The sequence below is a fragment of the Macaca nemestrina genome, chromosome 16 (assembly GCF_043159975.1).
Source record: "Macaca nemestrina isolate mMacNem1 chromosome 16, mMacNem.hap1, whole genome shotgun sequence".
In the NCBI taxonomy this organism is placed as follows: Eukaryota; Metazoa; Chordata; class Mammalia; order Primates; family Cercopithecidae; genus Macaca; species Macaca nemestrina.
In genome coordinates this window covers 73,832,917-73,977,095 of record NC_092140.1, presented here as the reverse complement: position 1 = coordinate 73,977,095, position 144,179 = coordinate 73,832,917, and the positions used below count along the sequence as shown (strand labels likewise).

Below are 144,179 nucleotides of genomic sequence, written 5' to 3'. Positions count from 1 at the left end.
AGACGGCTGGAAGTGATTCCTAAATTATTAAATAAATCGATTTGATTCTTAAAGCTGGCCTCCAAGGTGTATTTGTCAGTTTCATTATGATTGTCTTCAAGGGTAGGAAGAGTCACTCATGGAGAAAGGTTTTTTTCCCCCCCCTCTATTTTGAAGGCTGCAATTCATGTCCCCTAATTAAACACTCACTGCTTTGTGTAACGGGAGCAGTATTCTTTCAGTTTTATTTTGGTTTCTGTTCTGATCCCATTTGTCTTACAGGCCCATAGATGTACGGCAAGATCGGGTTGGCTGTGAGGCAGACACACTTTGGAGAATCTCGATCCCATTGCAATTATAGGACCGTTTGGTCACTGAGGAGTTGTACGGTAATTTATTCACATGCAAGAGTCCTGTCACTTAGCTATTTGTCTAGCGGAATCCGTTGAGTGTTAGGATAATGGGTTGTGCCCTCCCAAATGACGAGAATAACACCTTAATGCACTTTATGGAAGTAATGGATTTTATTTTGGGGTTTTGGTGGTGGCAGCAGTGGTGTTTGCTCCTTTTTCTCACATTTCCCTCTATTCCCCTAAACACTTCTAGCGCCTGCAGCCCAATGGTAAAAAATGCCTGAACATCTAAATTCTTTTTCTTAATTATCCTCCTGAGGAAAGCAGGCCAAGCACCAGGGTGCAGAAAATTTAAACCATAAATAACAAGCTGAAAGGAAATAAAAGAAATGACACCAGAATAAACTAAGCTATTAACTGAAAGCTTTACATCACCGTCCTCCCTAAGCCTGAAAAAAAATCTAAGGGAAGGTGGTTAAGTATTTATTTCCCAAAGAATGTAATTATAATCTGCAGCAATTAAAAATGGATGAAGGAAACATTTCCTCATCATTTCTGGGGGGTACTTCAGACACCAGGCAGGAAACATTTTGGAGAATGTAGTTCCACTGCTTCCCTGAGGTCAAGTGAAGCTGAAGGACAGAGCTGGCTCCTGCCAGGGGCACCACTGCTGCCTGAGTCTAAGGGGTCGGGGCAGGGATGGGAGAAGGGAGGTGAGCAACATAATGGGTAGTGATCGATTTCCAAGATGAATGAGGGCTCCTCTCTGGACCCGCTGCATAATTGTTTCTTTCAACTCAGTACACCTGGTGTGAAGAACTCCAGTCACACCTGTAAACCTGCCAGGTTTCCAATTAGTGGCTTGAATTTCAATTTCCTGGATGCTCCCTTAATCTTGGGGATGGGGAGAAGTTGTGTGTGTGCTGCCACACAAAGCGCTGAAGATGAGGGATGGGGGCGGGGCGTGGGAAGTGGGGCTCTGGCCAGGCTGACGCGTGAAGAATCATACTCTCAGCCACTTCGAAGCCTGCGGAGTCCTGGTGATGATCTCTGCTTTGCCGAGGGAGCTAGTCCTGCTTTGGCAGCAAGGATATGCGGAGCCCCAGAGCATGTGTTGCGGGAGGCGCACACCTTGCAGTGATCTTGCAGTTTGTCTCCTGCCAGCCCCCCCCAATCTAGGGGCGGAACGGGGATAAGTGGGAAATAGAGTCAGAAGGTTCTGCTTTCTCATCCAGCTTAAAGAGAGTTAAGTGAGAAAAGCAAGGTGCAGGAAAGCGTGTATAAGAAGATCTCAGTTTTGTAAAACAGACCATGACAAGCTGCTCAAACTCTGCATGTGCATATATATAAAGGGCTATACTGCATTATATATGCACAGATGAAAATCTGGGACACATGCTGAGTTCTTAAAACTTAAGGCGCAGCATTGTGGCTCACACTTGTACTTCCAGCACTTTGGGAGTCCGAGGCGGGCCGATCGCCTGAGGTCGGGAGTTTGAGACCAGCCTGACCAACTTGGAGAAACCCCGTCTCTACTAAAAATACAAAATTAGCCGGGTGTGGTGGTGCATGCCTGTAATCCCAGCTACTTGGGAGGCTGAGGCAGGAGAATCACTTGAACACGGGGGCGGAGGTTGTGGTGAGCCAAGATCAGGTCATTGCACTTGAACTTGGGCAACAAGAGCAAAACTCTATCTCAAAAACAAAAAAGTTACAGGGGTGGGGGTATGGGAATGAGGTGAGGATGCTGATAGGAGTGGGGTAAGGTGTCCATACTAACAGCATTTATCATAGGATCCCGTTCATGTACAACTAGTATTTCTATGTGTATCACAGTTTACCAGTTTCACCTACTCTGCTCACCTTTTCCCCAAGAGTACCCTATCTGAAAACATCTCCTGCTGCCAGATACCGAGGGCTCAGTTTTTTACAAGCCCTTTCCCTGTATTCAGGGTCAGTGGTGTGCAGCTTCTTTTTATGGTATAAGCCCAGTGTGAGCAGAGCCACTTTGCCTTGGGGAAAAGCTGTTATTAACTGCTCCTCTGGTCCACCCTCCCCTCCGTCCTGATCAAAGGGAGAGCAATGAGTTTCTCAAAGAGCCTGACTCCTCTTAAATGGATGCAGTGCCCTTTGGGCAGACAGATTTGTAGGAAGGAGACTTCAGGAGAGCCAGCTGGGAGTGTCTGGGCTGCCAGAGCCCTGGGGCTGGCTGGGCTGTGGGATTTCTCTCATCACGCTGTAGGTAGGGGGACAGACTGTGGGAAACGTACCTGGGATCTGAAGATGGAAAGGACAGGGCAACGGTTTTCAACTCAACATAAAGGAAAAATTTTTTAACCACCTGAGCTCACCACTGGCTGAGCCGCCTCTGGGGAGGAGCAGGGGCCTCATTGCTGGCAGGCTTCAGAGTCTGATGTCAGCTTGGACTACAAGGCCTGTGTCTATGCTGTCTTGTGAGGTAGCCTGGCCACGTGTAGCAGCTGAGTAGTTGAAATGTGGCTGGTGCAACTGAGAAAATGAATTTTTAACTGTAATTAAAATTTAAAAACTGAAGCAATGTAAACATTTTTTTTTTCTGTTAAGTGTATTTTATTGTTCTGGCAGAACTTCATTTCACTTTATAAAAATGTGTTTAGTTTTTTTTTTTTTTAAGAAAATGGGGTCTTACTATGTTGCCCAGGTTAGTCTTGAACCCTTGGCCTCAAGTGATCCTCTTGCCTCAGCCTCCTGAGTAGCTGGGATTAAAAATGTGAGCCATCACACCCAGATATTTCACTTTAACCATCAAAAATTTAGTGGCAGAATTGAGATGTGTAAAATACAAGGATAAAATACTTATTCATAATTTTTATATTAGTTACATGTTGAAATAATATATTACAAATATTGGGTTAGATGAAGTACTATGTTAAAATAAATTGCACACTTTTTAAAAAATATGGCTAATAGAGAAAGGGATATTACATGTGTGGCTTATGTTGTATTTCTGTTGGATGGTACCCCTCTAAGTCTCTGCCAACATTGGGAGTTTCTGATTCTGTATAATTGTTCTTGCTCCTGGTGTGGATTCTTGCCTCTTTTTAGATAGAAAGATACTCCATCAACACTTGTGGCTTCCACGATGGTCACCCGAGACAATTTTTATTGGTGACAATGGTAGGAATCATATGACAAATATCCAGACTTCAGAGAAATGACTGGAGCAATTGTGTCTGGAGCTCTGGGAACTTCTGGTGAAATTTATTACAAGAGAGTTTAGCTTACATGTGCAAAAGCTGGTATTTAAAATAATAGGAAGTTTCTTTTAAAAACCAAAACATATAACCTGACTTTTATTCACTCCTTTTCTCAAGCACTTAAAGTGAATAAAAATCTTTCACTGTTCTGTATCATTAAAACATATCCTGAGAAAGGCCTAGAAACACAGTGGTAGGCTCTAAATTAAGCAATAAGATATGCACTTTTAGTTTCCCTAATTACCTACCATTGAAAATAGGTTGGGACTAAAATAAACATGTGCCTTGAAATGAGAATTCATATGTGCTAGTGCTGCTGGGGAAAACCCTATTAAACAATTGAATTTTAGAATATTTTGCTTTGTCAAAAAACCCAAAGGCTTTCCTCCCTTTGGAATTGAATCTTCATTTTGAGTTTTTAAAAATTAGTTGTTCCATGTGTTTTACAAAGTGCCTTTATTGAACTATTATGACATTCTGTTCATTACATATTGAACTCTGTCGCATCCTATGGAGGAAATAACCACCCTCTCTGTTGCTCCTTGAGAAGGCAAGTGTAGACAGTGCCATGGTTCTATGGGGGAAGAGCTGTGTTAATTATGGAATATATTGTTGGGAGTCGTGGAGAAGATACCTCTTTGTCATTCCACCAGGGGCAGGTTAGGGGAGATGGCAGAGGGGAAATGGAAGAGCAGAGGGCAGGAAGAAGATGGGGTGGGGTGGGTGGCACAGTAGGATTTAAAACAGATGTCACTCAGATTCCCAATCTAGGCTCTCAGACTAGCCCTGCTAGACATGTTAATCCTGGATCATATGTTTTTCCAATTAGAGGTAAATTCTAATCTTGTTGTCAAAGAAATATATTCTCAATTTAGAGTAGAGTAAATTAAAGACTGATCTCATTATAAATGGAGGCTGCTAGAATCACAGCATAAATTCATTTCCTAGTTCATGATCCCCAAAATAATCAAGAAGAGGTTATGATCTGAAGTCACCTCTTCTAGGGCTAAGGATGAATAGACTGGAACAGAAAAAATCTGAAAGAGTCTTGAGCAAGTCTTTATTTCTATCTCTTATTGGGAGAAGAGGAGAAGGAGAAATGCAATTCAAGCATAGTCCCAGACCTTATTATGAGGGCTGGAACAGGGAAGGTGTGGATGTTAGGGCTGAAGGAAGGAAGACAGTTTAACTATCACCTTTTACAATGAAAGTTTAAAAAGACAATTTAATTATCACCTTTCAAAATGAAAATGCTAAACAGTTTAGCCTAGGCTGTTATCAGGACCACAAGTGACATCTCTTTTTAAAGAGATGAAATAAAAACACCGGTGCAGAATACCTGGCCACAAAAATAATCATGTAGCTCAGATTGTGACCTTGTTCTGGACAGGCTAATTCCCATAGAGGGAGTCTAACAGCCTCTCCCTGAGTAGCCCTTAAGTCTCTATTACACCATAAACATGAAGGATCCAGTGGCCCCGTGGAGGTCCTGGAACTCATTCTCTTGTTTTAAGCTAGGGTTCTACTAAACAACTGATGTACAATGTAACCTCAAAAACTGCAAGAGAGAGGGATTTTCTGTTTTAGTTCTGGGCTGACTGAGGGGAAGTAACTACTGTGTGCCAAGGGCTTTACATGTTCTGCTTTTTTCTTGAGACAGAGTCTTGCTCTGTCGCCCAGGCTGGCGTGCAATGGCACAATCTCGGCTCACTGCAAGCTCCGCCTCCCAGGTTCAAGTGATGCTTCTCCCTCAGCCTCCTGAGTAGCTGGGGTTATAGGCATGCACCACCATGCCCGGCTAATTTTGTATTTTTAGTAGAGATGGGGTTTCACCGTGTTGGTCAGGCTGGTTCCGAACTCCTGACCTCAGGTGATCCACCTGGCTCGGCCTCCCAAAGTGCTGGGATTACAGGCATGAGCCTGCACCCAGCCATGTTCCACTTTTTAAATCTCTCATGAACACATAAGGTGGGTATTATTATGTCCAGTCTGTAAATGAGGACACTGACATTAAATAACATGCCTAAAGTTAAACAGTCATTGGGCAGAGAAGGTGGGCTGCATTGTCAGGTCTGTATGACTCCAAAACCAAACTCTTTCCCACTATAGTATGTTGCTTTTATTAAGTTATTTTCAATATCTAATCAGTATCTTTTCAGCTGTAATTTAAATATGTTATCTCAGTGCTTGGTGGAAATGGAGCAGTTATTCTCAATTCTCCATTCAAAACCCTTTAATATGTTTGAAGATGGTTACCTCGGCCTTCTTAAAATAAAATTTCTTATCTCTGTTACACAAGAGCTATGGAAGAGTGGCCTTCATGTCCCTGAAATAGCTTTGTTTTATTTAATTGATATTTCATGTGTAAAAACAAGTCCTGCTTATAGGAAACCAGCTATGTACTTTGTTTTGTTCCTTCCTTCATCTGATGGACTCAATGGAGTAGAGCTTGTGACCCGTGCACTAGGCTGGATGCTGGACATCCAAGGAGTAAGATCTGTGCTAAGGGATATGTGGGGGAACACCTGGCTCTGTCTGAGCAGGATGGAGAGCACTTCATGGGGGAGGTGGCAGTAGAACTGGGCATTAAAGGGTGAGTAAGAACATCACTAGCAGACGTGGGGATCTTGAGAGGCAGGACAGGTCATATTTGACTATGTGCAAAGTCATGGGAGCTGGTCACACTATTGTGGGGAGAAGAGGAAATATTTTGGTATGACTGGAGTATACAGGGTATGCGGAGAAGAAGGACAGGAGATGATTCAGGGCAAGCATCAGATCCCAGAGAGTTTGTATGTCGTGTTCAGGAGCTCATACTTTGTTTTTAATTTTGAGAATTTAAGAAATACAAGAAAGTACAAAAAGTAATTTAATAGACACTCATAGCTGTATTCCTAACACCCAGAATTAAAAACTATTACAATTTTATTATTTTTTCTAGCCTTTTTTAAAAAAATTAAACACTACAGATCCACTTAAAGTCCCCTTAACCATCACACCTAGTCTAACCCCTTTCTTTATACCCCTCCTCCAAGGTGATTATTGTTCATTTAGTATTTATCCTTTCAGATCATTTAAAGCACATTTTACACACATATGTAGTATACTATGTAACACATTATTCTGTGTCTTGCTTTTCCTCCCTCAACTTTGTTTTTGAACTCTATCCATGTTGATAGATCAACCTCATTCATTTTAACTACTGTATAAAATCCTATTTTATAAATACCTAATTTTATTTGTTTCCCAATTGATGGAGATGTTGGTTGGTTCCAGTTTTATGCTATCAAAAATAATGTGGCAAACAGCATCCTGACCCTTATTTCTCTAGAGCAGCAGTATCCGGTTTCTCTTGATGATGAATTAGTCGTGTTGGAGAGTGGGGGGATTTATCAAGGAAAAGAATAATGAAACAAGAAGGAAAAACAGATTTCCCTCCAAGGCCTTACGTCTGGAGATGCTCATTCAGAGGGTCTGACAATTTCTGACAAGTTCTGTTTTGGTAACAAGTTTGGTAACATGTGAGTCTTTTCATTACAGATGTTGTGAACTGGGTATAGAGTACATATATGCCCATGTATTCCCTCTCTCCTGGGAGAGGTGTAGGCACTGTCCGATTTTATGTAGAGAAGTGCCACGACAAAGTTTGTGTTCAGAAACATTACTTTGGTGACAATATGAACAATACACTGAGCCCCAACTACATTTGTAAGGTAGTTCCCTTTTAGGGACACAAAGTAAGATGTAGTTCCTAAAGTCAAGTAGCCTGCAATCTGCTGAAGGAGTTTACAGAAATGTGGCAATCCAGAGGCTGGAGGTTTCATAGCCATGGATGAACTGTTTCTGGGTGGAGGTTCCTGAAAGCAGCAGGGCCTGGCTCACAGCTTCCAGGCCTGGCTGATCACTTTTGGTACCCATATTATTGCTATTATTGTCTGCCCACCTAGAGGCTGATTCTTCAAGTTTTCCGTATCTGTCGTCTTCCCCTACATTTCTTTTCTGGTGGTTTTGAAAGCTGTTTTACCTATTGTATTAGTTTCCTAGGGCTGCTGTAACAAATTACTCCAAACTTGGTTGCTTAAATCAACAGAAGCTTAGTTTGTCGTAGTACCAGAGTCCAGAAATCTGAAATCAAGGGTTGGCAGGGCCGTGCTCTTTCTGAGGACTCTAGGGGTGAATTCTTTCTTGCCTCTTTCACCTTCTGGCCACCCTGGAGGCTAGAGGACCCATGTGTTCCCTGGCTCAGTCACATTACTCTAATCTCTGCCTCTGTCTTTACATGGTGTTTTTCTCTATGTCTCTTTCTTTCCTGTCTGTTGTTAAGGACACTCGGCATTTGATTTAGGGGGGCCTAACCCAGGATGATCTCATCTCAAGATTCTTAATCACATCTGCAAAGACCCTTATTCCAAATAAGGTCACATTGACAGGTTCTTGGTGAACATATCTTTTGTGGCCCTAATTCAACCCAGTATACCCACTGAAGAGAACTAGTGGTGAGACTGCTGTTGGATGATGTAGTGAGAGAGATGAGGCTCACCTGACTTGATAGTGGGAATTTTTACCTCTTGCTGGCCAAGAGATAAGAAATGGGGGAGTTGAAAACATGGGATCTAAGGTGAGATGTGCTAGTAAACACTTTGATGGGAATCTCTGTGACTCTCACCTCAGCTGGAGTTTCGGGGTTCCACATTGCTGTTTTTTTTCCTGCTCTCTGTTCCATTTCTCTGTCTGTCTTCCTCTGCTAATTATGGCATATGTAGGTCTTGCCATGGTGCCAGGTCTAGTGCTGATTTCACATGACACCCATCCATTGACCGTATACAGTCTTTGTGTTCCTTGGCTCAGTTCTCCTGGAGCCAATCTGACTGGTCACTGACAAACCAATGGATTGGCTTTCTCCTGGCTTAGGTCTCAACCCTTGATTCAATCAGCTATGGCCAAGGTCACATGATATAAAATGGCTGCCTGGTATACTGCAGTAGGTTGAAGAATGTCTTCCCCTGAAGATGCTCGTACCTTAGTCCCCTGAATCTGTGAATATATTACTTTACATGGCAAAAGGGACTTTGCAGATGTGATTAAGTTAAGGATCCTTGTATTCATTGCTCAGGGCTGCTGTAACAAAGTACCACCAACTGGGGGTTTCCAGAGGCTAGAGGTCCTGGGATCAAGGCTTTGGCAGAGTCGGTTTCTTCTGAGAGTTGTGAAGGAGACTGTTCATGGTCTGTCTCTAAGCTGCTGTGGTTTGCTGGAACTCTTTGGGATTTCTTGGTTTGTAGGTGCATCCTCTCAATCTCTGCCTTCATGTTCACATTGTGTTCATGCATGTATGTCGTCTGTGTTCAAATTTTGTCCATTTATAAGGACACAAGTAATTATGGATTAGGGGCCCATTCTACTCCAATATGACCTCATCTTAACTGATAACATCTGCAGTGACCTTATTTCCAAATGAGGTCACATTCTGAGATACTAGGAGCTGAGATCTCAACATATGAATTTTGATGAACATGATTTAACCCATAACAGATCTTGAGATGGGGGAATTATCTTAGATTTTCCAGGTGGGCCCAATGTAATCACCAAAGTACTTATAAGAGGCCAGGTATGTTGGCTCATGCCTATAATCCCAGCACTCTGGGAGGCTGAGGCAGAGACCAGGAGTTTGAGATCAGCCTGGGAAATGTGGCGAAACCACGTCTCTACAAAAAACTTTAAAAATATTAGCTGGATGTGGTGGGTGTATCTGTAATCTTAGCTACTTGGGAGGCTGAGGCAGGAGGATTGCTTGAGCCCAGGAGGTCGAGGCTGCAGTGAGCTATAATTGTGCCACTGCACTCCAGCCTGAGTGACAGAGCGAGACCCTGTCTAAAAAAAAAAAAAAGTTCTAATAATAGAGAGGAAGGAGATCAAAGTTAGAGGGTAGAATGTGAACTGGAAGCAGAGTCTGGAGTGATATGCTTTCAAGATGGAAGAAGGGATCATGAGCTGAGGAATGCAGCAGCCTCTAGAAGCTGGGGAAAGCAAGGAAACAGATTCTCTCCTAGAGCCTCCAGAAGGAAAGCGGTCCTGCCAACACTTTGATTTTAGAACTTCTGACTTCCAGAATTATAAGATAATAGATTTGTATTATTTTAAGCCATGAAGTTTTGTGGTAATTTTTTAAATAGCGGCAATAGAAAACTAATACATGTCTCTCCACCAGAGGCCATAGATGAAGTTACCAGAGAAACAGCTATGTGCTGGGCAGATTGCTCCTAAATTTGACCACTATGGGAAGAAAGTTGGAAGAATTACTTAAAAGGGATCTTACATATATATTTCGTATTTCCCCATCGCCTGTGAATATAAAAAAATCCAGATGTGTGATAGTTTTAGGAAGTTTCCAACTCACCCAAAAGCAATAGAAATAATTTCTTTTTAAAATGTTTTATTAATTCAATTCTTAATAATATAACAATTCATTTTTATATCAATACCTTTTTTTGAACACTTGTCATTTGAAGCCTAAAGAAATGTTATTTTTAACCTACTGCATGAGGGCAGATATTAGGTATTATAATCATAGAACAGGCGTCTTAGAGGCCATCCTGTCCCAACCCTCATTTTACCATAGAGAAAGCTAATAGCAGAATAGGTTTGTCCAAGGCCACTCAGAGTTAGTGGTAGAACCAGGACTGGAATGATGATGTCCTGACCTCTGTGCTATTGTTCTATCTATACCACATTTGCAAATTACCAGTAATCTTCTGTTTCAACAAATAAGCCCATTTCTAAAAGATAGTGGTGGAGAAATTACTCCATTACCTTCTGGATGGACGTGTAGTAACTCTGATATCATTCTCCACTCAGAAAGGGCTCAGGCAGAGTTGACCAAACTGCCCGAGGAAGCTCAACATGTATAGACACACAGCTGTCCTGGTAGCCTGTGCTTGCTCCAAGACCAACTACCTATTTCTCACCATGTTCCTGCCTCCTGCAGCTAATGGAAGCTCAAAGCCTTTTTTTTTTTTTTTTTTTTTTTTTTAAGTCAATGGAGGAGCTCTGCCCAGAAAAGATTTGAGGGAAATGAAGCAAGGGACCACAGAGAAACAGACCCCAACCTGCCAAGGAGAGGGGCTATTTTTAACTCAGGAAAGGAGTCATTACTCTTGAGGGAAAAAATCCTTTGAGCCTTTATTACTGCCTCTTAGAAGGACATTCTTTTATGTTGAGTGTATTGATACAAATTCAGTGCCCATGTCTAAAACTTTTATTTTCAGAGAGCAAAACCCATTTCAGTGTTTCTGTTTCTACACCATTGGTCATATAACACTAGCTTCTCAGAAAAAGTAATACCCTGGGTAGTGACAATGATATTTTATTTGATTTGGCATCTGAAGAACAGGGCTTGAGTACTGGCTTTGCTACTTAATAGATGTGTGATCATTGGCAAGTCACTTCACCTCCCCACATCCAGCTCAGTTTCCTAAGTCTAAAATGCCAGTGGTTGGGACCTGCTTGTTAGGGTTGTTCATTCATCTATTCATTTTTATTCAGTTGTTTATTCACCTGCTGTCATAGGCACTATGCTATGTGCTAGAAATGCAGGCTAGGCACGGTGGCTCACGCCTGTAATCCCAGCACTTTGGGAGGCCAAGGTGGGCAGATCACAAGATCAGGAGTTCAAGACCAGCCTGGCCAACATGGTGAAACCCTGTCTCTACCAAAAATACAAAAATTAGCTGGGCATGGTGATGCATGCCTGTAATCCCAGCTACTCAGGAGGCTGAGGCAGAAGAATCCCTTGAACCCAGGAGGCGGAGATTGCAGTGAACCGAGATCATGCCACTGCACTCCAACCTGGGCAACAGAGTGAGACTCCATCTCTAAAAAAAAAAAAGAAATAATAATAATGCAAAGTAAGGCATGGTCCCTGCTCTCATGGAGTGTACTAAATAGTGAAAGAGACTGTCTTAATCCACTTTGTGCTGCTATAACAAATACTACAGACTGGGTAATTATAATAAATGGAAGTTTACTGCTTCATGATTCTGGAGGCTGGGAAGTCCAAGATTGAGGGGCTGGCATTGATGAGGGCCTTCTTACTGTGTCATCCCATGAAAGAAGGGCAAAGAGTGGATGACAGAGAGCAAGAGATCAAACTTAAACCTTCAGCTCTTTTGCAAGCAGAATTACTCCATTCATGAGGGTGGAGCCCCCTTAACCCAAATGCCTGCCATTAGGTCCCACCTCCCAACACTGTAACATTAGTGATTAAGTTTCCAACACGTGCTTTTCGGGGGATACACTCAAACCATGTAGCAGAGACAATGAAGGAATCACATTAATGAGTGTGTCATTCCAAATTGAGTGTATGTTCTAAGGGTTAAGAGCATAGCTCTGTGGGAGAGTACAGCAAGGGAGTCTGACCTACATGAGAGGGTGGAGAGAGAGTGGAGTGGGAAAACAGTTTAGGGAAGGGTTCCTTGAGGAAAAGAAATCTGAGCTTGGAGTAGGTAAATATCCCATTTAAGAGTGGGATTGGTGTCTTCCTAACAGAAGAAACAGCATGGGCAAAGTTCTTTGGTGGGAAGGTGTGCAGTGCGTTTTGGTCAAGGGGCTGAAAAAAGTGCCGGCATGACTGGAGCTGAGAGAGTGAGGGAAGAGTAGTATGAGGGGAAGCTGGAAAAGCAAGCAAGGGCCAAACAAGGTGGGGGTTTTCAGGCCAGAGCAACAATGTTGATGTTTATCCTAGTAGCAATGGGAAGTGACAAAAGATTTTTAAACTGTGTGTGTGCATGTGTGATGTCTACAAATGAGGATTGGTTGAAAAGGAGACAGCATACATGTTGAGAGGCCATTGCAATCCATTGTAATAGTCATGGCAAAATATAACAATATGTTCAACTTGGTTGGTGGCAGTGGAGGTGAGGACTGGATGCTTTTGAGATCTCTTACATATCTATTTAGGAGATAAAAGTGACTGAACTGGGAGGTCAACTAGATGCAGGGGGAGATGGAAGGGACAGCTTCCTTGGTTTCTGATTAGGGGACAGGATGAATGATGGCGCATTGTCTGAGACGGAGAACCACATAGGAGAACCCAGTTTTGCAGTGGGGAAAAATATTTTAAGTTTAGTCTTAGATATGTTGGACTTAAGAACTTTTGAGACATCCAAGAGGCAGTGTTAAGTAGGCAGGTGGAAATGAGGGTCTGAAGCTTAGAAGTGAGGTCTGACCTCGAGATATGAATTCTAGAGTCAGGCGATGGTTATTGAACTCATGGATATGGATTGAGAAGAAATGACCGGAGAGTTAGGAAGAAAGTCAGGAGAGTATGTTTCACAGAAACCAGGGAACCAGTGTTTCAAAAAAGAGGACATGGGTAACAGCGTCAAATGCTGCTGACCGTTCAGATAGACTAGGTCTGTTTGATGTAATGGTGGTGATAGCTAACATTACTGGCAACTATTCTAACACATCTTTTGTGAATGTAACTCATTATCCTCATTTTCCAGATAAGGAAACTGAGGCACAGACAGCATATGTAACTTGCCCAAAGTCACACAGTAAATAATTTGAATTGAGGGGATATGGCTTCAGATCCCATATCCTTAATCGTCACTGTCTGCTGCTCCCTCCTAGTTAGGTAGAGGTCATTGCTAATTTTGTTGAGAGATTTTTAGGCTGCATAAATTGGGAAGATGCTAGACTGAAAATTCCCCACAGGCCTTCATGCTGCAGCCTCCCTTTTCATGAGTTTGAGGCCCTTCCAATCTGCCAGATCATATAAAATGGTTTTGATATCTTCCACTATGTGGGAGAGTATTTGGTTGCTTCCTGAGCCCTGGCAAGACACAGGGGACTTTGTAAGGCAGATTTTGGTACCCCATAGATATGGTGATTCTATGTTTTAACTTGCCTGTGACCGTTTGAGTTTATTGTTTTCCTGGCATTATCATGAAGAGCTCCCCCTTTCATTGTTAAGAGTGTCTCAGTTTGAATGGTAAATTATATGGCCTCCCGTGATAGTCAGTTTTATGTATCAACTTGACTATAGTATAGTGCCCGGTTATTCAGTCAGAGATTGACCTGGGTGTTGCTGTGTAGGCATTTTGTAGGGGTGATTAAAGTCTATAATCAGTTTACTTTAAGTAAAGAAGATTATCCTGGATAATCTGGATGGGCCTGATTCAATCAGATGAAAAGCTTTAAGAGCAGAATCCAGGTTTCCCTGAAGAAGAATTTCAGTCTGTGGACAGCAGCATCAGCTCCTGCCCAAGATTTCCAGCCTGACCTTCCTGATAGCCTGCTCTGTGGTTTTTAAACTTTCCTAGCCAGTCCCTACAGTTGCATACGCCAGTTCCTTGAAATCAGTGTTTTAACGTGTATCCCCTGGTTTTGTTTCTCTGGTAGAATCCTGACTGACACATTTTCCCCATGGAGCCACCCCTGCCTGTGCCACAGTGGCCCAGGGAATTCGGGTGAGCTGGGGTTGCGGTCTTCCAGGGCTCTGGACTGGAGGCAATGGGAATTTGGAAGTTGTGGGGGATTTTTGGTTGTTACGATGATGGAGGACACTACTGAGACTCAGTGCCCAGGTGCTAGGATGCTGAATGCCCTGCTCTGCACAGCAGCCCTACAGAACAGAGAATTGTCTTGCCTAAATACCCATAATGCTCCATTTAGAAACATGGGGGCTTTTGTAAAATGTGAATGGTAAAAAGAGAGGGACAAGGGAGTTGAGGACTCTGGCAGAGGGTTGCTGACATGAAGGGTGAGAGACCTAGGGTAGGTTAGGAGGGAAGTGAAGAATGGAAAGCACTCTTAGGGGATGAATGAACTGGAGGTCCTAATGAGGTTGACAAATAAACAAGAAAGAAAATAAAACAAATACAGGGGAAAAAAACCATAGTAGAGAAAAAACCAAAATACCACACACACACACACACCCACACACCCTAAACTATACCTTCTCTATGAGTATAATGACATAAAAACAAAAAATTTAAAACAGTTTGATTTGCTGGGGGTGGCAGGATTGTGGGTAAATTGCAGCGAGCCCATAAACAAGAAAGGTGCTTGGAGAGGAGGCTGTCATCTTGGAGTAGGATGCTGGAATGAGTGATTTTGGAGGTGAAGTGGTTTCCATTGGTGACAAGTCCATGTGTGACCCTGGAGGTCGGGGGTAGAGGTGAGTATAAGAGACCACAGGGACTTAGGTCAAGATGGATGATCCACACAACCTCCGCCTCCTGAGTTCAAGTGATTCTCCTGCCTCAGCCTCCCAAGTAACTGGGACTACAGGCATGCACTACCACGCCCAGCTAATTTTTTGTATTTTTAGTAGAGATGGGGTTCACCATGTTGGCCAGGATGGTCTTGATCTCTTGACCTCATGATCCACCCACCTGGGCCTCCCAAAGGCCTGGGATTACAGATGTGAGCCACCTTACCTGGCCCACGCTACTGTTTTGATGGAGTAGAAGCAAGTCCAAAGTTGTGAGGAGTAAACAAATGATGGATTGAGAAATTCTCTGTGAATCCTCAGTGGAGTTATTGTGCAGAGCTTCTATAGAAGGAGACCTGTCTCTTTGTGCTACATGGTTATCTGGAGCTCCTGCTTGTCTAGGGGAAGTCAAAGCAGATTCTTGCCACCTTCATTCTCAGTGCTGGGGAAGTGTGCTGCTGGAGCATGGCCTTCACCTTTTCTATGGCCCCTCTTGGCATCCGAAGCACAGCAAGGTGTCACACGATGTGACTGTTACCCGTAGGCTCTTGTGACATGACGCAGGGAGGACTTATCCAAAACAATAAAGGGAACTGAGAGTCAGAAAGCAGAAGAGGCCACATCTTAGATTTTGTATGCATTCCTGGGTAAGCTGAGATTAAAGCCACTCAGCATTTGTTCCTAAGTGCAAAGCCAGAGAGGGCTCTGAGGCAGAAAGGTTCAGTGCTAACCCACAACTAGAGTGACCCTGCTGTGATTCCTGCCTTCACAACCATGTGGAGTTAGTGCCTTCCCTAAAACTTGTTTCTTGCTGAAAGAAGGAGGGTCCAAAGGCCCACAGTCACAGGATGATAGATTCAGTACGAAGTTATGGAGACAGTATGGGCAGGCATGGCCATGGTCAACCATTGGCCAAAATTCAAGGCTGTAAAACACACGGAGCCTCTATTGAGGAAGGAGCTCGTTCAGACTTCGCTATTGGAAGACTCTTTTCACTTAGAAGACAAAGCAACATATTCTTTGTGCTCCTTTCTGCATTTCTTCTCCAGCTAAGCGCTGGTGGCTCTTCCTGTGAGCTTCGTGGGTTTCACTAGAGCACTGTGGGCAACTCAGACTGCTGGTCTCTCACAGGACTCCTCTGAGTGATGATTATATGGTATACTTTGTGAGCTCATGGTAGAGAGTCTAAATGTAACTGTAATAAAGTTTTCTTCGTGGCAGCTTAACATACTAAGGATGGGAACATCACTTCTCAGCTAAGGAGCTAAGTGCAGAAAAGGCCAGTGACTAAAATGAGTTCAACCAGTCAGTGGCTTGGACTGGCTCTGAAGTTGCAGTTGTTGTCTAATGACAATGGTATTTGAGTGTTTACTATAAGTGAGCTGCTTTGCATGGTTTATTTTATTATTATTTTTTATAGAGATAGAGTCTCATTCTGTCACCAGATTGGAGTGCAGTGGCATGATCATAGCTCACTGTAACCTTGAACTCCTGGCCTCAAGTGATCCTCCCACCTCAGCCTTCTGAGTAGCTGGGACTACAGGCATGTGCCATCGTGCTTGACTAATTAAAACAAGTTTTTTTTTTGGTAGAGATAGAGTCTCACTATGTTACCCTGGCTGATCTCAAATTCCTGGCCTCAAGTGATCCACCTCTGCCTCCCAAATGCTGGGATTATAGGTGTGAGCCACCACACTCAGCCAGCATGGTTTATTTTTACTGTTTCTTACAACTATCCTATCATCATCATCACCATCATCATAATCAACTCTGCATATTATGGGACAAGAAACTGAAAAAAATTTAAATTAATTTTCTCAGAGTTGGATAACTGGCAGATGGTGGGATTTAAACTCAAACCATCTGGCTCCAGAACGGGCGTGCTGCACTCTTGTCCTGTGCTGCTCTGCTTTGTCCTGTCTGCTTGTACTAATTCACTCCCAACCCATAGCAATTCCCCTCTGCTAGGTGCTGTGTTGGGATGAGAGTTAAGAGCACTGCAAGGTACCAGAGAAAGTGATAGAAAGTGATGGGCGCGAATATGGAAATAATGCCAGATTTCTGCAGAGTAGCCACACCCTGTAACTACATGTGAGCCTCTTTTATATGAATGTCAAGGTTGTGTTGTGGGGTGTTCTGACATGGCTACTCTGTTGGGGCCTGTGAGATTAAGATAGCCCCCTCTGGGTAGGCTTGGTCTTGTCTGCAAGGAGAGATTATTCCTGGTGTCTATCATTTTGTAAAGAGATAGATTCTTAAGAATCAAACCATGGGGATGGAGAGAACTCCACCCTGTCTTTTTGCTTATACTCTACAGACTCTGAGGAATGACAGTGTCTGGGATTACACCCTGCCTGGGGGATGTTGAGGGTGTTGGCTTTCATGCTGAGGTGAGGGAGAGAAGGGAGGAGGTGACTGCTATGGTGCTTGCCAACTGAAGAGAAATAAGCAGTATTTTACTAGAGGGATGACCTAGATTTTATATATGCTTTGTGCTTTTCCATTTTGTTACCCCTAGCCATTAGTAAAGACTTTTTAATTATTTTATCTCAGAGCTAGATGAGGGGAAGAGCTAACTTGTGAACACTTGGGTTTGACATAAAGAGGGAACTGCAGTGCCCCCTTGAAACAAACATGGGACTTGTTTGGAAAGCCCTGGAGGAAGGTACAGTTCCCTACTTAGAGTCCCAGTGTCCCAATAAATGCTCCCTCCAGAAGAGGCACCTCAAGGGTTATACCTGGAGGTTTGGAATTTTGTCTGAGGGTGGTGGCATTTCCTTTTTCCTCCAGGCTAATCCCGGCCTCTCTTGCCGCCTGACAGTTCTTTTGGAGGAGTGAGTTGCCCTGGAGCTGTAAGGGCAGAATTCTTTCATGATTCACAAAATCCCATAGATGCCCACCAAACACACAGCTCTCCATCACTGTTGCCATCAGCGAGAGTTATTGCAGAGAGAGATTTAAAAATGTAATTACTTTCCTACACAACTTCATAACAACATGAAAAGACTGAAGTCGAAAAAAAATTCACCCACAATCCTGCCACCAGCAACAAACCAAACTGTTTTAATTTTTTGTTTTTATGTCATTATACTCATAGAGAAGGTATAGGTTAGGGTTTTCGTGTGTGTGTGTGTGTGTGTGTGTGTGTGTGTGTGTGTGTGTGGTGTTTTTGTTTTTTTCTCTACTATGACTTTTTATCCCCCCATATTTGTTTTATTTTCTATACTAGAAAACATCTCTATTTTTTATTTGATTTTTTTCCTAATATGTTCCAGATTTTCTGGAACAGCCTGCCCTCTTTGATTTTTGATCTTCAAATCATTAAATGTATAACAAAATGTGAGTTAGTTGTATCCACCTCTGTAAGGTGATAGAAATAAATCCATTTATTAGGAAGAAATTTTTTGTCACACTTTTAATTTTTTATTATTGATTTTTTCCATATTTATGCAAACTGTTTGTAATTAGGGTGCACAGATTCTTAACTGGAGGGTGATTTTGCCCTGCGTGAGACATCTGGCCATGTCTAGAGACATTTTTGGTCATTACCACTAGGGAATGATACCCCTACCACCTAGCAGGTGGAGTCCAGGGATGCTGTTAACAATCCACAATGCACAACACAGGGCTCGCCGTGGAGAATTATCTGGCTGTAAATGTCACTGGTGGTGAGGCTGAGAACTCCTGTTGTAATGTGAAACGGTGACTTCATAGTCCTAAGAGTAGATGCCTGCTTTACTTCAGCCTCCTCTTTTCTCCTCGCTGGATGTTAGTTGTCTCGCCGTTTTTCAGTGTCGTAATAAGCATATTCGTATGTCGAGCTCCGTCTTGCTTTGAGATTGCAGTGGATTATTGCGAAGGGGATTGCCAGCCACCACCTGGCTCCTCTGAGGGTGGGACTCAGACCAGGTGCTCTGGCTTTCCTACAAACAGCTCAGGCTGATTGTAATTCCAGTTACTGAAATTCAGAGAAGCAAATCCCCAGGCAGCAGGAATACAGTGGTGCAGGCATGAAACTGGGAGGAGAGGCAAAAGCTGGAAGGCGAAACTTTAGGAGCAGTGGGATTCAGAGATTAGGAAAGTGAAATGGATTCACACTGATTCTGAAAGCATTCGCTCAGGGAAGTTATTGTGGGGCTACCCGCACCCAGCTAACATCGCAGCCCTCTCCACACTTCCTCTCCATCTTCTCTGCTTCATTTTTCTCTTCAGCAGTCATTACTATCCTTCATGCTATCTACTTTGCTTATTTATCCTAGTTATCTTATGCCTGCTTTGTGTACTGCTGTTTCCCAGCACCCAGGCAGCACCTGGCTCATCATAGGAACTCAGTGCCAACTGGGTAAATGAATGAATGGATAATTCACAGACACATGGGAAAGTTTTGCTTTTAGAAGAGCCTCACCACCCTCATCACTCCTGGACCTGGTTTCTCTCTTCACTACCAGAGGGAGAAGGATCCAGAGAGAGAGAGGAGCAGAGAGCCCAGGTGAAAGCACTTCACCCTCTGTGGGGAGCAAGGAAAGTGAGGCCATCAGAGGGAGGGACGGATGGGAAACCCCCACAGGCTGGCAGCTGTGTGTCCTCATTCCTGATGCCTTCATTCCTCCATCCTGGGAGCTGCGCCCAGTGTCACAGGGGCTGCCCTGGGGCTTCCTTGTCAGGTCCTCCTGGATGCCATGAGGCTTTCCTTGCAGCCCTGTCCAAAGATGGCAGCCCCATTAGCCAGTTGTCTTGTGCCAGCCTTGGAGATCCTCCCTTGGATTCATTATGGGCCAGATTCCAGGGACTCTCAAACCAGACATCTCTGGCCTCTGTGTGAGAGAGGCTCCTCTTAAATGTTCACAATCACACTTGAGCTGATGTTTCTGGAATTGTATATGTTCTTGTCTCATTAAGAAAAAAAAAAGACCTCCAACCATCTCTGAACACATACAGCCACATCTTTATTAAAACATCACCACCACCAGGTAAACAGGGGTGTTGGGAGCCGGGCGGGGGAGAGGCCATCTGGAACCAGTCGGCTGAATGGTGACAGCCCTGCCTCGGGCCTCTGCAGCCTTGCGGTTGGCAGCTTTGGAGGCCGGCATTATGTTTCACGTCACTCAAGGCAGGTGAGCCGAAGCCACGTCTCGCTGGCTGCCTCTGCAGCTGCTGCTCCAATCAGGTGGTCCTGCCCACCTCGGCTTGGCGGCTCAGGGTCTTGAAAAGCAGGTGACAGGGGCAATAATCTGCACTTGGCAAAGCGAACCCAAACACACTCTGAAAGGCACAGCTGGGCCAGGCTCAGCAGCTTGATTCATTAGGCAGTAATCTCAAGGCTGTCAGCCTAGGCCACAAGGGCAGGCCCAGGCAGGGGAGCCGTGTTTTCAACAATTCAATCTATATCCACAAATATTATTGAGCCAGTGTTACGCACGAGGCCTGGCGAGTGGCTGCAGAGGAAGCAAAGATGAGAAAGGGACAGTTTCTGCTTCAAGGACCTTAGATTCTAGCTTCTCTGAGAATCACAAGAGAGAGACCAAGGAAGGCTGGGTTCAGAGTTGGATGAGAGAATAGACAGTTGAAAACTCAGGACAAATGTCATGGAGGAGGAGTCCTCCATAGAATTTCTTCTTTTCTTCTTCCCCCCTTTCCTCCATCCTTCCCTGTGGTAGACAGAATAATGCACCCCCATGCCCCACCCTGCCAAGATGTTCGCGTCATAATCCCCAGAAGTTAAATATATTACCCTACATGGCAAAGAATCTTTGCAGATATTAGTAAGTGAAGGATCCTGAAATGGACAGAATTATGCTGAATTATCCAGGTGGGCCCTGGATAATTAATCATAAGTGTCCTTGTTAGAGGGAAGCTGGAAGGCTGGATGTGGTGGCTCACACCTGTAACCCCAGCAATTTGGGAGGCCAAGGTGGGTGGATCACTTGAGGTCAGAAGTTTGAGACCCTGGGCCATGGCAAAACTCTGTCTCTACCAAAAATACAAAACTTATCTGGGCCTCTAGTCCCAGCTACTTGGGGACTGAGGCAGGAGAATCGCTAGAGCCGGGGAGGTAGAGGCTACAGTGAGCCATGATCATGCCACTGCACTTCAGTCTGGGCAACAGAATGAGACCCTATCTCAAAAATAAATACATAAATAAATTTAAAAAGAGAGAGAAGCTGGAGAGGTCAGAGTTAGAGAGAGGTTTAGAGGTTTGAAGGTGCTGCACTGTTGGCTTTGAAGATGGAGGATGGGGCCATGAGCCAGGGATTAGAAGCAGACTTTAGAAGCTGGAAAAGGTAAGAAAATGGATTACTCCCTTGGAGCCTCCAGAAGGAACTGGAGGAATTTTCCTCCTGCTGACCCATTTCGGACTAGTGACTTCTAGAACTCTAAGGTGATACATTTATATCTCTAAGCTGCCAAGTTTGTGGTAATTTACTATAGCAGCAGTGGGAAACAAATGTACTTACTTCCCCCTTTCTGTCCTTTTTCCCTCCTTCCATTCATCTCCCCTTTCCTTCCTTCCTCCTTTTCTTCCTCCTTCCCTCTCCTTTTGTCCTCTCTTCCCTCCCTTCTTTTCCTCTCCTCTCCTCTTCTTTGAATCTATGTATGCAAACAATATAGGTGAGCTTGTTTTTACTAAGACAGTATAATATTACACATATTATTCTGCAATTTGGACAGGATTTTTTTAGGTAGTGCGATGGGTGGAGAAGATCATTCCAGGTGCACAGGTGCCTGAGCAGAAACACACTGATGCGAGAATGTTCAGAAGAGAGTAAATAGAGAAGTTTGATAAGAGGGAGAGAGAGAAGAAGGAGAAGGAGGTGAAAAAGAAAGAGTAGCTCCTTAGGCTACTGAGGACAAAGGAGGATCAGGATGCTGTGGAGTGAAAGATAGGCAAGAACACAGTGGCACCTTGTCCTGAGAGGATGGCAGGGAAAGGAATGTGAGAATGGCTTTACAGACAAACATGAGCGTGTGCTTTCTTTTTTCTTGTTTTTTTGAGATGGAGTTTCACTCTTGTTGCCCAGGCTGGAGTGCAATGGCGTGATCTTGGCTCACTGCAACCTCTGCCTCCCAGGTTTAAGTGATTCTCCTGCCTCAGTCTCCCAGGTAGCTGGGATTACAGGCATGCACCACTATGCCAGGCTAATTTTGTAATTTTAGTAAAGAAGGGGTTTCTTTACTAAAAACTAAAATGTTGGTTAGACTGGTCTCGAACTCCTGACCTCAGGTGATCTGTGAGAGTGTCATTTCTTGAACTATAGATTGGAAGGGGTGGGGGGAAGAGGAAGTCAGCATGGCTTTGAGATTTTGAGCACTGGTACCTGGGATTGGTGGAGTTAGACTCTTGGGTATCACGCCTGACTTCTCTTTGTCACTGACAACGAACAATCAATCAGTAGGATACTGTTAATAAGTTCTGCCTAATTATGCTCTTGGAGTTCCTCCTAATCATCTCTTCATACTTCTTCTTTAGAACTTGATTCAGGCATCCTATCTTCTGAGAAAACTTCCAGATTCCCTCCTCCTCGGTCTGGGTGGAGTTTCTCACTTAAGTGCCTCTCTTCAATGCACTCATAATATCTTGTATCTATCTCTCTGCATTTTCACATTTTCTTAGAATTGCCTGATTATAAGTCTGTCTCCTCCACTAGATTATGAAGGCCTTGAGGGCAAGGATTGGATCTTATTAATATTTGTATTTTCAGTGCTTTGCCCACTGCCTGGCATCTGGTCCACACAAATCTCTGCTGAAGGGAAGCCTGGATGTTGAACGTGCTGTTGAATATGTTTTGAACGTGTTTGACTAGAACATCTTGATGGGAATGTCCACGAGTCAGCTGGAAATGTGGGTCTGGGGCTCTGGGAAGATGTCAGAGATGCAGAGACAGACTGTGAGTCATTTGCAAAGAGGTGAAGCAATGAGCCTGGCTAGAGAAGAAGACTGAGGGCAGGACCCTGGGGAGTCCTCAGATTTGGAGAGTAAGAAAGAGACACTGGTGAAAGTTCCAAGAAGGAACACTCAGAAAGGTGGGGAACACCCAGGCTGCTAAAATGGCAGAAAAACCAAGAACGTTTGAAGGAGACAGGATGGTCAGCAGGGTCAAAGGTTGCCTGGAAGTCAGAGGGATGAATGAGGAAAGGTCTTTCCTATGGCATTTGGGAGATGGTTCCTGAGCCTTGTGAGATGAGGCAGGTGGCCAGGCAATAAGGGATAAAAGGAGACTGAGTGGGGAGGCGGTGGAAGCACCAGTGCCTTTTTTGACGTATGTGGAAAGGAAGGAAAGGAGGGATATGAAAACAGGACCTGAGCAAGTAGCAGAGTGACATAAATCTGATTGGAAGGAAGTGACTGAGCATGGGCTCCAGGCTGGATTGGAGTCAGAATGAGAATGAGAGATGAAAAAAGCAGAGAGGGCTGGCAACTGAAGTTCATGAGAGGTCACAGCAGGTCTCCGTGGCACGGAAGAATCTCTCTTAGTGCACTCCTCCCCAACCTTACAGAGCAGCATCCCTCTACACCAATGCAACCTCATTCCTTCTGATGGGTTTGGAAGGAAAAAGAATGCTTGCTAGAAAATGTCTGTGGGTGCTTTGTTTCCAAAAGAGCCTCAGAACCCCTGTTCCCTGATGGACTTCAGGTCTTAGGGACCTGAAGATCTCTAAGAGCAAATTCTAGCCTGTCTACATCTGTGTGCCCTCACCCATGTTTGAGTCTGGAGGATTCTGAGTACTGTCACTTCTCTATCTGTGGGTTCTGCATCTATGGATTCAACCAACTGCAGATCAAAAATATTCAGAAAAAAATTCCACAAAGTTCTAAGAAGCAAAACTTGAATTTGCCTAGTGCTGAGCACTATGTTGAATCCACGCAAATGAAGTGATGTGTAGGCATTGTATTAGGTATTATAAATAATCTAGAGATGATTCAAAGTATTTGGGAGGATGTGTGTAGGTTTTATGCAAATGCTATGCCATTTTATATAAGGGACTTGAGCATCCATGGATTTTGGTACCCACAGGGGATCCTGGAACCAATCCCTCATAGATACGGAGGGATGACCGTACATGGATTTCTCTCTGTGGCTTATGCTTCAGTGTCCACAGTTTCTTTCTCCTCCTCCTCTTTTCATTGCCATTTGAAAACAAAATGACTCTAAGGTGGTACAGGAACTCACAGAGCAGCCTCACACATCTGGGATTGTCAGTCTGGAAGGCATGCATGGTGCAACACCATGGTCTGAGCAGCTGAACAAAGATGGCCTTTGTCCATTGGTAACAGCTGCTAGGGAAGCTCTTTCCTTTTTGGGGATTTGGTAGTGGGGCATTTGGAGGTCTTTGAGGAGCCTACAAATGTCTGCCTCCAAGGTGCAAGTCTAGTTGGCTGATTAACCAGCATGGGTCAGCAAAACATACAAATGTGCATTTTCCCCACGGAGGAAGCCAGGTCATTGCCTTCAGTCCGTGAATGTTGTCCGTGGTTGTATCCTCTGGAGTTACACATGCCCATGAGTTGCCAAGAGGCAGTCAGGCAGAAGCTGCATGACATTCTCACCACCCCACTGCTCTTTGAGCCTGTAGCTCCTTCTCACTCTGATTTATATTTTTATATTTTTTTCCTCTCATGCTTTTAAATTCTGTCTGGGCAATGGCTGAGCCATAAGTATTAAAGCCAGGGTCAAAAGCCAGGAAGCTTTTGCTTAGGAGGTCCCTTCTGGGATGGGGGTGGACAGGGAGGGTCGGCTCCATGGGCTCAGGACCCTACTCTGTGTGAGGCCCTCCTCTTCTCTTTCCATTCGACCAATTCTGTCTTTTCCACTTGACCACTTCCTCACCTGAGGTGCAGACACTTGTGGGATTGGAAACACAGCTCCAGTTTTAAAATATGCTTCCTTCCTAGAGTACAGATGATTCAGATAAAGCTTCTACCTTTAATTTTCCCTATTCTTTGGTTTTCTATTGATTCCTTGGATTTCACAGAGAGGGCTTATTTGATTTGGGGATGGATTATGCAATTACTTTACATTTTATCTGAGCAACACAATGCAGGCAGAAGTGGATTTTATTTATAAAGTCTGAATTGTCAGGATGATGCCACCCACAGAGACCTAACTTTGGAGAAGACAGGGCCCTGGGGGGCATGCAACGAGAACCGCAGTTCTCTGTGTACCGGGGACTCTGTCCTGGCAGGAGCTTGGAGAGCAAAGCTTGTATTGCAGAACAAGGGCTTGTCTTTCCTTCAGCCTTAGCCTGATCCATTTGTCACTTTGGATTATTTCTCTTATACCTGCACAGGGTGGCAACATCGTGAATTTTGAGGATTCCCAGCGTGCTTTGTTGTGTCACGAAACACAAATACCATTTCCTTTCAGCTCTGGCTTTCACAGGGTCTGCCCGAATACATTTGTGTTGTCTCCAAACCTGGCACTTTAAAACAAATGAAAAGGTCCCTGAATGACAAACACAGCACACATAGTGGGAAGGCCATTTGCAGGGAAATGGTTGCAAGGAGAATCGGTACTTTATGAATATTCACTGAAGTGTAAACCTGCACATTGCTCATACGCTTTTCTGCATTCTAATTTGCCCATGAATGCAAATGAGTCCTGTGTAAAATAGAGAGGGGGAGAGCAGGCTCCTCACAGAACACCTAATTGAAAGATGTTTGTACATCATGTTTGATATTTAGTAAACAGACAGACAAATCCAATCGTTTTCCAAATGAGACCTCAGAAACAATAAAAAATAATGATCACAAAAACCTGGAGAGTAGAAACGTGCAAAACTAACTGCTTTCCTAAAAAGGGGGAATAATTACTCTGTCTCAGAGTGCAATTAGTATCCTAATTACACAAAGGTGTATGTTGCTTATCTCTTCAGTAAACCCTTTGTTAAGATTTAGCTGTTTCCAGGAGCCATACAGCAGAGGGGCTGGGTTCTGCACTTGGGATAGTCAATAGATGTCCTGTGGGAGAGGGGCCCGGATAGATGGGACTTTGGGAAGTACCTTCGTATTTCTTTTAGACTGACAGATGGTTTCAGTCCGGGTTGGACTGCCTGCTGCTGCTTTCAATGCAAGAGTGCTACCTTTTTGGATTCATGAAAGCTACTCAATCAAAGATAAAAAGGCAGGCCAGTGTGTGGAATCAATAAAATCTCTACTTTCAGCTGGAGTGTCTAATAGTAATTCTTCTCGTGTCACTGCCTGGTTAAACAGTCATACTCCTGCTAAAAGCCCTATAAGACATAATAGATTCATGTGGCTTTGCTCTATTGTGTTGCATTTGGCCTGGAAAAGGGGAAAGGGGCTCCTGTTTTTCTAAAACAAACCAGACACTGAAGCATTGTGTATCAAAATGTATTCACCCATTGCAAATTTTCTCATTAGAGCAGAGGGGATTTCTTTGCATACCTCTTGTGGAGCTATTTCCAGACATCAGATATATTCATTGCAAACCCTCCCTTGGAGATGTTTTAGTACCAACTCTGAGTCATTCTGCTTACGTTTAAATGCATTTTTTTTTTTTTGGTAGTGGTGGTGGTAGTTGTTCTGGAAAAATCATAAAAATAGGTACTTTTGATATCAAACAGATCCAGTTGTGCACATTGAGATCTGTCCCTGAGAAATGGACAGCAAATGCCAACCATCTCAGAGCTGGACTGGACAGCACCCGTGGCTGTCATGGCAGACAGTCTTAGGCAGGGCCTTTGGTGATGGCTTCTCATGAAACAAGTTTACCTTGGGCTGGGAGGCAGGGTTTTCCTTAGTCTGTGAGTGCAGCATGGTCAAGATCTGTGTGTAATTCCCTCACCCTACCCCAGCACACTCATGGGCCCTTGAATAGTCCTGAACCCATGGCCAATATGGTGGTGAATCATGGAGATGTTGGGTGCTTTTCCTTCCAATCTTTCCTCCTTCAGGCTTACAGAGAAAAAATGAAGTATTTGTGCCTGAGTTGAGAAGCATTAAATGGAATTGGCTGGGTCACCACCCACACATTGGTGTCCAGGGATTTTGAGTGAATGAGAATCACAGAGCATGCTATTCGCCATCTGGGGTGAGAAAGACGTGATGGGACAAGCGGCACTCTGTTGGCCATTCCAAGCAGGCCCTTTGATCAGGAGTGTCCTTTGTGAAGGCTTCTCCTGAACCCTCCTCTCCCACGTTCCTCCAAACCCAGGCCCCTCCCAACCCTCTGCTGCTACCCTCCGGAGGTTTGTTGCCAGCCATTGGGTCACACCTGAGCCCTTTCTGGAGTATCATGTGAGCCTGCAGAAGAGAGGAAAATATCGAGCGTCTTTCCCTTGGCTGCCCCTTCGAGCTCCTCCCCAGGAAAACTTCAGCAGATGTAGACAAGATTTTAATAGCTACATAAAAAGAAATGCATGACAATCTCATTAGGGGAGCCATAATGGCCTGTTGGAGGATCTCAGAACAGACAATAGATCAACGTCCAGCTTGTTGCAGCATCCCTAACGATGGCAGTTTGCCCCTCCTCATAATGGCCCATTCATCACCCATTTGACCTCGTTCCCAATAATACTTTGCCCTCACTTGAATCAGTCTCCCTTTGAGGCCCTCCACAATTGCTGCCACCACTCTTTAAGTGGGGCTAAATCAGAGCCAGTAAGTGACAATCATAAAAAAGCAGTTAGTGGGCCACCCCACGGCTTGCCCGATATGGCACATTAGGGCTCTTTCTTTTCTTTTCCCAGCAGTCTTCGGCCGCACTTCATCCCGAGCTTAGCATCTGCAGGAGGCCAAGGCTGGTGGACCGGGGGTCCGGGCTTCCAACCACCTGCCAAGGAAAAAGGAAGTCAGTGCTGAAGGAGGGAAGAAGGGAAATCTACATATTCTGCAGACCTTCTTATTTATCACAAGTGAGGGCAGGAGAATCAGGAGAATCATTATTAATGGTATCAGGCCATTGTCTTTCTTATGTGCCTCTGAGGGCAGCAAACATAATTAAAGTCCAAGCTGAGTTCATTTCTCCCCCTGGAGGCTTAAATGGCCTGGAGTCATTTCCCATTCCTCCCTTCCCACTAGCACTAGTCCTCCCTCACTGCTGAAAAATTCAACATTCCTATAAACTACAGTACTTTGTAAAGGTCACACACCAGTTAATCTGAACCTGGGGTCTGGCACCAGCCCTGCTCACGGTGGCTGCGAGGATGGCCATGCAGCCCGGTGATGTGGGGCCCGCCTGCGGAGAACGGAGAGGGGCACGAGGCAGGCACGCATAGCTCTTTAAATATTGCTGAGCATTTCCTGGGTCAGCATGATATTTAAAGATTTTTGTTCCACCTGCCTGCGAAATATAGAGTCCAGCCGAGAGGCAAGAAAATGAATATGGATTTCTTGCCCTTTCAGTGTATTCACTCCAGAAAATAGCCATTTCTTTTTTTTTCGTTTTGCTGAGCCGAGGACTGCAGGCTTCAGGCAGCCACGATTACAATCATGCATCATGAATGAAATGTGCCGTTTGGAGAAAATCAGCCACTCATTCCATTTCAAAACTCTACACAAATCAATAGTGCTAGCAGAGTTTTCAGGCTGAGCTGGACCTTGTGCTTGCACTGAAGCACTTTCTCAACATACTTCTGATACTCAGAGCAGCAGCCAGGGGCAGGCTCTGAGCCTGGGGCTCCACTGAGTGGAGTATCAGCCTTCAAAAGCTGGGTCTGGTTGGGCACGTGGTGAGGAAGGGAGACTTAGTGCTGATGGACCGAACTCTGGCAGGGTCAGAGCACATGCTTTCTAGTTTGAGTTCCGCCTGAACTAGCTTTCTATTCACGCTTTATTCAAAAAACATGTACTGTGGCCAGGCACAGTGGCTCACACTTGTAATCCCAGCACTTCGGGAGGCTGAGGTGGGTGGATCACTTGAGGCTAAGAGTTCGAGGCCGCCCTGGCCAACATGGTAAAACCCCGTCTCTATTAAATATATAAAAATTAGCCAGGTGTGGTGGCACACATCAGCTACTGGATGGCTGAGGCATGAGAATCGCTTGAACTGGAAGTCAGAAGTTGCAGCGAGCCAAGATTGCACCCTTGTACTCCAGCCTGGGCAATAGGAACTCTGTGTCAAAACCAAAATGAAACAAAACATCTATTGCGTACTTCCTGTGTGCCAGGCACTGTACTAAGCCCTTGGGATGTAAGAGCACACAAGATAGACACAGACTTTACCTTCATATGGCTTCTAGAGGTTAATGAGGGAGATAGAAAAATTACCGGGCAGTTATGATGCAGTGTGATACTCTTAGGACACTGGGAACATTTTCATCTCTCTCTGGTTCCTCATTTTCTTATAGGTGAACTGAGGAGGTTTAAATAGATAAACTCTCAAGGCATTCTCCCATTCCAGGATTCTAACCAATCAATAGGGCAATTAGACAATTGGGCATTCTGATGTCACCTCCGCTCCCAGTGCTGGACAAGGCTCTCGATCCCCTTGTTCTCAAGGTCACCACAACCTAGTTGCAGACATGGGACTCATGCAAATGAAATGTAAATTCACAGTTGAGGTGTCAGATAAATGTTACAGACTTTGAGAAGTTTTCCCCGTCCAGAGAGTTTCCTGGGAGTTCAGAGGAGAGAGAGAGGGTTAAGCACCTTATCAATGTCAGACACACTTTTTTCTGCACCTTCTTGACCACTCCCTTGGCTCCCATGACTTATGTTACTTATATACGGACAAGAATCTTAAATCTACGTCTCCAGCCTAGATATTTCTCATAAGGTTTTCCCTTGGCTATCTCCTCCTTATTTTCCATTTCCCATTTAAGTACTATTTGCTCTACAAGCCTTCTTCATTTCCTTGGACCAAGTTAGGTCTCCTATCACATGTTCTTGTGGTACCCGGGTTTTTATCAGAGTACTACCACACATTTTTGTAATGATTTAATGAACTCTGTCTTCCACAAGCCTGCAAGATCCTCAAGGGCAGGACCATGTATGTCTATCCAACTCACTGTTTTTTCCTTAGGCTTGGCATTTTATCAGTGTTTGGTGAGGACTTTGTTATACAAATGAATGATGATCTAATTCTTCTAGAGAGTACATTTACCTTTCTTTAAGGCATGCATCCAGGCCGTTTCAGCCTATTTGGGTGGTTCATCCCAGAGTAAAATGAAACAAAAGTGGCACTGTATCAATATATTTCCAACACAGTGTAGTGTCTTAGGCAGAGTTTCCTCAGAATCAGAGATTGAAACAAGACTTGGGCTGAGCATGGTGGCTTACACCTATAACCCCAGCACTTTGGGATGCCTATGTGGGCAGATTGCTAGAGCCCAGGAGTTCAAGACCAGCCTGGGCAACATGAGAAGACCTCGTCTCTACAAAAACCACAAAAACCTAGCTGGGCATGGTGGTATGTACCTGTAGTCCCAGCTACTCAGGAGGCTGAGGCGGGATGACAGATTGAGCCTGAGAGGTCAGGGTTGCAGTGAGCCATGATTATGCCACTACATTCCAGCCTGGGCAACAGAACAGGTCTCTGTCTCAAGAAAAAAAAAAAAAAGAAAAGAAAAAAAAAAGAAACAAGGCTTAGGTGTTAATGTGTTATTTGGGAGGTGCAATCTCAGGGCAATGGAAATGAAGAAAAAGAGAAATGAAGCAGGCAAGGACAGGCAGCAAATACAAGGTGTTGAGTTGCTGTGTTGGCCACTGCTTCATGGTGTGTATGTGGGCACATACACACACAACGACAACAACAACAACAACAAAACGACAAAAAACCCACAGCCAGTTGCTCAGCAGGCACACCTGCTCAGCCATGCAGAGTGTTTCTAGACAGACCAGACAGGAAAAACGTGCCTCAAAACAGTCCTTGGGAGGAGGAAGGGAAGGAAATTTGTCCTCCCGTTGCTACCTCTATCAGTCAAAGTTAAGCCCCATGGGGAGAGAACTTCCCTGTATTTATGGTCTGTTTTATCTGACCCTGTTGAAAGCCACTCAAGAGGTCTAAGCCCATGTGCTATGAAGTGACATTTCGTCCAATTCACATGTATGCAGAAAAGAGTAAATATAGCAGGCCAGAGACTATAAACCTTAAAAAGGTCTGCTTACAATGTTGACTGTTGGCTGGCATCTGGAAACTTAGATTTCAGGGGGATTCCTACTATTCCTTGCTAAGAATGGCTCACCACGCCAAAAAGTGTGGCTGCATTCTGCCATGTAGTTTATGCGAACACCTGCTTTCCTTTCCTTTTGGGAGTCTGGAATTTTGGTGTGTGCTGGCAGAGGGTACTTTTGTGATCAGCCCCCAATAAAAGCCCCCAGGCACTGAGTCTCTAATGCACTTCCCTGGTAGACATCTTTCTCATGTCTTGTCACAACCTACTGCCAGAGGAATGAAGTGAGTCCTGTGGGACTCTACTGGGGGAGCACTCTTGGAATCTTGTGCTTGCACTCCCCTGGACTTCACCCCCATGTGCCTCTTCCCTTTGTTGATTGTGCTTTGTATCCTTTTGCCACAGTAAATCCTAGCCATGACTACTATATATGCTGGGTGCTATGAGTCCTCTTAGTGAATCATCGAAACTGGAGGTGGTCTTGGGGACCTTTGACACCACTTAGGTGGCTGGTTGACCTCAAGCAGGTGGAAGAGTCAAGCAGGCTTTGGGGAATTGGTTTGCCAAGGCAGTGACTGAGATGAAGCAAGAGGTTGAGGGTCAGGGAGACGGCTGAAGCTGAGAAGGCACAAGGTATGTCTGATGCAGGTAGCAAAAGGAGCCCAGATGGACCTTGGCTGCTACCAAATGTGCAAACTGCTGAGTGAGTTGGTGTTACTTTGATAAAATGGTAACAATTCTATCTGTCTTGCAGGGTTGTAAGGATTGGTATAACATATGACTTTCATCAGCCTACTGACTTTCAGGAAAAGGCATCTTAATCCCTTATCTTTAGGCTGTAGTGTTTCGATGGACAACATAGAGTTAAGGGGAGGAGGATGGAGAGAGTGAAAATGCAGCAGTGAGTGAAGATTGCCGCTGTGTGTGGAAACTTCATCGGTGTTGGCATGGAATGTTCTGGCAAGATGGCGCCTGCTTCTAGGAGATGTACTACTAGGTTTTTCTGGATATAGAAGTGTTCCCAAGACAGTTCTCTTGGAGAAAGTCCAGCAGATTATTATATTTCTCAGTTGCCACTTCCAGATATTGGCCATTTTGGACTCGACCAGCCGCAAACCGTATAGGACATTCTTATCAGGCTACATTTCATTTATCAACGAGTGTTAGAATTATTTGACTGCAAGCAACAGACTTCAACTAACTTAAGCAAGAATCCGTTATTGAATGGCTTCAGAGTGGCTTGCAAAGAATATAACTGAACAACTAGGCATCAGGCAGGGCAGAAACCAGGGCAGGTCTTGGTCCCTCAGCAGGTGGATGAATCCCCTAGAGAACAATCCTTGGATGACAGCTATAATTGCTTGACTCTCCTGCTAGTCAAAGCTCAAGGTTCAGATTCCCTGGAGAGGGCTGTGATTGGCAGCTCAATAGAAATACACCACAGGAGAGAGATTTCTCTAAAGGAAGGAGGATGCCATTAGCAGGAGCAGGTAAGACGTTGACTCACACCTGCTTTTCTGACAGGGATTCTGCACTATGTCCAAGCCACCAGGTCAATCTTCTTCTGTGACATCTGAAGCCTGGTGCTATCAGGCTACCTTGGGACTTTGTCGGATTTGATCTTTTTCTTTTCTCTTTCCTGACAGGGTCTCACTCTGTTGCCCAGGCTGGGGTTCTGTGGCATAATTATCACTCATTGCAGCTGCAAACTCCTGGACTCAAGTGAGCCTCCTGCCTCAGCCTCCTGAGTAGCTGAGACTATAGGGGTGTGCCACTACACTCAGCTAATTTTTTAAAAAAATATTTTTTGTGGAGATAGTTTCTTGCTATGTTGCCCAGGCTGGTCTCAAAATCCTGGCCTCAAATGATCCTCCCTCCTCAGCCTCCCAAAGTGTTGGGATTATAGGCATGAGCCACTGTGCCTGGCAGACTTGGGCACTCCTGAGTGTTTGCCTTGTCTCCTTGGTTCTCCCATGCTTGCCAAATCTATGCAAAACACATTTTGGGGAAACCCCCTAGGGATGGTACTGCTCTCTTGTCACCTAAGGTTATACCTTTGCAGAGCCTCGATGGCACTGTCAACCTTAGTGCTTATATTTTTCATGCCTTTCTAAGCCTTTGAAGATACTCTGCCCTCCGCTTGAGGTGCTTTTTACTGTGCTATAAATGCCTACTCACCTTCAAGCTCAAATGTCACCCCTTCTGTGAATACCACCCTGCCTGAAGTCTGTAGTTTAATGGCAGAGGCTCATGTAGAATCCAGATCCCTTGGTTTCCGGTTAGAGTCGTTACAATACAGGGGCTAGTAATTAGAGCTTTGGAGTCAAATAACCCTTGGTCTGAGTCCCAGTTCTGCATTTATGCTTTATGTAACCTTGAAAATGTTCCCTACCATCTTGAAGACTTGAGTTTATTTTCTTTAAAGGGGATATTAACAGTACCAACTTTGTATGTTCAAGGGAAAATTAAACTAGGTAATGTATGTAAAGTGGTTTGCACAATGCGTGGCACGCAGTAAGTGCTCAATAAAAGTTAGCTATTATTGTTGTATTGTGTTTTGGTCCCAGGAAGATTATGTAAATGAATTAAAGTATAGAAAGCTTTAAAATCCTTAGGGACAAGTAGAGTAACCATAACATACAAAGACTGAAGAAGCCCCAGGGAAGAGTCAGCATTGGAAGTCTGTTACTGCAAAAGTTGTAAACAAACCTTAAAATACTAATTAAGCAAGTGCATAACTCACTATCCTAAATAATGAAATATGTGTGGCTGTTGTTCATGGTTCAAAATAATAAATTCTAAATTAGTCACTCAGAGCATTATTAATAACTAAACACAGTCTGCAAAGAAGTTAACGTTGTATTTTTTTAATGCTCATGAATTTTATAATAAGAGAAAATATCAAAAATAGACCCTTTTGAGATTAGTACGGATCTCTAAGATAGTCTGGTTTTGTAGGAAGATTATTGGAGTTAGAATTGGAACACCTGTTTGAGTTCTGGCTCTGCTGGTCATCAGCTGTTCAATTTTGGGGAAGACAGCCTTTCTGTGTATTTCCTCACATAGGTAATCTACATGAAAGGACCTTAAACATTGCAAAATGCTTTTTAGACTATAAACTGTAGTTTGATTCAAAAGTATCCTTATGAAAACAAAGCATTCATTCATTCGTTCCTTCCTTTGCTCTTTCGTTCATTGATAGACACCTGTTATAAGCTTAGCGTGGTAGAAGTTGCAATGTTGGATCAAAAGCCAGCAGAAAAATGTTATGTCCATTCTTAGGAAACCAGTAGGCTAGTTAAAAGGACAATATACATACAGCATGTCTAAGTAAATGCATCCTTCTAAGCTTTTCCTGCATTTAAATCTAGGGAAACACAAAGTGAGTAAGAGAAAGATTAGGACTTACACTAGGAAAGCCATTTTGAAGGAGGTCTTATATTGTATCCTGTAATAAAAGGAAGAGAAGAGGGGGAGTGGAGAGGGAGGAACAATTTACATGGCTGGATCACCATGACTAAGATGGATGAGGAAACAGTGAAGACATGTTTGGTAATGGCCAGTCAATAATCAATTCAGAGGACACATTTCTTTGGGTATGGTATGAGTCTAGCACTGTCCTAAGGTGCTGTGGGGGATGTGGGAGAAGGAAGAGGCTCAGTCTCCATCCCCTGATAATTTTAGCATGAGGGAGCTGAGACAAATACTGGCAAAGCCCCTGAAGAAGAGATAGGACATGAGTTCAGTGCTGCAAGTTGTGAAACTAAACTGTGGGGCTAAGCCATCTGGTAACGTCTGGCTGATACAGAGAAAGACTGTACCTTTAAATCCACAGCTCAAGAAAACATGTCAGTTTGCCAAGTTTTTGCTAAGCCATCCTGAAAAAAAAAATTCAACAACTTTCACCAGCCAGAGGCCCCAATATCCAATCTCTGTCTCAAATGATAAATGACATTTGTCAGTTGACAAAGCAAATGGCCTCGACCATTTGAGGACATGGTCCTGCTGTGCATAGCACTCCTGTTGAACCAGTCAAGAGCACCTTGAGGTGAGAAAAAGTCGTTTTGTGCATGAACCCTTCAGAGATGGTCTGGAAACAAGCAGCCATTGTCACTTCGGGGTCAGTTCCTCATTAGGAGCTGAAACCCTGGTAGGAAATGGCTATCTCGGCAGAAGAGGATTTCTCAGGTCTGGTGGCTGGATTAGCCAGGAATGGCCTGGAACCTTGCTGATGGGCATGCACTTTGGCTAAATTTCTGCTGGGGTCTTTGCCCTTTTTTTGTAGTATCCCCGGGATCCTGTTGCTTTAGAGCAGAAGTTAGTGTGTGACAACATCAAGGGGTACAGCTCACATTGACGCTAACAGCACAGTTGATGGTGTTGTGCATGGGGGTGGTGCAGGGGTAAGGTATAAGTAATTTTGGCATTGTGGACTATGGTGCTCTCAGTTTCCAGGTGTTTAATCTCCCTGGCTCCCACCCACTGAATGGTAGTGTCATCCCCAGTTACGTGACCGTTAAAACTGTCTGCACATTTCCAACCTCCACTGCCAGGGTTTATGCAGAACCCAAAAGCACTTGGGGTGATGGACGCTTGTAGGGAACCTGTCCTCCACCTGGTCCCAGCCTGCTCTGCTGTTCTCTAGGAGCCTGGGGCAGGGTTGGGTCTCTGCCTTTCTCAAAACTGATCCCTGGGGGTTGGGGTGTTGAGGGTGGTGGACTGTGAGTTAGATTTGGTGTGTTCCTTACTCTGCTTTTTGAGCTAGGTCTTTATTCCATGCTGAGCCCTCTGGAAGAATCCCTCAGCTTTCCAGAAGGAGGTGAGGGCATGGCATCGGGCTCAAAGGAGCTGGGAAAAGCAGACGAAGGAGGTCAATTGGGTAGATATGGGGACATTACTGAGGTCTCACTGCAAACAGTTCCTAGCAAGAAGGGCTTTCCAGTTGATCCAGTCCAAGCTGAGGGCCAGGCAGGGAGAGAACCCCAAGGTCAAGTGGTCTAACCACCTGTTCCAGTGTTTTCTAATGTGTGGTCCATTGATGACTCACATTAGATTGACCTGGGGTGCTTGTGAAAAATGCAGATTTGTGGGCTCTACAACCTTCTGTGTCAGGTTTTCTGGATTTGGGGTTGAGAATCTGAATTTTCAAAAGCACCCCAGGTGATTCTTCTTCAAGTTCTATGTTGAGAGAACTAAGGATCTAGTCAATGCTTGAGATCCTTCTTTAAGAACTCTGATTCATAACAGTCCATCTTTGGTCATCTTTAGTGGATGAGGTCTCATTTTCTTTGGAGACAGCCCATTACCTCTCTGGATAGCTCTGGTCAGCAAAACTTCCCAACCGAAAAGGTATGATCTCATTGATGGGGAACCCCAAGCCCAAACTGTGTGTGTGAATACATGCATTTCCAATAGACTTGAAATATACACACTTTTTAACTAAGTGTGGCTCCTCATGGGAGGGAGAGTGAAATGTAGGTAAGTGGGGAAGTTAATTGGGCAACTGTGACTTTTTATTTTGTGTATGTATGTATTGTTCAAATTTTTCTTTTATATTCTACATGTATTAGTTGTGTAATTTAAAAAATAAGAGACAAAACAACATCAACATTGTTGTTCTTTACATTGAGCCTAAACTTCCCCATTTTCCCGTCTAGTTCTAAGGGATTGCACAGAATGCCGTTTCTCCCCCATCTGCCAAATGTTTTGGAAGAGCCAGGCTCAGTGGCATGCTCCTGTATTTCCAGTTACTTGGGAGGATCACTTGCACTCGGGAGTTTGAGACTAGCCTGGGCAACACAGCAAGATCCCATTTTAAAAAGTTGTTTTATTTTAAAAAAGAAATTCAATGGAATTTTTAGAAAAAGAAGTTTTAAAATTCTGTTAGCTTGTTTCTTTTGTGGCACCAGCTCTCTAGGCCAAGTGGTCCTGGTTCCTTGACCCTTGCACTGAAGTCTTCCAGGAAACGACCGCTATGCTTGGTAATGCTGTTCAGCTTGACTATATTCTGTGAAAATTATGCTCTGTGCTCTGTACTGAGAGCAGTATCCTGGGTGTGCTTGGAGCAGTATAGAGGGAGCAGGACAGTCATTTTCATCTCCCTAGGTCCTGTCTTTCCATGAATGCTGTTGCAGCCTTCTTGGCAGCGGTGTCACAGTGATGAGTACTATTGAGCAGAGAGTCAATGAAAACCTCTCAATCTTTTTCACACTGGCTGCTGCCAGGGCTTATATGATCCCACCCTGTACTGCTTTCCGTTGGCTTTCTGGACCCTACTGGAGAACCTTAAACTAATTCCTATTAAACTTCATCTTGTTAGGCTTGGCTCATTGATTCAGGAGCTGAAGCCACTTTTCTTTTTGAATCTTGATTTTGTTCTCAGCAGAAACCTCTTTTTGCAAAGTTTTATTTCATTTGACTGCCAGAGGGTGGGGGGAAGCCCTCTTTATTTTGAACGGGAGACTCAGAAAATCAGCCCGAGCTTGGCATTTTCTAGTACCCTGAATAAATGCAGAATTTGCTGTCAGTCTGATTGGACACGGCTCCACGTCAGGGTCTGCTACCTGCAGTCTCCTATGATGGGTCCCATGACATAGGCTGCCAGGCTGGAAGGAAGCTCTGCAGACAGCAGGTCCCCTTCCCAGACAGATGGGGGTCTCTCCTTTTCTGAAACGTCCCCTGGGAAGCCTTGATTGGGAGCATCTTCCCAAAATGGGATGTCTGTGTATTGTGAGTGGCTTTATTGCTCAGAGCATCTGGATATGTTGTGATAAACAGCATGATAGGTGATTTTAATGCTTCTGGAATGGGTTGCCCAGACAGAAGGAACAGAACAGAGAACATTTGCCTCCCTATTGCTTGGAACAGAGTGGGGTTACTCACAAAAACTTCACCTGAGTGGTTCTTCTGCTCATTGCAGTAGCAATTTCAGCACTGTGGGCCTGAGGGGGACTTAGTGAAGGCGATATTTACTTGAGCTGGATGGAGAGAGTGTTCATTTATATGTTCAGCAAAGAATCTTTGGGGTTTGAGGGTCTCTGTGCTAGGGCACTGGGGATAAATGGCAAGAAAACCAGACATGAGCCCTGTGCTCACATGCTCTCAGGTTAGTCAAAGAGGCATATGTTAATGGAATGATGGCTCAAGTACAAGTATAATTACAATGGTAAATGAACAAAGAGAACATGTTGTTCTGCTGAGTATTCTAATTTCAGTCTAGAAGGTCAGGGAAGGGTTCTCTGAAGAGGTGACACTTCAGCTGAAATCTGCAAGTCGAGTGGGAAGTAACTTGGCAAAGAGGTGGAAGGTATGACAGGTATATGCTAAGCATGTGCTAAGGCCCTGTATTACTCTGTTTTCATCCTGCTGATAAAAACATACCTGAGACTGGGTAATTTATAAAGAAAAAGAGGTTTAATGGACTCACAGTTCCACGTGGCTGGGGATGCCTCACAATTATGGCGGAAGGTGAAAGGCACATCTTACTTGGTGGCAGGCAAAAGGAAAATGAGAGCCAGGTGAAAGGGGAAGCCTTTTATAAAAACGTCAGATCTCGTGAAACTTATTCACTACGACGAGAACAGTATGGGGGAAACTTCCCCCAGTTATCTCCCACTGGGTCCTACCCATAATGTGTGGGAATTATGGGAGCTACAATTCAAGATGTGACTTGGGTGGGGACCCAGCAAAACCATATCAGGCCCTGTGGCAGATGGGAGAATAGGACGGTTAAGCACAGGAAAGAAGGTTAGTGTGTCTGGGTGAGGAGAACAAGGAGGGAACACGTTGCAGTGTAAGATTCGCAATATTATTAAAGATTGTGGTAATAATCATATTGACAATAATATTAATGTTTTTACTGAAGGTTTATGGTGTTCCAAGTACCACGGAATGACTTCCTATATATTAATTCATTTATTTTCTCTGACAAAGTTATAACATATGTACTTTTACTATTTCCATTTTACAGAAGAGGAGATTGAGACACAGAGAAGTTAAGTCACTTCTCTAAACTGATAAGGGGCAGTGCTCTGCAAGGTCTTAGGGTTCCCTGTTGGGATTTGTTCTTTATCTTAAGAACTATGGAAAGCTATTGAAGATTATAAGCAGGGTGGAGATATGATAAGATTTGTGTTTTGAGGTTGCTCTGGCTGATAGGTGGAGAATGGATGGAAAGGAGCAAATGGGAAACTGGGGAAAGCAAAAAGAGACAACTGTCTCTGGGGTCCAAGTGAGAGATGCCACGAGCTCATGCTGGCATGTGGGGCATGGGGATGGAAGGAAATAAACTGGTTTGAAAGGTGAAACGTTTTTAAAGTAAATCAAGAGCTGGCAGGGGATTGGACAGAGGGTGAAGGAGAAGAAGATGTCAAGGATGACTCCTAGGTTTCCATCAAATCTAACTGGATGGGTGGGGAAAATGATGAGTTGTGCTTTTGGTACAATCGATTTGATTAGCTGAAAGAGAGAGAGAGAGCCAAATAGGCAGTAGGACATGAGCTTCTGTTGCTCAGAGAAGAGGGCTGAACTCTGATTCTGGGAGTCATTGATGAATAGGTGGTAAATGAAGTTGTGGACTGGATGAGATGGCTTAGGGAGAGAGGAAAGAGGAAGAAGCCAAGTGGGCCTGGGACAGACCCAGCCTTAATGAAATCTAATGTGCTGGCCAGATAGAGGAAGGTAAGCTTAAGGAGGGGACAGAGAAGGAAGTGGCCAGAAGATGCAAACCAGGAGAATGTGTGGGCACGGTTTCCAGGAGAGAATGTGTCTGTGGGAAGAGGCAGGGTTACTAGTGCTGTATGCTGCTGAGATGTCAAATAATATGAGGAATAGACATTGTCCATGGAATCCAACAAAAAGGAGATTGTGTTCACTTTCTAGGGTGCCATAGCAAATTACCACAAACTGGGTGGCTTAAAACAACAGGAATTTATTCTTCTACAGTTCTGGAGGCAAGAAGCCCGAAATCAAGTTGTGGGCAGGGCTATGCCCTCTCTACAGGCTCAATGGGAGGATCCTTCCATGCCTCTTGCAGCTTCTGGTGGTTGTCAGAGATGCTTGGCGTTCCTTGGCTTGTAGATGCATCGCTCCATTCTCTGCCTCTGTCTTCACAAGGCCTTCATAGGCTTCTCCTCTGTGTGTCTTCATGCCTTTCTCTCTTTTTATAAGGACACAAGTAACATTAGATGGGGCCCACCCTAATCCAGTCTGACCTCATCTTAACTTGATTATGTCTGCAAAGAACATATTTCCAAATAAGGTCAAATCACAGATCCTGGGGGTTAGGACTCAAACACATGTTTTTGGGGTGCACAAATCAATTTATAAACAGATTTCATGAGTAACTTTGAGAGCTATTTTTGTGGCAAGGTGAGGGAAGATGTCCAGAGTGTGTTGAGAAGAGATCAAGAGGTGGAAGATAATATGGGCTAGCAGAAGAAAAACAACTCTTTTAAGAAATTTGGCTGCATAACTGTTCACAGTAGCCAAGGTTTGGCAGCAACCTAAGTGTTTATCAACAGATGAATGGGAAAAAATGTGGCACATATACATGATGGAGTACTGTTCAGTCATAAAAAAGAATGAGATCCTGTCATTTGCAACATGGATGGAAGTGGAGGCCGTTATGTTACGTGAAATCAGGCACAGAAAGACAAACATTGCTTGTTCTCACTTATTTGTGGGATCTAAACAATTAAACTCATGGACATAGAGAGTAGAAGGATGGTTACCAGAGGCTGGGAAGGGTAGTAGGGGGTGCCGGAAAGTGGGAATGGTTAATGGGTAGAAAAAAACCAGAAAGAATGAATAAGATCTACTACTTGATAGCACAACAGGGTGACTATAGTCAGTAATAACTTAACTGTATATTTAACTGTATATATAATAACTGAAGGAGTATAATTGGATTGTTTATAACACAAAGGATAAGTGCTTGAGGGGATGAACACCCCATCTTCCCTGATGTGATTATTGTGCATTGCATGTATCAAAACATCTCATGTGCTCCATAATTATATGCACCTACTATGTAACCACGAAAGTTAAAAATGAAACATTAAAAAAAAAAAAAGAAATTTGGCTGCCTGGAGCACTAGAGCAGGAGACCAGTGTCATCAAACCTCTGAGCACCAGCTTCACTACAACTGGTGTGACCTTGGGTCAACCACTTCACCCGTCTGAGCCCTGGTCTCTCATTTGGGGAATGACCATGTTCACTTTAGAGTAAGTTGGAGCTCTTGTGAAACTTCAAGGAGATAAGGTACCGTAAGGTTTGCAGACTCTAAAAACAATAGGAGACACAAGTGATTATGGTGATGTGGTTTTAGGGAGACTCTGGCCCACATTTGGCAATATGTGTAAGGCAGGAGGCCTAGGTAGTACATCAGGGTTGGCTACCTCCTTCCTTCACTGAGTCTTCTGACCCGCCCAGACGACATGAATACCTCTCTGTTGAGCAAGCTGGGTTTTCTGGCTGCACTCTGACCAGTCTTCCTGGAGGAACTGTGTATGTGTGGTTGTGTGGCATGGTGTTCCTCTGTCTTGCCCATAGGAGGCTTCCCATCAGTCCAGTGTCTTACATACCCAATCTTGGAACCTCTGACACAGGCAGAGAAGTTGTAGCCTAGAGTCTTGGCTCTTGGGTGCCAATGGGGGCCTAGAGGACTCTACCTGCTTAGATTCAGTGTCTGTTACCAGAGCAGGCCTCTAGCAGCCAAGCCCCGAGACCTTCTGTGGGTTGACAAAGGGGACACTTTGCCCCAGGGACTGGGGAAACTGGGCAGAAGGTTGTTCTAGAGGTTCCACTGAGCAAGCTGAGGGCAGGTGGGACCCACAGGCTTAAGAGTAACTGGAGAGTCCCCTGCAGGGAGGAACCCAGTGGCGATGGGGCTGCAGGCAGCAGTCCCTCCCACCCCCGATCCAGGAGTCAGGGAAGCAGAGAGCAGTGGTGTACTCTGTGAGGAAGGGCAGATCGTCCTCCCAAGGAAGAGGCTGGTTGGCTGCAGGGGCTCATTGCTAGCGGTGATTAATTTACTCCTTGCTGGGTTTGTTGGATGTCAGACCCAGGTGCTGAGTTGGGTGACTGGGGAAGTGCCAGGGCTGAGAGGCTGCAGCAGCGGGGCTGGGTGGCAGAGACTGCAGCAGGCGTGGGGGCTGCCAAGTGCAGGGTGTCTTAACAGGAAGAGAAACTCCTTCCAAAGCAGCCCTTATGTGCACATCACCCAGAGATCTCTTTGAAATGCAGATTTGTTTACGGTAGGTCTGGGGTAGGGCTAGAGGTTCTGCATTTCTAAAAAGTTACCAGGTGATGCCCATGCTTCTGTCTTACAGACCACACTTTTGGTAACAAGGGTAGGGGAAGGGGGCTTAAGTGTCAGCACTTGAGGGAATCTCATGGCATTCTATTGCAGGGGCTGCAGCCAAATCTCCCAGGAATCGGGAGTTGTCAGCAGGGACAGATTGTCTCTCTGGAGCTGCATTGGTCTCTTGTCTGCACAACTGCTCTCTTCTCTGCTAGTCTGGCTTCCTCTGCAAGCAGTTGTAACTTAGCTTGCCCTTGACTGTCCTTACCATTGCAAGGACTCTGACCTCAGCCTCAGCGCACCAGCACCCAACTCTGTCCCGGCTGTAGCTCTTTTGTCTCTGAATTCAGACTTGTTTTTCCTCTCAATATACTGATTGGGTCAGCCCTGTCAGGTGACCACACTCAGTCTAAGCAGCTGTGCTAAGGGGCCAACATGCAGGGCTTCTCCGGAGCCCTTTCAAGCAAGATTAGGGGACCCCACCCAATGGGAAGACTCAGTGAGGTGGGTTAAGAAAAATGCAGCCTAGCCAGGCGCGGTGGCTCACACCTGTAATCCCAGCACTTTGGGAGGCTGAGGCTGGTGGATCATGAAGTCAGGAGTTCAAGATCAGCCTGGCCAATATGGTGAAATCCCATCTCTACTAAAAATACAAAAATTAGCCGGGTGTGGTGGTGGGGGTCTGTAATCCCAGCTACTCGGGAGGCTGAGGCACAGAATTGTTTGAACCCGGGAGGTGGGGGTTGCAGTGAGCCGAGATCGTCCCACTGCACTCCAACCTGGGCGACAGAGTGGTGAGACTCCGTCTCAAAAAAAACAAAGTAAAGAAAAATGCAGTCTTGATAAACTTTTTCAAACATTATCAGAAACTTGAAAAAAAATGGAAATTTCAGCATATATTTTGACCGCTTTCCAAAATGCACACTTAGTTTGGATTATTCATGGAACTAGGTGGGTGGGCACCATAATTTTCTTGCTGATGTCCCCGGAAGGAGCAAGGGCTTAGCGTGAGCCCCAAATATGCCTCAAAGAGAAGTCAACAGGGGGCGCATAGAGACCAAGGACCTGTGGATTGAGACGTATTAGGAGGTGGGGTAGGAAAGAACCTGAGATGGGGCTATTTGTTGGTTCATATACCCCAGGTCAGATCAACTATGAAGAAACTGCTGTAGCATCTTTGCAGCCCAGGAACAATGACCCAGGCACTAGATCTCAGGTGCAGGAGGAGGGACTAAATTTAAGTGACAGCAATAGGGTCTGGAGAGGGGGAAGGGTTATGGCTCATTCACTTGGGTTTCTAGACCTAAAAATGTACAGATATGGAAACAAGACCTACAGAGATTCTGACCTACTCAAGGTTAACTTCCCAGTTGTAGCTGAGCCAGCCAAGAAAATCAGTGTCCTAACACTCAGCCATGAGCTTTTCTGAAATTGAGGGGACTCTTAAGAATACATAATACTACCAAGCTTTTTGTTCGCACAGAGTTTGCAAAGCAGTCATGGAGGACTCTCCGAAGAAGGGCAAATGGTCCCTGAGGGGGAGGAGCTGCTTGCTGCAGGAGCTCATTGCCAGCAATTATTAATCCATTCCTGCTGGATCCGTCTTGGGGGCCTCCCGCGCACAATAACGTTAGAAGTGTTGGCAGCTGCGGAGGGAGAAGCCCTGCTCAGAGGGAGGAAGGTGGGACTCGTCACGAGGTTGCTCTGCTCCCAGCTCCTGCTCTTGGGAGAAATGCTCAGTGCTTTTGGGCCTGGGATCAGGCTGCTGAGGACACACTGTTCTGCGGATGGTGGCAGATCTTGGAGAAGGGACAGAAACTGGGCCAAGAGACTGGAACTTATGCAAATCAGGCCTGAGGATGGCTCAAGGAGGGGGCAGTCCCTGCCTCATGCCTCCTCCCTCAATATACCCAGAGCTAAACACCTCAGGAATGAGGAAAAAGAAATCTTCAGGAGGAACATAATCTTTCACCATCAATGCTAAGCTTTGTAGGAGGGTGTGTAGGTGTGTATATGTGTATGTGTGGGGAAAGCAGTGAACCCGCCTTTTCTCCTGAATCCTTTCTTGCTAAAATATTCCACACGTCTAAATGCCTATGGGGCAGAGAGGTTTAGCAGAAAGAAAACTTGGTGGCTCAGGAAGCAGGAGAACGGGGTTAATAATTGCATTAGGCCGGGGAGCAGCTGAATGCATCTTCCAGGGACTGGAGGTCTCCAGAACTTCTTTTTAAGGGTCAGGTTTCTCAGAGCTGCTGCATACTGTCATGCAGGCTGGGCACTGAACAGTTCCAGGGGCTGCCAGTCCCACTGTGAAGATGAAGCCCCCAGCAGCTGCCCTATTTTGTGTAAGTTATTAAATTAGGGATGACCTGCAGCAAAACTGTGAATTTAGAAACAGTCCTTTCTACTCCGTTCTCTGTGCCCCTCCTTTTCCTGTTTGGCAACTCATGTTCTAGCAGTTGCCTAGCGAAAACTGTCTATTCCCCAGTTTAAAACTTTCCCTTCAGTTTCCCTCGCAAGTCACTCCACTTCCTTGATTTCCTCAGCATGACTGACTCTAAGAGAAAGTCCATCTGACAAACAGTGTGCTAAGCGAAACAGTCATGCAATCATAGAGCCGGGAGGGATGGGGCAGGCCGCCCTGGCCAGAGGTGACAAACCCTGTGCCAAGGATTTTGATTTATTTTTAAATTCAAATGTGGAGGCCTTCCCTTGGGAGGTGTTTTTTCTATTTCTCCGCAACCACATGGTTCCTTATCAATTCACAACTACCTGCTTAAATCGGTTATGTTACCTGTCGCCTTGAGGTGGATACTTGTAAATTTATTGAGCCCCCACTCAGTGCCCTCCCTCACTTTAGAGATTAGGAAGCTGAGGCTGAAAGAGGTGGCATAACTTTCTTAATATGTTCGATCTCCAAGGTGTATTGGCTTTTTAAAATTTGGGAGCTGTAGGGGAAACTTTGGGGAATAAATCTCAGATGGCAGGGAGCTGCCCAGGGTCACATCGTTTGTCTGCTGGCTGGACTCCCCAAGCAATTTGTTCATGGTTTCCCTAACTGTAAAATTAGGGCATGGGACTACTTCACCTCAGATATTCCTTCTGGCTTCTTCATTCTCTGATTCCTTCTCTGGAGAAGTTGGGGAGATTCTACTGACAAAGCTTAATAGTTAGAATCTCTCAGGAATTTACACCTCAGCAAAGTGTGTGCCCCATAAACAACTGGATCAAAGCAGATTAGAATCATTTTCCCACTTGTCTGATAGTTAATACCTGAGAAACTAATTGAATTGCTATGTGATCCCTCTAATTTAGGTAAGATGGCCTAAACAATTAGATCAACCCTACAATAGTCACTAAATTGAATCAGCACTGGCTTCTCATTTTGGCTGTGTTATCACCAGTTGATCACATGATTTGTAGAGAGGTGTCTATTGCCCTAAATTCTGCATTATAGGTGTGTCGTAAAGAATATGGCTGAGCTCTGTCTTTGGTTCCAGGAAGGTAGTCTCTAAACTTTTGGAATTTCTCATGTGGTAGAAGTGTCTTTGTTATTCATAGTAGGCCCCCTTGATCACACCGGATAGTTTATGGTAATGAAGTGACTCAAGGTGGGCCCCTGGAGAGTTTATGCTAAGGAGGTAACCCAGGACGTGGGCTGACCATGCTAGAAAGACCAAACATGTGATTAGAAAGTTGGAGTTTTGAGTCAGCAGTGTTAGCTCAACTTCTGGGAAGGGATGAGGGGGGAAAAATGGGTTCAGTCATATGGCTATGAATCAATTAATGATGCCTATATAATGAAACCCCAATAAAAACTCTGGTCACTAAAGCTTGGGTGAGCTTCCCTGGTTGGCAATGTGAACACAAATTGACACACACTGATATTCTAGGAGGACAAAGCTTTGGGTTTGAGACCCTCCCAGACCTCATGTTTATCTGTCTTTGGCTGGTTCTGATTTGTGTCTTTTTGCCATAATAAAAGTGTAACCATAAGTGAATACTGGGCATTGTGGCTCATGCCTGTAATGCCAGCACTTTGGGAGACTGAAGAGGGCAGATAACTTAAGGCCAGGAGTTTGAGACCAGCCTGGCCAACATGGTGAAACCCTGTCCCTACTAAAAATACAGATATTAACTGGGCATGTTGGCATAAACCTGTAATCCCAGCCACTTGGGAGGCTGAGGCATGAGAACTGCTTGAACTAGGGAGACTGAGGTTGCAGTGAACCGAGATCTCCCCGTTGCACTCCAGACTGGGCAGTAGAGTGAGACTCTGTCTCTTAAAAAAAAATGTAAAGTGCTTTCCTGAATACCGGAATATTGTGAGTCATGCCAGCACATAGTGATGAGTGGGAGCCCCTGAATTTGTAGCGAGCTGGTCAGAAGTGAGGGTACCCTGGACTTGTGGCTAGTATCTGATGAAAGGACAGTCTTGTAGAAGACTGTGTCTTTAACCTATGAAGTTGGGCCCAATTCCAGGTAGTAGGGACAAAAAAAGGTAAGAAACAAGAGCTGATGTGGAGAGGGCTTGGTAGGTGATGTTAGCAGCGGCAGCGAATCCATATGGGTCTGCAGCAACCTCATTCTTCCTTGTCAGCAGAAAGAATTTGGCGAGAAGCAGAAGGCAGAAGGAGAGACTAAGGTAAGTTTTAGAGCAGGAGTGCAAGTTTATTGAAAAGCTTTAGAGCAGGAATGAAAGGAAGGAAAGTACACTTGGAAGAGGGCCAAGCGAGTGACTTGAGAGATCAAGTGCATGGTTTGACCTTTGACTTGGGGTTTCATATGTTGGCCTGCTTCCAGGATTGCATCCCTCCTCCCCGATTCTTCCCTTGGGGTGGACTGTCCACATGCACAGTGACCTGCTAGCGCTTGGGAGGGGAGCATGCGCAGTGTGTTTACTGGAGTTGTATGCATGCTCACTTGAGGCATTCTTCCCTTACCAGCCAAATGTCCCCAGGAGGTCATATACCAGTTAAATGCCCCCAGTGCTTAATGTGCATGTTTGAGCCCACTGGCCCACCTCCTGAGGTCTTATCGGGAAGCTGTTGATCACTAGTTTCAGGTGTTCTTGTTTATTAGGAGACTGCTTTTCCCTGGCACTGTCTGTGACCAATGATTATTTTAGAGAGACAGCTTAACAACCGCCTGACCATCACCTGATGGTTGCCTGACATTCCTGGGGGAATGTCAGAGGGGGAGTGGGGGAAGCCTTCTTCTGCTCTGCTCATGTCTGACTAGCTACCTCTGTAACAGAAGAAATTCTAAGAAGGCTCCAGGACCATGCCTTCCACATATCCAGGACATGGTTTCCCATACGTCTGTGGGCACCCCTCTCTGCTCTCTTCACCCCATCCTGGGCCCTAGTTCTCTATTCTGGAAAAAGCCACCGATTCTTTGGGGAGATGGTCTGATTAATAGCTCATGGTCTGATTAATAGCTTTCAGGATGAGCAAAATATTGATCCAGAGTGTGGGCTCTGGAGCGGAATGCATGGGTTCAAATCCTGGCATTACTCTTAATCACCTGTGTGACTCTAAGGAGAATCACTTAAGCTCTCTGTCTGTTTCGTCATCTAGAAAATGGGGATAATAACAACCCTTGCCTCACGAATTAAATGAGCAGTTACATTCAAAGTGCTTAAAAATTGCCCATAGCCTGTGGAGATATAGGAACGCTTTTACACTGTTGGTGGGAGTATAAATTAGTTCAACCATTGTGGAAGACAGTGTGGCAATTCCTCAAGGATCTAGGACCAGGAATACCATTTGACCCAACAATCCCACTACTGGGTATACACCCAAAGGTTTATAAATCATTCTACTGTAAAGACTCATGTTCACGTGTGTTTATTGCAGCATTATTTACAATAGCAAAGACTTGGAACCAACCCAAATGCCCATCAATGGGTTAGACTGGATAAAGAAAATGTGGCACATATACACCATGGAATACTATGCAGCCATAAAAAGAATGAGTTCATGTCCTTTTCAGGGACATGGATGAAGCTGGAAGCCATCATTCTCAGCAAACCAACCCAGGAATAGAAAACCAAACACTGCATGTTCTCACTCATAAGTGGGAGTTGAAGAATGAGAACATGTGGATGCAGGAGGGGAACATCACACACTGGGGCCTGTTGGGGGTTGGGGGCAAGGAGGGAGAGCATTAGGACAAATACCTAATGCATGTGGGGCTTAAAACCTAGACGATGGTTTGATAGGTGCAGCAAACTACCATGGCACATGTATACCTATGTAACAAACCTGCACGTTCTGTGCTTGTATCCCAGAGCTTAAAGAAAAAAAAAATGCCCAGAGCATGGGAAGGCCTCCATTAGTTATTCTTATTTTTATTCTCCATTGAGCTCTGTCAACAAAGGCAGCATAATGTACTCTAAAATGCTTGGGTTTTGCAGATGGACAGACCTGGGCCCTAAATTCTACCCCTGCCACTGCCTTGCTGCCCAATTTTGGGTAAGATGTTTAGCTTCTCAGTGCTCAATTTTCTCATCAACAAAATGGAGCCACTGATATTTTCAGTATTATCCCAAGGCATAAAAATGATGTAATTTAAGTCCCTGACCCATAGTAAGTGCTCGATAAGTGGTAGCTGTGATTACTGGCTCTGCTAGTTGATGTTTATGGCCGATAAGCTGCCTGCTAAGGTGCATAAAGTCAGAGGAATGAGGGTGGGAATGGAAGTTCAGTAGTGGTATGGTAAGCCGGTACTTGGAGTCCCTGAACCTGAAAGAAGTTGTAAAGGTTAGGTCAGGTTGCTAAGGGATTGGAAGTAGGGAAGGGAGAGGCCTGGTGCCTCTCTTGAAGATGCTCCCACAGAGCAACTTGCGGGGTGGGCAAGAACCAGCAACTCAGGGTTGTCTCCAGGAAGGTGAAATTCATTGCTATTCTCTACAAAAGGCTTTGTTATTTATATGTCACACTGTTTGTTTATTGAATAGGTATTTGACAGAAGTATACTCAGCAGAGCACATCAGTGGGGATGGTGTTTTACCAGCAAATAAATTAGAATCATGGAGTTAGCTAAGGCATAACTAAGTACATGGCATAAATATGTCATTTGGCCATTATGAATTCATTCATGTATACGAATCTTTAATGCAGCTCTATCAAACCTTTAAATGAAATATTCTCTTTATATCAGGCCTGTATTTTAATTATAGGCAGGAATAATATTAGTGCATCCTCCAGGAGCTCTGGAAGTCGGCTAGTGCTCTACGTGACAGCTTCTATCCAAGACCTCAGAGCATGCCCAGCCCCAGCCCAGCCCAGCCCCAGCCCAGGCCAGCCCCCAGCCGCATGCCTGACCTCTCCCCTTCCTTCCTCTATCAGCCCTGCTTCTTTCTCCTCCTGTTGCAGTAGTGCGTTGGAAGGTAGAAGGAGAAACAGGAGTGTGAAGCAGGGGAGGACAGATAGCAGGGTAAGGCCCTGGGGCTCAGCCAAGGCACGCGAAGGGAATAAGGTGCTGGGATCAGTCGAGCCCCCCTGGAGTCCAAGGCAAACATTTCCAAAGTGCTCCTGACTGACACTTCAATTCCTCATTCCCTGCTGAGAAAGCTTGCTTTCTAAGACTTGCATTTGAAAGGACAGTTACCCCCTCCCACTGACCTTTGCCTATTTTTCTTCCTTGTGGGGAAGAAAGGAGGAAAAAGAACTTAAGAAAGCAAAGAAAGAGACTGTCACAGTGCCCATTCCTTGGCTATCAATCATTGGTGGGGGTGGAGGAGGTGAGTTGGGAGAAACCAGAAGGGGTGCTGGAAGGTCCCAAGCTGCTTGTTGAAGAGCTGAAAAGTTTCCTTTTCTATTCAAATATTATTAACATGATGGGAAAGAGCCATTTCCCAAGCTTTCTTATAAGTAATTTCTACCATGAATGCAGCTTCATGTGCTGTTTCTCTTCTTCTCTCCAACCCTCACTAGTGCCACACACATCTTAATTGTGTTTCTTGTTGCTGGCAACCTAGGATTATTATTATTTTTTTTCTTGACCAATTTATACTGATTGTGTGGGAAGTTCACAGGATATGGCGGGTGGTTGGGGGAACCTCAGAAATCCCTACACTGAATGCTGCGTCTCTGATCTAGGTCTTCAAACAACCCAAAAGTTCTTGGGTAAAAGAGTCAACTTTGCTATTATTTGGACTCACTGTTCTTAGGATTCATTCTCCCCTCCCTCCTGGCTCCCCCACCCCCATTCCCAGATAATGTAAGATAACTTGAAGGCTCCCAGGAAAAGGAACCAACTCTAATAAATTTCTGTTACTCAACTTTTTTTTTTCATGTAGGAAGTAGAAAGAAAGCAAAATGTATGTCAGTAATTATCAGGGTTTGCCTGGATCCCCGGGCTTGCTGGATGAGGGAAGGCAGAGAGGGTTGGGAAAAAGGCATCTTGATCTTGATGGCATCAAACCTGCTCTTCATGACATTCTTCCATGTTCCATGGAATGAGTGTACCCATTTTATTTTTGACACTGGCCATGGCAAATATATTCTTTTTCATATCTTGTATTTACAGCAACATGTTATTTACATGATATTTAAAAGGTGTTTTGAATCGTTGAGTAGGAAAGTTCTAGAATGGAGTATGACCTTAGATGTCATCTTGTTCATGTCTTCACTTTCCAGAAGAGGAAACTGAATATGCAGAGCAGGGTCTTAAGTAAGAACACATACAGAGTTAGTGGCAGAAAAAGGATTAAGCTCAGCAGAGAACAGACAATTACCCAGAAGACTACTATAAATGGGCAAGTGGTAAATACTTACAGATGACCTTGCCCACTCCATTATTTTAATTCATCAGCAAATACACTCTTTGTAGCAGGTCCTGGGGACACAGAGAACCATCCCTGGTGGATTTCTGGACGTGTGTGCCTAGAGGAAAAATGATAGGCACAAAGTGTCATTTCCAGAAGAGAAAAAAAAAGATGGCAATTTTTATCATTCCTATTTTCTTTTTGTTTTATTTTTGAGACAGGGTCTCACTCTGTTGTCCAGGCTGGAGTGCACTGGCACGATCATGGCTTACTGCAGCCTCAAACTCCTGGGCTCAAGCAATCCTCCTGCCTTAGCATCCCGAGAGTGGAAACTACAGGTGTACACCACCACTCTTGGCTAATTTTTAAATTTTTCTTTTGTAGAGACAAGGTCTCACTATGTTAACCAGGCCAGTGTCGAACTCCTGGCCTCAAGTGATCCTCCTAAAGTGTTGCAGGTGTGAGGCACCATGCTTGGCCATTTCTATTTTCAGATGGAAAAACCAAGGGTTGAATCGTCTTTTTCAGACATTCAATGGAATGTAATATGGACTGTAACTTCCTATGAGTCTGGGTTAGCTTGGGGTGCCAATGAAGGGAAATGTGTTAACAATGCACTGTGGTTTCCATTTCCACCTCATCTATCCAGGAGCAGTTAGAATCTAGGGTTCCTCTGAATGCCACTGTTAGATGGGAATGGGGAACAATCTAACATGAGGGAGAAGGTCTTAATGAGAAGAGAGGGAAGAGAGGCAAAGAAAGGAGGAGTACACGTGTGGCCACGAAGTTCTGTGGTTAGTGCACTAAATGAAGGTGCCTGGCCAAGGGATGAGTGAGTGGGAACTGAGGTCCAGTTTGTGCTGTTTGCCAAGCCAAGCACCTCGGTATGGGGTGAGACTGAGAGGTGTGAGGAGGATGTGGGGGGAGGGTGATGTTTTTTCTAACGCATGTCAGTCCCACATAGGCTAGAGGTGCCTCTGCAACTACAGCATTCTAGCTAAGTAGCGAAGAATGGGGGATAGAGGGAGGAGTTGTGGATGCTTGGTTGAGGAAGAGGTTTGTTTTCCTTTCCTTTTTAAATTTTAAAATATTTAACTGAAAAAGATTAAATATAGTCAAAGTATACAATGTGATGATCTGATAAACATGTATGTTGTAATTACCACAATCAAGTTAATGAACACACCCATCACCACCCGTGCTGTATATTAGGTCCCCAGAACATGTTCATCTTTTAACTGAAAATTTGTACTTTTGACCAGCATCTCTGCACTTCCCACTCCCCTCCCCCAAGCCCCTGGCAACCACTGTTCTATCCTCTGCTTCTGTGACTTTGACTTTTTTAGATTCCACACGGAAGTGAGATCGTGCACTATTTGTGTTTCTGTGCCTCGCTTATTTCACTTAACATAATATCCTTCATGTTTGTCTGTGTTATTGCAATTGATAGGATTTCTTTTTTTTATGGCTGAAGAATATTCCATTGTTTATATGTAGCATAATTTCTTTATCCATTCTTCTGTCAATGGGCACTTACGTTCGTTCTTTATCTTGGCTATAGTGAATAATGCTACAGTGAGAGTGGGAGTGCAGGTGTCTCTTTGATACACTGATTTCATCTATGTGTATATACACTTCTGGGTATATACCAGATTATATGAAAGTTCCATGTTTATTTTTTGAGGAAACTCTGTACTGTTTTCCATAATGGCCATAAGAGAAAGAGATTTCTAAGTAAGCCTCAGAGTGAGCCATTCATGTGTTCCCAACAGCCCAAGCCTGTATCTCTCCTAGAGCTCTCCAACCTCTAGGGTTTCACACTATGGGTAACAAAGGAGAGGGCAGAGACACTCAAAGCATTACAATAGGGGCTTCTGCATTGTGTGTGTGTGTGTGTTTGTGTTTTGAGTGACAGCTGCTAGCTTAAAGAGAGAAAGTTGGTTTCAATTTAAATTTCTCCCCAGGTTATGGGAGTTTCCTTTTTGGTAGTGGGGGTGGTTCTGCCACCAACGACGTTTACAAATTGCCACAGATCCAATTCTGGTGTAAACCACTGAGCTCTGGAGGTTTTCTCTTGCCACTAGGTTGATCCAGTGACCTCAGAGGGCGTTGTGACGTGGAGAGTGAGCTGTGAAGTGACACTTGGACAAAAGTTGCGGATGCTGGTTCTGCTGATGGGAGATTGTGTGTGTGCGCGTCTCAGTGGATGAACTGGAGGGGAGAGGAGAGCAATCCTTTACAACTTGTAGGCACTAAACCTCTTAAATCATCATTGAAAAGTCATTAGAAATCTGGCAGAAGAGCACAGTGCAGATTGCCAAGAGAGGACACAAAACCCCATTTTCTCTCCACAATACCTGTAATGAACTGGAAGGGCTGGGGTGGAGCTGAAAAACAGATTTCCTGCCATAACTAAAGTCTCTTTTCAGCCTGGTTTGCCACAGTTTTACAATGTGTTAGAATTTACATTCACGTGTTTGTTAACCATTCTTCAATGCAATGAAACGTTTTATCTGTCTGACCTCAACCTTTGCCATATGGTACCACAAACTGTTGAGCCGCAGTCACACCATGGGGGGCGGGGTGGGGGTCAGTGGGCTGGCAGCAGCACATTCAGTCCAGGCCTCAATGGGACTCCATGACAGGAGTCCTGTCCCCACTCCAGGGAGGTCATTCCCACAAATTCATTTAAAAGGCAAAAATGCCCTTCATGAGCATGTGTTCTTTGCAATTGCTAAGTCTGTGTCATGATGGGTGCAAATTTTCATTGGAAAAGTTAAAGGAATGTGGGGGTCACTTGCAGCAGATGTGAGACCTATAACTTGATCATTTTTCAGGACCAGAAGCCTCGAGATGTGAGCTCACCTTGGGGTTTCGGACAGCACCTTCTGCCCTCTGCGGCTTAGAACGTATTAGCTTTCTGGAACAATGAGAACAAGTGTCCCAAGACTGGAGCAGCTGGCTCGCCTGTTTTGAGGAGCAGGGAGAGGACTCAGGGAGTCAGTCTCTCAATAGTTAACCCAGGCGAATTGTCCTTTGTACAGGACAAATTCAGTTAGGGAAAATTAAATATTTCCTTGAGTGTGAACCACTGATGAGGAAAGAGAAAGATAATTAATTATTTGATTATTTGAGGCCAGGGACAGAGTGGTTTTAGAAGAGCTCTAAGTCTTATCGATTCATTACAAGGCCACGGGGACAACCAGGCACTTTAGCTAATGCCTGTATGAATGTCCTGTGAAAGACACACCCAACAGGGCCTTAGAGTCACAGGCCATAGTATATACTTATTTCCTCCCCAGCTCCCTACCTAGACGGGGGTATGCTCAAACTGTCACAGGCAGATTTTATCTTATTCCCAAAGATCTCCCACAAGAGACAGACATATAGATCCTCTACTATCCTTTTCATCTTAATTGTCTTTCTCTGCTTATATTTATTATCTCGACTCTGCTCGTGTATGTGGGGGCAATGCCACCACTCAGTTTATTAGTGTTGAGAGTTTAGGATAACTGACCTTTGGAGATGGCTCCTAGCCTTATAATTGTAGGTCTCTGTGGCCATCCATTCCTTTGGCAGGTCCATATTGACCGCTTACTATGCACCAGGTGCTGATGAACAGCAGTGCTTAAAATGGATACGAAGCCCTGACTTTACGTTCAGGTGATATGCTTGGCTTCCTGTAGTTTGATCAAAGTACAAGCCATTGTTGATTCTACAGCACAGAGTATTTTGTGGTATACTGTGTGAATGTGTGACTCTTTTCCCTTTTACGTAAGGAACTGTTCATTGGCCACTTCATCAGCAAGTATATATCGTATACTGACTATTTGCATGATTTAGGGATTTCTGAAGCATCCAGCTCTGTGTTGTGCTATGCTGGGCCCACAAAGATTACATAAAACCCTCATGATATCCTGCCCTCTGAGGATAAACATGGACAACAGAGTTCAGGGCCCACTATGAGCTCACGCATCAGTTCCCTAAGTTAGTTAAAAAACTGTCCTTGTTCCGTCTCTTTTCAACGTGTTCCTTCACTCTGGCTTGACTGATGTGAACACTACTCTCATGGCCTCCAATTTGGAATCTAACTTCTTATGTGGAACTTTCATTAGCTCCCAGCAGGAGCATTGCCTGCAGCTTTTTTTTTTTTTTTTTTCCAGTGTTTGGCTCTGCAAACCTCTTTCTCCCTTAATTGATCAATTTTCCTGTTCAGAAATAGATATAATCAGATATATGGCTTGGTAGCCTCTCCGAAAAAGCATTAGCTTTGTCTACTTAGACAGGCATTAGGTTTGACACCCTTGAGCGTTGCTTTTCTTTTTCAAGAAAAATTAAGTGACTAAGTAAGAGGGTGCTAAAACGAAGTTGTATTACTGCTCGGCATTTAATTGGGAAACTTGCTAATGTGTCCTTTGAACTCTTGGTTTTCCCCTTCCCTGAGAAATTGCTGATACTTTGCTTTAATGGCAGCATAAAAATCTCAGTTTGACTCTGGGTGGCATTATTTGGGCTTTAAGAATTGCAAATTGTTGTTTTTAGTGTATTCATTGGTCTAGTGATTCCGACAGCCACCATATCCAAGTAACTGACTGTTCAAAGAAAGTTTCTAATTTGGAAGGCTTCTTAGCTCTTGGGATCTTGAAGTGTTCTATTGGTGGTTGGTATTCACAACTCCCATTTCATGAGGCTGATTTGTAATGGAAGCCAATGGTTGCAGGAGCGGTTGGGGCAGATGGGCAGAAATTGCTTTCCCTGAATAAAGAATTATGATAGAGTGGGAAGGAAGTGGGCTTAGGAGCAAATAGACCTGCATCTGAATTAATTCTTCCCTGACTCACTTTTGTGCAAGGCTCAACAACTCCCCAAGCCTCAGTTTTTGCATTTACAAAATGTAAGCCAATAGATATAAACCTTGTCATAACTCAATTGTACAAAAATGTAACTTTCAAAATTTTCTGATAACTGAACTTTACATCTACGATAATATATTTTGTTCAGGATATAACTTAATCCCAGCCAACCTAGGGGCCCCTCCCACCTTTCCTTGTTTCTTGTAGTGTCAAAGCACTGGGGAGAGCGAGTCCTGACCTTGCTATTATCTGTCCACCAAAATCCAACACAGTGACCTTTGACCCTTCTGGATCTTGATTATCCATCAAACTGAGGTTGCCGCTGAGGTGCCCCTTGCTCCTGTCCATGTGGACCCATCAGGTCCTCTGATACTCTCTTCCACTTTCATGTTATGCATGAGACGTCTGCAATAATTTTGTTACTCTCATGCAACACTGGGGCATAAAAATCTCTGTGGTGTAGTTAAGGTGCCGTCGTTTTGACTCATGGTACATTTCTCTCTAGAGGCCTCGCTGCCTGTGTGGGGCGCTGCTGGTCAATAGGTGCAGGGTTTCCTCTCTGGAGTTCAGCAACATCCTTTATATCATCCCTCTCCCTAGCAGAAAAAAAAAATGGTCTAGTCTCCAGGGAAAGCTCTGCTCTTAAACTTCACTTTATTCAAGCATTTAACCTATGCCCAAGGTCCTTTTGAGTCTTATAAGAACATTGAATCTTTAGAATGGAATGCTAGAATATTTTTTTCTTTTCTTTGCCTTCTACCTGTTTCATCTGCCCCCTAATGTGATAAGCATTGACTGGTCCAGTTGCTTGAATTGGGAGCAGTGAAGAGGTGAAAGAAAGCTAAGTATCCAGAGCAAGGCAGAAAATCAATTAATCATTCCAAATATTATTCTGCCACATGGGGATAATAACATTCTCCCTGTAGAATTGTTGTGGAGTTCACATGGGAATGTGAAACGCTTGGTCCTGAGATGCTCAAAGAATAGATAGGTACCATAATCCATGCCATCTCTACTTCCCCTCATGGTTCTAAGGGAGTGTGAGCATCAAGGCTGGGTTTAGTGTCCTTTCTGCCACATCACTTTCTCCTTTGGTTTTCCTTATGTCAGTGTTCTTTATTTGCTGATCTGTTTATGTCAGGAACTAGGGAGCTATCTTGAACACCTCTCCTTTGCCTCCCTTTTCCTAATCATGTTCCCAAATCCAGTCATTGCCAAGTCTAAGTCTAGATTATTCTCTCTCTCTCCCTCTTTCTCCTTCTCCTCCTCCCCCTTCTTTCTCTGTCTTCTCTCTCCGCTACTCCCCCAACCCTGCAGTCCAGGTTTCTGCTATCTCTTTCCTGAACCACTATCCTATTCTCCCCAAGAAAATAGAGGGCATGGTTTCAGAGCTTCCTACACTGAAATAGTTTTCTCTTCATTTTTCCTTCTTTTCTCTCCCATTTCTCAGAACAGACACACCCCACACTCTTTCCCTTAACTTCTTGTTCCCTCCTTGTTTGCCCTGCCTAGGATTGCCTGACAGAATACAGCACACTTGGTTAAATTAGGATTTCAGACAAATAGTGAGCAACTTTTTAACTATGTCCCAAATATTGCACAGAGCTAAAAATTATTCATTGTTTATCTGAAATTCTAATTTAACTGAGTGTCTTGTATTATAGTTTTATTTTCAAAATCTGATAAACTTATCCTTATTGCTTTAAAAGTTTCTCTTTCTCTCCTTCTGCTGGGTGCTCCCATGCAGCTTTGACATTTTTGCAAGCTACTGCCACTGAAAAACTCTTGGACGCTAGCAAATCATTCCCTTGATTCTGTTCTTCAAGCTAGTACCCTACCTCTATAACCTGCCCTTGATTCTTCTTTACTTGTCTTTCATTCTTTTCGTCTTTGCAATACGATTTCCAGTTTCACCACTTGACACTCTTCTTAAATATCACAAATGCTTTCCAAATTGCTTCTTTAGAAATCTTCATATCCAATTAAACTTTTCATCTGGGTGTCCCACAGATGTTTCCTCTCACATACTCTGTGCTCTCAAATGTCCAGAGTTAACTTTTAATTGCTCTCACAATTTCTCCCTCTTTCTGCTCCAATTGTTGTAATTTTAGAGTATCTACATAGATCTAGTTGCCTAGGTTACAACCCATGAAGTTATATTCAACTCTTTCCTTTTATTTATCATCCCTAATACATTCGATTACAGGGTTTTATGACTTTTGTCTCTAGAATAAACTTTTCTCAGTATTGTCCTTTTTTTAAACCTCCCTGTCCCTACATTAGGTTAGGTTTCCATCATTTCTCATTGGATTAGTACCATTTTCAGGTCAAAAGGGATGCAACATTTTGTGTGCTTGATGGATATGCCAAATTAACCTCAGAGATTATACCAAATTTCATTCTTGTCAATAATGGATTGTTAATTTTAAGGAATCCTTCCCAAAACTAACTATTGTCTTCAAAAACACAGCAATCCTTTAGGTAAATATTTCATTTTGAAGTTCTAATCACATTACTAATAAGGTTGAACAATTTTTAGCCTCCGTATCTTTATGCAAGTTAAAACTGGATCTAAGTCGCCTGCTTAAAATCTTTCATGGCTTCCCATTGCCATGAGATGAGATCTGAAATCCTTGGAATGACAGTTAACGCTTTTCACTATCTGGCCCCCAATATTTTTTCAAATTATATTTCACACTGTCACCCTCCCCTCCTCCATGGAGTAATAGGGAGTGCAGAAGGAGGGTTAGATGGTGAATTCTTTGAGGTCAGCAGCTGTGCCTTTTCTCTCTCCTACTACTGTAATCCCAGCTCTAGCACATAATAGGTGCTTAGTGAGTAGAAAGGTGATGAGTGAGAATGAGTGAATGGGAATGAAGGCTTTAGTGGAGAGAAAGGCAAAGAGGAATTAGGGACAAGAAATAGCATCAGGTGGTAGATGGTGGTGGATGGTGTGCCAGAGACATCCAGGGCTTATGGTTCCAAAGTGATTGTCCTCCATAATGTCATACATCCATGGAGTCTAGGATATAAAAGTAGATCATTTAGGATAAATCACAAAAATGTACACACAACTGTACATGTTGTTAATCTTGGGCAATGTATCTGGAAAAGTGAAGAAGTCATTTTCTTGAGACTACAACAGCAATCCCTGTACCAGTAATCTTAAGACAGGACTTTTGTAGCTGCCTGCAACCCCGCCCCTACTTTCTGAGCTCCAAACCTAGTAGTTCCTTGGTAGGGATTTGCCGACTTTCCTACACCTTCACCCAAAAGGCAGCAGCCAGGCACCAGAGCTTTGCACAGCTCCAGTTACTTGGCCTCTCCTTGAGTTTCCCCTCTTTTTATTTTATTTTATTTTATTTTATTTTTTTTGAGATGGAGTCTCGCTCTGTCGCCCAGGCTGGAGTGCAGTGGCCGGATTTCAGCTCACTGCAAGCTCTGACTCCCGGGTTTACGCCATTCTCCTGCCTCAGCCTCCCGAGTAGCTGGGACTACAGGCGCCCGCCACCTCGCCCGGCTAATTTTTTGTATTTTTTTAGTAGAGACGGGGTTTCACCGTATTAGCCAGGATGGTCTCGATCTCCTGACCTCGTGATCCGCCCGTCTCAGCCTCCCAAAGTGCTGGGATTACAGGCTTGAGCCACCGTGCCCGGCCTGAGTTTCCCCTCTTTACCCGGGTCCCTGGACAGCTCCCTTTCTGTCAGCACCGCCGGTAGAGGGCAGCTCCAGCACCGTCCCTGCTGCGCCCTCTAGTGGCCGTTAGGATGTTGCATAACCTGAGAAACAGCTTTCCAGCTGTCTCACTTTCGGTAAGTTCTTACTCATAAGTGGGAGCTAAGCTATGAGGACACAAAGGCGTAAGAATGATATAATGGACTTTGGGGACTCGGTTGTAGGGGGGAAAGTTTGGAGGCGGGTGAAGAATAAAAGACTACATTGGGTACAGTGTACACTGCTCAGGTGATGGGTGCACCAAAATCTCAGAAATCACTAACGAATTTATCTGGCCAGGCGCGGTGGCTCACGCCTGTAATCCCAGTACTTTGGGAGACCGAGGCGGGCGGATCACAAGGTCAGGAGATCGAGACCATCCTGTCCAACATGATGAAACCCTGTCTCTACTAAAAATACAAAAATTAGCTGGGCGTGGTGATGCATGCCTGTAATCTCAGCTACTTGGGAGGGTGAGGCAGGAGAATCGCTTGAACCCGGGAGGCGGAGGTTGCAGTGAGCTGAGATTGTGCCACTGCACTCCAGACTGGTGACAGAGTGAGACTCTGTCTCTCAAACAAACAAACAAACAAAAAAAGTATACATGTAACCAAAACCCACCTGTATCTTAAGAACTATTGAAATACAAATAAAAATTTAAAAAAAGAAATCTGGAAACAACCTGTGTTATCCTACAATATCACAAGGCACTAACTGTGCCCATCTATTCTCTAAGGCAAGGCTGTTATTCCACACATGGCTCAGGCAGAGTTTGAATCCATTGTGGAGGGGGCTTGGCAACAGCTCCAAATCTCCCCACTCTTGTCGTAGGGCGCAGAGACTCATCTGTGTATTGAGTTCCAGGAACATCTTTACATAACCCCAGTGTTCCATAAAGGCGATGTGCAAATTCAGCTCCAATAATGACTCGGAGTTCTGTGGATGATTTATAACCTATGTGATGAGACCACCAATTGGTGTTATGATGTTGTGTATTTTGATTAATTGCAATACAGGGCAACACATAGAAATTCAGAATGGTAGGACTGCCACAGACAATCTTGATCTTAAAATAAAGAGCAGTGTGAAGAAGCCATCTAGCCTGTAACCTTTGTATTCAGATGCTGCTCCCATTTTTTAGGCTGACTGACTCCTCCCGGCTCATGCTCATTTTACTTAGGGGAGAAAACAACCCTCAGATACTAGAGAGTCTTTCCCTAAACTCCCAGCCTCACTGCAGCACAGCCCATGCTCCAGCTGTCAGTCTGATGCTCAAGTTGTCATTTCCTTCCTGCTGCTCCTTTCCCCAGAGTCTGATGGAGTCTCCTTGAGGCAGCTGAAGGAGTGACAGATAGACATGTTGTATAGCGGGGCCGTTTGCGACAGCCGCGTGAGGTGTGGAAAATGTGATTTATAGGTATTTTTTTCCCCAGGGGAAAATGGATTTCATTATTTTCCACCTCAGGTAAGGGGCAAACCTCTGGGCTTGACCTTGGAAGGTTGTGCAGCTAGAATAGTGCTGGCTGAAACGCTGATATAAAGGAAAACCTCATTAAATCAATATTGGTTATTCAAAATCATGCTTGATTGGAGGCAACTGCTTTTCCTCAGCAGCCTGATGCCCCATTCTTTCTTGAGCAAAAATATGAGATACTCTGAAGTGAGTTAAGCTGGTTAAGTTTTTTTTCTGGTCCTTCGAGTTTCAAATTAATACAGTTTTATTATGTTTCAAATGGAAGACAGTTCTAAAACACCAAGTCCAATATTGATTATAATCTACCACTATCACATGTATGTTTATTAACAAAAATCCTGTCTGTTTCCATAAAAAAGTCATGCATTTTCTCTTCCCATTTATGTAGGTGCAGAATGGCTGCTTATTGGAATAAATAAGCTGTGGGTCCCTAGGCAAATCGAAGTTATGTAAATAAACAGCCAATGGCTAATTATCCATGGCAGTGAGCTACTGGGACAGCTGATGGATAAATTCTGTTGTCAATCTTAAAGTCTCCTAGCCAGAGTGAGGCCAGGCTGAAGGAACTGGGAGAAGGTGTGAGGTCCCAGGTGACCTTCGACAATTTTATGCTCCATCTTCTCACCAAATCAAATCAGTGGTGGCAGACATTATCAGTGATCATTTGGGTTTTCATTAAAGGACATTGACGTGTCTCAGAAGAGATTAGGCAGTCAATTAGAGGCCTGGTTCATCTGCAAAATATTAAGTAGCAGGTGTATGTTTATCTTCATGATCACCCCAGAAAGTCCTGATTGTGCCCACAGTGTACAAATTACCAGAATGTTGGGTACTCTGAGGCCTTCAGAGGCAGTACTATATATTTGTATGTTTGCTATCCATTGACTAAAGAGTTTTTAAGATTTAATTGAGGCAGGGCATTGGATTGAATATCTCCTTCATATCATCCCTTCCTTCTTTCCCTTGCTTCTCCCCCTGGTTGAAGCCAGGGTAGCGGCTATTGTTTATGTCTTTATTTATATCTTTATTTTTTTTGGAGACAGGGTCTCATTCTGTTGCCCAGGCTGGAATTCAGTGGCACAATCATGGCTCTCTGTAGCCTTGACCTCCTGTGTTCAAGCGATTATCCCATCTTAGCCTCCCTAGTAGCTGGGATCATGGGTGTACAACACCATGACCAGTTAATTAAATTTTTTTTTTTTTTTTTTGGTAGTGACAAGGTCTCACTATGTTGCCCAGGTTGGTTTTGAATTCCTGGGCTCAAGTGATCTCCTTGCTTTGGCCACCCATGTCAGTGTGGCCTTGGAGACAACCATGCAAGCCTATTTTAAGAAAACCTGCTGCATAAAAGATGGAATTTATAAAACCAGGAAATGAGGGCATGGCCACTTATTTGACAAAAGGATTCTTTCTGGATTCCTGTAAACTATGGACTTTCCTGAAAGTATTTTTAGTGTTTTTCAATCTGCTCACTATTCTTTTTAGGTGCTTCTCTATGGAGTGGCCAAGGATGCTCTTAGGTGGCACAGAGGAACACTTGGATTGGAAAAGTTTGGGGAACATTAACACAGCCAGGAGGCCTGTAATCCAGGGTGGCTGGTTTGGAAGAGCAACTGAGGACGTTCTGCAAATTAGACATTTCTCTTTTATCTACCCTTTGCCCTCATTAATTTTCCCCAATGCATTGTTTTCCCAGGATTGCAATGAAATGAACCTTGTTCATGATTTGTCTAGTCATAATTAGAGTCTTCCTTTCTCTTGTTAGACAGTAATGCCAATAATGACTCCAAACATTTTGTCTCCTTTTAGAAAGGCACAGAGCCAAAATCATTATATCTGTGAGTTGATGTCAGATTTATAATGCAGAGATGCAAGCTTCACACACCATATGTATGCCAAATTTTTATTAAGCCTTTGGAAGTTTTAAACTGTGCATTAAGAAGAGATCCTGTTGTTTTTTTTTTTTTCCTGATGATTTTTTTGGTCTTATTTATTTGTGCTGAAAAGCCAGAGCTTTCTGTTTACCATGACTCATTTTTAGAGGAGGTGAGTGGGAGGAAAGAGAGATTCAGGGAAGAGGAGTGGTAATGTGAAAAGTGAAGAGGAAAGATGGGTAGGGAAGGGTCTAGGGAGAATTGTAAAGGGAGAGAAGGGAAAGCTTAAGGGAGGAAGGAGGAGAGACCTAGGAACAAAGACAAGAGGTGGTGTGGGTGTGTATATGTGTGTGGTGTGTGTGTGTAGGGAAAACTTGACTTGATTGACTTGTTTTGGCCAGTTACCTTCACCTGTGCTCATACTCAGATATGCCAGAGAGAATAGTTTAAAAATAGACTGAATTTATCACATGTGGCTGAGCAGATTGTTCCCAAGGGAGTGTTTTCCTGGGCCCAAATTGTAGGATCCCAACCATTTTGCACTGCAGAAGAGGTAATTTACTTCACACAAGTGAGCCCTTGGCTTCCCAGGAGAGTATTTCTTCCTTTCTGGCTCACGACAGAATGGGGTCCAATATTCCCAGCCTTGTTGGTGGGAATTACAAACCCATAAACCAAGGAAGAGAGATAATGAATGGATCTTGATATTACTTGGATGTGAGAAAGACAGCACCATCTTTCCTAGACTCTTGACTTGGGCACCCTAGCCCACTCCCACAGGACAGCTCAAAAAATTTTTAGGAAATTGCGCATGAAAGTCACACATTTATTTTTTCAGCATTGGCAATGATGATTATTTAAGTGTTTAATCACCCAGTGTTCACCCCAAAGTGCAAAATTCTCAATTCCCTCCCGAGGCACTGAGAAAATAGGTTTGGGGTCTGACGAGCTGCCTGCTGCTGGCTCCCCTGTTTTCTGGCATCAAGGTTTCTCAATAGCGGACTCAACAGTTGCATTTTCTTTTTTTCTTTTCTTTTCTTTTTTTTGAGACAACGTCTCACTCTGTCACCAGGCTGGAGGCGCAATCTCGGCTCACCGCAACCTCCACCTCCTGGGTTCAAGTGATTCTCGTGCCTCAGCCTCCCTAGTAGCTGAGACTACAAGCACGTGCCACCACACCCAGCTAATTTTTGTATTTTTAGTAGAGATGGGGTTTCACCATGTTGGCCAGGATGGTCTCGATCTCTTGACCTCATGATCGGCCCTCCTTCACCTCTCAAAGTGCTAGGACTACATGCATGAGCCACTGCGCCCAGCCAACAGTTGCATTTTTCACCTGGTTTGCTATCAGAAAACCAGGCAGCAGATAACTGTATTTCATGAATTGATGGTGAAGGTACTCAGTTCCAGCCAAGGTCCAGAGGCTGATAATGTTCAACCAGGAGAAATGGTTTGTGTGAGAGAATTCATTTCCAGGTGCTCATTTTTACTGGAGGAAAGAATCTCACTTGGATTTCTTTGTATTCTTTTGCAACATGCAACCAGAAGGTTCAGAATCCTCAGCCACTCTGGGGACCCTTGCTGAATTGGTATGACTGCAAAACTTCCCGGAAGACTAGGGGCTCCGGCTTTTAGGAGGATTCTCAATTTTCATGGATCTCCTCAAACCTGCTGGGAAAGACAATAAAAGTAGATGCCTGCAAATATCCTCCTTGATGGGCAGCAAATGTGCTGGGACCTTGCCACCTGGTCGTATTGGACAAGGAAATGAATGTCACCCTCCAATCATACCTAGGTTGCTCCTGCCTCTGTCTGGAGCAAATCAAGGTGCTTCCCCAGAAGTGTTCCAGCTGCCCCATGTGTGCCAGGCTTAGCCATCTAACATGTATAAATATCCAACATTCATCCCTCCGTATTATAGATCAACATTGTGGTCTATAATTATGTACCCACCAGGATGACTCTCCTGTTTTCTGGGATTCCTGTTTTGATCATTTTCCAGTGGAATTTGAGGAAGAGAGAAAGGAGAGATCTAGACTCCCCTCCTTGCTCTAGAAAAAAAAAAAAAAATGCACCAAGACAGGGTGAGAATGAAGGCAAACCTGTGAAGTCTGTGAATCTGTGAATGCCGTTCCACCAACTTGGAACACCCTCCTGTCTCCTATCAGTACCTGTTTACCTCAATTTTATTCATTTGTCAAGACTCATTAAGTCTCATCTGCTTCATGAAGGCTTTCCCATCTCTGTGTTCTCTCCCTCTCCTAGTCTCTTATGGTACCTACAATCTGTACCAGAATCTAATGTGAATCCAGACCATGTCTTGTATTTCTTCTCTCCTCCCTGCCTCCTTCCTGTGCCCCACACAGTGCTGGTCCATAATCAGCTTCAAGTAGTGTTTGTTGATCGACAAACTAAGATGAGCTCATTCTCCTTTCTGTAGCATGAAACTGGAGCCATAGAAGTCATATTGCATGTCTCATGTGCAAGACTATCCCAGTGGATTCCTGGGTCTGGACTTTCATTACAGGGCAATCTTAAGGGCAAAAGAATCTTCCCCTATCCCCATCCCTCTTTTATTCTCTCTACTATTATTTTATATAGACCAGGTCAAGATAAAATGATGGTGACATGGGAAGGGCAGGGCCCCAGGCAGGGGGAAGGTCACCAAAGGTGAAGCTTGAGACAGTGTGTGGGGTCCAACTTGTTGAGCTTCCTGATCGTAGGGAGTGTGTGAATGTTTCTTGGGATCAGGCTTTTCAGAGGTTACTCGTCAGTCCTCCCAGAGACCTCTAAACAAATAGTGTGATTACAATGAGAACCTGAATTGAACACCAGAAGGACAAAGAGCAGGGGCAGCCACTCTGCTATTAAGATTGGTGACGGTGGGCTGGTCATGGAAAGATTCACAGGGGAGGAGACCTTTAAACTGGGTTGCAAGACTGTGTCAGTCATGGTCCTTTAGCCCCATCCATAGGAAGGGCTCGTAAAAGTCCTACAGAAGGATGTCCTGGTTCCAGGGCCCTGGATAGTGGCACACATGGGTACCTGTAGCACAAGTGCCCTCTCCTGGGCTGCCACAGACCCAGTAGCTTGGAGCAAGGCGGTGGGGTGCTCTGGTGATTCTGCCATCCCGTTCCCCAGATACACAGAGCTGCCTCAGAAAGAATCTTCCAGCTGCCTTGCCTGGGGACAAGGATAGCCAAGGCTGGCTGCTGGTGTTGCCGTGAATCTCACAGCTTTCTCCAACGGTGGGGAAACAGACATTTGCTCTGGAGATTGAGCTCAAACTGGAAGTGGTGGGGACTGAAGGCTCAATCCCAGAGCACTATTGTCAGGGATGTCTGTCAGAGTGAAGATCCAAGTAGGCCACCCCTCTCTGGGAGTCGTCAAGTCACTGCTCATCAAGCCCATGAGTGGGGAACAGCTTAGTGCTGAGAGGCAGTGGCAGCGTGATAAGAACCATGCACATCACCATTAATTTAAACAATTAGAACGTGGCTCCTGTTCGGATGCTTGCCAAGCCTCGTGTTTTTCAATGCCACTGCCAGCATTTGCTGGGAACCTGTTCGCTTTGGCAGCTCTGGGTAACAGTTTGGCCCCAGAAAGCTTTGTTTAAAATGAAATGATCTGAATTGAAACCAAGGAGAGGTGCTTTGCTGTGGTGCAATCACAGGCTGCCTTCTGTCTTTGGACATTATTGAGTGAAAAGGCACCAGAAAGCTCAGGAGTCACAACTGCCATGCTGCGGGCTCCAATGGAGGCCCCGAGGGACATGCAGTGGGACTGCATGACATGCCGGAAGCATTGCTGTACAATTTTTCTCTATGGTGTGGCGTTCTGAGCAGTTTGAAGGTTGATTATTACTGACCCATCCATCCATTCACTTGAAAATATTTATTGAACATTTCAGATGTGCAAGGCAGGTCTACAAATGTAGCTTGTGTTCCCCGGGGTTCGCAGTCCAATCATAACCACTGATACCTGAGCAGTGGATTGAATGACTAGTGTGGATCTGGTTTGGTCTAAGAGAATGACCAAAATAATGAATTTAGTAATTTGATCACTCTGTCAATCATTCTTTCATTTATGTGATTTAACCTACATTCATTAAGTGATTTCTGATTGCCAAGGAAGTGTGTTGACTTTTTTTTTTTTTTTTTTTTTTTTGAGGCACTCAGCTTTTCATGGAGGTGGCAGATGCATCCCTATGGAAACAGTGTGATTTCAATGAAGACACCCTGTGAATGCCTGGAGGGCTCAGAGCAGTCAACTTGGCTTTTAGGTTTGGTGGCAGGCAACTGGGTCATGGAGGCTTCACAAGGGCAGGAGGCATTAGAGTTGGGCCTTGAGAGAGGAGAATTGTCAGACAAAGAAGAGAAGAGGGAGTGAAAGCCAGAGGGAAGGTGATCTAGGGCAGAGGCCCTAGCATGGGCAAAGGCACAGAGAGGCGACAATGCTGGGCACACGGTGTGGCCAGAGTTGACATGGGCAAGTGGAGCTATGAGCTAGCCCTTATTTCTTGGGGTTCTGTCTGTAAATGTTGAATTAGTATGCTGCTGAAATGAAATCTTAGAAGATTCAAAATTCTACAATCTGACTTTGAACTGAAGCACTAAAAATGTAGGCAAGACACAGCCAAACATTCAAAATGCAAATTTGCCTTCATGTTTCAAACTGGAAGCCTAAATTAATGTTGTTTGTTTTTCTAAATCCTCTACTTGTTATTGAGAAAAGCCTCCAAATTTCCCGGAAAGGTGATCATAGTAAGAATGTCACGGATATACTTTAAAAACATCTGCTTCATTCTGCATTTAGTTCTGAGGGTAAAAGCAGTTTGCCTATAGGCGAGGAATTCGGGATGAAGGAAATGTTTTTATTGGCTGGGTCACCAGGCCTGCTAATTCCAATTCTGAGAAGAGGATTTTTAATGAGAGCGATTGCTATTCTGGATTTCTAGAAGGTAAAATTTCAGGGACAATCTGTATGCTTTAACAAATTATGCTATTATGGACAAAGCTAGAATTGCTTCTAATCATTTCACAAGGGACATTTTAAAAGTTGCAGACAATTTTGCTATTTTGTCAGTGTGGGTAGGACCCATTTAAACTTTCCAGCTGCATTAATTTTTAATTTAAATTTAATGAAATTAATTCAAATTAAGAAGGTGACCATTATCAATTTCGTTTCCTATTAGTTTCTTAATGCTTTGGCAAATTGCATTCTAAACTTCTCCTTCAATGAGCTGGATACATATTCATGGGTTTCCTAAGAAAAGATGAATTTGATCTTGATATGCTAATCCCATAGCCATGGCAGCAATCAAGGAGCAGCTAGGGAGAGAAGTGCATTCTGGTATTAATTATGAATCAGGCATTAAGAACTGGTAAATAATTAAAGCTTCATGTGTCACAACACAAGTTAAGCATCAGTGTGTTTTTCCATTACCAAATGCATTTTTGGGGCTACTTCTAGTCCCGTTTCGATACTGCCTGAACATAAAATGAAATGTAGATCGGTAACTCTCATTCGTAGTAAACTCATAGTATAAGTTTTGAACTTACTGAACTGCTGATATAAAAATAAATTTCATTTCAGAAGCAGAGGCCCAGTATTTCTGGGAGATTTTGGGTCATCAACCTTCCCCACTACTCCTGAATTTTTTTAGTCTTTGCAGAGCCTGTGCAGAATAATCACGTATCAGGCAGGAGGTTGAAATAGATGTTCTTGAGGGTTTTGCTACTCAAAGTGTGATCCACAGACCAGCAGCATATGCATTACCTGGGAGCCAGTTAAAAATGCAGACTCTCAGGCCCATCCAGACCCACTGAATCAGAATCCGCATTTAAGCAAGTTTTCCAGATGATTTGTTTGTACAGCAAAGTTTGAGAAGCTCTGCTAAGGTACCTTTCCTCTTGGGAAACTGGTGACTTTCCAACTTCCTGTGTTTCTTCTTCTACACTGGAAAGGAGACCAAGTTCTACTTTGTCCCTCCCAGTATTCTAAATGACCACAGCTGTCCCCATCAGGCTGTGAGGGGGTGGATACCACTGAAGCCCATCTGAATGCCTCCAGGATGCTAGAAGCACTGGTCTTGGATTTGAATCCTGTATCTGATCTTTACGATCCTAAGCAAGTTACCAATCTCTTGGAGGCTCAGCTCCAGTGAGAGTAGCACTGCCTGTCTCAGAGGGCTGCACTCAGGGGTAAATGAAACAACGTATATAGGAAATGATGCCTGTTAACACTCTGCAAATGGCAGCCCTGATAGTGATGATGGTGATGATGATGATGATGGCAGTGAGGAAAAAGTAACTTCTAAAAGGATGAATTGACAACCAGGAAAGAGATGATTAGCTCATTGGACAATGAAAAGAAGCTTTAAAACGAATCATAGGCTACTGCAGTGGCTCATACCTGTAATCTTAGTCCTTTGGGAGGTTGAGGTGAAGGATTGCTTGAGGCCAGGAGTTTGAGACCAGCCTGGCCAACATAGCAAGACCTCATCTCTACAAAATATAAATATTAAAAAAATTAGCTGGGCATGGTGGCACACACCTGCAGTCCCAGCTGCTCAGGAGGCTGAGGTGGGAGGATCACTTGAGAGGAGTTCAAGGCTGCAGTGAACTATGATAGCACCACTGTACTCCAGCCTGGGCAACAGAGTGAGGTTCTGCCAAAAAAAAAAAAAAAAAAAAAGTAATTATAGACTCTGCATCATGACGGTTTCTGCCTGACAGCCTAGAGTGAAAGTTAAGGAGAGGTTTTATTTTGGCACGGGTTTTGGAAGAAGAGGAGTAGTATTCTCAGAGAGTGAAACTTACCCGGAAAAGCAAAAGAGAGTTTAAAGGGAAATCCCAGTGCTATCTCTATTTTGACCTCTTCACTCTGTTTTGACTTTCTCCATATCACAATGCTGTACCAGTTCTACCAAGTACACGTTTGTCCCTTCATGAGGATATCACACTTTCCTCTGGAGGAAAAAGTAAGTACCATTTTTGCTTTTTCTGAAGTTTAAATGAATGAGGAAGGACAATTGAATGTTTGAAGTACCGAAGTCTAAAACCTTAATTTAAAAATTTCAACTTTATGAAGTTTACTTAAAATGGTTGTTCTCAGTGAATCCTATTATGCCCCCAAACACAGTGACTACGCATTATGGAGTTCAGCTTCTCTCTTGTTTTCCACCTTACAGAATCTTTCTTCAGTTCCCCTCAGCCACTCTTATTCCCAAGAAGTATGAAAATGGTATTTATTATAATAACAAATGTTGGCCTCTTCAAAGATAGAACCAGCTGTTCGTAGGATGGGGTTAAGGAGACCAGATGCTAAGGAATGTTTTCATTGTCTTTTCAAAATGCTGAGGGAAAAGGAGAATGAGCAGGCTTTGGTATTTCCCATTAGCAGCTGCAGGTCACAAGGTCACGGGCTCTGGCCCTGCAGGAACATAGGAATACCAAATATGAAGGACTCCTTCTTCCTTATTCTTTATAAGGCACACTGTGGAATTACCCATTATGGCCATGAATTGCCACTTTATTTTCAAAGCCATGAAAGACAAGAAAAGCCAAATATTAAAAAAAAAATCCTCATCTTAAATCTTTTCAATTTTTAAGTCTGTAAATATAGGGGTCAGGACAAGAGGCCTTTCTTTTAAAATATACCTTATGTCAGGTTGTGCCATTGTGTAATATTTAGCAAGCAATATTTCTCTCATTTGGGAGGTAAAGGGTTTTTACCAGCTCCACTCACAAAGCAATTTATGGCCACATGCTGAAATTTATTAGAATTAGGTCTTCAACTTTCCGTTTACATCTTGGGCACCGAGTTTGATTGGGTGTTGATTGGGTGTTGATTGGTTCTGAGGCCTTGCACTTGGTTCCAAAGTTGGCTGCTTGCAGAACCTATGAGGTGGGAGGAAGGGTGAGAGGATGAGGGGAGTTGCTAAGGTCTGACCTCAGAAATTTTCTCGACTGGAATTAATTTCTCTCTTCTGTCTTCTGGAGCACTGCATACCTCACTTTAGGCACATGTCGGGCGTGCCTAGTACTGTGTATTGTCCTCATTTGGGGACCTGAGAGGCAGCTCAGCAACGTGGCAAAGTCGTTAAGGACTTGGACTTGGAAGCCAACCACCTGTGCTTTTATCCTGCCTCTGCCACCAATTATCCGTGGAAGCCTAGGCAAGATATTCTCTGCTTCGGTCCCCTTATTTGCAAAATGTAGATGGTAGTAGTACCTTCCTTATAGGGTCATAGCGAAAATTCAGTGGTTGAGTTAATACATGCAATGCAATTGAAACAGTGCCTGGCAAATAGTAATTGGTGTATTTGCTTGCTATTTCTCATCCCAGCTGCCTGACCCTGAGCTCAGGGAAAGAATTCATCCTTATATTTTCATAGTGTCAGATGTAGTGCCATTCTGTAGTACACATTTACTCATTCCACAGATACTTATTACATGCCTACAGTGGGCCAGGCCCTGACTGGCAGACATGATTGCTATGAAATGTATGGCCTCGCTGGAGAGATTGGCAAGTATTACAATACTTCTAACTGGGGAAGTGTGGGATGTAATGGAGTATGTATCAGGGATGCTTCCCTTGAACCTATGGGGGGCAGGCTAGGTTTCCTGGAAGGAAGTGATACATCAGCAAGGTCTGGGATGAGCAGGTAAAGGGCAGAGAGAGTTCTGGGTGAAGAGAAGTGCCTGTTGAGAAGGTGTCCTGTGGATAACTCAAATGAGTGAGGGAATGAAAATAAATTTTGGTCAGCTTTTGAGAATATGAGGGAATCCTAACGTCCTCTTAAATTGTTTTGGTTGAATGAGGAATGCCTGGGCACTCCTGACAGTCATGTTTTAATTTCCTGAGTAAGGATGAATGATGGAAGAGGGCCACCTGGAAGACCTCCTGGAGCAAAGGGCTTTGTGCTGAAATCAGGACTTGGACACATCCATGTGCTTTCTGAAGCACATTGCTTCCTTAATTGTTTTCTCATACAATAGTTTCTTTTTATCTTCAGGGAATATGTTCCAAGACCCCCAGTGGATGCCTGAGACTGTGAGTAGTACCAAAGCTATAAATACTATATTTTTTCAATCTGATAACCATGGCAGCTACTAAGTGACTAATGGGCAGCTAGTGTATACAGCATAGAAATACTGGACAAAGGGATGATTCATGTTCCAGGCTGGATGGAGCGAGATGGCATAAGATTTCATCATGAGACTCAGAATGATGAGCAAGGTAAAACTTATGCATTGTTTACTTCTGGAATTTTCCATTTAATATTTTCAGACTGTGGTTGACTATGGGTAGCCGCAACTTTGGAAAGCAAAACCGTAGAGAAGAAGGGACTGCTGTACGTACATTTTATTGCCCTCTCGTTCGGAATCTTGCAATGTCTCTAGCAACTTACCCTGATGGTATTGGCAGGCATTTTGACTGCGGATGAACAAAAAGTTTATTGCAAAGAAAACATAGATCAAGCTTCCTTCCTTGCCTGCCAAGAATCTAACATTTTGAAACTCTGCTATCTTTGAAGGGGGTTTTGTTCCTATCTGGGTTGCTGTGACTGCCCTTCCACACCATCTTTGAAGGGAATTTGTTCCTAACTGGGTTGCTGTGGCCACCCCTCCATTCCATCTTTGAAGGGGGTTTTGTTCCTATCTGGGTTGCTGTGGCCACCCCTCCATTCCATCTTTGAAGGGGGTTTTGTTCCTATCTGGGTTGCTGTGGCCACCTCTCCACTCCCAAAGAGACTCATCCTTATCCTTTTCTATCTTCCTTGCCATGTATCCATAGGACAAAGCTGACTTTTGAACTGGAAAACAGTGGGTGTAACTTAAAATAAGACAGGTTAGTCATTTAAAAGCTACAGAGACTGAGCAAAACTTTCCAAACTCTTATTAGGTCCCCTCTTTGGGAAGCTTTGGCATTGGGCAGAGGTGAGCCACTGCCTCCCTTTCCTTTGAGAAGAATGGAAGTAGCCCTTGTCAATACATAGCACCTTTCTCTGAAGATAAATCCCTGATTGAGTTGGAAGCCTGACTGCTTTTCCTGCCCCTTCATAGCAGGGTCCCTTTGACTCTCAGTAACCTTTTCAGCATTTCACTCAACATGATCAGTAGCTTTCCATTAATGCTTCTGGGCCCAGAGGAAGCAGAATAGATGAGAGAAGGCAAGTGGGTTGATAAATACCTTAGAATCACCCAAAGGTAAATGGTTTTTCGTATATAGAATCCAAGAGAGAGATTCACTCTAAATGCATACCTTTCCCCAAGACAGGTGAGTGACTGCATTGCTCTCTGGAGGGGGCTGAATTGGCCATCAGCATCTTAAGAATGAGCCTATCTTTGCTTTCCCTTCCACAAAGAAGGAAATGTTCTTAGGACAAATCTTTCCTAGGATAACTTTCTAGAACAATTGAACATATCCAGTGACTTTACCAAAAAAGCCTATGTTTTTGTTTTTTCTGGTGAGTTTATCATTCTGCAAAATGTGGGAGCTAGCACTGGATTATATAGTAATTTCTCATGAGAAGACAGCAGCAACATTAGGTAAGTGGCAGGGTTTATGTGCCAGCCTCTTTGCTGTGCCAGCTTGTGTGTTTCACATTTGGACAATGTCCTCAGAGTTGTCTAGCTCATGTACAGAGTGGGCACACAGTTATGGAAATACAGCAGAGCAGCCACTCTTAGAGACCTGGGGCTGAGAAAATCCCACCAGATAGAAGAGCAACCGGAGTGTGGAATCCCATGGCTCTCACTGAAAATGGAAATGGTCATATTATTATTCTCTAGCTGGGGACCCACATGGGCTGATTTCTAGAGCAGGGTTTTCAAACAGCCTTTTATGGACCCATGCTTCCTTTCTTCTAGTCCCATTGTATCTCCCTAATAAAACCATGATCACCTATTATTGCTTATTTATTGATTGATATGCTGCAGCTTATAAGATTATATAGCCCTTGCATTGTAATAGTCTCTCTTAAAATAGCATTCATTCAAAAATGATCAAAGTACAGTTGATCCTTGAACAACATGGGTTGGAGCTGCCTGGGTTCACTTATATGTGAATTTTCTCCCCGCTCTGCCATCTCCAAGGCAGCAAGAACAATTCTTTCTCTTCCTCCTCCGATTATTCAATGGAAGATGATGAGGATGGAGATCTTTGTGATGATCCACTTTCACTTAATGAACAGTAAATATATTTTCCTCTTCCTTATGATTTTCTTATGAAAATGATAATTTTCTTTTCTACAGCTTACTTTATTGTAAGACTACAGTATATGATACAAATAACATATAAAATATGTGTTAATCAACATTTATGTTATCAGTAAGGCATCTGGTCAATAGTAGGCTATTAGTAATTACATTTTGGGGAGTCAAAAGTTATAAGCAGTGAATTTTTGACTGTTCAGAGTATCAGTGCTCCTAACTCCCATATTTATTATTCAAGGGTCAACTGTAATAGATGAATATCATAAAAAACATCAAACACTGCAAAGTGTACAAGGCAGTGGGAGCTGCCCACTCGCAGTCATCTCAGTCCCACCCCACAGAGGCAACCACTTTGAATTTTTTTTTTTTTTTTTGACACAGAGTCTCGCTCTGTTGCCCAGGCTGGAGTGTAGCGCCATGATCTTGGCTCCTTTGTAGCCTCTGCCCTCTGGGTTCAAGCAATTCTCTTGCCTTAGCCTCTCAAGTAGCTGGGATTACAGGTGTCCCTCCACCCCCCGCCCAGCTAATTTTTGTACTTTTAGTAGAGATGGGGTTTCACCATGTTGGCCAGGCTGGTCTTGAACTCCTGACCTCAAGTGATCCACCCCCCTTGGCTTCCCAAACTGCTGTGATTATAGGCATGAGCTACCATGCCCGGCCTGAAATTTTTCTAGCTGTTTCTGTGTATGGTTATTGTTATTTATTGGTCTATCAACTTCAGAAATTATTTATTCTCTTTCTGCTGTGATCATTTACCACTTATACTCTACTCCCCGATCCTTCTCTCTCCATTCTTTGAAAAGAGCTTTTTTCGTGTTATAGTAATGAAGTGATTACATTATTATGAGTATTTGAATATCTTATACTTCAGAGTCAAGTATGATTACGTTTTCTTTCTTAGACAGCTGTTGTTTTTTCCTCATGTTTCCAATTGGCTTTGTTTCTTCCTGTGCACTGTTTGCTCTTAACACATTCTATATTATTCCAAATCTTTAAGGATATATCAAGCCCAGAAATCCCCTAATTCCTTCCTCCTTCCTGTCTTCCGTGTGACTTTTTTCTTTGTTGACTAATTCACCACGTAACAGCAAGATCCTTGACGGGAACATTGTATCTATTCATCTGTATATATCTCTTGTCTGTCACCTTGTCTGACACATACTGGACATTCATTAAATATCTGATGAATGTGTGAATGACTATACTTCTGTGGAGTGTTGAACAAATGAATTTAGGCTTTATGTGCTTGAGATGAATTACTTTCAGATGTTAAGTATGATAATACAAAATCTACTGAATTAGTCTGTTCTCACACTGCTAATAAAGAGATACCCAAGACTGAGTAATTTATAAAAGAAAGATGTTTAAGGGACTCGCAGTTTCACATGATTGGGATGCCTCATAATCATGACAGAAGGCAAAGGAGGAGCAAAGGCATGTCCTACATGGTGGCAGGCAAGAGAGCATATGCAGGGGAACTGCCTTTTATAAACCATCAGATCTCATGAGACTTATTCACTATCATGAGAACAGCAAGGGAAAACCTGCCCCCATGATTCAATTACCTCCCACTTGGTCCCTCCCATGACATATGGGAAATATGGGAGCTACAATTCAAGATGAGATTTGGGTGGGGACACAGCCAAACCATATCATCCACCAATTTTAAATGCACCAATTTTTTGCCATTATTTTTACTTTTTATTCTTGAGTTCACCATGTAAATATTCATATATTCCCAAGTATACTCTGAATTGAAACTGTAAAGTACATAGTCAAATGTTGTCCATAACATAAAAATGTTAGTTATGATCACTGAAGTCTAGATAAGAAATAGCTGTCATTTGTTCAATAGTTTAACATGCTATTTACTCACATAACTACTGTATACTTATTTATTATTATTGTCTTATATTTCTCCTTGGTGTGATTACTGGTTATAAACCATGTGCAATTTCTACTGTAGTGTCTTTGCATTATTTGCTCCTTTTGCCTGTAATTTTCTTTCCACTGTCTCTCATTGCCCCCTCTCCATAATACACATGCCTAGATCATGCCTACTTTTCCTTCATAGTTCGGCTCAGTCATCCCTGACTAGGCCATTTCTCTTTATTTTATGCTCTCACAATCTCAAGTGATGGGTATCTCCACCATCTTCACTGTGATCCGAGTGATTCTTTGATTAACGACTGTCTCCCTCACTAGACTGTAAGCTTCCTAAGTGTGGGACCCTGTCTGGTTTGCCTGTTTCATCTCCAGCATTCTGCATGAAACATGGCACAAAGTTAGTGTTCAATTTTACCATGGAAAACCTTCCTCTATGGTTTGATTTTTCTTGAATAAGGGTTCTATGACTTTGAATTTCTGGCAAATTTCTTTCTGAACATGTTTGTCAAAAGTTGACTTCTGGGCTGAGTGAAGGGCAAGGAGGGGAGAGTAAGATTGAGAAATCCATATTTGTGAGTTTTTGAGAGATCCAGTTTATTTTATTCGTTTCTTAAAAAGATTAGTGTTTTCCAAAGTGGAAGTGCTTCCCATTGGACGTGGAAAAAATGACAACTTTTATTTATAATGAGTTTATTTTAAACACTTCATCTGTCATCATGAGTATTCAAATCTATCTACATGAGTGAATTTTCTAGATAACTAACACTTATTCCATTTAGCACAAAAATATGTTTCATATGTATTATATTAAACAAAATATTTCCAGTACACCCAAAGACCTATTTGCCTTCTTTGAAAGAACACACTGGCCTTAACCCATTTCCACGTGACTCTGCCATTAATATTAGGGAGTGAAATGTACTTATGATTGATTTTCATCAGGATTGTACAATATATTGGTAAAGAAATGGGTTAGATGTGAAGACCTTAATTTTTTGTAATGTAAGAAATCAAATATTAAGTAAATGCTAAAATAACACATATAATAAGTATGGAGTAAAAAGAATAACAATACAAAGAACTTATGTATATTAACAACCCTATTTTAAAAACTGAATATTTTAATGATCTCTAAAACCTGGAAGTGTTGCTTCCTAATCCTTCTCTTTCCCTTGACCCTTAGATACAACCATGATTGTGAATATTGTGTTCAGGATTGTCTTGCTTTTTTATGGCTTCAAAATATGTATTTGCAGCATAAATAATATAGTATTTAGTTTTGCATGCTTTTCATTGTTTACAAAAGGAGTCATCCTGTAAGCATTTGGCAACTTACTCTTTTTGGGCTCAATATTATGTTCATGAGATTATTCCTTGTAAGTGAATAGGGCTATCATTCATTCAATTTTGCTGATGTATAACATCCTATTCTGAGACTACCCCACATTTATTTATCTGTGGGTTGTTTCTAGGTTCGGCTCTTACAAATAGTACTGTTATGAACACGGCTCTTACAAATAGTACTGTTATGAACACGCTTTGTACATGTCCCCTGTACAAATGTGCGAGAGTTTATCTTGAGTATGAACCTAGAGTTGGAATTTCCGAGTCGTAGGTTGTATGCATCTTAGGCTAGAAAAAGCCAAAATGTTCTCCAAAGTAATTGTACAAATTTATGCTCCCAGGAGCAGAGTTTAAACCTTTTAGTTGTTCTACATCCTCTTTAGCACTTGATGTTGTCAAACGTTTAATTTTTGTTAATCTGGCATGTATGAAGCAATATTTCATTATAGTTTTAATTTGCATTTCCCTAATTACTAATGAGGCTGAGCATTTCCCCCACATATTTATAGGGTATTCAAATTATTGTTTCTGTGAAGTACCTGTTCAAATATTCTGTCCATTTTTGATTGACTTTTGTTGGCCTTTCATTATGTGTTGATCTGTAGTTCTTGATAGTATATTTCATTGAATTTAGGAGAATACTTATTGTAAGAGGTGCTGCTATTTTATTTACACTAAGAAAAAAAACGCTAGCAATTAAATTGTGACAGTGTTGATTGTAAGATGCATCTTAATTAGATGTTAAATATGAAAGAAAAGTGCATTTTATAGTGATGAAATATTATATATTGGAATAGTAATCCTTTGCCAATTAAGTATATTTGAAAGTATAGTCTCTCAATTTGTATTTTGTTTCTTTACTTTCTTTATATTGTCTCTTGATGCAAACTCATACTTAACATAGTCCAATTAAAAAAATAATTTCAACTTTATAGATTCATGGGTACATGCACAGGTTTGTTACATGAGTATATTTTGTGATTCTGGGATTTGGGGTATGATTGATCCTGTCACCCAGGTACTGAGCAGAATACTCATATAGTCAAATTTTAAAATCTTTTTCTCTGTATTTTTTACATATTGTGTTTTAAGAAGTCTTCTCTGCCCTAAGATAATAACAATACTTTTTTCAATATTTTCCTCTCTATGTTTTATGTGTTTGCCTCCCACATCTAAAATTTTAATTATCTGGAATTGATTTTGGATTATGGTATGAGGAAGCCTCTAGAGAAATATTAATAATTATTCCAGCATTAAAAAGTTCATCCTTTCTCAACTGATCTACAATTATATCTCAGCCTTGAATTAAGTGTCCATACATACGCGCGGGTCTGTTTCTGGGCTTTTAAATCTGTTTCATTGGAATATTTGTTTATTCCAGCACCATTACTATGCAGCTGAATGTTGATTTACCAGTAGCTAAAGAAGCTTAAACCTCAGTACCTCCTCACTTCAGCACCCCCCATTTGCATGAATCCTGAATCTAATATTTATAATTTTGTATTATTTTATGTAGAAGTATGCCCAAGCTACCTAAACTTCAGGCCCTATATAATCAGATGCCACCCTTACATGCAGTCTTAATTGTTATAGTTTTATAATATTTTTTCATGTGTGTTACATCAACTACCCCACTGCGTTCTTCTGGAATGTCTTGCCTACTCTTTGGCTTTTGCATTTCCATATGCATTTTGGAATCCGTTTGTCAAGTTCCATAATTAAACTGCAGTAATTTTTAGTAAAATTACATTGCATCTCTAAATCAATTTGGAAACCATTGACATCTTTGCAATATTGAGTTCTTCAACCCATGAACATAGTGTCTATCCACTTTTTTTTTTTTTTTTAGCTCTTTAATGTTGTTCAATAGAGTTTCATATTTTTGGTAAATATTTAGCATGTTTTTATCAGTCTTATTTTCAGTACCTTATATTTTTGGGGGGATAGCAGAATGAATATCATTTTAAAAATCACATTTTCCAAATGTCATTGATGATAGACAGAAATTCAATTGATTTTTGAATACTGATTTTGTATTTAGCAGATTGGTTTAACTTTGTTATTAATTCTTTTTTTCTTTTTTTTTTTTTGAGACGAAATCTCACTCTGTCTCCCAGGCTGGAGTACAGTGGTGCAGTCTCAGCTGACTGCAACTTCCGCCTCCTGGGTTCAAGTGATTCTCCTGCCTCAGCCTCCTGAGTAGCTGGGATTGCAGGCGCTCACCACCACGCCCGGTTAATTTTTATATTTTTGGTAGAGAAGGGGCTTCACCATGTTGGTCAGGCTGATCTCGAACTCCTGACCTCGTGATCCACCATAATTTTGTTTTCTTAAGCTGTCTTTGCAGGTTTCAGAATTGAAGTTATGCTGCCAATCTTATACATTGAATTAAGGAGTATTTCCCTTTTGCTCAACTCTGAGGTAGATTTTTGTAAGGCTGAAATTATTTGTTCCTTGAATATTTGGTAGAACTCGCTGGCAAAACCTTCTGTGTTTTCTGCATGGGAAGATTTTAAACTGATGATTCAAGTTTTTTTTAAAAAGTTTTAAGATTATTAAAGTTTTTGATTTCCAGGAACTTTTCTAGGAATTTGTTAATCTTATCTAAGTTTTCAAATTTATTTGGCTTAGAGTTGTTTATAATATTCTTATTTTTAAAAAAATATCTACTGCATGTAGTTATATCTTCTTTTTTTATTCCTAAAAATGTGTATTTGTGCCTTGTCTTTTTCTTGTTCAATACTGCTACTACTTTGTCAATATTGTTCTTTCCAAAAATCCAGGTTTTGGTTTTGTTAGTAATCTCGATTGTATTAACTCTCTCAGTGATGAACTCCCAATTGGCCCAAATCCTGTTTCCCGAGCAGTGCTACAATGTTTACCCTACAATATGTCTCCTTATGTATCCGTGTGGGGATGTACACTCTACATTCTATTCAAGACTAGAATTTCTGGACCACAGGGAATGCATGTGTCTAGTCTGAGTAAGTAGTGCTGATTGATCTCACTACTCCTTTAGCCACAGTGGATGAGTGTTCCTGTGTCCTCACATCCCCACCTAATGCTTGGATTCATTTACCTTTCCCATTTTGGTGTTTTAATAGGTAGAAAGTAATAAGCATTTTTAGAAAAAGGGTGTGCTCTTGGGTTACCATTTTTGGTACATTTTATCATGTGCAAGTTGCCTTTTCGAAGTGTTCTTCTGTATTATTGCCTACTCACATATTTTGCCCTTTTTTTTTTTTTTCCTATTATAGTTTCTGTCTTTTGCTTATTGACTTACAGGCATTTCTTAGATATTCTATTTATTAGCATTTTTGCCAACTTTAGACACTGCAAATATCTTCTCCTATTTTGTTGGTTAATTATTAATTTTTCCTATGGTTTATTTTGCTGAACAGAAATATTTACATTTAATGTAATCAAATTAATCAATTCTTTTGTCTAATTGTTTATGCTTCTAAAGTTTTGTTTAAGAAGTCTTTCCCAACACTAGATTACAAAGAAAATCTGTTTTCTACAAGAAACTTTGTCTTCTTACCTTTTATATTCATATCTTTAATTCATCTAGAGTTTCTCTCTGTACGTAGTGTTAGGAAAGGATCCAGTTTATTTTCCATTATATAGTCACGCAGTTTTTCTAACAGTATGTACTAAACCATCTGTTTTCCCCATTGATTTTTGATGCCACATTTATTGCAAAATAGGTTCCTATGTATCTATGATTCTGTTTCTGAGTTTCTTGAACCCAAAACATATTGTTATTACTGTTTAAAGAGTGCCTTAAGTCTGCTAGGTCAAACACTCTTTCTTAAAGGTCAACTTAACTATGCATAAATATTTACTTCTTCACCTAAATCTTAGGTTACATTTGTTGAGTGTCTCAGAAAATCCAAATGGAATTTCGATTTGGATTGCATTACATTTATTGGTTAATTTGGGGGAAATTGACTTCATCAAAATTTAAAATTTCTATTCAGACTACACATATCTTACAAAATACTCATATTCAGAATATGCAAAGACAGAAGGATAATATCACAATGCCCTAAAAGGAAATAAAAAGCCACCCAGAGGCACAGAGAAGGTGCCCACAGCTGCACTGGCCAGCACCCCACCCCACATCAATACCACCTCCCATGCAACAGCACGAACCATCTGCTCCCTCTCAATGCCTGTGGATGTACCACAGAAGAAGGGAAGCTTGTAAGACCTCCAGTCTGCTGGGATCTTCAAGCTTCTTTCTTGTTTTCCAATTGTGGGGCACAGTCTAGGAAAGTTATGCAAATATGACTTGTTATTTTTAATTTCTTGAAAGTGTCTGAGGGCTTCCTGGGAGGTATGTTTAGCTTTTTGAGGTGATGGCTGATTGGTGCTTATTGTCCTGTGTATTCAATGGATAAGGGGCCTGTGATGCTAACTGTGAGTGACTTGGCCCCTTGGTATGGTACTGATATTCTATACAAAGCCAGCAGCTCAAGTGGCTGTGCCCCTGCCCTCCAACACACAGCCCCTGGCTGGTTTTACTTGAGGCAAACCTCTTTTACTTTAAAGAAGGTTTTTGTATTGGAGCTGAGACTTCTGATAGACTTGTGATAGAGAAATATTTGCTTTTGTTTGACTGGTAGGATCTTGGCAAAGAAGGTTCATTTTACCAGTTACTTTCTAATGTCCTAGCTTGGGAAGAGCAATAATCTCATTAATGAATTATCTCTTACTTACAAGACAAACTGGACTCATTTGTTTCCTTAAAAAGATAGTGTCATTGATTAAAGATGGTCATTAATGACCACTAATAAATGCATCTGTTCACCATTCAAAGATGTTTGACATTTGCATTTAATGCTAGGAAGCAAAATAGACAGTTCTCTGGATAAATCATATGTCTCCAAGTTATCTTAAGGATGACCTCACAGTTCTAAATGATAATGGTAAAAAGTATTTAAATACACCTGAATTGAATACATAGGTATAGAAATATCCACTTGTAACTCTTAAATTGAGAAGTGACGCTAACTCTTCGCTAAATTATATGCAGAACCTACTGCCAGTGATCATGCTACTGAGGATACAATTCACAAGCATGTTGATATCCAAGATAATGAGTCTGACTATAACAAAGCATTTAACTGAAACTCCACAGCCAAAATGGAATCTATCATGCCAATTCAGGAACCTAAAACCAAAGTCGAATGCTAATTTTTACAAAAAGGCATCAAAGTTTCATTTTCTAAAAGTCGACTGAACTGGGTTGGATTGAAACCCAAGCCTATGCATTATTAAAATAATTGAATTGGGCTATCAAAAAAATCATACTGAAGTTGAATCAGACTTCCATATGTTCTCGATTAGAGATAACAGGTTCCTCCTTTATAAGCTAAATTGGGGTTTTTGAGAGGGAATGGCAATTGTGCTATCAGACAATGAAATGGTGGACTCAATGCGATTAGGCTTCGGTGGGAAGGCATAGATGTGCCGAGAATGACAACATGCTCCCTGGCCCTCCTGTGGTGACCATGAGTGGCCCTGCTTCCTTTACATGCCATCTATGTGTCCATTTAATAGTCTACAAGATAGTGTTGGCTGAATTCACGGTTAGTCATTGTAGCCTGGCTGGGACTGACCATATGGAGGACAAAATCAGCTGGACTGACTGAGTCACAGGCCACTTATTTGGGGGCATAGAGCCACATCCTGCCAGTTGTAGTTTTCATGAATGGCCGAGGAAACATTTTGCAAATGATATGGCTCCAGAACTCCCACCGGCTGTGCTATCTTTTCCGGGTGAGCCTGATTGCTTTTGGCTCTACCCAGTGCAGTGTTTTCCATCAAATCAGTCTTTCCTCTGTGAGGGTATTTATTATGTGCCATTTTGAAAATAAAAGGGACGTGGAGCAATCATCCAGCAAAACCATAAAACATTTTATTATCTGAGACGGTGAGGGGACAGGTTTGACATACAACGCTGGGAGCGGTGATGGCCGAACAATGTGGTACTAAAGCGTGATTTAATGAGGCTTGGAGGATTTAGTTCAGTCAGAAAAGTTCCACTCTGTCTTTGGCAGAGGAGAAGCTGAGTTGGTGTGGTCAGCTGACCTAGCGGCCTCTCACCAGGTAGGCCTCAGCCGGCAGCCCCTGTTTGTTCAGATCCCAGACACCATTGTCAGGGAGACTTGAGTGCTGGAAACCTCTGACTGATTTAGTGGACCCCAAACGTGGCACAGCTTCCCTGTTGCTTCTGTTTTGCATGACCAGCAGTTAATTCAACAAAAGCCTGAGTTCATTTCACTCTATAGCCATTGACTGTCAGCTAAGAGCTGGTGGCCATCAACTTCATTTAAAAAAAAAAAAAAAAATCCCATTTCACTGAAATTGAGGGCCTTTGCCCCCTGACACATGGCAGCATGCTCTCTCGAGGGCCTTTGTCCCCCAACACATGGCAGCGTGCTCTCTCGAGGGCCTTTGTCCCCCGACACATGGCAGCGTGCTCTCTCGAGGGCCTTTGTCCCCCAACACATGGCAGCGTGCTGTCTCGAGGGCCTTTGCCCCCTGACACCTGGCAGCGTGCTCTCTCGGGCAACACTTTTTGTTTCTCACTTTTCCAGGGGAAAAAACTCATTAGCAGATAGTGGCTGATCATCAAGTCATTGCATGTAATCATACACATCATTCTGATCCAGCTGAACTAAATCCACCAGTTATACTTCATTATTGTGTTGGCAGAACCTCAGTCTTTGAGTTATGAACTAAGACATTCATGGACAAGTTCAAGCATCCTTTTCTTATCTTCTTCATTGAGGTAGATGTGTTCATTGAATATTTATCTAGTAACTACGGTATGCTTGGTTCCATGGGGACTTAACGGAGCGTGGAAGAGTTGAAAGCCCTCGTGACTGTCCTGAAGGGGCTGATGATGTAGAAGGTGAGATGGGGCACACATAAAGAGATAGATAACGTTACACTGTTACATAACCTACTGGCTTTGGGGGAGATGGCCTTGGCCTAAGATAATATGGTAGTTATCAAGTGACACTGTGTCGCAGAAGGTTTTATAAAGATAAAGGTTTAGGTTCCCCATACCAGAGACCTTGACTCAACTGATCTGTGGCAAGTCCTGGGCAGCAGTACTTGGAAAATCACCCTGGGTGATTCCAGTGTGTGGCTAGAGCTGAGAACCACTCATCTGGGAGACAGATGGCTTGGTTTTTGGTTTGTTTTGTTTTTTAAAATTTAGGTTCTACTCTTGATTTTGTCCCTCTCCAGGTAAATAGGTGCTTCCTTGTATACATCTTAATTATTATTGCTTCAGTATCTCTCTATAATAATCTCTTCACAAATCTATTCATCCAGCAAGCCTGGGAACCTCTCTGAGGGAAAGGACAGAGTTCTAATCATCCTTTTATTCTCAGAACTTGGCACAAAGAAGATGTCCCATGAATGTTTGTTGAATGAAGGAGTGAAGGAATGGACTGGTTGACCTTGAACATGATACATAAACTCTCTCTACTTTGGAGCTTTTGTTTCCTGGTTCATAAAGACAAAGGGAGGGAGAGATTTTGCTCTCTTTCCTTTACCTTGTAAACATTCTGCACAGCTATATCAGAGGTAGATGCCTTCCCCTGATGATTTTGAAGCCCTTTTAGAATAAAGGTGCAATGCAAATTCTGGGCATTCTCATGGATAATTGACCCTGTAGTAGTACTTTTGTTCTCCCATTTTGTATCGAGACACAGGTGAATTTTGATGAGCTTATAGAAGCACTGCTGCTGGTACAATGGTCTACTAATGTCATCTAAATGAGATGGCTGACTTTTAAAATATTTGTAATATAGCTAGAGCCCAGAATGTGAGAAGGAAATAGCAGCCCAAGAGGGTAGTCACAAGGCCCTAGTAATGACCCAGGAGTGGGAGCTGGGGGCTGGTGGTCTCCTCGCAGTCCTACTGTCTCATTGACATCATTGACCTGTAAGTCATTCCTCTTTTATTAAAATGCTCTTTTCAAATCCTATTTGCCAATGCATTTATTTATTTGCTGGGGAGGGATTCAGGGGTGAGGAGGCTCGTGTTTCCAAGAACATGTTTAGGACACCAGCATTTCTAAGAGACCTGTGGTTAGAAGTTATCTACAGTGACAAATTAACCATTGATGTCTTTTTTTTTTTTCTTCTAGGAATTAGTTTAACTGCATTTACAAGTACCTCCCTCAGTTTTGCCTTACCACAGCCTTTAGTGTGATAAAAATTAGCACTCAAATTCTAAGCCACATATACCAGATTGCAGGAAGCCTTCTGCTTCTCAGAAAACACGTTGGACATTTAGGTGCTGTAAATATTGTGCTATGGGTTTCTGAAATCCAGGCTTCATTTGTTGATTTGGGGTTTAGAGCCCAGAGATGAGCCTCTTGCAATGTCTTCATTTCATCTCTGCTCTCTGAAGGCTGAGCTGAGGGCTGACCACCCTCAGCTCACTGAGAAGGAGCTGGCCTTCTGCCTTATATTTAATTAGCGGATTTTCTCCTTTGAGATCAAAATGCCCTTTAGAAAATTTTCAGGTGAGAAAACTAAGGTCCAAGGGCATCAAAGGTCACCCTTTAAGTTTTTTTTTGTCTCTCTAGAGTGCGTCTTTTCCCGTGGTGCCTCTTGCCTATTTATTTTGAAAAAAAAAAAAAAAACATGAATTCAGACTGCCTTTTGGGAAATCAGTATTATTTAAAGATGAATTAAACATTCCCCTTTTCTAAAACTACTCTGGGGGAGAGAACAAAGGAAATGTCACATGATGGTGGTTACCACAAAGGTGTTTTTTCCCCCTTTTTTCCTGGTGTAATGGTAAGCGTGTTATGATGAAGGCAGGTTTCGTCAAGACAGCTGGACATAATCAGGACAGTGATTTCAAGGACTTCAGTGTGAGCTGTGTGGTTAGACGGACGTCAGTACCCCAAAGCATCAGGCTGGAGTCAGTTCCTAATGTCACGGCACTTCAACTTCTACCTTTAGAGCAGGGTGATTCTGCATGTCACATCTTGAATTTAAATGAATGTGAAGCTCTGTTGGCAAATTGCAGCCACAGCTGGGCAGCCACCAGAGAGTTTTCAGGCTAGACATGTTTTTCCCCAACATCTGTCAGCTTCGCTAAATCAGAGCTCCAAATGAACAGTGCAATACCTAAGATCATTATCTGGATTTGTGACACTCCCTCCTACTTCTCTCTGGAGATTTGGGATTCAAAATGAAAAACAACATTTGTAAGGGATCAGGAGGGGGAGGATTTTCATCTTTATTATTATTACTAAGTAATAATACATTTTCATTAACATGGTTTTAATAGTATGAAACAAGAGAAATGAAACATGCCCTCTCCACATCAACATGTTCCCCAGCGCCTTTTGCTTAGGGTACTGTATCTGCAACTCATTCAATCCAAGATAAGCCTATTAATTAAGCTTGAGTCTACAGGTGCGGTCTACACAGCTGTAATTTTCTGCCCTGAGCTAATGGAAAATTTGCAGATGGTCTAGGGGTTTAGCATGTTTTTGCATCGGAAAGATGTGGTCTGTGCTCCAGGTGGAAGGAGAGAGTTAATCCACTAATCAAGTCAACAAATATTTATTGAGTGCTACTTGATGCTCAGCTAGGTGCTAGTGTTGTAGGGGATCCATGATGAGGAGAGCTTTCACTTTTAATGAGGAAACATGACTCACATTCAAAAGCAGCCTGGCCTTGTGGACAGAGCACAGCATCTGGAATGAGGCCGACCTGGTTTAGAAATCCAGGTCCACAGCTTAAAAGTGGTATGATCTTGGAAATTTCCATTTCACATTAAAGATACCTCTTTTCTTTATATTAAAATAGGGATATTAGTACCTTTAGGATTGTTGCAAGCATTAGCAATAACATTTGTAGAGGAACTGGCATGTTGGAGACACTCCAGAAATATTATTCTAAGATGCTATATCATATAGCATGTTGTAATTTAGGCCTTAATAATAGTTTTATAAAGGCTCAGAGGCTAGAGAGAACAGTGCCAGCCAGAATAGATGGGTAACCACTGAGCATAACTAAGGTAGCACTTGGAAATAAGAGAATCAATTTCCCGGAAGGGATCTTATAGGTTAATTGGCCCAATCAAGTCATTCTAGTACAGAAACAGAGGATTAAATAAGTTCACTTATCCAAACAACTCAATATTACTGGGAGCAGGTGCTGGGTTGGACTACACATGTGATCCTACTTTGGGAGATGGTGCTATATAGTATGGTGGTTCCCAAGCCTGGTGGAATATCAGGATATCTTGCGATCTTTTAAAAAAATTGACTTTCAAGTGAGCGTGATTCAGGAGAGGAGTGAGGCTCAGCAAAGTGTCTTTTTCAGTGAGTTCCTGCCAGCAGATCCACCCACTGATATAGCATAAAGAGCCTTGAACTAGGAATCTTAGTCCCAGCACTTCCCCTGTTTGGCTGTGTGACTTGGGCAAGCCAACCTTTCTATTCTTTGCTGTCTCATCTGTCTCTTGAAGGGATTGCCTTTGTTGAGATTCTGGTCACCTCCATCTCTCATAATTACTCCATTACACCATTTCAGCTCAAACTGAAATTGAAGTTTGAAAAGGATCAGGCTTGGAGATAAGGAGAAGGCTAGCATTAGTGATATAGGGAAGGTGAGACTGAGTGTAGCCTGGCTGGGGAGATTTCCTATAGGGAAGGAGAGGAAGACTTTTGGCCACATGGATGGAGGAGGTTTTCAGTATACAGAATTCTGTGGGGTGGATATGGGTTTTAGGCACTGTTTTATAGAGCAGCACATCCCAATGGGATCTTTTTTTTAATTTTTAAAATTTTTTTTAACAACTGGGCCTTTGAGATGCTCTAAAAGAGATCTTGGTGTCAGTAGGTTTGGGAGATGCTGCATACATGTACTCTCCATGGTCTAGGAGATTTGTGATGCATATTGAGGGCTCTGAGAAGTCTGATAAACCTCACTGAGTCTGGAATGGATTTTTTTTTGTTTTTTGTTTTTTGTTTTACTAATTTACTTTTCCATACAGCACTTAAAAAACAACTATTAATGAATGTTCCAACAACCATTATTTAACATATTTGGAAAACACTTAGAAATGACAGAATCAAATTTCTGGACATGTGACACTTACAGAAAACAAGGAGTCATAATAAGTTCTGTGCTCAGTGTTAGAGAAACCAGGGGGAAAAGATCATTTGAAAGGATGCTTAAGGAGAACAGGAAATGAACTGGAATTTCTCAGCTTAGAAAAAAGAAGCCTTATGCACTATATTTTTAGTTTTATGAATTGGTATAATGGGGGATATGATTGATTGATCTTCATATTCACTGAGCATAAAGCCAGAATAAATGGGCTTAAAAGTCAGGTCAAGAGATTTAGAAGTAGGAAAAAGGAAATCTTTCTGATAAAGGATATGAACTAGAGTAGTTGATCTAGGTAAATTATGTAATTTCCAAAATCTCATTCATTGTCAGTAATGAAATCAGGAGGATAGACTAAATAACAAATCAAGTTCCCTGTACCTTCTTGCCTATCTTTTGATATTCAGGGACCCATGTACCTACATGGGAATCACAGAGCACCCCTGCAGTCTAAACAGAGATCCAGCAGCCTATAAACCTTAGATTTGGAAAGAACTCAACATCTGGTCCAACTTTCTACCAAAGTAGGAGTATTTTCTGCAGGACTCCTGCCCTGTGGACTTCAGGAATATGCTGGGAACAAGTCCAGTGCTTGGGAAATCATTACTTTTCTAGGCAGCTCATTTCATTTATGGATGGCTTTAATTGTTAGAAAGGCAACCTAGTTATTTGTGTTGGACCTGCACAAAATATGCTTGTTATTATATTTTCCCCAATGGTTTAACCATGTAAATGTTTGGAGATGAATGTTGTATGTGCACTAATATTTCTCTAAGACAAGTAGTCCAAGCTTTTTAGCCATTTCTCCAAACATGTGGTCTCTAGAACCTTCACCATTGTCTGTAAGTTTTCCAGTTTGAGAATGTGCTTACAACACCATATCTAGAAATAGAGAATAGGGTCGATCATCATGAACCACACCTGGGTTATGACCTCTTTTGATCTAAGCAGAATCTTAATGCAGAGAAGCCATATGTGCAGGGCAAGTCCCTCAGAGTTCATATTCTGAGCCATAAGACAAGTCCAGTATGTCCAGAGGGCTGGGCTGGCAGATCCATTTGGTCTATTTACATATGGGATCAAGAAGCCACAGAAAGCAAGCCACTGTAATGTGTAAAAACGTTGATGAGCACCAGTGTGGCAGGATAACGGACTCTCAGGAAAGGGCACTGTGGGTGGGATTTAGGAGTTAGAAAGGGTTGAAGCTATAATTTCTCTAAGTCATCAAATGTAATAGCCAAAGCTGCTTTGTCAACAATATTAATGGGGTGAAAGGTGGAGATTCAGGAGGTGTCACAGCAGCCTCTGTGACACATCTTCCCAGGAGTTACACAACCATTACTAGGAATGGGAGAGGAGGTCTTAAGGGGAGTGTATTTGAGACATCACTTTAAGACGACTTAGTGCCTTAAAGAAACACTGCTTCATGACTTACTGGGACCACCCCTTATTCCCTAAGACTTCACTAGCCTGGAAATATGGACCAGATTTTATTCATTTGTTCAGTTCTTTCCTATTTCCAATAAAAAATTGCATTAGGTTTTGTTTAGCAATCATGTCACATAGTTGATAAAAACACTTTTTTTTTCACACAAACCACTATTAATTAAATTCTCTCACCTAGTAAATTCTTTGAGCCAAAATGCAGAATTTTACATTTGTTCTAGCTACATTTAATTTTATTTGTATGACTTTATTGATGTTTAATTTTTTTTTCAAAAGTATTCCTCTTATCTTGGTGTCATCTTCACTTTTGATAAGTAAGCCTTCAGTTTCTGTGTCAAAGCCTTGGAACATGCCCATAAAGGGATCAGGGAGAGAAAGTTCTGTGGCATGGTACTAGAGACTTCCTTTGAGTAAGACATCAGCCCTTTAATAAACTTTTTGAGTAAAATGTCCAGCTAGCTATTCATTCATAGAGTAGGACTGTTTTCCAGCCTGTGCTTCTCCATCTTGGCTCACAGAGTACTCAAGAAGGACTATCAAAATGGTTTACTGAAATCAAGATACATTATGCAATGGCTTGATTTTTTTCTTTCTAGTCGATATTGGTAGGAATTGGGGCTTGACGTGAAACTGAAAGTGTACCCTACCAGACAAAGATGTTGCTTCTGGGTTATATAGGACTTGCCCTTCCAGTCACAGGCATGTCTGGGGGTTCATTGTGTAATAAGCAACATCTGCCTTTGACAGCATCAAGTTCAAATTATTTAAGCAGTGTACAAGGCCTTAGCTGGCTTACATTTTCAGCTTTATTTTTCTTTGTGTTCTCTTCCTGCTCTAGTTTTCTTAATGGGCCACACTCTTTCAGCTGCTGGCTATTGACACCCTGTTTCCACTTCCTGGACACTCTGCTTCCTTTATTCTGTTTCACTAGCTCTTACTCATTCTTTAGCTTAAATCTAACTTCCTTGAGGCAGCCAATCCCAGTCCTCCAAGGCTGGATTAAATGTCCTTCCCATGCACTCTCTTCCATACTGGGCTTACCCCTGTGATGGCACCTGCTGCTCGGGTATCTTTGCCTATGGACATTTTTTCTTCCCACTTGGTCATAAACTCCTTGACAGCAGAGACTGTGTCTGGTACTTAGCAGGTTCTCAATAAATCAATTCAAGAATTACCAGCTGTGAGATCATAGGACACTCTGATAATTAGAGGACTCTGAAAGATCTTAAGATCCTTTGTCAAAATTTGGACTATGGCTTTGAACAAGTCATTGCCTTTTCGGGCTTTAGTTTCTTTATCTGTGAAATGAAGATGATCTCTAAGGATCTAGGCTAATGCGAAGAGCATTAAACTGGAAACAAGTAGCCTTGACCTGGATCTAAGGGAGTAACTTGGGAAAGGCGTTTAATCTATTCACTTTTCTGAGTCTCAGTTTATTAGATTAAGAGGCTGAACTGTGTATAGTGTATGAACATGGAGTAAAGTCAGAGACAGATGGGATGCTGTTGAGCAAGTTACTTTGTGCCTCAGTTTCCTTATTTACAACTTCTCAATACTTAGTGGTACGGTTTTGCTGTGTCTCCACCCAAATCCCATCTGTAATTGTAGCACCCATAATCCCCAGGTGTTGTGGGAGGGACCTGGTAGGAGGTAATTAAATCATGGGAGCAGGTTTTTCTGTGATGTTCTTATGATAGTTAGTAAGTCTCACGAAATCTGATCGTTTTATAAAGGGCAGTTCTCCTACACACGCCGTCTTGCCTGCCACCATGTAAGATGTGCCTTTGCTCCTCCTTCACCTTCTGCCATGATTGTGAGGCCTCCCCAGCCATTTGGAACTGTAAGTCCATTAAACTTTTTTTTTTTTTTTTTTTTAAATAAATTACCCAGTCTCAGGTATTTCTTCATAGAAGTATGGGAAAGGACTAATATACTTGGCGGCATTCTAGTGAGGACTAGATGAGCTAACTTCAGCAACTGGTGAAAAGATAAAAATAGGTTGAATATCTACTGTATGTTAAGTGCATTCATAATGTCATAGCATTTTATCCTCTTAACTGATATGGTAGGTTTTGTAATCTCCATTTTATGGAAAAAAAATAACTCAAGGTCACACTGCTCGTAAATGGCAGAACTGGATTCTCAATATGACTCCAAGCCCATGCCAGTCCCATTTTACTCTGCTGCCCCTGCTTTGTTCAGCGCCCGGCTTGAGACCTGGCACAAAGGCTCTCTGCACCACTCCAGGTCTAAGTCTGGCTCTAGGACCGGCGCTAAGATGAGGCTCTCTGGCCTGCAGATGGAGCAATGTCTGGCTGGAGCCTGCTGGTGCTGTTGGCATGCTGGCTTGAAGCCCTGCTCACGCACTCTCTCTGGAGCGGGAGGAGCAGGCACAGAGGCATCCAGGCAGTGTGCATGGTTTATAAAAAGCCATCAGGAGCACCGTCCTGGGACTGCAGTCATTTATCCGCACTTTTTCCTTGTAAAATGTTACTGACTGTTTTACACCAAGGGCAGTTTATCCTGAATGGGATGTACAGGCATTCAATTCACCTCTACTTTTTGCTAACTCTGCTTTTTTCCCCCTTGCTTCTGAAGTTATATATGGTACTGAGAGAGGAAGCCATTTTCTATCTGAGGGAAAAAAAGAGCTGACGGCTTTAAAGAGAAACCTTCCATCATAGGAAAGAACATTTGGTTGAAGAGATAATGCCTTTGTTTTTAAAATGGAATCCTGCATCAGTGGTATTACAGTCTTCTAAAATTGGCCCCCTCTTCCGGTCAGATGCTAAGAGCTTTACCGAGATGATCGGTATCAGTGTACTTTTCTAGGGTAAAATGGAGGATAGATATGATCAGCTCCATTTTTCAAATGGGAAAATTGAAGCTCAAAGAGGTTAAATCTCTTGTTTAAGACCACAATGGAAGGCTGCTGGAGCAAGCAATTTGCCCCAGTCGCTAGGTTAATGGAAGGGGCAGGGGAAGAGAAAAACTCCTCTGAGCCAGGTGGCCCTGCTCTTCCACCTCTACCAGCCACTGTCTCATGTACTTCTTCCCTAGTTTGTGAAACTGATATTGTAGTGCTCAATTTGCACATGAGGCTTGAGTTTCTGTGACATTAAGCAATTGGTTGAAAGTCACACTTAGTTATTGCAAAGCAGGTCTCAAACCTAAACCTTCTGAGTCTGAGCTTGTTGCCTCCCCAGACCTTCCAGCTGCCTTCATTAGTATCCGCCACTCGCCTGCCCTGGCTTTTGCAGAGAATCTAAATATAATAGATTGCTGCTGCAGAATGCCAGGATATTTTAATTTATAGAAAAAAATAATGGGGTTCAGGTGAATGGCCCTTTCTGTATATTCTCTTTGGAATGAGGCTTAGCTTTATTGTCCTTTCACTTCCCGTTAGTTCTAGCTAAAGTGATTCCATAATGACATATAAACCCAAACATGAGTAATTGATGGCAGCCTCAGGAGCTTGAGCAGGATAAAACCAGACTGACTAGAATCTCCAGGGTGAAGAATTAACATTTATTGGTTTAGTGAAATGAATTTATGTCCCAATAAAGCCAGTTACGGACTAGACAGTGATTTAATGAGGTGCCTTTTGTAAAAAGAACAAATATGAACTTCTGGGCTTGGGTTAGATTATAACTAATATGTCACCCACCAACCAACCAGTTTTCTAGATATGTTCAGAAAAATCTATGATATTCCCTTAATTCATTAAATTTGTGTTTTAACCCATTCTGTCTAGACAGTTGAAAGTTGAAGGGGAATAGAATCAGCATCTCTGGAACTGTGAATGGTACATTTGTTCATCACTCTGCAAGATCAGAACTCCAAGTGCTCCCGGAAGCTTGAAGAATAAAGATTAGGACAAATGCCACTATAAAAGAAAAATACTGAATCTAGATAGTAAGATGCCCTTTAGGTCTAAGGTGACCTAGGTCTGCAGAAAAGGGCAGAGGGGCAGAGGGAATAAAGATCTTTGGTAGCTTTCCTGGGGTGGAGCTGTAGGCAGAAGAGGACATTCTTGCCTATGATCCCTTTGATCCCTTGGTCATTGGACAGCCCACAGCTGCCACTACAAGCCATGTCAATCCCTGCTGCCGCTACTTTCTTTGCTTCTTCATGGAAAGAACTGAGGAATTGGTTGTCTTTTTTTTCTTTTTTCTTTCTTTCTTTTTTTTTTTTTCGAGATGGAGTTTCACTCTTGTTGCCCAGGCTGGAGTGCAATGGCATGATCTTCACTCACAGCAACCTCTGCCTCCCAGGTTCAAGTGATTCTCCTGCCTCAGCTTCCTGAGTAGCTAGGATTATAGGCATGCACCACCATGCCTGGCTGATTTTGCATTTTTAGTAGAGGCAGGGTTTCTCCACGTTGGTCAGGCTGGTCTCAAACTCCTGACCTCAGGTTATCCGCCTGCCATGGCCTCCCAAAGTGCTGGGACTACAGGCATGAGCCATCGGTTGTTTTTGATAATAAAATGCTCAGGCCAACAACCTCAGAGTCATCCTGGAGTCTTCACTTTCTTTTGTATCCCGTATCTAATTCATTAGAATATTCCATAGGCTCTACCATCAAAGTATTTCCAGAATCAGGCCACTTTTCACCATCTCTGCCATTATCTCCCTAGTTCAGACACTATCCTTTTTTTGCCCGGGTAAGTTCAGTGGCATCCTCATTGATCTTTCTGCTTCTGTTTCTGATTCTCCACCCAACCTACACATACATATATAATCTGGTCTTAACATAGCAGCCAGAGGGAGATGCTTTTAATATAAAGCCAGATCCTGCCTCTGGTCTGCTTCAATCTGCCAGTGGCTTCCCATTTCACACAGAGGAAGGTGAAAGCCTTTATAATGGCCAGCAACGCCCTACACTATCAGGCCCTCTCCTACCCACTCCCACCCTCTGACCTTAGCCCCTACTGCCCCTTCCCTGGCCCATTTGGTCTTGCTGTTTCTTGAAGGCAGCAAGCACACTAACTTTAGTGTTTCTGCCTGCATCACTCTTCTAGATATCCATGTGACACACTCCCTTACCAGGGGCAAGTGTTTTGCTCAGTCTCACCTTCTTGATTAAGTTCACTCTGACTACCCTATTTAAAACTGTAACCAGCACCCAACCTCCTAGTTATCTTGACCCCGTTATCCTGCTCTCTTTTATTCAGAGCTCTTATTACTTTGCAACCTGCTGTGTAACTCACTGACTTATTATGTTTTTAACTGACCCCATCATTAGTATAGAAGCTCTGCAAGGATTCAAATCTGCCTGCTTTGTTTATGAATGCAGCCCAGGTGTCTATGATGGTGCCTGGCATATAGGAAGTGCTCAGTAAGTATTTGTTGAATGAATGAATGAACCTATGAGTAAGAAGTCTGCTGAAAGCCATCCTAAAATAGATTTAATTCTGAGGTAAGAAGCAGGACTAATTCAATTTTGTTCTCATACTCTGATCTTTTTCGTACCCTGATTTTTAATATTTGTTTTGTTTTTAACTCTGGAAAGTAAGATATATCAAATTGAACGGAAGCTGTATAAAGTTTTGAGATCTGTGGAAAAAAAAATTCAACCAGATGAATAGGATTTTTAGGATTTTTATTTCAATAATTACTGTTGAGTTGTATCTCATTGGATCATATTAGAAATTTTGAAATTTGAAACTAAGTGAAACAGCATTAGGAAAAATGCAACCTTTTGAAATGTCACCATTGACACTGACAAAATATTTGAGCACACACTGGGTGCAGAGCACTGGGAAAAAACACAAAATCCATTAAATGTGTGGCACACACATCTGTGCTGCTGTGAGGCCAGATGTTCGAGTTGTGGAAGTTTTATGTTCCCAGTACTGCTAAAGAAGGATGTCAGATTTCATGCATTTAACTTAAGTTTGTGAGGAGTGGCTGGCAAGTGTAAAATGTGGTCAACAGCGAATACAGCGGAAAGCAGTTTGGTTCAAGTAGAAATATCCCATCGTACTTGGAATGGTTTTAAAAATTATACTTTATTAGGCAAAACCTAGACCATGGTTTGTCACCCTAATTCACATTCCATAGCATTGTGCAGCTTATAAAGCACTTGCTTATAATAGATAATCTCAAGTGTATAGTTTCTGAGAAAAAATTTGCCAAAATCATTATCTCTCCTGGCACAGTGAGTATGTAGAGTTTGGCTTTGCAGCTTGAGGCAAATGTTCAATGTAGCCTGGGTGAAGAGGAGCCACCAGGAGGAGCCTCCAATTGTGCAGCAGGCAGCCAGACAGCCATGAGTGGCGCTGTGATTGAGAGCACAGACTCCACAGCCAGGCTGCTGGTTTCAAAGTCAGTCTTGCTTCCTACTTGCTGTGCTGCTGTGAGGTCAGATGTTCTTGGTGCCTCGGTTTCGTCATCTGTAAAATGGGGTTAGTAACAGTAACTCTTTGTAGGGTTATTAAGATAATTAAACGTGTTTATAAACAGGGTGTGCTTAGAACAATTTCTGGCACCTGCGAAGCCTCTTATACAAGTTAGCTGCTATTATTAATAAGGAACAGCAAAAGGACCTGCTTGTCCCTCACCTCTCCCATAATTTTCTGGTCAGAGGTCAGTGGGTTGGAAAATTTCTCTTTGGAGTCACTCCTTTGGAGATTATATACATTATATATATATATATAAAATATATATAAAAATATATTCTTATAAAGTTCTATCTCTCAAAAATGTTAAGAAATATATATAACATATGTAAACATATATAAACATATATATATATTTCTTAACATTTTTGAGAGCTAGAACCTTACAAGAATCAGATGAAAACAGTGAACTCTTTCTTTAGAACAACATGCATATTCACATGTATAGTCAATTTTGCCCATAATTTCAGGGAATTTATAAATTCCTGAAGTGCACATCAAGAATCTCTAGGTTAGGATATTGTGTTTCCAGAAGACCCAGATTAAATGACCTCTTGTTGCACCATCACATTAAGCTGTCGATGCCTAAGACCACATTCAGGTGAGTTATGTGACCTGTCACAGCTAGAACATGGAGCACTGGACGGGCAGACTGGAAGGCGTTCTGACATGTCCCCTGAGGGATATTCAGGAAGCAACTTGACGTAGATAGACAAGATGCAGACAGTGGAACAGGTGTCTCCAGGGATCAGCTTTCCCAGCGTAATCCCTCTCCTGGGGCTCCTATCCACCCTACCTTCCAGCTGCTTAGCTCTCTGCAGAAGCCAGAGTAAATCTGATATGCGCTCCCCTTCTGCTTCCTCCCATGCTCTCAAAGTCATTTCTCTCTGGGGGTAGTGAGCTGCTGAGAAGCCTGGAAAGGGAGAGAGACTTCCCAGTGAAAATGAAGATGGTCTGAATGGATCATAGCCAGGCCCAGAGAGTGATCTGACAAAGGAGCTATACCACAGAAGCAGAGCTGCGTAATTGGTTGTCAATATATGTATTTCAAAACACAGTCTTCAGGTATCCCAGCTTCCCAGGGAGATAAAAAAGAATCTTTCAGTATGAAAGCTCGTTATATCTCAGGGAGAGCATGCTGGTGCTTCCCAAGGACAGAGCGAGGAGGTAGAGTCACTAGAGCTGCAGGATGTGGGATTTTTTTGATGCCATCTCCCACCGCAGTTGGAGGGGTCTTTAGACTTCTGTTTTGTGTCCTTTCCTCTTCTGCAGCTCCCCAGGTAGGGCAGGATGGCCCAATGATTGGTGTTTGGCTTGTGGACGTAGCAACCCCGTAGTTTGGGCACAGATCTGCTCTGTGAAGGAAAATGCTGATTCTCCATGTTTTCTCTGTGGCTAAAAGAGGATAATAAAATCTTCTTTCTTCCTCATGGGGACTTGGAGAAGATTAATTTATGCTTCCTATGAAGTGTTTTAAGCTCTGGCACAGGAAGGTGCTAAGCATTATTTCTAAAGTTTGTTTCTTTAACCCATCCTGTGAAGTAGAGATCTTTATTAATTGGAGTCTCATTCATCAGAGTCTGGTGGTACACCTCCCATTCTCCAAAGTGAAATGGCTATAGGGTGGTGGTGGTAGTAGGGGGTTGAGGATGGGAATATCAATCAATTTAATTGGTTTACTTCAAATAGGAGGGCTTTCTATGAACCGTGGGTGAATTCATCTGAAGGAGAGAGCCAATGCTACCCAGGCCAGCGTGGGCAGGGCTCCTCTGATGCCTCTCATCTAAGGAGCTGAGGAGGATGGAATCACGATTCAGATCCAGGCAACCAGAAACCCCAAGATGAGAGTTTCCACATGGCTTGGGGAAGGCATAGAGACAGACCTGGGCACTGGGCTTGGAATAGTCAGTTACCCTACTTGGCCAGGCCAATTGTTCAAATTCAGAAGTGGGCTCAGGAGTGGAGCACCTGTGCCTCCCAGGGTGTCCCAGCATGGGATGAAGGTCAGTGAGGGACTGTCTTTACATGGGTTGCTTCTGGGACTGCTTTCCACAGCTCCAGAGTGAAGTATAATCAGATATCCATCCTGAACAGAGAACAAAGTTAGTCTTGAATCAAGAAATGTTCTTTAGTTTATTCACTTAATAAATATTTATTGGACATCTACAATGAGTCATAGTTTTAAGTATAGGGGATACAGCTATGATCAAGACGGTCAAGGTCCCTGTTCCCAAGGAGCTTACATTCTAGCAGGAAAGACAGTCAATAAACAAGCAAACAAATTCCTCTATGTATGTACACCAGAATGCAAGCTCTGCAAGGGCAGGCTTTCAGAAAAATCTATTTTGTTCATTGTTATATTCCCAGCACCCAAAATAGGCCCTGATCACTAGATATTAGGTGCTCAATAAGTATTTGCTGAATAAATAATAGAAATGATAATTTCAGATTGCAGGAAGTGCAATGATGGGAATGAATCAGAGTGTGGGTGGGAGATGGAGATGGAGATGGAAAAATAAGTAAGAGCTGGACAAATATAAGGTCTTGCAGGCATTGGTAAGAGTTTGGGAAAGAGCAATGAGTTCTAAGTATGAGAAATATGCGATGAAGCTTATATTTTACAAAGATCATCCTGACTGCTGAGGGAGAACAGATGGGGAAGTGGAGTGAGTGGAAACAGGGGAGCCAGGGAGGAAGCTGTTTTATTGGTCCAGACCAGAGGTGCTGATGTTTTGCCCCAGGCAGGAAGCCAGGGAGTTGGTGGTGGGCAGCGGGCCAGGATCCAGTTGTGTTCTGAGGATAGCACTAGTGGTATTTGTTAATGGCTTGAATGTGGGGATCAGAGAGAGAGAGAAAAGTCCAAGATGACCCTGGGGGTTTTGGCTCGAGCCAATAGATATATGACAGAGTTGTTAACAGAGGGGTGAACACTGGAGCTTCTGGAAGGCTGGCCCCAGAGGTGGATGAGATTGGCCAGGGAGGGAGGGTGAAGCCCTAAAGGTTGTTTTCCTGGGATGTGTCTTGAACACCTGGACATTTTGGCCAGACTTGTGGAGGGGTTTGCACATGATAAGAATGAGAGAGATCAAAGCTTTAGAGTCATTGATTAAAAAAAAAAAATTAGATACTAAAAGATTGTAAAAGTACCAAGTTGGTGGTTTTAACTGTTTTTCTCTACTTTTAAAGGCAAGGAATATTTTCTTCCATTTTGTTTTTCTTTCTTTCTTTCTCTCTTTCTTTCTCTCTTTCTTTCTCTCTTTCTTTCTCTCTTTCTTTCTCTCTTTCTTTCTCTCTTTCTTTCTCTCTTTCTTTCTCTTTCTTTCTCTCTTTCTTTCTCTTTCTTTCTCTCTTTCTTTCTCTTTCTTTCTCTTTCTTTCTTTCTTTCTTTCTTTCTTCTTTCTTTCTTTCTTTCTTTCTTTCTTTCTTTCTTTCTTTCTTTCTTTCTTTCTTTCTTTCTTTCTTTCTTTCTTTCTTTCTTTCTCTCTTTCTCTCTTTCTTTTTCCTTCCTTATAAAGGGTCTTGTTCTGTTGCAGGCTGGAGTGCAGTAATGTGATTCTAGCTCACTGCAGCCCTGAACTTCTGGGCCTCAAGCCATCATCCCACCTCTGCCTCCCAAAGCACTGGGACTACAGACACATACCACCACACCTGGCTAAGTTTTACATTTTTTGTAGAGAAGGGGGTCTTGCTATAATATGTTGCCCAGGCTGGTCCTGAACTCCTGGCCTCCTCCTGCCTTCGCCTTCCAAAGCTCTGGGATTATAGGCGTGAGTCACTGTGCCCAGCTAGGATTTTTTTTTTTAACTGGAAGCCCATAAGCAACCCAATATGTAAGATAATTTAATTGTTCTAACTATAAATCCAGGCCTTCTGTATTTGGCTGCCCTTCTTCATGCCTGTCCAGATGCTCTCTTAAAGGCAACAAAAATGTCTTGTTCCCACCCACTGGTGGATTGATGTTAGGAATTCCACAGGTAGAGATTAATTCTTTTGACTTAACATTTCATTCCCATAAAACACAAAGTCCATAAGGAAAAGCACAGTAGGACATTATTAAGCCTCATCAATCCTTTAAGACTTTAGTGAAACCAGATTTACATTCTTTCTTTGGAGTTGATGTTGATGGATTGAGGGAAGGCCGCTAGATCATGAAGATTTTGTGTGTGAGGAAAGGGACAAAGTCTTGGAAGAAGTTCCAGCAGGAGAAGGGGCTCATTTGGTGGTCTTGCTGAGGTGTGTTGAATCTGTATCGTGTGGCCATTTTTGCCTTCTAGATTTGCCCCTCTCACACCATCTTCAGGAAACTTTCAGTGCCTTACTTGCTGTTGGTTTTGATAAATTTTGCTGAGACACTGTATCCCCTTTCTCTGTTCCTGAGCAATATTTTATGTTGCTATTCATGGCAGATAATTCATAAAGGTCCTGGCCCCCTTTCAGGTGAGATACTCCTCAGGGCCAGCTAGACCAACCCATCTTGTTGTACTCCCATCTTCCAGCCACAGAGATAAGCCAGGGGATTACTGGCAAGAACAGATAAAGATTCATTTACTTGGTTAACTGTAACACCCCCCTCCCCCAACCCAGGGACCCTTCCATGCCCTGCCAGATGGCTTTGCACATTGTGGACTGGTGATAGATCTTCTCCAGGAAACAACTGCCAACCAGGTAGTTACCTCATACTGCTATTATATATTCCGAGAGAAGCTGATGAAACTACAGGCATTTCCCCCTGCATATGCACATGTACACAAAATTGTGTGCTATTCCAGGGGACCCATGGAACATTTGTAGCCTCATTTCTAGAACCTCTATAGGGGTGTATGGAGATCAGGTTAAAAACCCCTGAAGGAATCCAGACCCTAGAGGTCATCACTGGCTTGGAGACAGTCATTGGTGATTGCCATCAGTCATTGGTAATTGCCACTATTATCCAAACCCCACAAGCCAGGCTGACACAGATCGCAGAAAACTGAATAAAAATGGGAAAGTCATTCACCTCTTCCCTGGATTTCAGATTCCTCAACCATAAAATTGAGATAATAATATTCCCCTGCTTAGCTCACAGGGTTATTGTGGGCAACAGATTAGTCTTAAACTGTTACATATTATTTGAGATTTAAAAACCTGTATGTTTCCAGCGGTAGGAATAGATGAGTAACAAGTCTGTTGATTAGGGCCAAGTGTAAGGTAATAGGGAATGGTGAGGTCTGTGGCAAACAGAAACATGCATTTTGTGAAATTCAAAATTTATGAAACAAGTGGAGTCTTACAAAAACATCTGAGGGTTAAATCTAGCTTTGGCTCGCAAGTTGTAGATGCCTGAAAAATATAATGTTGGGCATTTTATTTATTAGCTATTGTTTGAGGAGTCCAGATGGGACGACCAAGGCCTAGTTTTTATGTGCCTAGAGTAGAAGACTATAAACGTAGTATAGTTTGGAGGGTCTTGTTCAAATACCCCCCTTTTAGGCCTCCCAGGAACTGAAATGATAACCATTAGGACTTAGAGGAGAGTAGGGTCAGAGAGTGAGGTTTAAGGGATTAATGGTTTTCATTAAGATGCAAATGTGTTATCTATGGTGGAAAGCCTATTGATTCTGTTTGATCATTAACATCTAAGCACTTTAAGACTATAATCAAAGACCTCTGTAAACTGTAATTATACCTTTTAGCTTTAATATTGCTGTTGGACTACTACTATGCATACAGTAGTAGTCCAATAGCATTATTGGCCCTTACTAGGGACCAGGATTATACAGATGAACACAATTTGGGCCCTACCTTCAAAGGCATTTACAATCCATGGGAGACTGGCAGGGCCAAGCTGGTGTCTTTTTGTTCACCACTCTACACCTGGGCCCCCCACAGTACCCAGAACATGGTGGGAACTTAATAAATGGATGGGCCTAGGCATTGCCACAACTCTCTGCGGAGTGTAAGTGCTAAAAGTGAGGAGTAGCAGGAACCTGAGTGAGTTTGTCAGATTAGCTCCAGAAAGGAGAAGAGACTGGGGAGATGGACATGGGTTGCAGGGAACTGGGGGTTGATAAGGAAAGAGTGGGTCTTGCTGAAACTCCTTCCTTGAACCTAGCAGGTCTGGAAAGCTTAGTGGGTGGAGTTGCCAGGAAAGGAGAATGTCACAGGAGCAGGGGGAGCTGGAAAAGAGCTAGAACTTGAAGCATTGGCTGGAGCAGAGAAGGTAGCAGGATGACCTGAGGACCCGGTGGAATTGGGGGTGGGGGGCTGAGAAGGCATGGTCAGGTGGGCACTCAGCCCAGGCTGCTAGCAGGCTCCTAGCCTTGGAGGACTTCCCATGGGGTCCTGCCTATAGTTGCCCTCATGAGAACATTCTTTGGATGTGAGTCCCAGGCCTTTTCTTAAGCGCAGTGTTCTCATTCTTTCCCTGGCACCTGACAAAGTGGGCTATCTCACAATCCTCTCCCAGAGTTAAGTGATAATTTTAATAACTGCAGGATTTTATGTTGGTAATTGGTCCCTCAGAACAGAGCTGTTAATTGCAGCTCTTATCAATGCCTGTTAGAGCAAGCTGGTTTGAAGTGAGAACAATGCTTTCAGGTGTAGCTTGGACTCTTTCCCAGGTTTGGCAACTTGACTTAGTTGAAGGTCAGAATATCCTGTTAGAGTCTGGAGGCGAAGATCTGGAAGCCTGACTCATACACTTGTGGTCAACATCAGCAGTTTTTCGTGGTTCCCATGGTCTCACCTACTTTTTTTTTTTTTTTTTTTTTTAAGACGCAGTCTTGCTCTGTCACCCAGGCTGGAGTGCAATGGCGCGATCTCAGTTTGCTGCAACCTCTGCCTCCTGGGTTCAAGTGGTTCTCCTGCCTCAGCCTCCCAAGTAGCTGGGATTACAGGTGCCCACTACCATGCCTGGGTAATTTTTGCATTTTTAGTAGAGATGGGGTTTCACCATGTTGCCCAGGCTGGTCTTGAACTCCCGACCTCAGGTGATCCACCCGTCTTGGCCTCTCAAAGTGTTGGGATTACAGGTGTGAGCCACCGGGCCCAACTGACCTACAACATTTTAGCCTCATCTCCTGCCATGTAAACACTCAGTACAAGGACCCAGAGTATTTGCAGTTACTGGACACGCCTGATGTTTTCATGTCTGGAAATAGCCTCTTCTTTCATCTCTGAAAGCCTTGATTTGCTCATCTTAGAAATGGGTCAGTCATCCCATATGCATAAGACTGCTGTGTGAAAGTGTGGTATGGTTCAAAGAGAATGGATTTGGGGCTCAGATGAACAAAGTTTTAATTTCTTCTCTCCCGTTTACCACATTATTGTGTGGTCATGGATAATAACTTCTCAACTAATAAAATGCATATAATCATATTGATTTTATTTGACACATCAAGGCAATCTTAGGCAATATTTTCCTCCCTTTCTCCCTCACCCATGTGTCTTGTCCTGAAAGTCTTAACTCCCTTGTGGATATGTCATGGTGGGCTCATTATGGAATTTTAATGCTCTCAGGCTCCTTGGGCTCTCAGAATACCTCTACTCCAGGCCACACTCAAGCAGTTCCACCATTCTCAGCCTACTATTCCCCTTTAATGCAAAATGACCACTCCTCTCTTCCTCATCCCACTCCCCCAAAGAGGCTGGCCTCAATTAGGTGTTGGGAGGAAAGCAATCTGTTTAGCGGAATTCATTATCAATATGCTAATGAACCATCGATCTTTAACCCTTACAGGAATATTTCCCCCATGGAAATATTTGCATTTTCCAGCTGAATTCCTAATCCATGGAAGAATCACCCTGGTAGAACTTCTGGCTGGAGGATAAAGGAAAGTGTAGAATTGCAGGCATTATGGGAGAGGCATTGGTAATAAAGGTGGAGAGGTAGTGTGATGTTCAGGTTAGTCAATTATGCCTTGCTCTGCAGCACCTCAGTTCCCTGCAATGCCTGTACCTAAAGCTATCCCTGGGCAGTATGTGAACAGAGAACACAGGAATTCCAGATCAGAATTTACAGAGAGATGCTATCTATCTGCACCCCAATACTGTTCTTTCAAAGGTCTGAAGGATTAAGATCTGGCCTATTGTTAAAGTTATTGTTTAGAATTTGCATGACCCATTTTATTTTCAGAGTTCTTTTTATTCATTAATTAGTTATTCATTTATTTAATGCAGTTTTTAATTGTATGCTTATTCCATCTTGCAAAGGTGGAATTATTCAGAGGAACATTTAAAATAAATTAACAGTATGACAGAGCTTATAATTGTGCTTTAATCTTAAATTAATATTCCTCCTGTTTTCACGTTACCAGAACAATTATCCCAAATGGTACCAGAAGCAGGAAATTATGTATTGTCCTATATATGGCATTCCCTCCCAGAGAGCATGCTGTTTATCACAGCTTTTTAATCTCCTCTGTGTGCAATGGAAGATAAAACATCTCAACAATATTTCCGTGTTTGGAGAAGATTAAAGCACCCGCAAACATTCGTGTTTGTTTCATCCACTTCCTCTGCTGTATCTAACTGGGTCAGAGTTTAGGTGGGTTCAGCAATGTGGCTGTTTATTTGGAGTTTCTGGGGACTCTCTGAAAAAGTCACATAAGCAACCCTAGCAGAAGAAACTGGAAATATGCAGGTTTCTCTCAATATTTCCTTTTCGCAGTACTTCCCCTTTTTCACACTGGTGCCAGCTAGAGTGTGCCTGGTGACATTAGCTGAAATAAGCGTAAAGAGGTAAAAGCCAGCATTTAGATCCCTGGACTGGCTGGGGATTTCTTTTCTCCTAAAGAAGAGCTCCTGACTTGAGGCTGCAGCCCTTAAACTGAAGTGCTTTCCCACCTTGTTTGCTTTCATGGGAGGCCTGAGAAAGATGATCTGGGCTTCTGGGGGAACAGCCTATTAGGAATTGTATTTGGGTTCTCCAGAGAAACAGAACCACTTGAATATGTACACACAACACACGCACACATACATACACAAGGAATTGGCTCACATAATTGTGGGTTCTGGCAAGTCCAAAATCTTTAGAGCAAGTTGGCAATTCTGTAAGAGTTGACGTTGCAGTATTACCTCTGAAGGTTGAAAACTCAGGCAGAATGTCTTTGTTGCTATCTGGTGGTAGAATTTCTTCTTTTTTCAGGAAACTAAGGCCTTCAACTGACCCGTGTGTATTATGGAGGATAATCTGCTTTAAATTCAACTGATTGTAAATGTTAATCACATTTTTAAAATGCCTTCACAGAAACACCCAGATTGTGTCTGACCAAACAAATGGACACCATGGTCTAGCCAAGTTGACACATGAAATTGACCATTGCAGAGACCACTTGTCCTGCTTACTGTGGAGTCTGTGATGCTTTCTTCACATGACAAGCAGTGGGCTCTCAGGTGTGCCTGCCCCACCACTGACAATGCATTGTGAGCTTGGTTAATTGGTGATTTCTTCTGTCAACCAGATTCCCTCCTTTGGAGAAAAGCTACATGTGGCCCTTGCAGTATGGCCGGGGTTTGGTTTTTTTTTCCCTGTGCTTTTCCTTTTCTCTCTATTTTTTTTTTTTTTTTTTTTTTTTGAGACAGAGTCTCACCCTGTCACCCAGGCTGGAGTGCAATGGCATGATCTCGGCTCACTGCAACCTCTGCCTCTGGGTTCAACCACCTCAGCCTCCTGAGTAGCTGGGACTACAGGCACCTACCACCACGCCTGGCTAATTTTTTTTGGTATTTTTTTTAGTAGAGATGGGTTTTCACCATGTAGGCCAGGCTGGTCTTGAACTCCTGACTCAGGTGATCTACCCATCTCGGCCTCCCAAAGTGCTGGGATTATAGGCATAAGCCACTGCACCCAGCGCCCCGCCCCCCACTTTTTTTTTTTTTGGCCATCACTTCTTGTCTTTCTATCCAGCTGTCCTGACCTCCCATGCAGATATGCAGGGCCCTCTCTTACAACAGCATTTAAAAGTACACTTTTTTAAACAAAATTTTTATATTTATTTATTTATTTATTTATTTAGGGATGGAGTCTCGCTCTGTTTCCCAGGCTGGAGTGCAGTGGCACAATCTTGGCTCACTGCAACCCCTGCCTACTGGGTTCAAACCATTCTCCTGCCTCAGCCTCCTAAGTAGCTGGGATTACAGGCGTGCGCCATTAAGCCCGACTAATTTTTGTATTTTTAGTAGAGATGGGGTTTTACCATGTTGGTCAGGCTGGTCTTGAACTCCTGACCTTGTGATCCACCCGCCTTGGCCTCCCAAAGTGCTAGGATTACAGGTGTGAGCCACAGTGCCTGGCCCACTTTTTAATAAAAGTATTACATACGTGCAGAAAATGCACAAACCGTAAAACTGCAGCTCAGTGCGTTTTCACCAAATTCATTATGAGCCTCCTTATGTAACCAACCCCAGACTGGGAGGTAGAGCATCAGCACTCCCAGAAACCTCCCTCCTGTTGCTGTGCTGGTCCCCTCTCCCTAGCCCCAAGCCCCACCTCTATTCTAACTCCTAGCACCAGACATGTGTTTTGCATTTTCTTTTGTTGAATTTTATGTAATGGGACAATGCATTTTTTTTTTTTTTTTTTTTTTTCCCACCATAGCATAGTTTTGCATGTGGGAAAGACCATGCTGGAAATATTCTGAGCAACTTTGTCCCCTCCTTCCATCTGTCTTTGCAAGCGTGGCTTCTCTGTTACACATGGGACATTGTGCCAGAGACTGTGGACATATGTAGTTGCCCAAGAGATGTTACAGAACAGCAATCAGAGGCTCTGTGGGGAAACTGGGAAGGGGCCCTGCCTCAGCCAGGCAGGCTCAGGGCAGTTCTCAAAACAGGCTGGCTTCAGCCCCCTCCTGCATCCTTTGAGGAAGCCCCTGTAAGGGAGAGCAGTCCTCCTGATTGGCCCTGGGGAGTAACGGTGCTGCAGGAACTTGTGGGAACTTGTCCTCCTTGGCAGAGTCCCAGCTAAGTTGCTGTCACCCTTGACCCACCTGCTCTCACCTCTTGGGGACCTCTTGTTCTCTGTGAGCTGCTGGTCCCTGATAGACTAGTTGCTGATAAGCATTGTGGTTATCAATTTCCCACATTGCACCCTCTTGATAAGGCACCAATGAAGCTCTCTGCTCCAGTGGGGCTGCCTGTGGGGGTGTGTCTTCATCTCCTTCAGTGCCTTCTTTCCTCTTCCAGACCCTAAGTAGGCTATCACCCAAGGCTGTATCCTCCTGTCCTTTATTACATTACTTTTCATCACAGATCTTATTTCCTCCCATACCTCCTGCCATTCCAACGTTATCCCAGGCCCAACCTGCATTTCCACTAGCCAGTGGGACCATTTCTCATAGGCTTCTGGCCGGTGCCTCAGACTCCTGCTCCTAAAAACATCCTCTTTTCTCCTGCCATCATTGTGCCACTGTCCTTGCCCAGCTCTCCCCAACCCACCAGTCGCCAGTCCTCTTTCTTCCACCTGCAGGATCCCCATGTGCCGCCCCTCTTCCCAGGTCCCTTGCCACCACCCTTTTACTCTCCCTGCGTAGCTCTGTCTAGAGCGCTGACAGTGTTGACTGCCCTTCCTGCCTCGTCCCTCTCCATCTCCAGATTCCCTTCCTCATCATCTGATGCCTTTTTAGGGTCAACCTTCAATTGCTGCTCAGTGCCTAGGGGACAAAGCATCATTAGCTGGCCTGCCATCCCAAGCCCTCCAGGACGTATCCCCAGCCACTCAGCTCAGTGGAGAATCCATGATTTTCCAGGCGTCCTCAGTTGCACTTCTGCCTTTTCCATGCCTGCCATGTTTGCTGGTGCTGCTTCTATGGGACATAGCGCTTTAGAGCTGGACAGACACAGGGGAATCACAGAGCTCCAGCCCCTCCTCTCACAGGCCATCCTGGTATTTCCTGCATGCCACCAGCCCATTGTCTTGCAGAGCTTTTCCGGATGGCTGATCCCAGCCGGAAGTGATCTTTCCCTTCTTGAACTCCACTGCACTTAACCATGTGGCTCTTACCTTGTACTAGAGTTAATTTTGTATCTGAATATTCAGCCTTCCTGTGGTAGACAGAATAGGGTCAACTCTCTCTCCTCCCCCAATGATGTCCACTTCTGAGTCCCTGGAACCTGTGGCTATATTATGTTACACGCAAAGGGGAATTAAGTTGCAGATGGAATTGAGGCTGCTAATCAGCTGGCTTTGAGATGAGGAGATAATCCTGGATTATCCGTGTGGACCCGGTGTCATCACAGTGGAGGAGGGAGGCAGAAGAGTCAGTGTCAGAGTGGTGTGATGTGAGAGGTGCTACCAGCCATACTGGCTGCGAAGACGGAGGAAGGGGTCACAAGCCAAGGAATGTGGGTGGTCTCTAGCTGGAAAAGGCATTGAATGGATGCTCCTTTAGAGACTCTTTCTCAGTGGGGAAGGAACGCAGCCATGGCAACACCTTGATTTTGGCCCACTGAGATCTGTGCCAGACTTCTGACCTCCCTAACTGTAAGATTAAAAATTTGCATTGATTTCAACCCCTAATTTTGTGGTGATTTGTTACAGTGGCAATGGAAAACTGATACTCTCCAGCTAGATTTTAAGCACTGAGAGGGCAGAGACATTCCTTATGCTTCTTTATGTACCCCACAGGGTGTGGCATAGTGCCTTATATACCTTCAGCACTCAGTTAATGTTTGCTGTATGGTTCCAGGAAGCTTGGTATAGAGGGCAAAGCTGGCTTTCACACCTCCTTCTGCCCTCAGAGCCGCTTAATGCCCTCCTGGGCTGCCATTCTGGCGCCTGGTCATCAACCTTTTCTGGATTTCATTCCTGATTTTATTTAATCTCTATTAATGAATGATATCTCAAGGTTGGACCCTTCCTGGGAATATTTGCATATAAAAGGCTAGCCCTGTAGTTATAAACAGACCCACACTCAAAGGCGCTAAGGGATAGTGGTGGAACAGCCAAGTGATGATGTTGATGGTGTGGTCCTAACCCTCTGGAGGATAAGGAGACAGAAGACATGGACCCTAACCTTCACTTCTCCGCCAACATCCTGGGTGTCATTAGAGAAACCACATAACCTTTCTGACCCTGAGAAGGGCTCAAGAAGCTCTGCTCATCTCACAGGGCAGCCGAACTGAGCCCCTCAGACTGGGGTAGTCTTACCCCACTGTGCCGAAGAGTGTGGAAAGCCACAGGATAAATGAGGTGCATCTTCCAGTTGTCTCTATTATAAATGATATTTTTATATTAAAACAAACATGAGTGCGTTCCAGGCAAATTGTCTCACTTGCTGAATTTCTATGCAGGCTGCCCTATCCCCATTTCCAGAGGAGGCCTGGAGTTGCAGCCAGCAGGTCCCAGGCTGAGGGCCTTGCTCTTGCTTGCACTTTCCCTTCTCACCAGAGATGGGACTTCTCCCTTTAACCACACCCTGGGCTCAGGCAGGTGAGCAGAGCCCTGGCTGCCTGCTTGCCCTCTGGGACGACCACACTTCTCCCTTTTCCCCCCCCAAGGCTTAGTTCCTGATCCTCTTGCCTCACCTCCTGGTGTGATCAGCTGTGTTACCTCCATCTGTTGTGTGGAGCAATGGTGCTTCCCCTTCTGCTCTGACACAGTTAGCTTCTGGCACGCGGGCAGTGGAAGGGCCTTGAGAGATCATGACCACGATCAGAGTTCTGGCCTCAGCTCTGCCACTAGCCAGCTGGGAATCCGACTTCTATGGGGCTCCATTCTTCACTTCTATGGGCCTCCATTCCTCACTGTGACAGACTGGGCTGGAGTAGACAGGCTTAGAAAAGCAGGCAACCAAGAACCCCGACTCAGCACTCTCTCAGGACTCCCAACACCCTCAGGAGGAGACACAGCCTTCTCATTATGGCTCACAATGCACTTCGTGGTCTGGTCAAGCTTTACCTTGAGGCCTTTGTTTTTATTCACCTCTTGAAACTCTGTGGTCTGGCAAAAATGAATGCCTTGAAGCTCCCAGAATATACTCTATTCTCCCTTATTCCCAGGACTGCTCCTCTGTCTCCATGGCTTTCCTGACCCCTTTCTGCCACTCAATCCCTTAGACTCTTACTTACTTTTGGGGGGCTCTGCTAAGTCTTCACTTCCTGAAGCAGCCCTTCGGACCCCCTCCTGCTCAGAATTGGTTGGGGGCTACTTTCTTGCAGGGTATGAACTTGATTTGGGTGCGATTCTAATGCCCTGTTTACTTATCTGAGTCGTCTTTACCTCATAGGGTCTGTCCACTTTTAGAAGGCAAGACATGTGGTTTGTTCCTGTAGAATCCTCGTGCCTAGAATTGTACTGTCTAGCAGGGTCACCCCTAGCTACAGGTGGCTATTGGGCACTTGAAATATGGCTACTCTGAATTGAAATGTGCTGGAAGTGTCAAATCCACACTGGATTTCAAAGACTCTGTACCAAAAAAATGTAAAATAATTTTACATTCTTGTTCATCACTTTTTATATTGACTACTTGTTGGAGTGATGTCTTAGGGCATACACACTATGTTAAATAAAGCGTATTATTAATTTTACCTGTTTCATTTTAATCTTTTGAATGTGTTGACTAGAAATCTAAAATTTAAAATCACATATAAGGCTTGCATTTATGACTCACACTATGTTTCTGTTAGGCTGCACTGGTATGGAGTGTAGTGCCTGGCACATCTGCTTAATGAACAAACTGGTAGATGGATCTGTGTGAAAGGGTAGGTGACTGTCTTCCCACCTCAGGCTCAGCTCATGTTGCTTTGCTCCAAATATGACCCCACAGCCCGCTCATGCTCAGTGCTTAGAGCTGGGCAGCCTGGCTATCAGTGGTCTGTAGACACGAGTCCCTTAGAGTTGGAGTAACCTGGGATGGAACACCCTACTTTAAGCCTATGGACTCTGACTTGCAGGAACCTTGTGCACCTGTGTCCATATTTCCAGGAATAAAATATTAACATGACATTCTAAACTGAACAGAACAGATGCTCATTTTGATCAATTGCAACATCCCATGATGCCGTAAGGGGTGTTCATTCTTACTGGCACTAGGTGAGGACACATTTCTTACTGGAAATTTCTCGTTTTGTAATATTTTGATTCTGTAATCAAGCAAGATAGACTGATTAGCTTGAGACTTTTTCAAGGAAAGCTCTGCAACCACAAAAGAACAAAGAACCCTTTTCTTAAACAGTAACTGTACCTTTCCTTTGTGTGTAGAACTTTGGCTTTTTCCTCATTCTGTGCTTTATGGAGTCATTGTGTAGGCAGGTTGGAAGGAGGAGTTTAGGAGACTGCTTATCACTATTAGGAGTCTTTGAACTCTGATTTCCTGAGGATTTAGTGATTACTTGGAACAGCTATGGGTGCAGTGAAAACACAGTTTTCTGGAGATGCTACAGCTCTAACTGGGCACAGAAATTCTTGAGTCTGGTTGACATTTTGAAAGCCATATTTTTAGTATACAACAGGTCTCAGATCTTACAATTATACTCAGCATTTACAGAGTGCTTTTACAATTTCCAAAATGCTTTCACACACAGTATCTCATTTGGTCCATACTTTCAGTCCCCTTTTTAACAAAACTCTTCTCAGAGATGTGTACACTTGCTGTCTTCAATTTATTTCTTCTGACTCTTCATTAATCCCCCTAAATTGTGCCTCCAGGCCCACCACTCTGTTGACACAACTCTCATGAAAGGTTTCCATGATGCACAATGTTGCTAAGTCCCATTGTCATTCTCAGTCTTCTCATCTCATTTGACCCAATTGAGTCATTTGACACAGTTGATTGCTCTCTCCTACTTGAAACTCTTTTCTCATTTGGCTTCAAGGACGTCATGCATGCCTGGCTTTTCTCTGACCCCACTGGCAGTTCCTCTCCATCTCCTTGGCTGTTAGCTCCACGTTCCTCCCCACCTTTTTTTTTTTTTGAGACAGGGTCTCACTGTGTCACCCGGGCTGGAGTACAGTGGCATGATCCTTGCTCACTGCAGCCTCTACCTCCTGGGCTCAAGCAATTCTCCCAACTCAGTCCCTCCTGGGACTACAGGGTCACACCACCATGCCTGGCTAATTTTTAATTTTTTGTAGAGATGGGCTCTCACTACATAACCCAGACTGGTCCAGAACTCCTTAGCTCAAGCTACTCTCCTGCTGACCCTCCCGTCTCAGCCTCCCAAAGTGCTGGGATTACAGATGTGAGCCACCATGCCCGGCTATTTCCCTGACTTTTAATCCTGGAGCCTCCTAGGCCTCAGATCTCAGATGTCTTGTCTTCTTTAGCTATACTCACTTCACTGGTGATTTCACTGAGTCTCATGGTTTTAAATATCATTAATAAGCTAACAATTCCTAAAGAGTTTTCAAGAGCCTAGATCTCTCCTCTTAATTCCAGTTTCATATATCCAACTACCAACATACTACCTCCACCTGGTTGTCTAAAAACATCTCCAACTTTACATTCCCAAACTGATGCCCTGGGCTTCCTTCTGTGGTCTTCTCCTTTTCATTTAATGCCAACCTCATTCTTCCTCTTGCTAAGAGCAAACACCTCAGAGTATCTGGGTCTTGTCTTTCTTCACAGCCTCTAACATCGTCTCATCCTGAATGTGGCCATGTCTCATAGTTTCTACTGCTGTCACCCTGGTGTGAACTGCCATCATCTCCTGCCTGGATTATCTTAGAAGTCTCCATGCTGGTTTCCCATTTTTGCTCTTACTCAGCACATTCTGATCTCAACAGAGCTCTCAGAGTGATCCTGTTAAAATAAGAATGGGATCATGTTGCTCCTTTACTCAACCAGCTGCCACATAGCCAGAGTAAAACCAAAATCCTTCCAGGACCATTGCATAGGACCTTAGAGGCCCTATGCAATGTGGCACTCCCCTGACCTCAGACTATTCTCCTCCACTTTGTTCCATACCAGCCATACTGGCCTCCTTGCTTTGTCATTCAGTTCTAGGTGACATGTCTGTCTTGCAGTTTTGCATTTGCTTTTCTCTGGATGATTTCTCTTCAGAGAGCCTCACGTCTTTCTCCCTTTTCCCCTTTATACCTTTTACTCAAATGTCTCCTTTTCACTGATAACTTCTCTGACCACCCTACTTAAACAGGCAACCCCTGATACCTACTTTTCCCTACTCCCCTTTCCTATGTATTTTTTTTTCCCATGGTACTTAATGCCATCTAACATACTATATATTTTGCTTAATTTATATCATCAATCATCTGTCTCAATTAAACTGTCAGATGCATGAGGGCAATGGTTTTTATTTCCATTGCTGTGTCCCCCAACACCTAGAACAGCCTTACCTACAGGGCAAGCTCATTAAGTATTTGTAAATAAATGAACAGTCCTAGAAAATAAGCATTGTTCTTCTTCTTTTCTCCACTACATGAAGGAATTGAGAGCTCAGCAAGACCCGAAACCAAACCAAATATTCACACATATACACACATACACAATACACACATACACACACACAGAGACACGCACAGACATACACATACACATACAAAATAAAACTTAACCCAGCACAGGTATAGCATAACTAAAGTGTTTGACTTGCGGAGGGGGTAAGAACGCTGGGTCAAGATAGGGTGTAGACCACTTGTGTTAGGTCTGTTTGGTCTGGTTACCAAAAGAGGCTTCTAAGTAAGCCACAAACTAAAAACATTCAGGCTAATGTTTTACAAATGTATATTTTAAAATCATTGTGTAAACTTCTCATTAAATATTTTCACAATGATATAAAAGCAATAGTCATTAACTCTCAGCACAATAGCAAGATTTATTTGTCATCAGGAAGTTTGAAACTTCATGGCAATAGAAGTGCAAAATTCTTAAACATGAGACTCAATTAGAGAAGCCTCAGGCTCTCTCATGCCAATATTTCTGGATCCTCGAGGTTTCAGCAGTAGGTTGCCAAATGCTGCTTAACAGGCACGAGTGACAGCTCAGAGGGTACCTCTTCCACCATGATGCTGCGAAGCCCAGTTTTAGATTATACAGATGAGAAAATCATGTTTCAAGTCTCATTTTGAAATTTCTTTCCCTTTTGCTGGAAGACTTTCTTAGCCCCCCAGAACTGATTAGATCCCCCTTGCAGTTAGGGCTGGCTTCATGGATGTGCCATCTGTGAGTCACACAGGTCCCCACCTTTAGAAGGGCCTCACACTTGGTTTAATGCTTCGCTATCACTGTTTTAACATTCTTCATCATTTTTGAACAAAGGCCCCACATTTTCATTTTGCTCTGTGCCCCACAGCGGCCAACTCATACCAATAACTCATAGCGGGTGAAGTAAGAAGCACTAAGGAAGGACCAGGACGGACAAAGCAAGAGCCAGCTTCAATTATGTTTAAACGATCATAGATGAGGTTGAGTTATTTGGTAGTTTTATGAAATTTATTTGCATAAATTTCCTGCACATGTTTGGCCATTGCTTCATTTAATGATTCATTAAATTTTGTTCCATTTAAATAGCAGTTTCAAAATTCATTTCATTATGTTCTGATTATTTTCCAGAACTCATAAATCCAAGTTTAGTGACATGGCATGTTATCCTTGGTAATACATTTTAACATTATGCTGTTCTTCTGATGAAAAGGGGGGAAATGCAATATCCTAATTGCTACATTCTTTTTACCTTTAAATTTTCTTTGCTTCTGAAAAGCTCATTTTTCAAAGTTGAAATCTTAAAACAATAATTGCATACCCAAGGGCTTATAAAGGCTAGACAGGTCATGTACCTAAAAGAACAGGAGACCAGGTGTGGATGATGGGGACTGTGGCAAACTGGAGAGCATGTGCTACTCAAAGGGGCCTCTGCTGTCACTCCAGCTCACTGAGATCATGGGGAATGTAGGCCTGGTGTTATGAGATATTTCTTTCTCTAACAAAGGGACCTCAAACATAGAAATTTATGTGAAATCTCTTGCTTTTTGAAAACATGGGCTCAAGTAAAGCACCATGTGGTTACTCTTGCAGAGGTAATTTTTCACTTTGTGAAAATTTTTCATAAGTGAAATTCATAATTCCTTCACTTTGTCCCAACTAGCACTGACATATTTTTCATTTCTCTCATTTGATAAACTTTTTAATATAAGGAGTAAAGCGTGTCTAATTTCATCTTGAGGTTCCTTAGAGAGAACTTCTGTAACATTTAACATTTGTGAAGAAATATTAAGTTTGAAATCCAATGACAGCAACCCACCTGGTTAGCTAACCTCCTGTGAGTGGGAAGAGACATTTGGTACAACTTCCGATGTTCTGGCAACCTCCAGGAGCGTCTCCATCATGGCTAATCGTGCTATGTGCTCTGTGTAGCACTGTGCGATAGAAACATAATGGAAGCCACAAATGGAATTAAAATTTTTCTATAGCAGCCACATTAAAAAAGAGAGACAAGTGAAATTAATTTTAATAAAATATTTTAACTGTATCTAAAATATTACCATTTCAACCTGTGATCGATATAAAAATTATTAATGAGATATTTTACCTTCTTTTCTTTTATACGACATTAAAAAAAATCCTGTGTATATTTTCTACTTAAAACACATCTCAATTCAGACTAGCTGCATTTCAAGTGTTCAATAGCCATACAGGGCTAGTGGCTGCCATATTGTAAAGTTCAGGTCTTGCTGTGCTTTTGCACTTAGTCACTTGGGAAGTTGGTAGGTTTAATAGTTTTGCTTAGTAATTTGGACTCTTTGGACTCTTTGCCCTTCTCACTCCATTGATTTGCCCCGAAGTATTAAGCGCAGAATTCTGACACCCACCTGGGGTTTAGCATTTGCCTGGTATCTTAGTTTGGGCTCCTGTCACAAAATGCCATAGATTAGGTGGCTTATTAACAACATACATTTATTTCAGATAGTTCTGGAACATGGAATTCTGAGATCAGGATGTCAACACGGCCGAGTTCTAGTGAAGAGCTTCTTCCAGGCTATAGACGGTCGGCTTTTCCTCACATGGAGGAAAGAGGACAAAAAAAGCTGCCTGGGGTTCCTTTCATAAGGGCACCAATTCCCCTTACGAGGGCTCCACCCTCATGAGCTAATCACCTTCCAAAGGCCCTGCCTCCTGATTCCATCACTTAGGGCTTAAGATTTTTCAATCTTGAATTTTGCAGACACAAACATTTAGTCCATAACACGGTTTGAGAATATTTGGGCAAGGAAGTAACAGCAACAGAAAAATAGGAGGTATGACTAAATTTGAAAATGCTTAAAATAGTTGCAGTGGTCGTACTTAAAATTTCTGGGTGACAGTGTCCAATAGGTGTAGGAAGAGTTTGCCTCTTACAGCGAGAGGGGTGGGGGTTAGACACGTACAACTAACTACGGAGATAACAGGTATCACTCAGAACTCAGGTGGTTTGGATGGGAGGCAGGCAAAGGCTTCTGTATTGGGGCAGATGAGCAAGGAGAGGGTGCTCTTTGCCTCTGGCTGCAGAAACCAACTCACCTGGCCTTGGAGGAACCTGTGGGTGATTTACAATATCCAAGAGGTACGGGATATGAAAAACCCGGGTATTGATGTTGAGGTGAAGTGAAGGTGTGCTTCAATGCTTAGTCAGGAGATGGCAAGAGGAATTTAGAGGGCAGTCTGGTTCTAGGTCTCTGGGCAGATTCCATCTAGTGGGGTCCAGAGATAAACCTGAAGTTTGGTGTCTCCCTTGTGATGGTGGTGGGGAAATGCTTCTGGGCACTGTTACAGTTCATTAGTCCAAACTTTCTCTGTGGAGGGTATAAAGCTTCTCTTTTCTCTCCCAAATTAGTATATGCTACCTTTCACCCTTTGGTTATTGTTGCCTTTCTGCATTTGCATAGATGTTTGCTCTGGTTTCCATTAGTTGCCGTTTTTACTAGTTTGGTTCTGCATTTTGTCAACAGGAATGATTTTGCTGCAGATTGAAAACATAAGTATTTGGCTGAAAATTCTGTAATTGGGGGTTTTAATCTTCTAAACCAAAATAACATGGCAAAAGTTAGGTAGTTCTTGATATAGGATATGCTTAGGGAGTGAGAATGTTGATTTGGTGTTCAGGTCAGGCTGAGGAATAACCTTAAGAACTTGAATCCAAGTATGAGTTGCTAGAGTGGGCTACATGAGATTGTAGGTACAAGGGCATAATCATGACCCTAGAGAGAATTTGGGTTGCCTATGTTATTTTACTTGTATAATTTCTCTTGCTTGGAAATCACTCCCTTTTCTTCAACACTAATTTTAAAAAAATAAGTATTTTCTCCAATAGTTATTTAAGAATTTCCTTCACAATTCTTATTAAATCAATCCACTCATTCATGCATGCATGCATTCATTTATTAAATATATTCCTCAGTGTACAAACATTTATTAGACACCAAATGCCGAGCACTGGGCTAGGTGCCGGAGATTGAAAATCAGTGAAGCCATGGTCTCCATCCCTAAGAAGCTCAGCACCTGGCAAATTCTTCACACTTCAACCCACCTTGGGTCACCGGAGTCTATCCAGTCATTTCTCAGTATTCATTTAACTGGTTTTGTGTTCAATTTGTGTTTATTCCTAGTAGAAGTGGCTTGCCTTCCATAAGTGACTAGGCATTTTCATAAGAAAAAATTATGCTTTCTTCTTTCCTTATCATCATAGAGCCTGGTATTCTGTACAGAGTAGGCCCTAATACACATTGTTAACTGAGGGACGACTTTCTAAGGTAAATAAATGGGGTCAGCTGATTATTACTTATACACACGATTATTGATATTACTAATAGAAATTTGAGGGTTGTTGATGATGTAGTCAACTGATATGAAAAGCCTCTATCGCCAATCTGTAGACTAAACACAGCCTCTGTTATCTTCGTATACACCAGATACCCTGTAGACAACCTCTTGCAAAAGTGCAGCAGTATGGTCGATTTTTAATGACAGGAGGATTAAATTAAAGTTATATCTACACGGATGTCTTCCTTGTGTGTTGCAACTGTTCAAGAAGTATGGTTTGGGAAGGTTCCCTAATGAAGTGCATAAACAGTAATTTTCTTTCAAACTGTCAATGAAGTTTGCTGTATTACTCAATTGAATTTCAGTGACCCCTTACTCTAGAAGGAACCCAGGAGAGAACACATTTTTACAAATAATACACTTTACTTTCTTTGCTTTGCAGCTCTGATAATTTTGTTCCTGTCTTTGAGTCTGTCAAATAACAAGGAGGCTGCTTGTTTCTTAGGACAAAGGTATTTGCAGGGAAACTGATCAAACTATTTTTATTAATAATCTCATTATTATTAATAATCTCATTACTGAGGCATCACCAATGCTTTTGTGCATTTGAGGGTACCAAATAGATTAAAGTTTTATTCTGGAAACTCTGGAGCCATACAAGAACAAAGAAGCTTACGAGCACAGTGGGTGGTGGTTCTTCCCTGGCTAAGGCACATTTGTGCTTGGGAGAACTGCTGTCCTATTTCTGCAGCATTGCAACCCCTCTGGTAAGGGGTCTTCTACTGAATTGGCCATAGGAGCCCTTAAAGGTAGTCATGACTACAGGCTATACTATTGTTAATGAGATTTTCTTTCTGACAGGGCACCAACATGCTCCTTGAAAAAAGGTAAAAGGAAGGCTCATTACAGCTACATGCAGAGGCTACTAGCAAATGAGAACAAATTTGCCCTTTGCTTTGGTGGGAATCGGGAGGAAAACGGGAATTGTGATGGAAGGTAGAGATACGCTTTCCTTCTTATGTCCATATTCATAGCATTCAATCTTAGAATAATGGATACCGTCTCCCAGTTTTCATTCTCATACATTCTATACACATTTTCTGCCTTGGACTGGGCATCTAAGTGGTTAGAACATTTGACCAAAGAGGCCAAGGCTGAATTGCTTCCCACAGAGAACAATGAACTTTACAGCCCACATTTCTCCGTATTTGTTCTTCATCACTCTCTATTCATCCATTTGTGGTTTTCCTGTCCCTGCTTCCCCCTCCCCACCACCCCAGTTTCTGAATAGTGTACCAGGGGTTTAAGACCCTGTTTGTCACCTTAGCACTGTGCTTATTCTAAGAGTTTGTGTGGAGCTTCTGGGGAGGGTGGGGTGGTATGACGACAGAGTGGGGCATGAACCTTCTGTCCTTGTTTTGAACGCAACAATTTTACATATTGATCTAGTCTTTAGGAAATTAAACAATGAAAAAGCTGACATTTTTATGGCACGTCAAAGCTTATAAGCAACTTCCCATACAGTATTTCATTTAATTCAAACAATTTAGGAATTGTTACAACTCTAGAGGGGCTAAGTGACATGCCCAAAGCCACTGACTCATTGTGTAAAGCTTTTTTGTTTGTTTTTGTTTTTTTTTTTTAGACAGTCTTACTCTGTCACCCAGGCTGCAGTGCAGTGGTGTGAACATGGCTCACCACAGCCTCAACCTCCTGGGCTCAGGTGATCCTCCCACCTCAGCCTCCCAAGTAGCTGGGACTACAGGTGCATACCACCACACTTGGCTACATTTTTCATTTTTTGTAGAGAAAAAATGGGTCTCACCATGTTGCCCAGACTGGTCTCAAACTCTTGAGTTCAAATCATCCTCCCACCTTGGTCTCCCAAAGTGCTGGGATTACAGGTGTGAGCCAGCATCCCCGGCCCAGAGCTGAGTCTTAATACTGAGACTAACGCCTTTTTCATTCTCCAGGGGAGAAGGCAGAGGCCACAAAGGTGTGTGAAATGTTGAGCAGGGCAAATGGATCCTGGAGCCCAGGGTCGGGGCTGCTGAGCAAGAGAAAAATGCATCCTATTTCTCAGTTTTATGAAGAATAAGCTTGAGATCTTGAATGCCTGGCTGGCTCACAAGAAGCTGAGGGGTAACAGAGGTCAGACTAAGTTTTCTGGAGGAGAAACTGCTCCTGGAGTCCTCCTTGACTGGGTTTGAGGCAGTGCCCTGGCCTGGGAGAGCAGGCAGTGGGTCATCGGGATCCCTTTGTTTATTTGGGTGTTTTCTCTTCCCTACATGAAGCATACAGTGGTGAGTGCTTGATAGGACAGAGTCCTACCTGGTTTGCCAGTGAACAAAACGTCCTTGATCTTTCCTTTAGAGTGGGGTTGTTAGCTTTGTCTAGAAACAGTCACTGTAAGGGACAGGTCAAGGACAACTTGGGCAGTAGGAACTGAAGAGGGAAGCTCAGTCGCTCCTGGAGGAGAGCCACAGTCCCTAAGGCAAGTTCCCTGTCTGTGGAAAGCAGTGTGCAGTAACATGGGAAGGAGAGCCACAGTCCCTAAGGCGAGTTCCCTGTCTGTGGAAAGCAGTGTGCAGTAACATGGGAAGGAGAGCCACAGTCCCTAAGGCAAGTGCCCTGTCTGTGGAAAGCAGTGTGCTTTCCACATTAGAAGTGCTGTGAGGCAAAGGACTGAGGGTTGCTTTTCCTCCCTGGAGCCTCCAAACTCTGTCTCATCCACAAAGACTACTTCAATCCCATCTCTTTCAAGGAAGTACCAAGTGGGAAACCAAATACTGGGCTTTACAAAGCACATTGGAGTTAATGTTTGGCAGGGGATATCTGGATCCAAAGGCAGCTCACAGAGTGGGCCTCACTGACACGGTGTGGGCTGTGACTCAGATTCCTGGGTGTCCTGACCCTCCTGGGGCAGGTCACATGTTCCCTGGCCACTTCCTCTTTTCCTACATGCTGGCCATGGGGAAATCCCCACTGGGCCCTATAAGAAGCCCCTGGGCTCTGTGCAGAGCTGGGCTCCAGCTAAGAGGACAAGATGAAGCCCGGCCTCTCATTTCTCCTAGCCCTTCTGTTCTTCCTCGGCCAGGCTGCAGGGCATTTGGGGGATGCGGGACCCCCAGTTCCTAGCCCCAGCTTCAGCACCTTCCCAGGTGTTGACTCCAGCTCCAGCTTCAGCTCCAGCTCCAGCTCCATGTCGGGCTCCAGCTACAACGGCAGCTCAGGCAGCGGAGGTTCTGTGTCCCAGGTGAGGAGGCCCCAGAATCCGAATGAGCTGCCTTCATTCCCTTCCTCTTGCTTTTGGGGACCTGAATACAATTTCATGGATGGCTAGACCTGGGCACTCTAAAAGATTTACGACCCCTTGTGTTAACTATAGGTGCCCTGGAAATGAATTAAAGCCTCAGCATAATAATTAAATTGTTAGCAAGAGAGACGACATCTCAGTTCTCCAGCTGGGACTTTTGAGAAAATCTATGCTTTAGAGGAATTCTCAAATCTGGCTGCACAATAGGATGGGTGGCCGGGGGGACTCTAAAAGTACAGATGCCTGGGTTCTGTACTTAAAAAAATCCTGCATAGATGTATAGAAATCAGATAGTTTAAAAAACCTCTGCCCAGGTGATTCTAATATACAGTCCAGGATGGGAACTGTTAGGAGAAGAATCTGTGGGTTGCAGCTCCAGGAAAGTTTGTCCAGTTGATTTGTTGCCTGGCAGGGTCCTGGGATGGTGAATAGTAGCCCTTGAGGGAGTGAGAGCCACAGTGCTCTAGTTGAAGCCCTGACCATTTCTCTTGGCCTGGTTTGTAAAGTAGATGGGTGTCAGAAATAAGCAGGGGAGTTACTGGTCTTTAGCAAAGTGTTACTACAAGGGGACATTTCCCTAGGGGAGTGTTCACTCTTTGCAATCTTCTTTATAGGGAATCTTCAGAGCCATTTCCAGCTCCAAACAACAGCAGCAACAAACAAAACCAAAAGTCATGCATTACAAAGAGACTGGTATAGCTAGGCTAAGTGCATAGAAGGCATAGTGAGCCCAGTTCCTTGGGGGATGGGTCCTCTGGATCTCCTTTAAAGAAAGGAGAATAGGCTGGAGGGCATGAGGGGTCAGGAGGTAAGAAGCAGTTATTCGCCTTTCTGCGAGAGCCCCACTCTGCAAACCTCCCAGGCTATTCTCACTAAGGTATAACTTGGGGTGGGGGAGTCTTATCTGGGCCAAAGCTCCTCTCTCTCAACCTCTAGGATCTTTACTCACAGGTCAGGTGGCTGCTTACATGATCGTGTCTGAATGGAAGGGCAAATGGGAGAAAGAGGAGGAAAAGGCTTTTATTTGTTTTCATTTTGACCATCAGAAATATGCAAATATTACAAATTTGATAATTAACAAATGGTTTGGATAGGGCCTAGATAGAAACAGCAGCAATAACATTTACTGTGTGTCTAATACATGCCAGGACTAGGTTAAGTACATAATACATATCTTTTTTGTTTGTTTGTTTTTTGTTTGTTTTTTTTTGTTTTTTGAGACAGAGTCTCACTCTGTTGCCCAGGCTGGAGTGCAGTGGTACCATGTGGGCTCACTGCAACCTCTGCCTACCAGGTTCAAGTGATTGTCCTGCCTCAGCCTCCTGAGTAGCTGGGATTAGAGGTGCGTGCCACCATGCCTGGCTAATTTTTGTATTTTTAGTAGAGACGGGGTTTCACTGTGTTGTCAGGCTGGTCTCGAACTCCTGACCTTGTGATCTGCCTGCCTCAGCCTCCCAAAGTGCTGAGATTACAGGCATGAGCCACCGCACCTGGCCTATATTATCTTATTTAAGCCTAAGAGGTAGGTAAAATTAATAGTCCCATTTTAGAGATGTGAAAACTGAGGCTTAACAAGGTGAAGTCATTGAGTTTAAGTCACTAAGCTAACAAGTTATATAGCTCAAAATTAGTCTGTCCATTCTCTTCACCATGTCTGTACATGCAGGTTTCTATATTTCCAAGGAGTATAGATGAAAATTGCTTATTTTTTAGAGGAGGGAGTCTTGGGAATCATAAGTAGGCACAAGGATTCTTTGCAGTCAGAAATCAGATACATAATTTTATTCCGTGATACTCAGTGATTTCTGGGGATGATCAGAATTGGCTAGCACCCTTTTTTGGACTGAGGTTAACAATAATCATTTATTATGAAGCTCCGTCAATATTTCTCCATCAGAAACCAGCATTTGGATAAGACTATCAGCTATAATAATAGAAAATATAGATCAAGAAACAGAGAAATCCAGAATGCCTATTGTCTGGTAAAAAGACAAATATTTAAAAGTAGATGAGACATGGTAGTTAAATTGTACTTAGAGGTTTTAATTTTCCTTTTTACTTATCTCTCCCTGGTGAGTCAGTATCACAACTCCAACTTTTTTTTATAGTGGACTGGGAGTCAATTTCACTATCAACCTAATTTTCTGGGGCTGGCTGTCAGCTTGACGAGCTCTTTGGAAGGTGGTGGAAAACCCTTTTATAACTGTCACTGAGTAAGTTCCAAACATATCATTTTCTGTACTCTGAAAATGTTGAGTACCATTATTTTATACCTTGAATCTTTGCTGACGCCTAGCCTTGGCTACTAATTAGAGCCAATTGCAACCTTAAATCACCTTAAATGTGAGTTGCACCTTCTGTTGTAAGCACTCGGAGTACTCTCTGCCTCAGACGTCTGCCTCCTGAGGAGGGACCTCTGCAGGGTCCTCAATTCGCAAGACTAGAAAAGGCTCAATGCTCTGCTCCACACAGTAACTGGTATAGTCGGAACTGCAGCGAGTCACGTGTTTTGTTCTCATCAGGCTATCAGGCTGGTTTGAAAAAACAAGTAGGGCTTTCATAGTGACGGTGGGCCTGATTCCTGGGCAGAAACTGAGTCTTAATCGGGCCTGATTCCTGGGCAGAAACTGAGTCTTAATCGTCTCCCTAAAGCCAGAGCCTGGCATAGTATAGACATCAGTAAATGTTAATTGAACACATGCTTAGTGAAAACCTACCAGTATAAGGTGTCTTGTGGGGAACTCGGGGTCCTATTTGCCCTACACAAGGGGAATCGCATATTCTTCCAAAGGCCGAGGGGACAAGCGCTTGTCTTTGTCTCCCATCCCCCAGGCTTCATTCACGTGGAGTTTGAGCATTCGCCGCAGAGAGAGACTCATCACCATTAGCTTCATTGTCTTTGAATGCGAGGAGCAGAAATATCTCTAATGGGAGACACTGATCAAACTTATGGACCATTTTGATGTCAGCTGAGCATGCTGGGCTGATGATAAGCAGGATGGAAGCTGGGGGAGTCCATAGCACTGGGACAGAGATGTTCAATAGAAACCGGTGGAATGGCTGTCAGCAGGGCTCATAAGTATTTGCCTGTCTTTCAAGTGAACTTCAGTACTAAAAGTTGTTAGCTAGTGGTTCCTAGTTGACTGTCTAGAGATTGCTTGATGGTATCCACTGTTTTCTCAGTTGGCAGAGTTTCTCAGAGAACTCTGAGAATGGCCCAACGCTGTTTTGTGCAGCTAATTAAACTCCCCTTGTTAAAATGCAATGCAAGATTTTTTTTTTTTTTTGCTAGACAGTTATTATAATAAGCTATTTCTTCAAAAGTCCGTGATATGTCGGTCTTTTCTGTAAAAGCCTTGGCATGCTTGAGTTGGAGTCTTTCTGTCTTTGGAGAAATGAGTAAAGCTGGTGTCAAGGGAAGCTGGCCTCTCTGATAGGTTCCTGGTGTATCTTGTCCAATCTTTATTCATCTCTGGCAATGACCCTTGCCCTATTCAAATCCTGCTGTCCACCCCTATGTTCGACATAAATCTGCTTGTTTCTCCTCCCTACTCCTGAACTCTTTCCCGTGTGGGGATGTGACTGGAAAAGAAAATTGAGGTCAAGGTCGTAAATTTTGACTAAACACATATAGAGACTTTTGGATACACACACATATATATATTTTTTGCTCATCTTGAAACTTAAATTAAATTAAAAACAACTTAGGTGCAAAAGGCTTGATTGGCCCCGAGGCCAGTGATAAAATAAGTCTTCATTATAGAAGCATCTAGACCCAGCTTGTTCAGGCGTCATGGAGGTTGGTGGCCATTAAATGACAGGACACATGACACCACCTGCAGCTGGCTGACCTGAACTTTGAGAGACATGGCCAGAGTCTCTTCTAGCTCTGAAGACCATTGCTGTCTCCTTAGCGGTTCATAAAAAGTCCCTTCAGGCTGATGTTCCACAGGTGAGCTTTGGGTTGGCCTTCAGATGAGATCATTAAAAGGCACAGCAAAATGGCTGCCAAGGGTTACTCCGTAAGGCAACAGTAGTAATGAAAAAATGTTAATTGTGCTGGGATCCTCTTGGGGAAGTTCAAAGGGGACAAAAGAAAAACAGGATCTTTCAAACGTGTCATTTAAAAATATGCAGTGGCACTGAAGTGTGAGTCTGAATATCTTAAAGAAACATCAAATATTTTAAAATGAGTTTTTCTGCAAATGGTAAGCTGGAAAAAAACTTTTACTAAAAAAATTGCACAAAACCTTCAAGCTCATATGCTATTCAGTTTCTAACAAATGGCTGGCTCTCATTTTGAAGGATGTTAATTTACAATTTCCCAGGCGATGAGAGGATATGAATTTGCATCATATATTTTCATTGTAGCCTGCATCCTTGGTGATTCCCTCATTCTGATGAAAAGGAATTGGATTGGGGTTGGGGTGAAGGTGAGGAAGAGAAAATGAGCAGTAGAAGGAAAGAGAATGTGACATTTTCTGATCACCTACCCTGTGCCAGAGACTTGGCTCACATTACTCCGTTAACACTGAGGATAACCCTGTGAAGTAGGTTATCTCTATTTTACAGATGAAGGAACTAAGAATTAAGGAGGTTTCACATCTAGCAAGTGCTAGAACTGAAATTCGAACTTAGCACTCTCATAGCTTCTTTATTTCCCTTTCCTTGCATAGAGATAGGAATAATCTCCTTTAAGACTCCAGAATGGAGAATCTTCCTTTCGGGAAAGTCCACTGACGTAGTGGTTTTCGTACAACGAAAACCATAGTGGTTTTCGTACGGCGATGTGGCTAAACGCTGTGTGGTCCCCACCTGTGAAAACAAAACTGTTTTAGCTTGTTTCTATGATTCTATTCATTTATGTATTGGACTCCACTTACTTGCCTGTAAGTACTCTTGACAAGCCAATTTCTGTCACTCCAGTTGCCAAAAAGCTCAGATTCCAGCTTGTTACTGATGTTCAACTTGTTATTATCTGCAGTTGTTTTCCAATGTCACCGGCTCCGTGGATGACCGTGGGACCTGCCAGTGCTCTGTTTTCCTGCCAGACACCACCTTTCCCGTGGACAGAGTGGAACGTTTGGAATTCACAGCTCATGTTCTTTCTCAGAAGTTCGAGAAAGAGCTTTCTAAAGTAAGCATTTTCTTTTCAAACAGTATCTTGATAAAAAGAAGCAAAACAAAACGTGTTTTAATTTAGGATTTTATAAGCAACCATTCTTCACTGTATCAAAGACATCACATTTTTATTCTATGGAGATTTTAGTATTTATTTTAGAGGACACCAATGGAGTTCTTATTAAGGCAGGGGAAGTGAGAACACAGGAAGAAAGTGGGCTTCAGATTGTTCACGCTGTGGATAAACTCACTATAGTATTGTGGTATTTACGTAGTCGGAAAGAAGCTCTCCCTGCAAACCCCAACCTGCAATTTTTATTTTGTTTTGATGCTGTTTCTTCCTTTTGGTCTTCCAGATCTTTCCTCAAGCTTTCATTTCTTTTTTTTTCTTCTCCTCTATCCCCTTTAGTTCTATCTCCCTTCTCTTTTTCCTTTTCTTCTATTTCTATTCCATTCCTGCATCTTTTACTTTCTTATTTCTCTTGCCTCAATCCTTGCCCTTATTCATCCCTTCTAATCTATCTTTTCCTTTCCTGGTTAATTCTTTTTTTTGGGGGGGGGGACATTTTTGGGTATTTTCTTACTTTTAGATGATCTTTTTTTCCCTCCTTCTTTTCCTCTTCCTCCACTTCCACTCCTTCAAATCCTCTCCCTCTCATCGTCCTCCCTCCCTCTCTCTTTTCTTTAACCCTTTTACAAATTGCTCACTTCCTTCTCTCTCTCCCTCACTCTCTTTCTTTTTTTGTGACAATAAGTTGTAGTCTCTTTTATTTTTTTCTATTTTCTCCAAGTGAAACCCAAGGTTGTAGTCTCTTTATTTTTAATTTTAATTTTTTCTGGGTATATAGTAGGTGTATATAATAATGGGGTACATGAGATACCCTGAGACAGGCATGCAATGCATAATAATCACATCATGGAAAATGGAGTGTCCATCCCCTCAAGCATTTATCCTTTGTGTTACAAACACTCCAATTAGACTCTCTTACTTATTTTAAAATGTACAATGAAATTATTATTGACTATAGTCACCTGTTGTGCTGTTGAATACTAGGTCTTATTTATTCTTTCTAACTACTTTTATTTTTTACCCTTTAACCATCTCCACTTCCGTCCTCACCCTCCATCTCTCTTTCTTGATGGTTATCTTCTATTGTCTCAGCAGGAACATTACATTTGATGTGTCCAACGTCAGACAAAAATTGAAGGCTTCCCTGGGAATTTGAATCAAGACTAATAGGTTTCTCAGCCTTGGTGAAAACACTGACTTGAACTCTGATTACTGTTTTTTTCTTTAGCCAGAGGAAGTTATCTTAAAGGGTTTGCCTTTCTCTGGGCTGGCTGGCACAATGTGACTTGGTGTTCTAGTTTTGACCCCTTCCACCTTTTCAGCCCAAGTTAAAAATCAATTAGAAAAGTTCCTATTTTCTGCACAGGTGAAGTCCAAGCTAGGCTATAATCACATTATGCATTATTTAATACAACTCCATTAATTTACAAGGAGCTCTGGCTTTACTGCAAGATTCAGAATAAGTTTTCCTAAGAAATTTAAGCTTTTCCACCTCAACATCCAACATAGTTATCCTTTAAAACAAAAATTATGATGAGGCTGAGACCCTACTTTCAGCCTGAATTGGTAGATAAATATTCTAAGTTTAAATGAGTGTCCAGGAAAATGTGTTTGACTACTCTAGAAACCTAGCTGCTTAAGAAATAAAATGTCCTTGAATTAATCAGCAGAAAAGGCACAGCACTAAATTATAAATTCTAACCATTAATATTCATAGCCTTATTCCAGCATAATCAAGTACAGATAAGAAGTTATGCATAAAAACATAACAAGTAGAGGAAAATCCTAGGTAAAGATTTTTTCAGTTAGAGTCATTTGCTTTGAAATAGTGGGAACTACTGATTTACATGTCATCTTTGCTGGCAGCAGTGTGAAGGGCAGTTTGAAACCTTATGCGCTCCAGGGAGGGTATGTGGCTTGCCAGGTTTGTGGATATGGGACATTCAATCCCAATACTGTACGGGGGACTGGTAGCATCTGCTTTGCTAGTAACAGGTAGGGACAAAATGCAGAATAGGTGAAAAGTTTTAGTTCTTAATGTGTCAGTGGCTGCTCAGATCCTAAAAAAATCTGTGATTGTGGCCTAAGGAAAAAGTTTATCTGCTAGCTAGGAATTATATAATCTATTTAGTGTGGCAGGTGATAATAACAACAATAATAGTAGCACTTTGTTTGTGCTTTTTCAAATGCTTCCAGTTCTATTCTCCTTTCAAGTAACCCTTTAAGGCAGATAGGCCAGGTGTTGTCTCTCCCATTTTAGAGAAGGAAAAACTGCAGTTCGTAAAGGTAAGGAGACTTGCCCAAGGTCATTCCTCTCTTGGCTGGTTAAGCCAGGTCAGAATTCGAGTCTTCAAAATCATCCCAACTCTCTTTCCTCTTGGCCATGCTGTCAGCATCCTCTAGGGTAAGCCCAGAAAGAGCGGCAGTAGGTCAGTAATGCCTTCAAATCCAAAGTTATCTGTTTAGCTGAGGGCTTTCGAATTTCCAAGTGAATTATTACAGCTGTCCCTAGGTTGCCTTGAAAATCATCATTTAACTGGGGGCCTGGGAGAATGCCCGTTTAGGACAGGCCAGTAGAAAAGGTTTTTGACTGCCTTACATTGATTCATTATCTGTCAGTACGCAGAGAAGACAGGGAGCTGCCTCTGCATAAGATGCTGAAAGCATTTTATACTTTTCTGTTGTTTACGATATGTCCTTTTGTGACTATACTTAGGAAAGGGATGGTACAAAAGGCAGCTCAAGATTTTCTCTTTCTCTGGAGGCTTATGGTCTTTGGGGTACGTTGTTTAATATGACATATTTGCTAGTAGATCCTCATGCATGGGAAGGTTGAGGCAGCCTAGGAGACATTAAGGCAACCTATAAAGAAACAACATTGATTGAGCCATATTTTGTGTAGTGAAAGAAAATAAAAGGTCAGATTGAAAACGCTGAAATTACTGTTTCTCTACTAATTTCTATAATTCATAGGGCCTCCATTAGCTAGGCACTTAATGTACATTATCTGTAGTCTTTATGTAATCTTGTAAACTCAATATCATTACCCCCAGTTTACAGGAAACTAAGGGTTAGAGAAATTAAGTGATTTGCCCACTAAGTCCTGAAGTTAGATTTGAGTCTAGTTGGGTCTAGCTCCAAAGTGCTTTATATGTCTTTACAATCACTTCAGGCTCAATGAACCCTGTTACATTTACTTTGAAACATATATTGAAAACAGTAGTATGTTGCAAAGTAAACTTACTTATTTCAAATAGTCTGGCCATAGTTATAATCACAGGTTTTGAGAGACTGGCAGAAACAAGAACCAGATTAATTCTTTAGCTCACTAGCACTACATCCTTATTTATGACAAGACCACATTAATTATAAGGAACGATAACAAGCACCCCAAAACCAACCCTCACACAAATTTTATTCCTCATCAATGACATAGTATGTGCATAACAAGCAAAATAAAATGGAAGCTGTGAATGTTAGGCTGGTGGCTTAAAGACTCAACTAAAACATAGATAAGCCATCTAGTGCTCAGACTTGTCGTGATGAGGAGCTTCGAGGTAAAGATGTTGATACAGGACATGTCTTCTCAAGGCTAGACCCATATTCTTGATAGAATGTTTAGCAGTGTCCCTGGCCTTTAGATGCCGATAGCACCCGCCCACCCCCCAGTTATGAGAACCAGGACAAAATCATCACCACTACCACCCTCCCTCCATTTAGAATGACTGTTCTAGATCAAAATAGAGCCATAGGTCTTCTAAAGACAGGGATATATTCTGAGAAATACATCGTTAGGTGATTTTAGCATTGGTGAACATCACTGTATGCTTACACAAACCTAGAGGGTGTAGCCAACTACACACTCACTCAGGCTATATGATATAGCCTATTGCCAGGCTACAAACCTGTACAGCCTGTGACTGTACTGAATACTGTAGGCAATTATAATACAATGGTAAGTTTTTGTGTATGCATATATATCTAGAAAATGTACAGTAAAAATATATTTATAATCTCATGGTACCACTGTCATATATGTGGTCTGTCATTGACAAAAATGTTGTTATGCAACAAACAACTGTATTTTCTAGAAGAAGAAAAAAAATGCAGAAAGTGCCCCAAGTGCCAGGGATGTGGGACTGGAGGCTCCCAGGCAGGCTGGGCTGCCTCTCCCAAGACTGCACCTCCCAGGAGGAGATGGCTTGTGCTCAGCATTGTCCACGCATTCCCAAAGCTACAGATTCATATATGTGAAAGGTTCATATGAATGATTTACTTAAATTAGTGAAGTTCACACTCTGAAGTCTTTCTGGCCCATCCCCAAGCTCTTTTGTGTCTTCTCTAACTCCATGGATTATTGCCGTTTTCCTGAACACCACTGAGCGTCTTTTAAGTGTCTGCTGAAGAACCTTGAGTTTTTTTCCTCAGATGGATCTGTACAGACCCTTCATTTTGTCTGCACCAGGATAGGCGCACACCACACATTTTTATAGGTAGCAAACTCCAGAATATGCCTTGCTTTTTTTTGTGAAAATCTGGGAGAACCACATTTTATTTAGCAGAGATGACAGTTGAATCACTCATTTTTGTAGAACAACAGCTGCGATGTGCCACCAAAATGTTCCAGAGAAGCTGAGGGTGTTTCATTTGTTCCAAGAGCTGGCAAGGCCAAATGCCAACAAGCATATTTATTTCTCAAACTTCCATTTCTGTAATGGATTGGCACTTTATTTATTTATTTTTATCATAGTCAAGGTTTTATGCCTGATTTTTGTAGACACTGAAACCTTGCAGTCCTATATCTGCAGTGCACTTTTGAGGGGGACTTGTTAGGTTTCATATACAGTCAGCCCTCCATAGCCTTGGTTCTTCATCTGCAGATATAACCAACCTCAGATTGAAAAATTTCACAGAAAAAAACTAATAAAAATGACCATGTAACAACAGAAATTATACAAATATAAGCAATACAACAACTATTTATGTAGCATTTACATTGTTTTAGGTATGATAAGTAATCTAGAGATGATTTAAAGTATTTGGGAGGATGTGTGTAGATCGTAGGCAAATAGTGTACCATTTTCTATCAGAGTCTTGAGCATCCTTGAATTTTGTTATTCTTGGGAGATTCTGAAACCAGTCCCCCATGGATACAGAGGGGTGGCAGTATATATGTTTAAACCTCCCTATCCACCAAAATATCACCAGCCTTGTCATCCTCTGAGTTATGGTACATCCGATGGCAGTGAGCATCAGTTGCCTGAGGAGATACACTAGCAGTGCCAAAGGCTGTTTTTTCAACTTTCATTAAAATCCTTTTTGCCTGAAGCCCTAGCTCTTTAGGTCTGTGGTCTATGAGTCTACTTTAATTTGCACAATGGGGTTAAGTGGAAGGGCTGAAATGACAGAAGTTAGGATTGCTTTTGGTATTAGAAGGATTAGAGGCCAACATCTCTAAATTCATCCAGGCACTGTGGATCAGCTACTTGATATTAGTGTAGTTTTGGGAAAAGTATCACTTCTGTTCAAATTTTTAAAAAGCATATAAAGCCAGCAACTTTTAATGAGCAGGTCCTTAAAAAAGCCATGGCATTTTCTTTAGAGATCAGATTCAGAAAGAACCACCAACTGTGTTTATTAAAATATCCATTTGGAGATTCCAATTATACACTAAACCGCCAAGGGAATTTTTGGAAGTATTTTAACTTAATGATCAGACATTCAAATATATGCAACAAATGTGTAATTTAAAGGTCTGATTGCAATAATCAGTTCTTGGAATAAATGTAGGTGCACTTAATGAAATGTGTACTCTACAGGGCACACACACTCACATATTGTGTAGTAGGTTGGATCTTTATGCCACTTTGTAAAAGGCAGAGGGGATCAAAACTAATTGCATATGGTGATCAAAGAAGGAATTCAGCATAGCGCATTTCTCCCTCTTCTAGAAAATACTTAGATTTAGAGCCGTGGTTCTAAATGGAAGGAGGTGGTGGTGGCAGCGGCAATGATTTTGTCCCCAGGGAACATTTAGCAATGTCCAGAGACATTTTTGGTTATCATAACTGGGGAGTAGGTGGATGCAACTGGCATCAAGAGGCCAGGGATGCTGCTTAATATTGTATAATTCACAGCACAACTGCCACAAGAAATGACAATCCAGTCCCAAATGCCAACAATTAGAGTAAGTGTGTTGAAAGGAGGAGAGATGGCAAGAGAATATGATACAAACCAGTTTAGTTTGGGGAGCTAATATCTTCAAACATTAAAATGGAGATTAAGAAAAAAGAGCTCAGTATCACCTGATCGTTAGAGAAATGCAAATGGAAGCCATAGTAAGATACCATCTCACACCAGTCCAGAATGGCTATCATTAAAAAGTCAAAAAATAACAGATGCTGGTGAGGTGGCAGAGAAAAGGGAACACTTATACACTGTTGGTGGGAGTGTAAATTAGTTCAGCCATTGTGGAAAGCAGTGTGGTTACTCTAAGAACTAAAAAAAACTATTATTCAACCTAGCAATCCCCTTACTGGGTATATACCCACAGGAATATAAATTGTTCTCCCATAAAGATACATGGGTGTGTATGTTCATTGCAGTACTATTCATAAGAGCAAAGACATGAAATCAACCTAAATGCTCATCAATGGTACACTGGATAAAGAAAATGTGGGCCATATACACCATGGAATACTTTGCAGCCATAAGAAAGGATGAGATCATGTTCTTTGTAGGAACATGCATGGAGCTGGAAGCCATTATCCTAAGCAAATTAACACAGGAACAGAAAACCAAATACCACATGTTGTCACATATAAATGAGAGCTAAATGATGAGAACACATGGACGCAAAGAGGAGAACAACAGAGGCGTACTTGAAGGTGGAGGGTGAAAGGAGGGAGAGGAACAACAACAAAAAGTCTCTGGGGTGCTAGGCTTAGTACCTGGGAGACAAAACAATCTGTACAACAAACCCCTATGACATGAGTTTACTTATCTAACAAACCTGCATATGTACCCCGAACCTAAAAGCTTTTTAAAAAATGAAGATTAAAGTATACCTGCAAATGATGATGCTGACACAAAATTATTTTTAGTCTAGCAAAATATAAAATCTACCTCCCTTCAACTGGAGTAATAAGTTCTTTGTATATGGATAGATTTTAAAAATCTAGTTAAATATATTTTTGATCTATTTCTTTACAAAAAACAATGATTGGCAAGAATCAAATAGTTCTCAGCTCAAGGGCTTGGTAGTGGAAGAAGATGGTGTGATACTACTCAGGGAATTGGCTTGAACCTTTTGATTTTCTTTCAGGTAAAGGAATATGTCAAATTAATCAGTGTGTATGAAAAGAAACTGTTAAACCTAACTGTCCGAATTGAGATCATGGAGAAGGATACCATTTCTTACACTGAACTGGACTTTGAGCTGATCAAGGTAGAAGTGAAGGAGATGGCGAAACTGGTCGTACAGCTGAAGGAGAGTTTTGGTGGAAGCTCAGAAATTGTTGACCAGCTGGAGGTGGAGGTAAGGAGTGAACTCACTTCTTGGTAAATTACTAATAAACTCCCTTCAGTGACTATAAGCAAGTACTAGGACCAGGAAATAAAACTCGCTCTTCCAACTTCTAATTCTCTACTTTCTCATGGCCACATGGCATATCACTATGTTCTGTTTTGGATAAGGGCCTGCGTTTGAATAATAAGTTAAGCACATTGGGAACGTGCTGACTTAGGAGCAGGTATCGTCTAATGGTCAGAATCCTGCCCCAGAATAAAATGCCCTTTCAACTTCTCTGAAAAGGAGGTGACATAAATTTGAACAACTGTTCATGGCCAAGCTATATGAGGTGTCTTCTCTGCTCTCGATTGGAACTGGAAATCCACAATATACCTGATTGTGGCAAACTTGTTAGGTTTGTTTCTCCTTTTGAATAACCTGGAATCCTTCTCCACAAACTGGAAACCTCCTTTAATAAATTTCTTGTATATTTCTGTGAAGCCTTTTAAGATCTGTGGATAAAGACCATCACATTTATGGTTGGGTAATTTATATCAACAGGAATTTACTAGCACAGTCATGACATGGGCTATAATTGAGAATTCTAGTTACATATTTTAGAATTTAAGCTTTCTCTGGCCCTCACCATTCATTAGAATCTTAATTATAATACAACATGAGTAAACACAAGTTTATAGGGGAACGTTATTAGAAATGAACTTTAATGGACATTTGTGGATGCTGAGAATGAGCTTGGGCTCTATTATTAAAGCCGTTAAAATCTTTGCCATTTTCTTCTTGTCACACACATCTGCCTGAGATCTGACAGGCGTTCACACTAAACCATAAAATGTATTCTTCCAAATGAAACCATTCAGAAGAGTCTCTGGTGTATTCTCTGGCAATGTTTCACTAAATGACAAATTCAGCCCTGGAATGTTTATGAAAGAAATTGCACCATAATATAAAGTCACTCTGAATTTTTATTTCCTCAGATAAGGAATATTACTCTCCTGGTAGAGAAGCTTGAGACGCTTGACAAAAACAATGTCCTTGCCATTCGCCGAGAAATCGTGGCTCTGAAGACCAAGCTGAAAGAGTGTGAGGCCTCTAAAGGTCAAAACACTCCTGTTGTCCACCCTACTCCCACTCCAGGTAAGCGTGCTACTTTTTTAACCACTTGTGCCAGACCCCATAAGCAGCTGTGAGTGGGGTGGGGAAGGGATTGGGGATCGCAATGGTGAAAGAAGAAGGTGTTTTTTTTTGTTTTTTTTTTTTTCAGTTCTCCGTTTTCTCTTCCATGTTTTAAAGGTCCCTTCCTCCCGAGTATTCTACATGCTATCATATTCTAGGTTTCACAGAGAAAGAGCACAAACAATGAGGGATTTAAACAAAATCCACAAGTTACACGTATTCTCTTTGCATCTTCTAACAGGGAACAGAAATCTCTATGGTGATGGAGGCAGTCGGGGCCTCAGGGGAAAGCCTCTGGAATCTGTGTGTGGCATCCACGTTCCTGTGTATTTAAGGGCTGATTGGCTCACTTATCTGATGAGCTGGGTTTATGCCTTCAATGCTCCCATCTTCTCTCTCTCCTTCCCTTTCTCCTCTTTAATTTTTCCTTTTTTCTTCTATAAATGCATGCTGCATACCTGCTGTATTGTGTGTCCTGAGATTCAGTGAGGATTAAAGGAATGACGCCACATATCCTGTGCTTGTGGGTGTGTCTTGCCATTGCTCATGGATTGTGAGTTCCTGGAGGGTAGGGGTGGCATGTTAGTCTCTAATGAGTTGCCACTGGGGTTAAGTACAGCACAGAGGTGGGTGTTCTGCAAATATACCCATAAATGGAGGCAGGGGAGTGTAGGGTTCAAGAGCATAGCTTTAGAATCCCAAAGACCTGAGCTTCCCAGCTAGGTGGCTGCAGCAAAAAGGATCCTTAATATCCTCATTTGTAAAATGGGAGAATAATAGTGCCTGCCTTGCAGGGTGGCTGTGGGGATTAATGAGTCAATGCTTGGGAAGCTCAGAGCCTTATGATCGGCATTCACACGCTGGCAATGGATATTATTAATAATGTTGATAATTGAAGCGAAAACCTTGCAACAAAACAAAAGCAGTGCCAGATCACTGTGCCCTGCGATGCATCCCTCCAGGTAAACTAAAGCCTCTCAGCCACAGCGTTCAGCCCCGTCCTTTAGAGATATCGATGACACAGGGACTTTCTCTCTGCAGGTCCTGAGCATCTTAGCCTGAATGGGGACTGTATCTTTTCATCAAATCATGCAACCCTTTTATTTTTATTAATTCCAATCCTCACACCTGCTTTCTTTTAGGTTGTGTTTCTGAATTCTTGTCAATGTAACTGATTTTTTAAGGCTTCAATTATTAAATAGGTATAGCCATGGATATAAGCCTCTTGGTCTTGTTCAGGCGGATCTTTTTCCTCCCTCTACAAATAGGAGTCTATCCTACTACAACAGGTGTCATCTAATGGTCAGAATCCTGCCCCAGAACAAAATGGCCTTTCAACTTCTCCAGAAAGGAGGTAACATAAATTTGAACAACTGTTCAAATTTCTCAACCTGCAGAGGAGGTTTAGGGCAGACAGCATGGTCTGTCCTCTGTAATAAACTAAGGCTAAATTTAGTCTGGGATTAGTGGTGCAAAAATGTAGCAAATGAGAACTGTTTCTGCTGGACCACAGAGGGCTCACTGAGGCAGAGGCTGAAGCAATGACAACAACTGATAATACCTGAACTAGCTCCCCAACACCCCTTGCAAATCTTCCTCATGGAATGGATTTTTCTGGCACAATTTTCTATGCATCCCTTCGAATGAGGACATTTTAGATGAAGGAATATTCAGGGCCATCTAACTTAGCCCCATCTTGTCTCAGAGGAGAAGACTTGGATAGTAAGGATGCTGCTTTTCCTGAGGCCACACAAGTAGTTAAAGACAGAGCAGAAGGTGCAAGACAAGGGTCTTTGCTTCCCGGTCAGCTCAGGACTGAGGGTGGCAGGCACCAGCAATCCAAGGACAATGGTGGGGAGAAAATGTATCGCTTAGTACCCAGGGAAGAAAACAAGTGAGCCTGTTGGGTTGTTTTTGTTGGATTTTTTTTTTTTTCCCCAGAACTTTCCCCTAGGCCCTCACACTTAGACTTCTGTGATCCATCTTAACCCAGCTGTGTTGTTTAAGCAAATTGGACCCAGATTTTCACTTACTTTCCCACAACGTTGACTGTACCTGAATCCCTGCCAAGCCACCTGGCTCTCTTCCAGCTTTGTTCATATTATATTTATGATGTTTATATTAAACTGACTTTTGGTCATGTTTTTAAATCAATTTCTTTCACTTGCTCTCTTTCTGTCTGGAGTGGTTGATAATGCAGAATTGGAAAATCCCCAGGCACCACAAACTTGTGAGCCTGTGGAGACTTTAATTAAAGTTACTCCCTATTATGGGACCTTAAAATCTGGCCTGTTTGCTTTTTTCACTGTGGAGTTTGCACAGAATAAAAAAGACTATATGCAAGTCTCAGCTCTAAAGTAACTCTGTGCAGTCTGGGCCCCCCTCCCTCATAGCTACAGTTTGCTAACCCAGTGGTCAGCTTGAACTTAGAACAAGTGAATGTATCCCAGGTTCAATCAAATATGCTTCCTATTTGGTTTTTGCTACAAACAACACCCTTTTTCTGCCTCATTTCATAGAACTTTCTAATCTAAAATAATTGGCCTTCTACTCATGAACGTTTTTTCCCTTCAAACTTCAGTCTGTCTCTGTTTTGCCTGTGAATCTAAATGACTGAATATAGGCCAAATGTGATCGGAGTGCTCCGGGATTGATCTCCATTTTGCTTGGGGATGCAAGGTTCTATGCTGGTCCCTAGTGATGCTCAGTAAGTAGCTGATGATTGAATGGGGTCTGAAAGAAATTGGGTGATCTGCTAAAATCTCAAGCTTAGGGAAGAGCCACGCGTTGAACAGCATATATCCAACACTTCAGAGTCAATTTAGTCTTAATCATTTTGTGACTGATTGTTTTAATTGCCTAATTCTTATAAGTCAATCATATTCTCCTCCTGGCTCAAACCAAGTTCAGTTGCCCAGTTGAGAGAGTGCATTAATAGATCCAAGATTAATTTTCCTCTGCAGGCATATAATCATTGGCTTTAAAAAATGCTCCTAACCATGATACTTTAAAAAAGCCTAGTCAGAATATTTTAAAGTCTCATGATTATGGCTTCCTCAGATATTTTCAGAGAACCATGGTGCCATCTAATGAATTGCATGATGAAGAGAGTGCCAATAAAGGCTAAACTTGTATAGAGGGTTCCTTAAATTATGTTCCATGGAGTAAATACCAGGCTTTTTGAAAAACCACATATGTAGCAGGGTGGAAGGCTAGTGTTTTATAAATAAGGGTAAGCGGAGTTTAGGCGGTTTGATTAATCTTTCCTTCCTTTATTCCACAAACATAATTTGGTGCCACTGTGTGACTGGCCCTGTTCTGGGTACTGGGGTTACCAGCATGAGTAAAGAAACCCCCAGAAGCCACTATCTAGGAAAGGAGAGATCTAAACCTCCAGTTATAACATGATGTGATTATATTGAGATATTTAGCATTTACTGAGTAACATTTACATGCCTTCTCTGTATTTTTCATAACTATTTTGCAGAGTTGGTATTATTTTTCTTCTGACATGAGGAAACTGAGGCTTAGAAGGTTAAGTAACTTGCTCAAGGATACACAACTGCTATTGGAATCAGGCTTTGAATTAGAATCTGGCTAGTAGTATTTTTCATACTAGGCTGCCTTTCATAGATGCTCTAACAGAGAGGTGCACCTGTGGTTTCTGGAGTGAAAAGAAAATTCCAACAGCTCACCTATCTGCTTAACACCAAATTATCTTTGCCTCCTTGCTTGTGGAGTAGGTAAAAGGATACTTTTGCTCCTGACAGTTTTGTGCTGTGTGTTCTCTTCCACCAGAAAATGCAAAATGATTCAATGGTCTTTCAGAATTCTTGGATCATGACTGGGCAATGGGCTGTTGCCCAAGTGTCAGGGTGAAGTTGGGATGGAAACTGGGTATGAAGTATGGAATGAAGTATGTCTAAGACCTTGACATGAAGGAAGAGGCTGGGAAGGAATATGAGATAAGGGAGGGTAGTAAGAAGCTCAGTGAAGATGGGATGGGTGGATGGGGACTCTGAGGAAGAGTGGGAACTGGGCTGTCAGTTTCAGTATCGTGTCCAAGATGGTTTGCTGCCAGGAATCGAGGAAGCCTGCCATAGCATTTTTCCTAGTCTGACATTGTTGTGGCCACATTTGTAGCACTGGCAGCAATGTTGAGTTCTCATCCCCATTTCTGCTTCCTTTCTACCATAGCCAGGACCCTAAAAATGGCCCTTTATCCTTACCCATAGAGGATAAAAGAAGGATAACAAATGAACAGGAAAGTGTTTACGAATGTTTGGGAGGTGAGAAAAAGAAAGTTTCATACATTTTAATATTTACACTGGGCAATTTGAATTTTCTGGTCAACTTATGAAATGATGAGCCACTATTATTATTATTAGTAGTAACAATAGTAACAGTACTAATACTATTATACTAATAATAGTGCAATTAGTATAATGGTAATAGTAGTAGTAATAGTAATTTTTTGAGAAGTTTATTTTGGGTCCTTCATGTCTAAAAATTTCCACATCTAGGGATAGAATAGTTTAACCTCTTGGTAGTGCTTGAATAAGTGATACGCATCATAAATTTTCCTTAAATACTTTGTTGCTGTCGATTTGGGATATTTTCTTTTCAGGAAGGCAAGATTCAACGAAGCAAACAATTCTATCTTCCAACCTGAAAGAAAAAAAGTGACTTTCCTCAGAGTGAAATGTAGTTAAATAAACAAGTTCTCAGGAAGATACTTTAACTAGAAAATCCAGTTTGTAGCATATGGAAACTTGAATAGTTTTTGTTATCATTAAACTGAACACACCACTAACTTTATTTTAATAATTCATGCATTGTTTCATAAACAAAAGCAAACAAGCATTCATCTGAGAGATCACTTTTAGTAGAAGAAATAATAATTTATAATTTTATTTATTATTTCTTCGGTGGAGAATAGTCTCTTGGCTGAACACACGTTGCTTTTTTATTTATGAAATGGCACATGCATTATTAAAATAAACCTGCGACTGTGTTCTGCTTAATGATATGCAAAATTATTTTGAGGTTGGGTACAGGGTGGTTTCATTTCTCTACCTGTTGTATGGTTGGCTGGCTTTCTCACCAACTGCAGATTTATGAGACCATTTAAGGAACACATATTTAATTCTGGGACCAAAAAGCCCCAGCAGATCGGAAAAATAAAAACAGAATTTCTAGTAATGGTTTCACCTTTGAGCAGTCCTTGGGTGAGGAGGATGGGGAGGGAAGGCATTTAGCAAGGAAAGGAATGGGTCTTTGCATATTGGACACAGCAGAGACCCAGAGACAAAGGCTTTGCTCTCCCTTCCCAGCCTCCATGCTAATCTCAGGCAATTCTTTGGAGCTCTGCTTTTGGCTCCAGCTCACCTCATGTTCCTCAATGGCTCTCTGAGTCCCTGCAAGCATTTCAAGCCAGATCCAACAATTTAGGTTCTGCTCCTTTCCTGTCTCACCTGCTCTGCTCTGAGCAGCAGGACGAAGGAAAATGACCTCAAATATACTTGAAGTTGGATTTTCTTTGTTATCCAATAAACCATCTCACGAGTTTTTTTTTTTGAGTGTTAAGATCCCAGAAAACGCGTGTTCAACTCTTTGGATAGTTATTATAAAAATACTAGAGGAACTTTATTTTATTTTTATAGCCCATAAACTCCTGGGATGGCAGGCATTTCAGTGGGAGTACAATGTGAAGGGTTGATCGCCCAGACTGAGTCATTTACCCAAGTGTTACAGAGAATGTAGATTCAGTGGACCAGTGAATCTTGTCCCACTTGATTGTACACATTGTGACAATGACAGTGTCTGGATGGAAAGATGAAATACTTGCATGTCATTCTATGGCACAATAGCATGTGGGTAATGAACGGCAGGACTCACCTTGTAACTCTGCAGCAGGACGGTCACCAAGTGATTTATTGATGCGCTGTGCATTGGGTACAGAGCAGGCAATGTTGCCCCAAAATAACTTTATGGCTTCTAAAGGGTGAAATTCCACCATTATAGGACCATCTTTCTGGATCTATAAAATGCTGTATTTAAAACGTCCTCTTCTGAGAATAGCTTAAAGCAGGATTGGTACCTGGCATGGATGTACAGTTGGGGTCCCAAGGAAGGGGAGAACGAGGAAGGGCATGAAGCCTTGCCTGGGAAAACCTTCTTCTTCATCACAATTCTTTCTGGGGCTGACCCTAGTGAATAACATCTTGTGGATTTATAGAAATAGGGTAGGATTGTGGAATAATCTTGCTTTCTTGATTTTGCTGTAAGAAAAATGAAATAAGATAATATTTGCAAAATGCTTTCTAATAGAAGGAAATATATTAAATTCACCAAGTCTCCTTTTCCTCTCTCTGGGCCTCCAAACATTTTAAATATAGTTCTTGCCAGTTTCATTATTCCTATTTTCCAGATTGAAAGCCCACCCATGGAAACAGAAGGTAGTTCTCTGTAGAGTGACATCGGGTTTGCATTGAGACCGAATGCACTGAACTAAGAGGAGGTTTGGCTCTTCTCCATCAGAACCACTGTTGTTATTGAACCTTGACAGGAAAAATATTTACAGATTCCTTTGGTGCTTAGGATATTAAACTACTTGTATCCTGTCGTTCCTTTTCTCTAAAAATGCCTTTTTATTTTCTTGTTTGTATAGGGAGCTGTGATCATGGTGGTGTGGTGAACATCAGCAAACCGTCTGTGGTTCAGCTCAACTGGAGAGGGTTTTCTTATCAGTATGGTGCCTGGGGTAGGGATTACTCTCCCCAGCATCCAGACAAAGGACTGTATTGGGTGGCACCATTGAATACAGATGGGAGACTGTTGGAGTATTACAGACTGTACAACACACTGGATGATTTGCTGTTGTACGTAAATGCTCGTGAGTTGCGGATCACCTATGGCCAAGGTAGTGGTACAGCAGTTTACAACAACAACATGTACGTCAACATGTACGACACCAGGAATATTGCCAGAGTTAACCTGACCACCAACACGATTGCTGTGACTCAAACTCTCCCTAATGCTGCCTATAATAACCGTTTTTCATATGCTAATGTTGCTTGGCAAGATATTGACTTTGCTGTGGATGAGAATGGATTGTGGGTGATTTATTCAACTGAAGCCAGCACTGGTAACATAGTGATTAGTAAACTAAATGACACCACACTTCAGGTGCTAAACACTTGGTATACCAAGCAGTATAAACCATCTGCTTCTAATGCCTTCATGGTATGTGGGGTTCTGTATGCCACCCGTACTCTGAACACCAGAACAGAAGAGATTTTTTACTATTATGACACAAACACAGGGAAAGAGGGCAAACTAGACATTGTAGTGCATAAGATGCAGGAAAAAGTGCAGAGCATTAATTATAACCCTTTTGACCGGAAACTTTATGTCTATAATGATGGTTACCTTCTGAATTATGATCTTTTTTTCTTGCAGAACCCCCAGTAAGCTGTTTAGGAGTTAGGGTGAAAGAGAAATAAAATGTATGTTGAAAAAATAGTCTTCTCCGCTTACTTAGATATCTGCAGAGGTGTCTAAAAGTGTGTTCTTTTTGCAGCAATATTTAGGTGCATAGTTCTACCACACTAGAGACCTAGGACATTTGTCTTGATTTGGTGAGTTCTCTTGGGAGCCATCTGCCTCTTCAGGTGCATTTTCCAATAAAGTCTGTCTAGGGTAGGATTGTTAGAGTTCTAGGGGCACTGTGGGCCTAGTGAAGCCTACCGTGAGGAGGCTTCACTAGAAGCCTTAAATTAGGAATTAAGGAGCTTAAAGAGAACTCAATATGACTTCTAGGGATCCTTTGTACAGGAAAGATTGCCCCGTGACCAGTCCTCATCCATGAGTCCCACTAATTATTTCATGCCTGGAAGGAACCTGGGGGCTTAGTTAGGTAGATTAATATCTGGAGCTCCTTGAGGGACCAAATCACCAACTGTTTTTTTTTTTTTTTCCTCACTAGCACCTGGAATGATGCTTTGTTTGTGGCAGCTAAGTAAATTTGGCATGCTTATATATTCTACGTCTGTAAAGTGCTGAGTTTTACAGAGGGAGGCCTTTTTATGCATTAAATTGTATATGGCAGATAAATCCCAGAAGGATCTGCAGATGAGGCACCTGCTTTTTCTTTTCTCTCATTGTCCACCTAACTAAAAGTCAGTAGAACCCTCTACCTCATAACTTCCTTCCAAAGGCAGCTCAGAAGATTAGAACCAGACTTACTAACCAATTCCCACCCCCCACCCCCTCTCTACTGCCTGCAGTAAAAAAAATTAATAGTTTTCTATGGAACTGATCTAAGATTAGAAAAATTAATTTTCTTTGATTTCATCATGAACTTTTATTTACATGGCTCTAAGACTGTAAGAAAATCTGATGGCAGCGATAAAGTGCTAGCATTTATTGTTACATAATAAAGACCTTGACGCATATGTGCGACTTATGAGCATATCAATTGTTGCATGTCATTTTTGCCTTTGTTTAAGCCTGGAACTTGTAAGAAAATAAAAATTCAATTTTTTTTTTTTCTTTCTAGGACGAGCTATGGAAAAGCTATTGAGAGTATCTAGTTAATCAGTGCAGTAGTTGGGAAATTTGCTGGTGTATGTGATGTGCTTCTGTGCTTTTGAATGACTTTATCGTCTGGTCTTTGTCTGTTTTTCCTTTGATGTTCAAGTCCCAGTCTATAGGATTGGCTATTTAAATGCTTTACTCCCCTTTTTTAAATAAATGATTAAAGTGTGCTTTGAAAAAAGTCATCGTTTGTTTTATTTACTTTTTAATATTTTTTAATGCTCTTAAGGGAGTAGTCCATCTCTTTCAATGAGGTTCAGAGAATGGCTACCTCCCAAACACTAGTGCCAGGAGATTGCACACCTAAAAACAGATCATATCAATAACTTTTATAAGAGTCCAAAGTTAGCCTGGCTCTTTAGTTTTTCTTTCCCTTTAAAATCCACTCTTTCTGG

General features: G+C 42.7%; 1 protein-coding gene across 4 annotated transcripts; it reads left to right on the top strand.

The window, feature by feature from the left end:
• The first annotated feature begins 69,740 nt into the window (after window positions 1-69,740).
• Window positions 69,741-143,969, top strand: LOC105485606 (olfactomedin 4). 4 transcript variants are annotated; one of them, XM_071081271.1, is made up of 5 exons: window positions 69,741-69,827; window positions 126,276-126,428; window positions 133,807-134,019; window positions 134,988-135,147; window positions 141,857-143,969. In XM_071081271.1, the coding sequence occupies exons 1-5, from the start codon at window positions 69,756-69,758 to the stop codon at window positions 142,657-142,659; spliced, it is 1,401 nt and encodes a 466-aa protein (XP_070937372.1). In that variant the 5' UTR covers window positions 69,741-69,755; the 3' UTR covers window positions 142,660-143,969. The 4 variants fall into 4 exon arrangements, with proteins under 4 accessions (XP_070937372.1, XP_070937375.1, XP_011746247.2 ...); XM_071081274.1 differs by lacking the exon at window positions 69,741-69,827 and adding an exon at window positions 71,871-71,902; XM_011747945.2 differs by lacking the exon at window positions 69,741-69,827 and adding an exon at window positions 121,001-121,231.
• Window positions 143,970-144,179: the final 210 nt, after the last annotated feature.

Excerpts from the sequence above, each read along its gene's own strand:
- LOC105485606 (XM_011747945.2), top strand. The coding sequence starts at position 121,022 with ATGAAGCCCGGCCTCTCATTTCTCCTAGCCCTTCTGTTCTTCCTCGGC. Across the intron at positions 126,429-133,806 it reads TCGAGAAAGAGCTTTCTAAA|GTAAAGGAATATGTCAAATT; the intron begins GTAAGCATTTTC and ends ATTTTCTTTCAG. Across the intron at positions 134,020-134,987 it reads TTGACCAGCTGGAGGTGGAG|ATAAGGAATATTACTCTCCT; the intron begins GTAAGGAGTGAA and ends TTATTTCCTCAG.